Source organism: Dromaius novaehollandiae, chromosome 9, assembly GCF_036370855.1.
Source record: "Dromaius novaehollandiae isolate bDroNov1 chromosome 9, bDroNov1.hap1, whole genome shotgun sequence".
Classification (NCBI taxonomy): domain Eukaryota; kingdom Metazoa; phylum Chordata; class Aves; order Casuariiformes; family Dromaiidae; genus Dromaius; species Dromaius novaehollandiae.
This window is the reverse complement of record NC_088106.1, coordinates 30,356,636-30,493,327: the sequence shown is the minus strand read 5'-3', so window position 1 is coordinate 30,493,327 and position 136,692 is coordinate 30,356,636. Positions and strand designations below refer to the sequence as shown.

General features: G+C 56.3%; 6 protein-coding genes across 7 annotated transcripts; 4 read left to right on the top strand and 2 right to left on the bottom strand.

Moving 5' to 3' along the window:
- The first annotated feature begins 48,156 nt into the window (after positions 1-48,156).
- CFAP410 (cilia and flagella associated protein 410) lies at positions 48,157-54,392 on the top strand. The gene is made up of 7 exons (XM_064517081.1): positions 48,157-48,303; positions 48,960-48,978; positions 49,425-49,471; positions 50,289-50,518; positions 51,212-51,383; positions 52,048-52,141; positions 53,265-54,392. The coding sequence occupies exons 1-7, from the start codon at positions 48,227-48,229 to the stop codon at positions 53,388-53,390; spliced, it is 765 nt and encodes a 254-aa protein (XP_064373151.1). The 5' UTR covers positions 48,157-48,226; the 3' UTR covers positions 53,391-54,392.
- Positions 54,393-58,197: 3,805 nt separating this feature from the next.
- On the bottom strand, positions 58,198-73,664 carry PFKL (phosphofructokinase, liver type). The gene is made up of 22 exons (XM_064517080.1): positions 73,508-73,664; positions 71,485-71,558; positions 70,721-70,798; positions 69,387-69,576; positions 67,952-68,117; positions 67,811-67,855; positions 67,418-67,526; positions 66,668-66,763; positions 66,477-66,569; positions 65,832-65,957; positions 65,435-65,499; positions 64,673-64,736; positions 64,107-64,253; positions 63,739-63,809; positions 63,469-63,556; positions 62,321-62,473; positions 61,491-61,655; positions 61,063-61,124; positions 60,432-60,543; positions 60,132-60,231; positions 59,438-59,543; positions 58,198-59,279 (listed from the first exon to the last, which is right to left on the bottom strand). Exons 1-22 carry the CDS (start codon positions 73,596-73,598, stop codon positions 59,132-59,134), a joined length of 2,349 nt encoding a protein of 782 aa, XP_064373150.1. The 5' UTR covers positions 73,599-73,664; the 3' UTR covers positions 58,198-59,131.
- A 53-nt stretch (positions 73,665-73,717) lies between these two features.
- Positions 73,718-77,620, top strand: PROCR (protein C receptor). The gene is given in 5 exon segments (XM_026100533.2): positions 73,718-74,049; positions 74,052-74,190; positions 74,345-74,581; positions 76,228-76,494; positions 76,646-77,620. Coding segments are annotated over 5 exon segments (810 nt in total). The 5' UTR covers positions 73,718-73,995; the 3' UTR covers positions 76,759-77,620.
- A 9,982-nt stretch (positions 77,621-87,602) lies between these two features.
- On the bottom strand, positions 87,603-99,625 carry DNAJB11 (DnaJ heat shock protein family (Hsp40) member B11). The gene is made up of 10 exons (XM_026100535.2): positions 99,375-99,625; positions 98,982-99,138; positions 97,851-97,948; positions 96,959-97,091; positions 95,822-95,964; positions 95,184-95,266; positions 94,515-94,572; positions 93,981-94,092; positions 93,435-93,594; positions 87,603-88,522 (listed from the first exon to the last, which is right to left on the bottom strand). The coding sequence occupies exons 1-10, from the start codon at positions 99,560-99,562 to the stop codon at positions 88,458-88,460; spliced, it is 1,197 nt and encodes a 398-aa protein (XP_025956320.2). The 5' UTR covers positions 99,563-99,625; the 3' UTR covers positions 87,603-88,457.
- Positions 99,626-99,897: 272 nt separating this feature from the next.
- TBCCD1 (TBCC domain containing 1) lies at positions 99,898-110,017 on the top strand. Its single transcript, XM_026100534.2, has 7 exons — positions 99,898-100,371; positions 100,469-100,618; positions 102,406-102,772; positions 103,742-103,928; positions 104,075-104,572; positions 108,731-108,894; positions 109,484-110,017. Exons 1-6 carry the CDS (start codon positions 100,033-100,035, stop codon positions 108,858-108,860), a joined length of 1,671 nt encoding a protein of 556 aa, XP_025956319.2. The 5' UTR covers positions 99,898-100,032; the 3' UTR covers positions 108,861-108,894; positions 109,484-110,017.
- Positions 110,018-110,142: 125 nt separating this feature from the next.
- Positions 110,143-121,098, top strand: CRYGS (crystallin gamma S). Of its 2 annotated transcripts, XM_026100537.2 has the most exons (3): positions 110,143-112,390; positions 118,150-118,392; positions 120,753-121,098. In XM_026100537.2, the coding sequence occupies exons 1-3, from the start codon at positions 112,370-112,372 to the stop codon at positions 121,023-121,025; spliced, it is 537 nt and encodes a 178-aa protein (XP_025956322.1). In that variant the 5' UTR covers positions 110,143-112,369; the 3' UTR covers positions 121,026-121,098. The 2 variants fall into 2 exon arrangements, with proteins under 2 accessions (XP_025956322.1, XP_025956321.1); XM_026100536.2 differs by having other exon boundaries at positions 110,143-118,392.
- Positions 121,099-136,692: the final 15,594 nt, after the last annotated feature.

The window sequence follows — 136,692 nt, the reverse complement described above, 5'->3', positions numbered from 1 at the left end:
TCAAGGCAGACAACAAGGCCTGGGTTTCCCCCCAAGAACACTTCCCCTTGAGCAGAGACGGTCCCAGGGGAAAGGTGCTCCCCACCCAGTGAGGCCAAGGAAGCCCAGGGCAGAGGGAGCGGGTGGGCTAAGGCGTGCCGAGGAACCAGGCTCTCTGCAGGGACGGCAGCTGAGGCCTGTCCTCTGGTCTGCATGGGGAAAGGGGCCCCCTCGCATCTTCTTCTTCTCCCCCAGCCTCACCCTGAAGCGTTGCATCAAGGCAGACCCAAGCAGTGCCCACTACGGGCACAAGAAAGAGGTGGGGAGCGACCCTTCCCGAGGCTTCGTCCCCAGTGTGCCCTGCAGGGACACGGGAGCTCCTGCCTCAAATGCCCCTGCACCCTTGGGGCAGCGCGGCCGCCTGGGTGGCCCCAGCGAGGGTGCAGAGCCCGCAGAGGGCCGGGGGCTTTCCCCAAACGCTGCCAGTGGCTCTTTGCCCAGGAGAGGCTGTAAGAGGCTTTGTGGAGGAGTCTCCCTCAGCCTCCCCTCCACGCACGCAGCCCCGGGACACACCTGGGGCCAGAGCACGGCCAGCAGTGAGAAGCCATCTCTGCTCACCCTCTGGCCCTTCCCATGCTCTGCCTCGGTGCCCTGCTGCCCTCCGGCTCCCGCCCTGCCCGCGCTCAGCCCCGGCTGGCTGCGGGCAGGCCGAGGGGCTCCAGCCCCCGCAGCCATGCTGGACAACCCAGCTGCCGCACTGCCCCCGGAACAGCTCCAGCCACGGGCCCCACGGCCTCCTCGCCCCACCCCACAGCAGCTCAGCTCCCCATGGTTGTCCCCCCACGCTCTCAGCACCAGGCCCCACTGCCCTCTCCCTGCTCAAGAAACCCCGGGGCCCGGGGTAGGGGGAGGCACCCAGGGCCAGCTTGGGAGGGGGCTGATGTGCTGGAGCCCCCCTGGCAGCACCTGCCCCGACAATACTGGGGAGACCATGACAGGAGTCCTAGGAGCAGTTCTGGGCTCCCAGGACAAGGGGGACATGGTCGAACGGGAGCGAGTCCAGCCAAGGGCCACGCAGCTGATGAAGGGCCTGGAGCCTCGGTTGCCCAAGAAGAGGCTGAGGGAGCTGGGAGAGTCCAGGCTGGAGAAGAGGAGGCTCAGGGGGATCTTCTCCAGGTGCAGAAATCCCTGCTGGGGGCTGGGGAGTTAGGAAGACGGGGCCAGACTCTTCCCAGCGGTGCCCAGGGACAGCACAAGAGGCAAGGGGCGCATGATGGAACACAAGCAATTCCTCTGAAGCTCAAGGAAAACCCTGTTTACTGGTAGGGGCATGAAGGATCCTTTTCTTTCCCAGGGCTCACTGCAGTGCCCTGAAGTGCGCTGGCAAGGGCCAAGCTTTGGGGTTGCTCCTTTTGCACGGTGTGCTACCAGCCCCTGCGCCTGGGCCGGCTGCGGGACCTCTGCCGGGATGAGCGCCTTGCTCCGTGCCTTTCCCTGGAGTAATCCCATCTCTCGTGCACTTGTCCCCGTTGACGGCGCTCGGTGCTCCCCGAGGGGGCCTGCTCATCGCCTCGCCTGGGGGACCTGCTGCGGTGGCTCTCCCGGGCAGGCGAAGGCTCCACGCGTCTTCTGCGCTGCCTTCTGCTGCTGCGGCCCCTTTGCTGCTCCTGCCGTGCTTGGCCCCGCGCCGGGGGCAGGGTGTGCGCTGCGGGGGCAGAGCTGGCTGGCTCCTGGGCAGAGCTCTCGGAGGTTTGCCTGTGAGAAGCTGTTGGCACAGGAGCCTGAGCAGAGCTGGCGTAGGAGGGCCCGGGAGCGTCCTCCTGCCCGGGGACCTGGTGGCCCCACGACGGGGAGGCATGCTGGTGCCAGCCTGCAGCAGCTGCTTCCCATCTCCTGCTGCCACCAGTGCTGCGTGACCTGCGCCGCAATCGGCCCCCGGCTCGGGATCTTTCCCAAGGGCTGGCAGGAGCAGTGGCCTGAGCCCTGCTCCGTCGCCGCCTGCTCCTCCTGGGGAAGTCGTAGCCCCTCGCTACGTGCTGAAGCCAGTTGTGGCCATGGTGATCATGCCTTGGAGACCTGCTTCGGGCCCTCTCGGGGGACCCAGCGTGGCCACCATCGCTGCTGGAGGAGGAGCTGCTGGAGGAGGAGCTGCTGTGCCGGGGCGCTGACGAGCGGTGCCGCCTCCTTGCCGCAGAGCGGGAACCCGATCTCCCTCCTCGCCAGCCATGGGACGAGCTGCTGTCGGAGTGCTGCACGTGGTACTCCTGGAAGTCGTCGTCAGCTCGCACGGTGTGGAGGATGGAGCTGAAGGGCCGCTGGCAGAGCGGGCACTGGGCTCTGGTGGCTGACCACTGCCGGATACAGCCAAAGCAGAACCTGTGCATGCAGAAGGCGACGTAGGCGGCGTTGTCCACTGTGTCCAGGCAGATGGTGCACAGCAGGTCTTCAGAGGCATCCGGTGGTGTTGCCTGAGGCAGCCGGCTGGTGCTGGCACCAGAGGAAGAGCTGGCGCTGCCGCTGCCGCCTGGAAAGTCTTCTTCTGCTGTCATGTTCTACAAAGGAAAGAGACCTGGAGCTCGGGACCTTTCCTGGAGACAAAGGGAGGAGAAAGCAGGAAAGCTGTGGAGGTGGAGAGCCAAAGAGCTGCCCAGGCTTCTTGAAGGCTGCAAGGAAGCAGCAGAAGCCCCATTTGCGAGGCAGTGTAAAGGCCCCCCTAAAAGACTCCCCTCCGGCTCTGGCTTTGCCCAGCAATGCTTCCCCTGGAGCAGGGGAGGTCCTGGGGGAAGGGCGTTGCCAGCCAGCGAGGGCAAGGAAGGCTGGGGAAAAGGCACCGGGTGGGCTACGGGCTACGGGGTGAGGGGGACTTCTTCTCCCCCAGCCTCACCCTGAAGCGCTGCATCAAGGCAGACCCAAGCAGTGCCCACACCCGCCACTGCCGCCCACGCTGCCTGCCTGCCTTGCAGCAGCACAGCTCACCTGCAGACGTCAGTCCGTGCACAACAGGGAACACCCCGTGAGCCTTCAGGGCTCCCCAACGCTCTTGGCACCCTCTGGGCACCCTCGCCTGCGGGTCAGCAGCCGCGCGGGGTCCACAGCCCCCGAGTCAGCCAGGCAGAGCTGCTGCTGGCCGCAGAGCAAAGCCCCAAACGCAAAGCCGTGACCCTGCCGGGCCCTGGACGCCTCGCGTGCCACCCAGCGCGGAGCTTGGGGCTAAGTGCGGGGGTCCCCACTGTGCGGCTGCCTCCAAGCGGTGATGTCACGGGAGTCACATGAACTCTCTGGTGACGTCACAGGGCTCTCGGGGCCACACCCCAAAGACGCCCAGGCTGCAGGAGCAGCCCTGGGCTTGCACAGTCCCTTGGAGAGCAGGCTTCAGCCCTCGGCGTGTGCTTGGGCTCTTTCCGCGTGGGGCTGTTGCTGCTTGGGGCTGTGCCCGGCTTTGCCTTGGCTGCACTGGCAGTCGGAGGCTGGATGTTAGTGCAAAGCTCAGACTTGCCGAGTTATTTCTCCTCTTCTCCTCTTTCAGTGGAGTTCAAGCTGGATGCTGCCAACCGTCAGGGTGACCAAATTCAGCCAGAGTTGTGTTGGTGAACCGCACAATGTTTTCTGCCCAGGAGAACAGGACCACCTTCCCTGCCTTTCCTCCACCCACCCCCACAAAGCCTGGGCCATAAAACGCATGTGCGGCATTGAGGAGTTGGGGCACTATTTTCACAGTCACGGGGTCAGAGAACGGTTGAGGTTGGAAGGCACCTGTGGAGGTCATGGAGTGCCACCCCCGTGCTCAAGCAGGGTCACCTAGAGCACATTGCCCAGGAAGCTGTCGAGGTGGCATTTGAATAGCTCCAAGGCTGGAGACTCCCCAAGCTCTGTGGGCAACCAGAGCTCAGTTGCCCTCACAGTGAGAAAGGCTTTCCTCATGGTCAGACGGAAGTGCCTATGTTTGTGTTGGTGCCTGCTGCCTCTCGTCCTGTGCCTGGGCCACTGCAAAGAGCCTGGCCCCGTCCTCTTTAGCCTCTCCCTCAACAGTGGCAGCTCCCTCAGCCTGTCCTCAGAGGAGAGATGCTCCCGGGGTAAGCTGAACTGGGCTCCGGGGCCCGTGGGCAGGGTGTGGGGGAGGCCCCAGGTGAGGCTGCTGCAGGCCATGGAGGCCTAGGAGTGCAGACAAGGCGCGGGCATGTCCTTGCCTGCACCCTCTTTGTTCCCTTCCTCAAGACAGGGGGCACATTTAACCCAGCAAGTCGGAGGTGTGCACAGACATCAGCCCCCGACTGCCAGTGAAGGCAGCGTGAAGCCTGGCGCAGTCCCAAGCAGCAAGAGCCCCAGGGAGAAAGGGCTGAAGCCAGTGCCGAGGGCTGGAGCCTGCTGTCAGGCTGCTGTGGGGAGGGACCTTCCAGCGGTGGGGCCCGTGGCTGGAGCTGTTCCGGGGGCAGTGTGGCAGCTGGGTTGCCCGGCATGGCTGCGGGGGCTGGAGCCCCTCGGCCTGCCCGCAGCCAGCCGGGGCTGAGCGCGGGCAGGGCGGGAGCTGGAGGGCAGCAGGGCACCGAGGCAGAGCATGGGAAGGGCCAGAGGGTGAGCAGAGATGGCTTCTCACTGCTGGCCGTGCTCTGGCCCCAGGTGTGTCCTGGGGCTGTGTGCGTGGAGGGGAGGCTGAGGGAGACTCCTCCACAAAGCCCTTCCTGGCAGGAGCCGGAGGCTTTGCAGGGCACAGCTGCCCTTGGCGGAATAAAATCTGTATTTCCAGGGAGGAATGGAGATGGTGTGTCCCGACTTCCCCGGTCCCTGGGGCACGTGGCTGTTTTGCACAGAGCCAAATCTGGACCGGCCCCAGTCCATCGGGACAGATGTTAGCTCCTGCCGGAAAGCTGGCTCGTCAGCGCTTGCAGTCCTTGCAGAGTTTGGAGGCCGGTGCGGAGGCCCGGGCAGCTCTCTCTGCCAGCGCCGCCTTGGGGCTTTTTCAAGGCTGGTCGCTCTCGTCTGTGAGCCGAGGGCTGAACAAAGTCAGCACAGAGGCAAGGGTGTTGGTTGCAGGCAGCGGGTGCTGCCTGCCTTTTATTAATTAAGCACCTGGCCCAACACAGCAGCAGGCACAGGAGGCTCACAGGCACCCAGGCTGTCTGCTCGAGTCTGCTGCGTTGTTTCAGCCTGGTGTTTGCCAGCGATGGGCACTGCAGCTCCCGCTGCCCTCGTCCGGATCTGCCCCGAGGCCCCAGGCAGCTGCTGGAAGTGGGGGGTTCTAGAAGAATGTGTGGAAATGGAAAAATAACAGAATGTTGCATGAGAATATAAGAAATAAGGCCACCACTTCCATTTTGACGTTAGGAGCTAGCATGTCACTGTGAGCCATGCTCCTCTGCCTCCCCCAGCAAGCTGGGGTCTCGCGAACCGCCCTGAGCATAAATCCCTCGTGGAGGTCGTTGCCTCTCCTGGGGGACCTGCTGCGGTGGCAGCCTGGAGAAGGTGCTTCCCGTCTGCTGCCGCGGGTGCTGCGGGACCTCTGCCGTAATCGGCCCCTGGCTGGGGGTCTTGCCCAGCGGTCAGCATGAGCGGTTGCCTGAGCCCTGCTCGGCCACCGCCTGCTCCTCGCTGGGGAGTCACAGCCCCTCTGGCGCGGAAGCCTGCTAGGGCCATCGCGGTTGCCCCTGGGGGACCTGCTTCGGGCTGTGCTCGCTGCAGAGCGGGAATGAACTCTCCCTCGTCGCTGGCCAGCCAAGGAGCGCCTGGTGCCATCCGCCTGGGAGCTGTTGTCAGGTGGCCCCGTGTGGACGGAGCGGAAAGGCCGCTGGCAGAGCGGGCACTTGGCTCTGGTGGCTGACCACTGCCGGATGCAGCCGTAGCAGAACCGGTGCGTGTAGACAGTGACGTAGGCGGTGTCGTCAAGTGTGTTGAGGCAGATGGAGCACCGCAGGTCTTTGGAGGCATCTGGCGGCATTTCCTGCTGCAGCCGGCTGGTGCTGGCACCAGGGGAAAAGCTGGTGTCCTCTTCTGAAGACATCATGTGCTAGAAAGGAAAGAGACAGAGAGCTTGTGTGAGCTGTCCTGGCAACGAAGGGTGGAGAAAGCAGAAAAGCTGTGGGAGTCAAGAGCCAAGGAGCTGCCCAGTCTTCTTCAGGGCTGCGAGGAAGCAGCACAAGCACCATTAGCAAGTCATGCGAGAGGCCCCCCGACTCTGACAATCAGAGAGTCCCAGAAGGGCTGAGGTTGTGTTGAAGAGGACCGGGGCCCGTCTTGACCGCTGAGGTACAGCGCAGCCTTCCTGAAGTCAAGGCAGACAACAAGGCCTGGGTTTCCCCCCAAGAACACTTCCCCTTGAGCAGAGACGGTCCCAGGGGAAAGGTGCTCCCCACCCAGTGAGGCCAAGGAAGCCCAGGGCAGAGGGAGCGGGTGGGCTAAGGCGTGCCGAGGAACCAGGCTCTCTGCAGGGACGGCAGCTGAGGCCTGTCCTCTGGTCTGCATGGGGAAAGGGGCCCCCTCGCGTCTTCTTCTTCTCCCCCAGCCTCACCCTGAAGCGTTGCATCAAGGCAGACCCAAGCAGTGCCCACTACGGGCACAAGAAAGAGGTGGGGAGCGACCCTTCCCGAGGCTTCGTCCCCAGTGTGCCCTGCAGGGACACGGGAGCTCCTGCCTCAAATGCCCCTGCACCCTTGGGGCAGCGCGGCCGCCTGGGTGGCCCCAGCGAGGGTGCAGAGCCCGCAGAGGGCCGGGGGCTTTCCCCAAACGCTGCCAGTGGCTCTTTGCCCAGGAGAGGCTGTAAGAGGCTTTGTGGAGGAGTCTCCCTCAGCCTCCCCTCCACGCACGCAGCCCCGGGACACACCTGGGGCCAGAGCACGGCCAGCAGTGAGAAGCCATCTCTGCTCACCCTCTGGCCCTTCCCATGCTCTGCCTCGGTGCCCTGCTGCCCTCCGGCTCCCGCCCTGCCCGCGCTCAGCCCCGGCTGGCTGCGGGCAGGCCGAGGGGCTCCAGCCCCCGCAGCCATGCTGGACAACCCAGCTGCCGCACTGCCCCCGGAACAGCTCCAGCCACGGGCCCCACGGCCTCCTCGCCCCACCCCACAGCAGCTCAGCTCCCCACGGTTGTCCCCCCACGCTCTCAGCACCAGGCCCCACTGCCCTCTCCCTGCTCAAGAAACCCCGGGGCCCGGGGTAGGGGGAGGCACCCAGGGCCAGCTTGGGAGGGGGCTGATGTGCTGGAGCCCCCCTGGCAGCACCTGCCCCGACAATACTGGGGAGACCATGACAGGAGTCCTAGGAGCAGTTCTGGGCTCCCAGGACAAGGGGGACATGGTCGAACGGGAGCGAGTCCAGCCAAGGGCCACGCAGCTGATGAAGGGCCTGGAGCCTCGGTTGCCCGAGAAGAGGCTGAGGGAGCTGGGAGAGTCCAGGCTGGAGAAGAGGAGGCTCCGGGGGATCTTCTCCAGGTGCAGAAATCCCTGCTGGGGGCTGGGGAGTTAGGAAGACGGGGCCAGACTCTTCCCAGCGGTGCCCAGGGACAGCACAAGAGGCAAGGGGCGCATGATGGAACACAAGCAATTCCTCTGAAGCTCAAGGAAAACCCTGTTTACTGGTAGGGGCATGAAGGATCCTTTTCTTTCCCAGGGCTCACTGCAGTGCCCTGAAGTGCGCTGGCAAGGGCCAAGCTTTGGGGTTGCTCCTTTTGCACGGTGTGCTACCAGCCCCTGCGCCTGGGCCGGCTGCGGGACCTCTGCCGGGATGAGCGCCTTGCTCCGTGCCTTTCCCTGGAGTAATCCCATCTCTCGTGCACTTGTCCCCGTTGACGGCGCTCGGTGCTCCCCGAGGGGGCCTGCTCATCGCCTCGCCTGGGGGACCTGCTGCGGTGGCTCTCCCGGGCAGGCGAAGGCTCCACGCGTCTTCTGCGCTGCCTTCTGCTGCTGCGGCCCCTTTGCTGCTCCTGCCGTGCTTGGCCCCACGCCGGGGGCAGGGTGTGCGCTGCGGGGGCAGAGCTGGCTGGCTCCTGGGCAGAGCTCTCGGAGGTTTGCCTGTGAGAAGCTGTTGGCACAGGAGCCTGAGCAGAGCTGGCGTAGGAGGGCCCGGGAGCGTCCTCCTGCCCGGGGACCTGGTGGCCCCACGACGGGGAGGCATGCTGGTGCCAGCCTGCAGCAGCTGCTTCCCATCTCCTGCTGCCACCAGTGCTGCGTGACCTGCGCCGCAATCGGCCCCCGGCTCGGGATCTTTCCCAAGGGCTGGCAGGAGCAGTGGCCTGAGCCTTGCTCCGTCGCTGCCTGCTCCTCCTGGGGAAGTCGTAGCCCCTCGCTACGTGCTGAAGCCAGTTGTGGCCATGGTGATCATGCCTTGGAGACCTGCTTCGGGCCCTCTCGGGGGACCCAGCGTGGCCACCATCGCTGCTGGAGGAGGAGCTGCTGGAGGAGGAGCTGCTGTGCCGGGGCGCTGACGAGCGGTGCCGCCTCCTTGCCGCAGAGCGGGAACCCGATCTCCCTCCTCGCCAGCCATGGGACGAGCTGCTGTCGGAGTGCTGCACGTGGTACTCCTGGAAGTCGTCGTCAGCTCGCACGGTGTGGAGGATGGAGCTGAAGGGCCGCTGGCAGAGCGGGCACTGGGCTCTGGTGGCTGACCACTGCCGGATACAGCCAAAGCAGAACCTGTGCATGCAGAAGGCGACGTAGGCGGCGTTGTCCACTGTGTCCAGGCAGATGGTGCACAGCAGGTCTTCAGAGGCATCCGGTGGTGTTGCCTGAGGCAGCCGGCTGGTGCTGGCACCAGAGGAAGAGCTGGCGCTGCCGCTGCCGCCTGGAAAGTCTTCTTCTGCTGTCATGTTCTACAAAGGAAAGAGACCTGGAGCTCGGGACCTTTCCTGGAGACAAAGGGAGGAGAAAGCAGGAAAGCTGTGGAGGTGGAGAGCCAAAGAGCTGCCCAGGCTTCTTGAAGGCTGCAAGGAAGCAGCAGAAGCCCCATTTGCGAGGCAGTGTAAAGGCCCCCCTAAAAGACTCCCCTCCGGCTCTGGCTTTGCCCAGCAATGCTTCCCCTGGAGCAGGGGAGGTCCTGGGGGAAGGGCGTTGCCAGCCAGCGAGGGCAAGGAAGGCTGGGGAAAAGGCACCGGGTGGGCTACGGGCTACGGGGTGAGGGGGACTTCTTCTCCCCCAGCCTCACCCTGAAGCGCTGCATCAAGGCAGACCCAAGCAGTGCCCACACCCGCCACTGCCGCCCACGCTGCCTGCCTGCCTTGCAGCAGCACAGCTCACCTGCAGACGTCAGTCCGTGCACAACAGGGAACACCCCGTGAGCCTTCAGGGCTCCCCAACACTCTTGGCACCCTCTGGGCACCCTCGCCTGCGGGTCAGCAGCCGCGCGGGGTCCACAGCCCCCGAGTCAGCCAGGCAGAGCTGCTGCTGGCCGCAGAGCAAAGCCCCAAACGCAAAGCCGTGACCCTGCCGGGCCCTGGACGCCTCGCGTGCCACCCAGCGCGGAGCTTGGGGCTAAGTGCGGGGGTCCCCACTGTGCGGCTGCCTCCAAGCGGTGATGTCACGGGAGTCACAGGAACTCTCTGGTGACGTCACAGGGCTCTCGGGGCCACACCCCAAAGACGCCCAGGCTGCAGGAGCAGCCCTGGGCTTGCACAGTCCCTTGGAGAGCAGGCTTCAGCCCTCGGCGTGTGCTTGGGCTCTTTCCGCGTGGGGCTGTTGCTGCTTGGGGCTGTGCCCGGCTTTGCCTTGGCTGCACTGGCAGTCGGAGGCTGGATGTTAGTGCAAAGCTCAGACTTGCCGAGTTATTTCTCCTCTTCTCCTCTTTCAGTGGAGTTCAAGCTGGATGCTGCCAACCGTCAGGGTGACCAAATTCAGCCAGAGTTGTGTTGGTGAACCGCACAATGTTTTCTGCCCAGGAGAACAGGACCGCCTTCCCTGCCTTTCCTCCACCCACCCCCACAAAGCCTGGGCCATAAAACGCATGTGCGGCATTGAGGAGTTGGGGCACTATTTTCACAGTCACGGGGTCAGAGAACGGTTGAGGTTGGAAGGCACCTGTGGAGGTCATGGAGTGCCACCCCCGTGCTCAAGCAGGGTCACCTAGAGCACATTGCCCAGGAAGCTGTCGAGGTGGCATTTGAATAGCTCCAAGGCTGGAGACTCCCCAAGCTCTGTGGGCAACCAGAGCTCAGTTGCCCTCACAGTGAGAAAGGCTTTCCTCATGGTCAGACGGAAGTGCCTATGTTTGTGTTGGTGCCTGCTGCCTCTCGTCCTGTGCCTGGGCCACTGCAAAGAGCCTGGCCCCGTCCTCTTTAGCCTCTCCCTCAACAGTGGCAGCTCCCTCAGCCTGTCCTCAGAGGAGAGATGCTCCCGGGGTAAGCTGAACTGGGCTCCGGGGCCCGTGGGCAGGGTGTGGGGGAGGCCCCAGGTGAGGCTGCTGCAGGCCATGGAGGCCTAGGAGTGCAGACAAGGCGCGGGCATGTCCTTGCCTGCACCCTCTTTGTTCCCTTCCTCAAGACAGGGGGCACATTTAACCCAGCAAGTCGGAGGTGTGCACAGACATCAGCCCCCGACTGCCAGTGAAGGCAGCGTGAAGCCTGGCGCAGTCCCAAGCAGCAAGAGCCCCAGGGAGAAAGGGCTGAAGCCAGTGCCGAGGGCTGGAGCCTGCTGTCAGGCTGCTGTGGGGAGGGACCTTCCAGCGGTGGGGCCCGTGGCTGGAGCTGTTCTGGGGGCAGTGTGGCAGCTGGGTTGCCCGGCATGGCTGCGGGGGCTGGAGCCCCTCGGCCTGCCCGCAGCCAGCCGGGGCTGAGCGCGGGCAGGGCGGGAGCTGGAGGGCAGCAGGGCACCGAGGCAGAGCATGGGAAGGGCCAGAGGGTGAGCAGAGATGGCTTCTCACTGCTGGCCGTGCTCTGGCCCCAGGTGTGTCCTGGGGCTGTGTGCGTGGAGGGGAGGCTGAGGGAGACTCCTCCACAAAGCCCTTCCTGGCAGGAGCCGGAGGCTTTGCAGGGCACAGCTGCCCTTGGCGGAATAAAATCTGTATTTCCAGGGAGGAATGGAGATGGTGTGTCCCGACTTCCCCGGTCCCTGGGACACGTGGCTGTTTTGCACAGAGCCAAATCTGGACCGGCCCCAGTCCATCGGGACAGATGTTAGCTCCTGCCGGAAAGCTGGCTCGTCAGCGCTTGCAGCCCTTGCAGAGTTTGGAGGCCGGTGCGGAGGCCCGGGCAGCTCTCTCTGCCAGCGCCGCCTTGGGGCTTTTTCAAGGCTGGTCGCTCTCGTCTGTGAGCCGAGGGCTGAACAAAGTCAGCACAGAGGCAAGGGTGTTGGTTGCAGGCAGCGGGTGCTGCCTGCCTTTTATTAATTAAGCACCTGGCCCAACACAGCAGGAGGCACAGGAGGCTCACAGGCACCCAGGCTGTCTGCTCGAGTCTGCTGCGTTGTTTCAGCCTGGTGTTTGCCAGCGATGGGCACTGCAGCTCCCGCTGCCCTCGTCCGGATCTGCCCCGAGGCCCCAGGCAGCTGCTGGAAGTGGGGGGTTCTAGAAGAATGTGTGGAAATGGAAAAATAACAGAACGTTGCATGAGAATATAAGAAATAAGGCCACCACTTCCATTTTGACGTTAGGAGCTAGCATGTCACTGTGAGCCATGCTCCTCTGCCTCCCCCAGCAAGCTGGGGTCTCGCGAACCGCCCTGAGCATAAATCCCTCGTGGAGGTCGTTGCCTCTCCTGGGGGACCTGCTGCGGTGGCAGCCTGGAGAAGGTGCTTCCCGTCTGCTGCCGCGGGTGCTGCGGGACCTCTGCCGTAATCGGCCCCTGGCTGGGGGTCTTGCCCAGCGGTCAGCATGAGCGGTTGCCTGAGCCCTGCTCGGCCACCGCCTGCTCCTCGCTGGGGAGTCACAGCCCCTCTGGCGCGGAAGCCTGCTAGGGCCATCGCGGTTGCCCCTGGGGGACCTGCTTCGGGCTGTGCTCGCTGCAGAGCGGGAATGAACTCTCCCTCGTCGCGGGCCGGCCAAGGAGCGCCTGGTGCCATCCGCCTGGGAGCTGTTGTCAGGTGGCCCCGTGTGGACGGAGCGGAAAGGCCGCTGGCAGAGCGGGCACTGGGCTCTGGTGGCTGACCACTGCCGGATGCAGCCGTAGCAGAACCGGTGCGTGTAGACAGTGACGTAGGCGGTGTCGTCAAGTGTGTTGAGGCAGATGGAGCACCGCAGGTCTTTGGAGGCATCTGGCGGCATTTCCTGCTGCAGCCGGCTGGTGCTGGCACCAGGGGAAAAGCTGGTGTCCTCTTCTGAAGACATCATGTGCTAGAAAGGAAAGAGACAGAGAGCTTGTGTGAGCTGTCCTGGCAACGAAGGGTGGAGAAAGCAGAAAAGCTGTGGGAGTCAAGAGCCAAGGAGCTGCCCAGTCTTCTTCAGGGCTGCGAGGAAGCAGCACAAGCACCATTAGCAAGTCATGCGAGAGGCCCCCCGACTCTGACAATCAGAGAGTCCCAGAAGGGCTGAGGTTGTGTTGAAGAGGACTGGGGCCCGTCTTGACCGCTGAGGTACAGCGCAGCCTTCCTGAAGTCAAGGCAGACAACAAGGCCTGGGTTTCCCCCCAAGAACACTTCCCCTTGAGCAGAGACGGTCCCAGGGGAAAGGTGCTCCCCACCCAGTGAGGCCAAGGAAGCCCAGGGCAGAGGGAGCGGGTGGGCTAAGGCGTGCCGAGGAACCAGGCTCTCTGCAGGGACGGCAGCTGAGGCCTGTCCTCTGGTCTGCATGGGGAAAGGGGCCCCCTCGCGTCTTCTTCTTCTCCCCCAGCCTCACCCTGAAGCGTTGCATCAAGGCAGACCCAAGCAGTGCCCACTACGGGCACAAGAAAGAGGTGGGGAGCGACCCTTCCCGAGGCTTCGTCCCCAGTGTGCCCTGCAGGGACACGGGAGCTCCTGCCTCAAATGCCCCTGCACCCTTGGGGCAGCGCGGCCGCCTGGGTGGCCCCAGCGAGGGTGCAGAGCCCGCAGAGGGCCGGGGGCTTTCCCCAAACGCTGCCAGTGGCTCTTTGCCCAGGAGAGGCTGTAAGAGGCTTTGTGGAGGAGTCTCCCTCAGCCTCCCCTCCACGCACGCAGCCCCGGGACACACCTGGGGCCAGAGCACGGCCAGCAGTGAGAAGCCATCTCTGCTCACCCTCTGGCCCTTCCCATGCTCTGCCTCGGTGCCCTGCTGCCCTCCGGCTCCCGCCCTGCCCGCGCTCAGCCCCGGCTGGCTGCGGGCAGGCCGAGGGGCTCCAGCCCCCGCAGCCATGCTGGACAACCCAGCTGCCGCACTGCCCCCGGAACAGCTCCAGCCACGGGCCCCACGGCCTCCCCGCCCCACCCCACAGCAGCTCAGCTCCCCACGGTTGTCCCCCCACGCTCTCAGCACCAGGCCCCACTGCCCTCTCCCTGCTCAAGAAACCCCGGGGCCCGGGGTAGGGGGAGGCACCCAGGGCCAGCTTGGGAGGGGGCTGATGTGCTGGAGCCCCCCTGGCAGCACCTGCCCCGACAGTACTGGGGAGACCATGACAGGAGTCCTGGGAGCAGTTCTGGGCTCCCAGGACAAGGGGGACATGGTCGAACGGGAGCGAGTCCAGCCAAGGGCCACGCAGCTGATGAAGGGCCTGGAGCCTCGGTTGCCCGAGAAGAGGCTGAGGGAGCTGGGAGAGTCCAGGCTGGAGAAGAGGAGGCTCAGGGGGATCTTCTCCAGGTGCAGAAATCCCTGCTGGGGGCTGGGGAGTTAGGAAGACGGGGCCAGACTCTTCCCAGCGGTGCCCAGGGACAGCACAAGAGGCAAGGGGCGCATGATGGAACACAAGCAATCCCTCTGAAGCTCAAGGAAAACCCTGTTTACTGGTAGGGGCATGAAGGATCCTTTTCTTTCCCAGGGCTCACTGCAGTGCCCTGAAGTGCGCTGGCAAGGGGCAAGCTTTGGGGTTGCTCCTTTTGCACGGTGTGCTACCAGCCCCTGCGCCTGGGCCGGCTGCGGGACCTCCGCCGGCATGAGCGCCTTGCTCCGTGCCTTTCCCTGGAGTAATCCCATCTCTCATGCACTTGTCCCCGTTGACGGCGCTCGGTGCTCCCCGAGGGGACCTGCTCATCGCCTCGCCTGGGGGACCTGCTGCGGTGGCTCTCCCGGGCAGGCGAAGGCTCCACGCGTCTTCTGCGCTGCCTTCTGCTGCTGCGGCCCCTTTGCTGCTCCTGCCGTGCTTGGCCCCGCGCCGGGGGCAGGGTGTGCGCTGCGGGGGCAGAGCTGGCTGGCTCCTGGGCAGAGCTCTCGGAGGTTTGCCTGTGAGAAGCTGTTGGCACAGGAGCCTGAGCAGAGCTGGCGTAGGAGGGCCCGGGAGCGTCCTCCTGCCCGGGGACCTGGTGGCCCCACGACGGGGAGGCATGCTGGTGCCAGCCTGCAGCAGCTGCTTCCCATCTCCTGCTGCCACCAGTGCTGCGTGACCTGCGCCGCAATCGGTCCCCGGCTCGGGATCTTTCCCAAGGGCTGGCAGGAGCAGTGGCCTGAGCCCTGCTCCGTCGCCGCCTGCTCCTCCTGGGGAAGTCGTAGCCCCTCGCTACATGCTGAAGCCAGTTGTGGCCATGGTGATCATGCCTTGGAGACCTGCTTCGGGCCCTCTCGGGGGACCCAGCGTGGCCACCATCGCTGCTGGAGGAGGAGCTGCTGGAGGAGGAGCTGCTGTGCCGGGGCGCTGACGAGCGGTGCCGCCTCCTTGCCGCAGAGCGGGAACCCGATCTCCCTCCTCGCCAGCCATGGGACGAGCTGCTGTCGGAGTGCTGCACGCGGTACTCCTGGAAGTCGTCGTCAGCTCGCACGGTGTGGAGGATGGAGCTGAAGGGCCGCTGGCAGAGCGGGCACTGGGCTCTGGTGGCTGACCACTGCCGGATACAGCCAAAGCAGAACCTGTGCATGCAGAAGGCGACGTAGGCGGCGTTGTCCACTGTGTCCAGGCAGATGGTGCACAGCAGGTCTTCAGAGGCATCCGGTGGTGTTGCCTGAGGCAGCCGGCTGGTGCTGGCACCAGAGGAAGAGCTGGCGCTGCCGCTGCCGCCTGGAAAGTCTTCTTCTGCTGTCATGTTCTACAAAGGAAAGAGACCTGGAGCTCGGGACCTTTCCTGGAGACAAAGGGAGGAGAAAGCAGGAAAGCTGTGGAGGTGGAGAGCCAAAGAGCTGCCCAGGCTTCTTGAAGGCTGCAAGGAAGCAGCAGAAGCCCCATTTGCGAGGCAGTGTAAAGGCCCCCCTAAAAGACTCCCCTCCGGCTCTGGCTTTGCCCAGCAATGCTTCCCCTGGAGCAGGGGAGGTCCTGGGGGAAGGGCGTTGCCAGCCAGCGAGGGCAAGGAAGGCTGGGGAAAAGGCACCGGGTGGGCTACGGGCTACGGGGTGAGGGGGACTTCTTCTCCCCCAGCCTCACCCTGAAGCGCTGCATCAAGGCAGACCCAAGCAGTGCCCACACCCGCCACTGCCGCCCACGCTGCCTGCCTGCCTTGCAGCAGCACAGCTCACCTGCAGACGTCAGTCCGTGCACAACAGGGAACACCCCGTGAGCCTTCAGGGCTCCCCAACGCTCTTGGCACCCTCTGGGCACCCTCGCCTGCGGGTCAGCAGCCGCGCGGGGTCCACAGCCCCCGAGTCAGCCAGGCAGAGCTGCTGCTGGCCGCAGAGCAAAGCCCCAAACGCAAAGCCGTGACCCTGCCGGGCCCTGGACGCCTCGCGTGCCACCCAGCGCGGAGCTTGGGGCTAAGTGCGGGGGTCCCCACTGTGCGGCTGCCTCCAAGCGGTGATGTCACGGGAGTCACAGGAACTCTCTGGTGACGTCACAGGGCTCTCGGGGCCACACCCCAAAGACGCCCAGGCTGCAGGAGCAGCCCTGGGCTTGCACAGTCCCTTGGAGAGCAGGCTTCAGCCCTCGGCGTGTGCTTGGGCTCTTTCCGCGTGGGGCTGTTGCTGCTTGGGGCTGTGCCCGGCTTTGCCTTGGCTGCACTGGCAGTCGGAGGCTGGATGTTAGTGCAAAGCTCAGACTTGCCGAGTTATTTCTCCTCTTCTCCTCTTTCAGTGGAGTTCAAGCTGGATGCTGCCAACCGTCAGGGTGACCAAATTCAGCCAGAGTTGTGTTGGTGAACCGCACAATGTTTTCTGCCCAGGAGAACAGGACCGCCTTCCCTGCCTTTCCTCCACCCACCCCCACAAAGCCTGGGCCATAAAACGCATGTGCGGCATTGAGGAGTTGGGGCACTATTTTCACAGTCACGGGGTCAGAGAACGGTTGAGGTTGGAAGGCACCTGTGGAGGTCATGGAGTGCCACCCCCGTGCTCAAGCAGGGTCACCTAGAGCACATTGCCCAGGAAGCTGTCGAGGTGGCATTTGAATAGCTCCAAGGCTGGAGACTCCCCAAGCTCTGTGGGCAACCAGAGCTCAGTTGCCCTCACAGTGAGAAAGGCTTTCCTCATGGTCAGACGGAAGTGCCTATGTTTGTGTTGGTGCCTGCTGCCTCTCGTCCTGTGCCTGGGCCACTGCAAAGAGCCTGGCCCCGTCCTCTTTAGCCTCTCCCTCAACAGTGGCAGCTCCCTCAGCCTGTCCTCAGAGGAGAGATGCTCCCGGGGTAAGCTGAACTGGGCTCCGGGGCCCGTGGGCAGGGTGTGGGGGAGGCCCCAGGTGAGGCTGCTGCAGGCCATGGAGGCCTAGGAGTGCAGACAAGGCGCGGGCATGTCCTTGCCTGCACCCTCTTTGTTCCCTTCCTCAAGACAGGGGGCACATTTAACCCAGCAAGTCGGAGGTGTGCACAGACATCAGCCCCCGACTGCCAGTGAAGGCAGCGTGAAGCCTGGCGCAGTCCCAAGCAGCAAGAGCCCCAGGGAGAAAGGGCTGAAGCCAGTGCCGAGGGCTGGAGCCTGCTGTCAGGCTGCTGTGGGGAGGGACCTTCCAGCGGTGGGGCCCGTGGCTGGAGCTGTTCCGGGGGCAGTGTGGCAGCTGGGTTGCCCAGCATGGCTGCGGGGGCTGGAGCCCCTCGGCCTGCCCGCAGCCAGCCGGGGCTGAGCGCGGGCAGGGCGGGAGCTGGAGGGCAGCAGGGCACCGAGGCAGAGCATGGGAAGGGCCAGAGGGTGAGCAGAGATGGCTTCTCACTGCTGGCCGTGCTCTGGCCCCAGGTGTGTCCTGGGGCTGTGTGCGTGGAGGGGAGGCTGAGGGAGACTCCTCCACAAAGCCCTTCCTGGCAGGAGCCGGAGGCTTTGCAGGGCACAGCTGCCCTTGGCGGAATAAAATCTGTATTTCCAGGGAGGAATGGAGATGGTGTGTCCCGACTTCCCCGGTCCCTGGGACACGTGGCTGTTTTGCACAGAGCCAAATCTGGACCGGCCCCAGTCCATCGGGACAGATGTTAGCTCCTGCCGGAAAGCTGGCTCGTCAGCGCTTGCAGCCCTTGCAGAGTTTGGAGGCCGGTGCGGAGGCCCGGGCAGCTCTCTCTGCCAGCGCCGCCTTGGGGCTTTTTCAAGGCTGATCGCTCTCGTCTGTGAGCCAAGGGCTGAACAAAGTCAGCACAGAGGCAAGGGTGTTGGTTGCAGGCAGCGGGTGCTGCCTGCCTTTTATTAATTAAGCACCTGGCCCAACACAGCAGGAGGCACAGGAGGCTCACAGGCACCCAGGCTGTCTGCTCGAGTCTGCTGCGTTGTTTCAGCCTGGTGTTTGCCAGCGATGGGCACTGCAGCTCCCGCTGCCCTCGTCCGGATCTGCCCCGAGGCCCCAGGCAGCTGCTGGAAGTGGGGGGTTCTAGAAGAATGTGTGGAAATGGAAAAATAACAGAACGTTGCATGAGAATATAAGAAATAAGGCCACCACTTCCATTTTGACGTTAGGAGCTAGCATGTCACTGTGAGCCATGCTCCTCTGCCTCCCCCAGCAAGCTGGGGTCTCGCGAACCGCCCTGAGCATAAATCCCTCGTGGAGGTCGTTGCCTCTCCTGGGGGACCTGCTGCGGTGGCAGCCTGGAGAAGGTGCTTCCCGTCTGCTGCCGCGGGTGCTGCGGGACCTCTGCCGTAATCGGCCCCTGGCTGGGGGTCTTGCCCAGCGGTCAGCATGAGCGGTTGCCTGAGCCCTGCTCGGCCACCGCCTGCTCCTCACTGGGGAGTCACAGCCCCTCTGGCGCGGAAGCCTGCTAGGGCCATCGTGGTTGCCCCTGGGGGACCTGCTTCGGGCTGTGCTCGCTGCAGAGCGGGAATGAACTCTCCCTCGTCGCGGGCCGGCCAAGGAGCGCCTGGTGCCATCCGCCTGGGAGCTGTTGTCAGGTGGCCCCGTGTGGACGGAGCGGAAAGGCCGCTGGCAGAGCGGGCACTGGGCTCTGGTGGCTGACCACTGCCGGATGCAGCCATAGCAGAACCGGTGCGTGTAGACAGTGACGTAGGCGGTGTCGTCAAGTGTGTTGAGGCAGATGGAGCACCGCAGGTCTTTGGAGGCATCTGGCGGCATTTCCTGCTGCAGCCGGCTGGTGCTGGCACCAGGGGAAAAGCTGGTGTCCTCTTCTGAAGACATCATGTGCTAGAAAGGAAAGAGACAGAGAGCTTGTGTGAGCTGTCCTGGCAACGAAGGGTGGAGAAAGCAGAAAAGCTGTGGGAGTCAAGAGCCAAGGAGCTGCCCAGTCTTCTTCAGGGCTGCGAGGAAGCAGCACAAGCACCATTAGCAAGTCATGCGAGAGGCCCCCCGACTCTGACAATCAGAGAGTCCCAGAAGGGCTGAGGTTGTGTTGAAGAGGACTGGGGCCCGTCTTGACCGCTGAGGTACAGCGCAGCCTTCCTGAAGTCAAGGCAGACAACAAGGCCTGGGTTTCCCCCCAAGAACACTTCCCCTTGAGCAGAGACGGTCCCAGGGGAAAGGTGCTCCCCACCCAGTGAGGCCAAGGAAGCCCAGGGCAGAGGGAGCGGGTGGGCTAAGGCGTGCCGAGGAACCAGGCTCTCTGCAGGGACGGCAGCTGAGGCCTGTCCTCTGGTCTGCATGGGGAAAGGGGCCCCCTCGCGTCTTCTTCTTCTCCCCCAGCCTCACCCTGAAGCGTTGCATCAAGGCAGACCCAAGCAGTGCCCACTACGGGCACAAGAAAGAGGTGGGGAGCGACCCTTCCCGAGGCTTCGTCCCCAGTGTGCCCTGCAGGGACACGGGAGCTCCTGCCTCAAATGCCCCTGCACCCTTGGGGCAGCGCGGCCGCCTGGGTGGCCCCAGCGAGGGTGCAGAGCCCGCAGAGGGCCGGGGGCTTTCCCCAAACGCTGCCAGTGGCTCTTTGCCCAGGAGAGGCTGTAAGAGGCTTTGTGGAGGAGTCTCCCTCAGCCTCCCCTCCACGCACGCAGCCCCGGGACACACCTGGGGCCAGAGCACGGCCAGCAGTGAGAAGCCATCTCTGCTCACCCTCTGGCCCTTCCCATGCTCTGCCTCGGTGCCCTGCTGCCCTCCGGCTCCCGCCCTGCCCGCGCTCAGCCCCGGCTGGCTGCGGGCAGGCCGAGGGGCTCCAGCCCCCGCAGCCATGCTGGACAACCCAGCTGCCGCACTGCCCCCGGAACAGCTCCAGCCACGGGCCCCACGGCCTCCCCGCCCCACCCCACAGCAGCTCAGCTCCCCACGGTTGTCCCCCCACGCTCTCAGCACCAGGCCCCACTGCCCTCTCCCTGCTCAAGAAACCCCGGGGCCCGGGGTAGGGGGAGGCACCCAGGGCCAGCTTGGGAGGGGGCTGATGTGCTGGAGCCCCCCTGGCAGCACCTGCCCCGACAGTACTGGGGAGACCATGACAGGAGTCCTGGGAGCAGTTCTGGGCTCCCAGGACAAGGGGGACATGGTCGAACGGGAGCGAGTCCAGCCAAGGGCCACGCAGCTGATGAAGGGCCTGGAGCCTCGGTTGCCCGAGAAGAGGCTGAGGGAGCTGGGAGAGTCCAGGCTGGAGAAGAGGAGGCTCAGGGGGATCTTCTCCAGGTGCAGAAATCCCTGCTGGGGGCTGGGGAGTTAGGAAGACGGGGCCAGACTCTTCCCAGCGGTGCCCAGGGACAGCACAAGAGGCAAGGGGCGCATGATGGAACACAAGCAATCCCTCTGAAGCTCAAGGAAAACCCTGTTTACTGGTAGGGGCATGAAGGATCCTTTTCTTTCCCAGGGCTCACTGCAGTGCCCTGAAGTGCGCTGGCAAGGGGCAAGCTTTGGGGTTGCTCCTTTTGCACGGTGTGCTACCAGCCCCTGCGCCTGGGCCGGCTGCGGGACCTCCGCCGGCATGAGCGCCTTGCTCCGTGCCTTTCCCTGGAGTAATCCCATCTCTCATGCACTTGTCCCCGTTGACGGCGCTCGGTGCTCCCCGAGGGGACCTGCTCATCGCCTCGCCTGGGGGACCTGCTGCGGTGGCTCTCCCGGGCAGGCGAAGGCTCCACGCGTCTTCTGCGCTGCCTTCTGCTGCTGCGGCCCCTTTGCTGCTCCTGCCGTGCTTGGCCCCACGCCGGGGGCAGGGTGTGCGCTGCGGGGGCAGAGCTGGCTGGCTCCTGGGCAGAGCTCTCGGAGGTTTGCCTGTGAGAAGCTGTTGGCACAGGAGCCTGAGCAGAGCTGGCGTAGGAGGGCCCGGGAGCGTCCTCCTGCCCGGGGACCTGGTGGCCCCACGACGGGGAGGCATGCTGGTGCCAGCCTGCAGCAGCTGCTTCCCATCTCCTGCTGCCACCAGTGCTGCGTGACCTGCGCCGCAATCGGTCCCCGGCTCGGGATCTTTCCCAAGGGCTGGCAGGAGCAGTGGCCTGAGCCCTGCTCCGTCGCCGCCTGCTCCTCCTGGGGAAGTCGTAGCCCCTCGCTACATGCTGAAGCCAGTTGTGGCCATGGTGATCATGCCTTGGAGACCTGCTTCGGGCCCTCTCGGGGGACCCAGCGTGGCCACCATCGCTGCTGGAGGAGGAGCTGCTGGAGGAGGAGCTGCTGTGCCGGGGCGCTGACGAGCGGTGCCGCCTCCTTGCCGCAGAGCGGGAACCCGATCTCCCTCCTCGCCAGCCATGGGACGAGCTGCTGTCGGAGTGCTGCACGCGGTACTCCTGGAAGTCGTCGTCAGCTCGCACGGTGTGGAGGATGGAGCTGAAGGGCCGCTGGCAGAGCGGGCACTGGGCTCTGGTGGCTGACCACTGCCGGATACAGCCAAAGCAGAACCTGTGCATGCAGAAGGCGACGTAGGCGGCGTTGTCCACTGTGTCCAGGCAGATGGTGCACAGCAGGTCTTCAGAGGCATCCGGTGGTGTTGCCTGAGGCAGCCGGCTGGTGCTGGCACCAGAGGAAGAGCTGGCGCTGCCGCTGCCGCCTGGAAAGTCTTCTTCTGCTGTCATGTTCTACAAAGGAAAGAGACCTGGAGCTCGGGACCTTTCCTGGAGACAAAGGGAGGAGAAAGCAGGAAAGCTGTGGAGGTGGAGAGCCAAAGAGCTGCCCAGGCTTCTTGAAGGCTGCAAGGAAGCAGCAGAAGCCCCATTTGCGAGGCAGTGTAAAGGCCCCCCTAAAAGACTCCCCTCCGGCTCTGGCTTTGCCCAGCAATGCTTCCCCTGGAGCAGGGGAGGTCCTGGGGGAAGGGCATTGCCAGCCAGCGAGGGCAAGGAAGGCTGGGGAAAAGGCACCGGGTGGGCTACGGGCTACGGGGTGAGGGGGACTTCTTCTCCCCCAGCCTCACCCTGAAGCGCTGCATCAAGGCAGACCCAAGCAGTGCCCACACCCGCCACTGCCGCCCACGCTGCCTGCCTGCCTTGCAGCAGCACAGCTCACCTGCAGACGTCAGTCCGTGCACAACAGGGAACACCCCGTGAGCCTTCAGGGCTCCCCAACGCTCTTGGCACCCTCTGGGCACCCTCGCCTGCGGGTCAGCAGCCGCGCGGGGTCCACAGCCCCCGAGTCAGCCAGGCAGAGCTGCTGCTGGCCGCAGAGCAAAGCCCCAAACGCAAAGCCGTGACCCTGCCGGGCCCTGGACGCCTCGCGTGCCACCCAGCGCGGAGCTTGGGGCTAAGTGCGGGGGTCCCCACTGTGCGGCTGCCTCCAAGCGGTGATGTCACGGGAGTCACAGGAACTCTCTGGTGATGTCACAGGGCTCTCGGGGCCACACCCCAAAGACGCCCAGGCTGCAGGAGCAGCCCTGGGCTTGCACAGTCCCTTGGAGAGCAGGCTTCAGCCCTCGGCGTGTGCTTGGGCTCTTTCCGCGTGGGGCTGTTGCTGCTTGGGGCTGTGCCCGGCTTTGCCTTGGCTGCACTGGCAGTCGGAGGCTGGATGTTAGTGCAAAGCTCAGACTTGCCAAGTTATTTCTCCTCTTCTCCTCTTTCAGTGGAGTTCAAGCTGGATGCTGCCAACCGTCAGGGTGACCAAATTCAGCCAGAGTTGTGTTGGTGAACCGCACAATGTTTTCTGCCCAGGAGAACAGGACCGCCTTCCCTGCCTTTCCTCCACCCACCCCCACAAAGCCTGGGCCATAAAACGCATGTGCGGCATTGAGGAGTTGGGGCACTATTTTCACAGTCACGGGGTCAGAGAACGGTTGAGGTTGGAAGGCACCTGTGGAGGTCATGGAGTGCCACCCCCGTGCTCAAGCAGGGTCACCTAGAGCACATTGCCCAGGAAGCTGTCGAGGTGGCATTTGAATAGCTCCAAGGCTGGAGACTCCCCAAGCTCTGTGGGCAACCAGAGCTCAGTTGCCCTCACAGTGAGAAAGGCTTTCCTCATGGTCAGACGGAAGTGCCTATGTTTGTGTTGGTGCCTGCTGCCTCTCGTCCTGTGCCTGGGCCACTGCAAAGAGCCTGGCCCCGTCCTCTTTAGCCTCTCCCTCAACAGTGGCAGCTCCCTCAGCCTGTCCTCAGAGGAGAGATGCTCCCGGGGTAAGCTGAACTGGGCTCCGGGGCCCGTGGGCAGGGTGTGGGGGAGGCCCCAGGTGAGGCTGCTGCAGGCCATGGAGGCCTAGGAGTGCAGACAAGGCGCGGGCATGTCCTTGCCTGCACCCTCTTTGTTCCCTTCCTCAAGACAGGGGGCACATTTAACCCAGCAAGTCGGAGGTGTGCACAGACATCAGCCCCCGACTGCCAGTGAAGGCAGCGTGAAGCCTGGCGCAGTCCCAAGCAGCAAGAGCCCCAGGGAGAAAGGGCTGAAGCCAGTGCCGAGGGCTGGAGCCTGCTGTCAGGCTGCTGTGGGGAGGGACCTTCCAGCGGTGGGGCCCGTGGCTGGAGCTGTTCCGGGGGCAGTGTGGCAGCTGGGTTGCCCGGCATGGCTGCGGGGGCTGGAGCCCCTCGGCCTGCCCGCAGCCAGCCGGGGCTGAGCGCGGGCAGGGCGGGAGCTGGAGGGCAGCAGGGCACCGAGGCAGAGCATGGGAAGGGCCAGAGGGTGAGCAGAGATGGCTTCTCACTGCTGGCCGTGCTCTGGCCCCAGGTGTGTCCTGGGGCTGTGTGCGTGGAGGGGAGGCTGAGGGAGACTCCTCCACAAAGCCCTTCCTGGCAGGAGCCGGAGGCTTTGCAGGGCACAGCTGCCCTTGGCGGAATAAAATCTGTATTTCCAGGGAGGAATGGAGATGGTGTGTCCCGACTTCCCCGGTCCCTGGGACACGTGGCTGTTTTGCACAGAGCCAAATCTGGACCGGCCCCAGTCCATCGGGACAGATGTTAGCTCCTGCCGGAAAGCTGGCTCGTCAGCGCTTGCAGCCCTTGCAGAGTTTGGAGGCCGGTGCGGAGGCCCGGGCAGCTCTCTCTGCCAGCGCCGCCTTGGGGCTTTTTCAAGGCTGATCGCTCTCGTCTGTGAGCCAAGGGCTGAACAAAGTCAGCACAGAGGCAAGGGTGTTGGTTGCAGGCAGCGGGTGCTGCCTGCCTTTTATTAATTAAGCACCTGGCCCAACACAGCAGGAGGCACAGGAGGCTCACAGGCACCCAGGCTGTCTGCTCGAGTCTGCTGCGTTGTTTCAGCCTGGTGTTTGCCAGCGATGGGCACTGCAGCTCCCGCTGCCCTCGTCCGGATCTGCCCCGAGGCCCCAGGCAGCTGCTGGAAGTGGGGGGTTCTAGAAGAATGTGTGGAAATGGAAAAATAACAGAACGTTGCATGAGAATATAAGAAATAAGGCCACCACTTCCATTTTGACGTTAGGAGCTAGCATGTCACTGTGAGCCATGCTCCTCTGCCTCCCCCAGCAAGCTGGGGTCTCGCGAACCGCCCTGAGCATAAATCCCTCGTGGAGGTCGTTGCCTCTCCTGGGGGACCTGCTGCGGTGGCAGCCTGGAGAAGGTGCTTCCCGTCTGCTGCCGCGGGTGCTGCGGGACCTCTGCCGTAATCGGCCCCTGGCTGGGGGTCTTGCCCAGCGGTCAGCATGAGCGGTTGCCTGAGCCCTGCTCGGCCACCGCCTGCTCCTCACTGGGGAGTCACAGCCCCTCTGGCGCGGAAGCCTGCTAGGGCCATCGCGGTTGCCCCTGGGGGACCTGCTTCGGGCTGTGCTCGCTGCAGAGCGGGAATGAACTCTCCCTCGTCGCTGGCCGGCCAAGGAGCGCCTGGTGCCATCCGCCTGGGAGCTGTTGTCAGGTGGCCCCGTGTGGACGGAGCGGAAAGGCCGCTGGCAGAGCGGGCACTGGGCTCTGGTGGCTGACCACTGCCGGATGCAGCCATAGCAGAACCGGTGCGTGTAGACAGTGACGTAGGCGGTGTCGTCAAGTGTGTTGAGGCAGATGGAGCACCGCAGGTCTTTGGAGGCATCTGGCGGCATTTCCTGCTGCAGCCGGCTGGTGCTGGCACCAGGGGAAAAGCTGGTGTCCTCTTCTGAAGACATCATGTGCTAGAAAGGAAAGAGACAGAGAGCTTGTGTGAGCTGTCCTGGCAACGAAGGGTGGAGAAAGCAGAAAAGCTGTGGGAGTCAAGAGCCAAGGAGCTGCCCAGTCTTCAGGGCTGCGAGGAAGCAGCACAAGCACCATTAGCAAGTCATGCGAGAGGCCCCCCGACTCTGACAATCAGAGAGTCCCAGAAGGGCTGAGGTTGTGTTGAAGAGGACTGGGGCCCGTCTTGACCGCTGAGGTACAGCGCAGCCTTCCTGAAGTCAAGGCAGACAACAAGGCCTGGGTTTCCCCCCAAGAACACTTCCCCTTGAGCAGAGACGGTCCCAGGGGAAAGGTGCTCCCCACCCAGTGAGGCCAAGGAAGCCCAGGGCAGAGGGAGCGGGTGGGCTAAGGCGTGCCGAGGAACCAGGCTCTCTGCAGGGACGGCAGCTGAGGCCTGTCCTCTGGTCTGCATGGGGAAAGGGGCCCCCTCGCGTCTTCTTCTTCTCCCCCATCCTCACCCTGAAGCGTTGCATCAAGGCAGACCCAAGCAGTGCCCACTACGGGCACAAGAAAGAGGTGGGGAGCGACCCTTCCCGAGGCTTCGTCCCCAGTGTGCCCTGCAGGGACACGGGAGCTCCTGCCTCAAATGCCCCTGCACCCTTGGGGCAGCGCGGCCGCCTGGGTGGCCCCAGCGAGGGTGCAGAGCCCGCAGAGGGCCGGGGGCTTTCCCCAAACGCTGCCAGTGGCTCTTTGCCCAGGAGAGGCTGTAAGAGGCTTTGTGGAGGAGTCTCCCTCAGCCTCCCCTCCACGCACGCAGCCCCGGGACACACCTGGGGCCAGAGCACGGCCAGCAGTGAGAAGCCATCTCTGCTCACCCTCTGGCCCTTCCCATGCTCTGCCTCGGTGCCCTGCTGCCCTCCGGCTCCCGCCCTGCCCGCGCTCAGCCCCGGCTGGCTGCGGGCAGGCCGAGGGGCTCCAGCCCCCGCAGCCATGCTGGACAACCCAGCTGCCGCACTGCCCCCGGAACAGCTCCAGCCACGGGCCCCACGGCCTCCCCGCCCCACCCCACAGCAGCTCAGCTCCCCACGGTTGTCCCCCCACGCTCTCAGCACCAGGCCCCACTGCCCTCTCCCTGCTCAAGAAACCCCGGGGCCCGGGGTAGGGGGAGGCACCCAGGGCCAGCTTGGGAGGGGGCTGATGTGCTGGAGCCCCCCTGGCAGCACCTGCCCCGACAGTACTGGGGAGACCATGACAGGAGTCCTAGGAGCAGTTCTGGGCTCCCAGGACAAGGGGGACATGGTCGAACGGGAGCGAGTCCAGCCAAGGGCCACGCAGCTGATGAAGGGCCTGGAGCCTCGGTTGCCCGAGAAGAGGCTGAGGGAGCTGGGAGAGTCCAGGCTGGAGAAGAGGAGGCTCAGGGGGATCTTCTCCAGGTGCAGAAATCCCTGCTGGGGGCTGGGGAGTTAGGAAGACGGGGCCAGACTCTTCCCAGCGGTGCCCAGGGACAGCACAAGAGGCAAGGGGCGCATGATGGAACACAAGCAATTCCTCTGAAGCTCAAGGAAAACCCTGTTTACTGGTAGGGGCATGAAGGATCCTTTTCTTTCCCAGGGCTCACTGCAGTGCCCTGAAGTGCGCTGGCAAGGGACAAGCTTTGGGGTTGCTCCTTTTGCACGGTGTGCTACCAGCCCCTGCGCCTGGGCCGGCTGCGGGACCTCCGCCGGCATGAGCGCCTTGCTCCGTGCCTTTCCCTGGAGTAATCCCATCTCTCGTGCACTTGTCCCCGTTGACGGCGCTCGGTGCTCCCCGAGGGGACCTGCTCATCGCCTCGCCTGGGGGACCTGCTGCGGTGGCTCTCCCGGGCAGGCGAAGGCTCCACGCGTCTTCTGCGCTGCCTTCTGCTGCTGCGGCCCCTTTGCTGCTCCTGCCGTGCTTGGCCCTGCGCCGGGGGCAGGGTGTGCGCTGCGGGGGCAGAGCTGGCTGGCTCCTGGGCAGAGCTCTCGGAGGTTTGCCTGTGAGAAGCTGTTGGCACAGGAGCCTGAGCAGAGCTGGCGTAGGAGGGCCCGGGAGCGTCCTCCTGCCCGGGGACCTGGTGGCCCCACGACGGGGAGGCATGCTGGTGCCAGCCTGCAGCAGCTGCTTCCCATCTCCTGCTGCCACCAGTGCTGCGTGACCTGCGCCGCAATCGGCCCCCGGCTCGGGATCTTTCCCAAGGGCTGGCAGGAGCAGTGGCCTGAGCCCTGCTCCGTCGCCGCCTGCTCCTCCTGGGGAAGTCGTAGCCCCTCGCTACGTGCTGAAGCCAGTTGTGGCCATGGTGATCATGCCTTGGAGACCTGCTTCGGGCCCTCTCGGGGGACCCAGCGTGGCCACCATCGCTGCTGGAGGAGGAGCTGCTGGAGGAGGAGCTGCTGTGCCGGGGCGCTGACGAGCGGTGCCGCCTCCTTGCCGCAGAGCGGGAACCCGATCTCCCTCCTCGCCGGCCATGGGATGAGCTGCTGTCGGAGCGCTGCACGCGGTACTCCTGGAAGTCGTCGTCAGCTCGCACGGTGTGGAGGATGGAGCTGAAGGGCCGCTGGCAGAGCGGGCACTGGGCTCTGGTGGCTGACCACTGCCGGATACAGCCAAAGCAGAACCTGTGCATGCAGAAGGCGACGTAGGCGGCGTTGTCCACTGTGTCCAGGCAGATGGTGCACAGCAGGTCTTCAGAGGCATCCGGTGGTGTTGCCTGAGGCAGCCGGCTGGTGCTGGCACCAGAGGAAGAGCTGGCGCTGCCGCTGCCGCCTGGAAAGTCTTCTTCTGCTGTCATGTTCTACAAAGGAAAGAGACCTGGAGCTCGGGACCTTTCCTGGAGACAAAGGGAGGAGAAAGCAGGAAAGCTGTGGAGGTGGAGAGCCAAAGAGCTGCCCAGGCTTCTTGAAGGCTGCAAGGAAGCAGCAGAAGCCCCATTTGCGAGGCAGTGTAAAGGCCCCCCTAAAAGACTCCCCTCCGGCTCTGGCTTTGCCCAGCAATGCTTCCCCTGGAGCAGGGGAGGTCCTGGGGGAAGGGCGTTGCCAGCCAGCGAGGGCAAGGAAGGCTGGGGAAAAGGCACCGGGTGGGCTACGGGCTACGGGGTGAGGGGGACTTCTTCTCCCCCAGCCTCACCCTGAAGCGCTGCATCAAGGCAGACCCAAGCAGTGCCCACACCCGCCACTGCCGCCCACGCTGCCTGCCTGCCTTGCAGCAGCACCGCTCACCTGCAGACGTCAGTCCGTGCACAACAGGGAACACCCCGTGAGCCTTCAGGGCTCCCCAACGCTCTTGGCACCCTCTGGGCACCCTCGCCTGCGGGTCAGCAGCCGCGCGGGGTCCACAGCCCCCGAGTCAGCCAGGCAGAGCTGCTGCTGGCCACAGAGCAAAGCCCCAAACGCAAAGCCGTGACCCTGCCGGGCCCTGGACGCCTCGCGTGCCACCCAGCGCGGAGCTTGGGGCTAAGTGCGGGGGTCCCCACTGTGCGGCTGCCTCCAAGCAGTGATGTCACGGGAGTCACAGGAACTCTCTGGTGACGTCACAGGGCTCTCGGGGCCACACCCCAAAGACGCCCAGGCTGCAGGAGCAGCCCTGGGCTTGCACAGTCCCTTGGAGAGCAGGCTTCAGCCCTCGGCGTGTGCTTGGGCTCTTTCCGCGTGGGGCTGTTGCTGCTTGGGGCTGTGCCCGGCTTTGCCTTGGCTGCACTGGCAGTCGGAGGCTGGATGTTAGTGCAAAGCTCAGACTTGCCGAGTTATTTCTCCTCTTCTCCTCTTTCAGTGGAGTTCAAGCTGGATGCTGCCAACCGTCAGGGTGACCAAATTCAGCCAGAGTTGTGTTGGTGAACCGCACAATGTTTTCTGCCCAGGAGAACAGGACCGCCTTCCCTGCCTTTCCTCCACCCACCCCCACAAAGCCTGGGCCATAAAACGCATGTGCGGCATTGAGGAGTTGGGGCACTATTTTCACAGTCACGGGGTCAGAGAACGGTTGAGGTTGGAAGGCACCTGTGGAGGTCATGGAGTGCCACCCCTGTGCTCAAGCAGGGTCACCTAGAGCACATTGCCCCGGGAGCTGTCGAGGTGGCATTTGAATAGCTCCAAGGCTGGAGACTCCCCAAGCTCTGTGGGCAACCAGAGCTCAGTTGCCCTCACAGTGAGAAAGGCTTTCCTCATGGTCAGACGGAAGTGCCTATGTTTGTGTTGGTGCCTGCTGCCTCTCGTCCTGTGCCTGGGCCACTGCAAAGAGCCTGGCCCCGTCCTCTTTAGCCTCTCCCTCAACAGTGGCAGCTCCCTCAGCCTGTCCTCAGAGGAGAGATGCTCCCGGGGTAAGCTGAACTGGGCTCCGGGGCCCGTGGGCAGGGTGTGGGGGAGGCCCCAGGTGAGGCTGCTGCAGGCCATGGAGGCCTAGGAGTGCAGACAAGGCGCAGGCATGTCCTTGCCTGCACCCTCTTTGTTCCCTTCCTCAAGACAGGGGGCACATTTAACCCAGCAAGTCGGAGGTGTGCACAGACATCAGCCCCCGACTGCCAGTGAAGGCAGCGTGAAGCCTGGCGCAGTCCCAAGCAGCAAGAGCCCCAGGGAGAAAGGGCTGAAGCCAGTGCCGAGGGCTGGAGCCTGCTGTCAGGCTGCTGTGGGGAGGGACCTTCTAGCGGTGGGGCCCGTGGCTGGAGCTGTTCTGGGGGCAGTGTGGCAGCTGGGTTGCCCGGCATGGCTGCGGGGGCTGGAGCCCCTCGGCCTGCCCGCAGCCAGCCGGGGCTGAGCGCGGGCAGGGCGGGAGCTGGAGGGCAGCAGGGCACCGAGGCAGAGCATGGGAAGGGCCAGAGGGTGAGCAGAGATGGCTTCTCACTGCTGGCCGTGCTCTGGCCCCAGGTGTGTCCTGGGGCTGTGTGCGTGGAGGGGAGGCTGAGGGAGACTCCTCCACAAAGCCCTTCCTGGCAGGAGCCGGAGGCTTTGCAGGGCACAGCTGCCCTTGGCGGAATAAAATCTGTATTTCCAGGGAGGAATGGAGATGGTGTGTCCCGACTTCCCCGGTCCCTGGGGCACGTGGCTGTTTTGCACAGAGCCAAATCTGGACCGGCCCCAGTCCATCGGGACAGATGTTAGCTCCTGCCGGAAAGCTGGCTCGTCAGCGCTTGCAGCCCTTGCAGAGTTTGGAGGCCGGTGCGGAGGCCCGGGCAGCTCTCTCTGCCAGCGCCGCCTTGGGGCTTTTTCAAGGCTGGTCGCTCTCGTCTGTGAGCCAAGGGCTGAACAAAGTCAGCACAGAGGCAAGGGTGTTGGTTGCAGGCAGCGGGTGCTGCCTGCCTTTTATTAATTAAGCACCTGGCCCAACACAGCAGGAGGCACAGGAGGCTCACAGGCACCCAGGCTGTCTGCTCGAGTCTGCTGCGTTGTTTCAGCCTGGTGTTTGCCAGCGATGGGCACTGCAGCTCCCGCTGCCCTCGTCCGGATCTGCCCCGAGGCCCCAGGCAGCTGCTGGAAGTGGGGGGTTCTAGAAGAATGTGTGGAAATGGAAAAATAACAGAACGTTGCATGAGAATATAAGAAATAAGGCCACCACTTCCATTTTGACGTTAGGAGCTAGCATGTCACTGTGAGCCATGCTCCTCTGCCTCCCCCAGCAAGCTGGGGTCTCGCGAACCGCCCTGAGCATAAATCCCTCGTGGAGGTCGTTGCCTCTCCTGGGGGACCTGCTGCGGTGGCAGCCTGGAGAAGGTGCTTCCCGTCTGCTGCCGCGGGTGCTGCGGGACCTCTGCCGTAATCGGCCCCTGGCTGGGGGTCTTGCCCAGCGGTCAGCATGAGCGGTTGCCTGAGCCCTGCTCGGCCACCGCCTGCTCCTCGCTGGGGAGTCACAGCCCCTCTGGTGCGGAAGCCTGCTAGGGCCATCGCGGTTGCCCCTGGGGGACCTGCTTCGGGCTGTGCTCGCTGCAGAGCGGGAATGAACTCTCCCTCGTCGCTGGCCGGCCAAGGAGCGCCTGGTGCCATCCGCCTGGGAGCTGTTGTCAGGTGGCCCCATGTGGACGGAGCGGAAAGGCCGCTGGCAGAGCGGGCACTGGGCTCTGGTGGCTGACCACTGCCGGATGCAGCCGTAGCAGAACCGGTGCGTGTAGACAGTGACGTAGGCGGTGTCGTCAAGTGTGTTGAGGCAGATGGAGCACCGCAGGTCTTTGGAGGCATCTGGCGGCATTTCCTGCTGCAGCCGGCTGGTGCTGGCACCAGGGGAAAAGCTGGTGTCCTCTTCTGAAGACATCATGTGCTAGAAAGGAAAGAGACAGAGAGCTTGTGTGAGCTGTCCTGGCAACGAAGGGTGGAGAAAGCAGAAAAGCTGTGGGAGTCAAGAGCCAAGGAGCTGCCCAGTCTTCAGGGCTGCGAGGAAGCAGCACAAGCACCATTAGCAAGTCATGCGAGAGGCCCCCCGACTCTGACAATCAGAGAGTCCCAGAAGGGCTGAGGTTGTGTTGAAGAGGACTGGGGCCCGTCTTGACCGCTGAGGTACAGCGCAGCCTTCCTGAAGTCAAGGCAGACAACAAGGCCTGGGTTTCCCCCCAAGAACACTTCCCCTTGAGCAGAGACGGTCCCAGGGGAAAGGTGCTCCCCACCCAGTGAGGCCAAGGAAGCCCAGGGCAGAGGGAGCGGGTGGGCTAAGGCGTGCCGAGGAACCAGGCTCTCTGCAGGGACGGCAGCTGAGGCCTGTCCTCTGGTCTGCATGGGGAAAGGGGCCCCCTCGCGTCTTCTTCTTCTCCCCCATCCTCACCCTGAAGCGTTGCATCAAGGCAGACCCAAGCAGTGCCCACTACGGGCACAAGAAAGAGGTGGGGAGCGACCCTTCCCGAGGCTTCGTCCCCAGTGTGCCCTGCAGGGACACGGGAGCTCCTGCCTCAAATGCCCCTGCACCCTTGGGGCAGCGCGGCCGCCTGGGTGGCCCCAGCGAGGGTGCAGAGCCCGCAGAGGGCCGGGGGCTTTCCCCAAACGCTGCCAGTGGCTCTTTGCCCAGGAGAGGCTGTAAGAGGCTTTGTGGAGGAGTCTCCCTCAGCCTCCCCTCCACGCACGCAGCCCCGGGACACACCTGGGGCCAGAGCACGGCCAGCAGTGAGAAGCCATCTCTGCTCACCCTCTGGCCCTTCCCATGCTCTGCCTCGGTGCCCTGCTGCCCTCCGGCTCCCGCCCTGCCCGCGCTCAGCCCCGGCTGGCTGCGGGCAGGCCGAGGGGCTCCAGCCCCCGCAGCCATGCTGGACAACCCAGCTGCCGCACTGCCCCCGGAACAGCTCCAGCCACGGGCCCCACGGCCTCCCCGCCCCACCCCACAGCAGCTCAGCTCCCCACGGTTGTCCCCCCACGCTCTCAGCACCAGGCCCCACTGCCCTCTCCCTGCTCAAGAAACCCCGGGGCCCGGGGTAGGGGGAGGCACCCAGGGCCAGCTTGGGAGGGGGCTGATGTGCTGGAGCCCCCCTGGCAGCACCTGCCCCGACAGTACTGGGGAGACCATGACAGGAGTCCTAGGAGCAGTTCTGGGCTCCCAGGACAAGGGGGACATGGTCGAACGGGAGCGAGTCCAGCCAAGGGCCACGCAGCTGATGAAGGGCCTGGAGCCTCGGTTGCCCGAGAAGAGGCTGAGGGAGCTGGGAGAGTCCAGGCTGGAGAAGAGGAGGCTCAGGGGGATCTTCTCCAGGTGCAGAAATCCCTGCTGGGGGCTGGGGAGTTAGGAAGACGGGGCCAGACTCTTCCCAGCGGTGCCCAGGGACAGCACAAGAGGCAAGGGGCGCATGATGGAACACAAGCAATCCCTCTGAAGCTCAAGGAAAACCCTGTTTACTGGTAGGGGCATGAAGGATCCTTTTCTTTCCCAGGGCTCACTGCAGTGCCCTGAAGTGCGCTGGCAAGGGGCAAGCTTTGGGGTTGCTCCTTTTGCACGGTGTGCTACCAGCCCCTGCGCCTGGGCCGGCTGCGGGACCTCCGCCGGCATGAGCGCCTTGCTCCGTGCCTTTCCCTGGAGTAATCCCATCTCTCGTGCACTTGTCCCCGTTGACGGCGCTCGGTGCTCCCCGAGGGGACCTGCTCATCGCCTCGCCTGGGGGACCTGCTGCGGTGGCTCTCCCGGGCAGGCGAAGGCTCCACGCGTCTTCTGCGCTGCCTTCTGCTGCTGCGGCCCCTTTGCTGCTCCTGCCGTGCTTGGCCTCGCGCCGGGGGCAGGGTGTGCGCTGCGGGGGCAGAGCTGGCTGGCTCCTGGGCAGAGCTCTCGGAGGTTTGCCTGTGAGAAGCTGTTGGCACAGGAGCCTGAGCAGAGCTGGCGTAGGAGGGCCCGGGAGCGTCCTCCTGCCCGGGGACCTGGTGGCCCCACGACGGGGAGGCATGCTGGTGCCAGCCTGCAGCAGCTGCTTCCCATCTCCTGCTGCCACCAGTGCTGCGTGACCTGCGCCGCAATCGGTCCCCGGCTCGGGATCTTTCCCAAGGGCTGGCAGGAGCAGTGGCCTGAGCCCTGCTCCGTCGCCGCCTGCTCCTCCTGGGGAAGTCGTAGCCCCTCGCTACATGCTGAAGCCAGTTGTGGCCATGGTGATCATGCCTTGGAGACCTGCTTCGGGCCCTCTCGGGGGACCCAGCGTGGCCACCATCGCTGCTGGAGGAGGAGCTGCTGGAGGAGGAGCTGCTGTGCCGGGGCGCTGACGAGCGGTGCCGCCTCCTTGCCGCAGAGCGGGAACCCGATCTCCCTCCTCGCCAGCCATGGGACGAGCTGCTGTCGGAGCGCTGCACGTGGTACTCCTGGAAGTCGTCGTCAGCTCGCACGGTGTGGAGGATGGAGCTGAAGGGCCGCTGGCAGAGCGGGCACTGGGCTCTGGTGGCTGACCACTGCCGGATACAGCCAAAGCAGAACCTGTGCATGCAGAAGGCGACGTAGGCGGCGTTGTCCACTGTGTCCAGGCAGATGGTGCACAGCAGGTCTTCAGAGGCATCTCCTGGTGTTGCCTGAGGCAGCCGGCTGGTGCTGGCACCAGAGGAAGAGCTGGCGCTGCCGCTGCCGCCTGGAAAGTCTTCTTCTGCTGTCATGTTCTACAAAGGAAAGAGACCTGGAGCTCGGGACCTTTCCTGGAGACAAAGGGAGGAGAAAGCAGGAAAGCTGTGGAGGTGGAGAGCCAAAGAGCTGCCCAGGCTTCTTGAAGGCTGCAAGGAAGCAGCAGAAGCCCCATTTGGGAGGCAGTGTAAAGGCCCCCCTAAAAGACTCCCCTCCGGCTCTGGCTTTGCCCAGCAATGCTTCCCCTGGAGCAGGGGAGGTCCTGGGGGAAGGGCGTTGCCAGCCAGCGAGGGCAAGGAAGGCTGGGGAAAAGGCACCGGGTGGGCTACGGGCTACGGGGTGAGGGGGACTTCTTCTCCCCCAGCCTCACCCTGAAGCGCTGCATCAAGGCAGACCCAAGCAGTGCCCACACCCGCCACTGCCGCCCACGCTGCCTGCCTGCCTTGCAGCAGCACAGCTCACCTGCAGACGTCAGTCCGTGCACAACAGGGAACACCCCGTGAGCCTTCAGGGCTCCCCAACGCTCTTGGCACCCTCTGGGCACCCTCGCCTGCGGGTCAGCAGCCGCGCGGGGTCCACAGCCCCCGAGTCAGCCAGGCAGAGCTGCTGCTGGCCGCAGAGCAAAGCCCCAAACGCAAAGCCGTGACCCTGCCGGGCCCTGGACGCCTCGCGTGCCACCCAGCGCGGAGCTTGGGGCTAAGTGCGGGGGTCCCCACTGTGCGGCTGCCTCCAAGCGGTGATGTCACGGGAGTCACAGGAACTCTCTGGTGACGTCACAGGGCTCTCGGGGCCACACCCCAAAGACGCCCAGGCTGCAGGAGCAGCCCTGGGCTTGCACAGTCCCTTGGAGAGCAGGCTTCAGCCCTCGGCGTGTGCTTGGGCTCTTTCCGCGTGGGGCTGTTGCTGCTTGGGGCTGTGCCCGGCTTTGCCTTGGCTGCACTGGCAGTCGGAGGCTGGATGTTAGTGCAAAGCTCAGACTTGCCGAGTTATTTCTCCTCTTCTCCTCTTTCAGTGGAGTTCAAGCTGGATGCTGCCAACCGTCAGGGTGACCAAATTCAGCCAGAGTTGTGTTGGTGAACCGCACAATGTTTTCTGCCCAGGAGAACAGGACCGCCTTCCCTGCCTTTCCTCCACCCACCCCCACAAAGCCTGGGCCATAAAACGCATGTGCGGCATTGAGGAGTTGGGGCACTATTTTCACAGTCACGGGGTCAGAGAACGGTTGAGGTTGGAAGGCACCTGTGGAGGTCATGGAGTGCCACCCCCGTGCTCAAGCAGGGTCACCTAGAGCACATTGCCCAGGAAGCTGTCGAGGTGGCATTTGAATAGCTCCAAGGCTGGAGACTCCCCAAGCTCTGTGGGCAACCAGAGCTCAGTTGCCCTCACAGTGAGAAAGGCTTTCCTCATGGTCAGACGGAAGTGCCTATGTTTGTGTTGGTGCCTGCTGCCTCTCGTCCTGTGCCTGGGCCACTGCAAAGAGCCTGGCCCCGTCCTCTTTAGCCTCTCCCTCAACAGTGGCAGCTCCCTCAGCCTGTCCTCAGAGGAGAGATGCTCCCGGGGTAAGCTGAACTGGGCTCCGGGGCCCGTGGGCAGGGTGTGGGGGAGGCCCCAGGTGAGGCTGCTGCAGGCCATGGAGGCCTAGGAGTGCAGACAAGGCGCAGGCATGTCCTTGCCTGCACCCTCTTTGTTCCCTTCCTCAAGACAGGGGGCACATTTAACCCAGCAAGTCGGAGGTGTGCACAGACATCAGCCCCCGACTGCCAGTGAAGGCAGCGTGAAGCCTGGCGCAGTCCCAAGCAGCAAGAGCCCCAGGGAGAAAGGGCTGAAGCCAGTGCCGAGGGCTGGAGCCTGCTGTCAGGCTGCTGTGGGGAGGGACCTTCCAGCGGTGGGGCCCGTGGCTGGAGCTGTTCCGGGGGCAGTGTGGCAGCTGGGTTGCCCGGCATGGCTGCGGGGGCTGGAGCCCCTCGGCCTGCCCGCAGCCAGCCGGGGCTGAGCGCGGGCAGGGCGGGAGCTGGAGGGCAGCAGGGCACCGAGGCAGAGCATGGGAAGGGCCAGAGGGTGAGCAGAGATGGCTTCTCACTGCTGGCCGTGCTCTGGCCCCAGGTGTGTCCTGGGGCTGTGTGCGTGGAGGGGAGGCTGAGGGAGACTCCTCCACAAAGCCCTTCCTGGCAGGAGCCGGAGGCTTTGCAGGGCACAGCTGCCCTTGGCGGAATAAAATCTGTATTTCCAGGGAGGAATGGAGATGGTGTGTCCCGACTTCCCCGGTCCCTGGGGCACGTGGCTGTTTTGCACAGAGCCAAATCTGGACTGGCCCCAGTCCATCGGGACAGATGTTAGCTCCTGCCGGAAAGCTGGCTCGTCAGCGCTTGCAGCCCTTGCAGAGTTTGGAGGCCGGTGCGGAGGCCCGGGCAGCTCTTTCTGCCAGCACCGCCTTGGGGCTTTTTCAAGGCTGATCGCTCTCGTCTGTGAGCCAAGGGCTGAACAAAGTCAGCACAGAGGCAAGGGTGTTGGTTGCAGGCAGCGGGTGCTGCCTGCCTTTTATTAATTAAGCACCTGGCCCAACACAGCAGGAGGCACAGGAGGCTCACAGGCACCCAGGCTGTCTGCTCGAGTCTGCTGCGTTGTTTCAGCCTGGTGTTTGCCAGCGATGGGCACTGCAGCTCCCGCTGCCCTCGTCCGGATCTGCCCCGAGGCCCCAGGCAGCTGCTGGAAGTGGGGGGTTCTAGAAGAATGTGTGGAAATGGAAAAATAACAGAACGTTGCATGAGAATATAAGAAATAAGGCCACCACTTCCATTTTGACGTTAGGAGCTAGCATGTCACTGTGAGCCATGCTCCTCTGCCTCCCCCAGCAAGCTGGGGTCTCGCGAACCGCCCTGAGCATAAATCCCTCGTGGAGGTCGTTGCCTCTCCTGGGGGACCTGCTGCGGTGGCAGCCTGGAGAAGGTGCTTCCCGTCTGCTGCCGCGGGTGCTGCGGGACCTCTGCCGTAATCGGCCCCTGGCTGGGGGTCTTGCCCAGCGGTCAGCATGAGCGGTTGCCTGAGCCCTGCTCGGCCACCGCCTGCTCCTCGCTGGGGAGTCACAGCCCCTCTGGCGCGGAAGCCTGCTAGGGCCATCGCGGTTGCCCCTGGGGGACCTGCTTCGGGCTGTGCTCGCTGCAGAGCGGGAATGAACTCTCCCTCGTCGCTGGCCGGCCAAGGAGCGCCTGGTGCCATCCGCCTGGGAGCTGTTGTCGGGTGGCCCCGTGTGGACGGAGCGGAAAGGCCGCTGGCAGAGCGGGCACTGGGCTCTGGTGGCTGACCACTGCCGGATGCAGCCGTAGCAGAACCGGTGCGTGTAGACAGTGACGTAGGCGGTGTCGTCAAGTGTGTTGAGGCAGATGGAGCACCGCAGGTCTTTGGAGGCATCTGGCGGCATTTCCTGCTGCAGCCGGCTGGTGCTGGCACCAGGGGAAAAGCTGGTGTCCTCTTCTGAAGACATCATGTGCTAGAAAGGAAAGAGACAGAGAGCTTGTGTGAGCTGTCCTGGCAACGAAGGGTGGAGAAAGCAGAAAAGCTGTGGGAGTCAAGAGCCAAGGAGCTGCCCAGTCTTCAGGGCTGCGAGGAAGCAGCACAAGCACCATTAGCAAGTCATGCGAGAGGCCCCCCGACTCTGACAATCAGAGAGTCCCAGAAGGGCTGAGGTTGTGTTGAAGAGGACTGGGGCCCGTCTTGACCGCTGAGGTACAGCGCAGCCTTCCTGAAGTCAAGGCAGACAACAAGGCCTGGGTTTCCCCCCAAGAACACTTCCCCTTGAGCAGAGACGGTCCCAGGGGAAAGGTGCTCCCCACCCAGTGAGGCCAAGGAAGCCCAGGGCAGAGGGAGCGGGTGGGCTAAGGCGTGCCGAGGAACCAGGCTCTCTGCAGGGACGGCAGCTGAGGCCTGTCCTCTGGTCTGCATGGGGAAAGGGGCCCCCTCGCGTCTTCTTCTTCTCCCCCAGCCTCACCCTGAAGCGTTGCATCAAGGCAGACCCAAGCAGTGCCCACTACGGGCACAAGAAAGAGGTGGGGAGCGACCCTTCCCGAGGCTTCGTCCCCAGTGTGCCCTGCAGGGACACGGGAGCTCCTGCCTCAAATGCCCCTGCACCCTTGGGGCAGCGCGGCCGCCTGGGTGGCCCCAGCGAGGGTGCAGAGCCCGCAGAGGGCCGGGGGCTTTCCCCAAACGCTGCCAGTGGCTCTTTGCCCAGGAGAGGCTGTAAGAGGCTTTGTGGAGGAGTCTCCCTCAGCCTCCCCTCCACGCACGCAGCCCCGGGACACACCTGGGGCCAGAGCACGGCCAGCAGTGAGAAGCCATCTCTGCTCACCCTCTGGCCCTTCCCATGCTCTGCCTCGGTGCCCTGCTGCCCTCCGGCTCCCGCCCTGCCCGCGCTCAGCCCCGGCTGGCTGCGGGCAGGCCGAGGGGCTCCAGCCCCCGCAGCCATGCTGGACAACCCAGCTGCCGCACTGCCCCCGGAACAGCTCCAGCCACGGGCCCCACGGCCTCCCCGCCCCACCCCACAGCAGCTCAGCTCCCCACGGTTGTCCCCCCACGCTCTCAGCACCAGGCCCCACTGCCCTCTCCCTGCTCAAGAAACCCCGGGGCCCGGGGTAGGGGGAGGCACCCAGGGCCAGCTTGGGAGGGGGCTGATGTGCTGGAGCCCCCCTGGCAGCACCTGCCCCGACAGTACTGGGGAGACCATGACAGGAGTCCTAGGAGCAGTTCTGGGCTCCCAGGACAAGGGGGACATGGTCGAACGGGAGCGAGTCCAGCCAAGGGCCACGCAGCTGATGAAGGGCCTGGAGCCTCGGTTGCCCGAGAAGAGGCTGAGGGAGCTGGGAGAGTCCAGGCTGGAGAAGAGGAGGCTCAGGGGGATCTTCTCCAGGTGCAGAAATCCCTGCTGGGGGCTGGGGAGTTAGGAAGACGGGGCCAGACTCTTCCCAGCGGTGCCCAGGGACAGCACAAGAGGCAAGGGGCGCATGATGGAACACAAGCAATTCCTCTGAAGCTCAAGGAAAACCCTGTTTACTGGTAGGGGCATGAAGGATCCTTTTCTTTCCCAGGGCTCACTGCAGTGCCCTGAAGTGCGCTGGCAAGGGACAAGCTTTGGGGTTGCTCCTTTTGCACGGTGTGCTACCAGCCCCTGCGCCTGGGCCGGCTGCGGGACCTCCGCCGGCATGAGCGCCTTGCTCCGTGCCTTTCCCTGGAATAATCCCATCTCTCGTGCACTTGTCCCCGTTGACGGCGCTCGGTGCTCCCCGAGGGGACCTGCTCATCGCCTCGCCTGGGGGACCTGCTGCGGTGGCTCTCCCGGGCAGGCGAAGGCTCCACGCGTCTTCTGCGCTGCCTTCTGCTGCTGCGGCCCCTTTGCTGCTCCTGCCGTGCTTGGCCCTGCGCCGGGGGCAGGGTGTGCGCTGCGGGGGCAGAGCTGGCTGGCTCCTGGGCAGAGCTCTCGGAGGTTTGCCTGTGAGAAGCTGTTGGCACAGGAGCCTGAGCAGAGCTGGCGTAGGAGGGCCCGGGAGCGTCCTCCTGCCCGGGGACCTGGTGGCCCCACGACGGGGAGGCATGCTGGTGCCAGCCTGCAGCAGCTGCTTCCCATCTCCTGCTGCCACCAGTGCTGCGTGACCTGCGCCGCAATCGGCCCCCGGCTCGGGATCTTTCCCAAGGGCTGGCAGGAGCAGTGGCCTGAGCCCTGCTCCGTCGCCGCCTGCTCCTCCTGGGGAAGTCGTAGCCCCTCGCTACGTGCTGAAGCCAGTTGTGGCCATGGTGATCATGCCTTGGAGACCTGCTTCGGGCCCTCTCGGGGGACCCAGCGTGGCCACCATCGCTGCTGGAGGAGGAGCTGCTGGAGGAGGAGCTGCTGTGCCGGGGCGCTGACGAGCGGTGCCGCCTCCTTGCCGCAGAGCGGGAACCCGATCTCCCTCCTCGCCAGCCATGGGACGAGCTGCTGTCGGAGCGCTGCACGTGGTACTCCTGGAAGTCGTCGTCAGCTCGCACGGTGTGGAGGATGGAGCTGAAGGGCCGCTGGCAGAGCGGGCACTGGGCTCTGGTGGCTGACCACTGCCGGATACAGCCAAAGCAGAACCTGTGCATGCAGAAGGCGACGTAGGCGGCGTTGTCCACTGTGTCCAGGCAGATGGTGCACAGCAGGTCTTCAGAGGCATCCGGTGGTGTTGCCTGAGGCAGCCGGCTGGTGCTGGCACCAGAGGAAGAGCTGGCGCTGCCGCTGCCGCCTGGAAAGTCTTCTTCTGCTGTCATGTTCTACAAAGGAAAGAGACCTGGAGCTCGGGACCTTTCCTGGAGACAAAGGGAGGAGAAAGCAGGAAAGCTGTGGAGGTGGAGAGCCAAAGAGCTGCCCAGGCTTCTTGAAGGCTGCAAGGAAGCAGCAGAAGCCCCATTTGCGAGGCAGTGTAAAGGCCCCCCTAAAAGACTCCCCTCCGGCTCTGGCTTTGCCCAGCAATGCTTCCCCTGGAGCAGGGGAGGTCCTGGGGGAAGGGCGTTGCCAGCCAGCGAGGGCAAGGAAGGCTGGGGAAAAGGCACCGGGTGGGCTACGGGCTACGGGGTGAGGGGGACTTCTTCTCCCCCAGCCTCACCCTGAAGCGCTGCATCAAGGCAGACCCAAGCAGTGCCCACACCCGCCACTGCCGCCCACGCTGCCTGCCTGCCTTGCAGCAGCACCGCTCACCTGCAGACGTCAGTCCGTGCACAACAGGGAACACCCCGTGAGCCTTCAGGGCTCCCCAACGCTCTTGGCACCCTCTGGGCACCCTCGCCTGCGGGTCAGCAGCCGCGCGGGGTCCACAGCCCCCGAGTCAGCCAGGCAGAGCTGCTGCTGGCCACAGAGCAAAGCCCCAAACGCAAAGCCGTGACCCTGCCGGGCCCTGGACGCCTCGCGTGCCACCCAGCGCGGAGCTTGGGGCTAAGTGCGGGGGTCCCCACTGTGCGGCTGCCTCCAAGCAGTGATGTCACGGGAGTCACAGGAACTCTCTGGTGACGTCACAGGGCTCTCGGGGCCACACCCCAAAGACGCCCAGGCTGCAGGAGCAGCCCTGGGCTTGCACAGTCCCTTGGAGAGCAGGCTTCAGCCCTCGGCGTGTGCTTGGGCTCTTTCCGCGTGGGGCTGTTGCTGCTTGGGGCTGTGCCCGGCTTTGCCTTGGCTGCACTGGCAGTCGGAGGCTGGATGTTAGTGCAAAGCTCAGACTTGCCGAGTTATTTCTCCTCTTCTCCTCTTTCAGTGGAGTTCAAGCTGGATGCTGCCAACCGTCAGGGTGACCAAATTCAGCCAGAGTTGTGTTGGTGAACCGCACAATGTTTTCTGCCCAGGAGAACAGGACCGCCTTCCCTGCCTTTCCTCCACCCACCCCCACAAAGCCTGGGCCATAAAACGCATGTGCGGCATTGAGGAGTTGGGGCACTATTTTCACAGTCACGGGGTCAGAGAACGGTTGAGGTTGGAAGGCACCTGTGGAGGTCATGGAGTGCCACCCCTGTGCTCAAGCAGGGTCACCTAGAGCACATTGCCCCGGGAGCTGTCGAGGTGGCATTTGAATAGCTCCAAGGCTGGAGACTCCCCAAGCTCTGTGGGCAACCAGAGCTCAGTTGCCCTCACAGTGAGAAAGGCTTTCCTCATGGTCAGACGGAAGTGCCTATGTTTGTGTTGGTGCCTGCTGCCTCTCGTCCTGTGCCTGGGCCACTGCAAAGAGCCTGGCCCCGTCCTCTTTAGCCTCTCCCTCAACAGTGGCAGCTCCCTCAGCCTGTCCTCAGAGGAGAGATGCTCCCGGGGTAAGCTGAACTGGGCTCCGGGGCCCGTGGGCAGGGTGTGGGGGAGGCCCCAGGTGAGGCTGCTGCAGGCCATGGAGGCCTAGGAGTGCAGACAAGGCGCAGGCATGTCCTTGCCTGCACCCTCTTTGTTCCCTTCCTCAAGACAGGGGGCACATTTAACCCAGCAAGTCGGAGGTGTGCACAGACATCAGCCCCCGACTGCCAGTGAAGGCAGCGTGAAGCCTGGCGCAGTCCCAAGCAGCAAGAGCCCCAGGGAGAAAGGGCTGAAGCCAGTGCCGAGGGCTGGAGCCTGCTGTCAGGCTGCTGTGGGGAGGGACCTTCTAGCGGTGGGGCCCGTGGCTGGAGCTGTTCTGGGGGCAGTGTGGCAGCTGGGTTGCCCGGCATGGCTGCGGGGGCTGGAGCCCCTCGGCCTGCCCGCAGCCAGCCGGGGCTGAGCGCGGGCAGGGCGGGAGCTGGAGGGCAGCAGGGCACCGAGGCAGAGCATGGGAAGGGCCAGAGGGTGAGCAGAGATGGCTTCTCACTGCTGGCCGTGCTCTGGCCCCAGGTGTGTCCTGGGGCTGTGTGCGTGGAGGGGAGGCTGAGGGAGACTCCTCCACAAAGCCCTTCCTGGCAGGAGCCGGAGGCTTTGCAGGGCACAGCTGCCCTTGGCGGAATAAAATCTGTATTTCCAGGGAGGAATGGAGATGGTGTGTCCCGACTTCCCCGGTCCCTGGGGCACGTGGCTGTTTTGCACAGAGCCAAATCTGGACCGGCCCCAGTCCATCGGGACAGATGTTAGCTCCTGCCGGAAAGCTGGCTCGTCAGCGCTTGCAGCCCTTGCAGAGTTTGGAGGCCGGTGCGGAGGCCCGGGCAGCTCTCTCTGCCAGCGCCGCCTTGGGGCTTTTTCAAGGCTGGTCGCTCTCGTCTGTGAGCCAAGGGCTGAACAAAGTCAGCACAGAGGCAAGGGTGTTGGTTGCAGGCAGCGGGTGCTGCCTGCCTTTTATTAATTAAGCACCTGGCCCAACACAGCAGGAGGCACAGGAGGCTCACAGGCACCCAGGCTGTCTGCTCGAGTCTGCTGCGTTGTTTCAGCCTGGTGTTTGCCAGCGATGGGCACTGCAGCTCCCGCTGCCCTCGTCCGGATCTGCCCCGAGGCCCCAGGCAGCTGCTGGAAGTGGGGGGTTCTAGAAGAATGTGTGGAAATGGAAAAATAACAGAACGTTGCATGAGAATATAAGAAATAAGGCCACCACTTCCATTTTGACGTTAGGAGCTAGCATGTCACTGTGAGCCATGCTCCTCTGCCTCCCCCAGCAAGCTGGGGTCTCGCGAACCGCCCTGAGCATAAATCCCTCGTGGAGGTCGTTGCCTCTCCTGGGGGACCTGCTGCGGTGGCAGCCTGGAGAAGGTGCTTCCCGTCTGCTGCTGCGGGTGCTGCGGGACCTCTGCTGTAATCGGCCCCTGGCTGGGGGTCTTGCCCAGCGGTCAGCATGAGCGGTTGCCTGAGCCCTGCTCGGCCACCGCCTGCTCCTCGCTGGGGAGTCACAGCCCCTCTGGTGCGGAAGCCTGCTAGGGCCATCGCGGTTGCCCCTGGGGGACCTGCTTCGGGCTGTGCTCGCTGCAGAGCGGGAATGAACTCTCCCTCGTCGCTGGCCGGCCAAGGAGCGCCTGGTGCCATCCGCCTGGGAGCTGTTGTCAGGTGGCCCCGTGTGGACGGAGCGGAAAGGCCGCTGGCAGAGCGGGCACTGGGCTCTGGTGGCTGACCACTGCCGGATGCAGCCGTAGCAGAACCGGTGCGTGTAGACAGTGACGTAGGCGGTGTCGTCAAGTGTGTTGAGGCAGATGGAGCACCGCAGGTCTTTGGAGGCATCTGGCGGCATTTCCTGCTGCAGCCGGCTGGTGCTGGCACCAGGGGAAAAGCTGGTGTCCTCTTCTGAAGACATCATGTGCTAGAAAGGAAAGAGACAGAGAGCTTGTGTGAGCTGTCCTGGCAACGAAGGGTGGAGAAAGCAGAAAAGCTGTGGGAGTCAAGAGCCAAGGAGCTGCCCAGTCTTCTTCAGGGCTGCGAGGAAGCAGCACAAGCACCATTAGCAAGTCATGCGAGAGGCCCCCCGACTCTGACAATCAGAGAGTCCCAGAAGGGCTGAGGTTGTGTTGAAGAGGACTGGGGCCCGTCTTGACCGCTGAGGTACAGCGCAGCCTTCCTGAAGTCAAGGCAGACAACAAGGCCTGGGTTTCCCCCCAAGAACACTTCCCCTTGAGCAGAGACGGTCCCAGGGGAAAGGTGCTCCCCACCCAGTGAGGCCAAGGAAGCCCAGGGCAGAGGGAGCGGGTGGGCTAAGGCGTGCCGAGGAACCAGGCTCTCTGCAGGGACGGCAGCTGAGGCCTGTCCTCTGGTCTGCATGGGGAAAGGGGCCCCCTCGCGTCTTCTTCTTCTCCCCCAGCCTCACCCTGAAGCGTTGCATCAAGGCAGACCCAAGCAGTGCCCGCACCCGCCACTGCCGCCCACGCTGCCTGCCTGCCTTGCAGCAGCACAGCTCACCTGCACACGTCAGTCCGTGCACAACAGGGAACACCCCGTGAGCCTTCAGGGCTCCCCAACACTCTTGGCACCCTCTGGGCGCCCCCGGCCGCTGCACAGCAGCCGCGCGGGGTCCACAGCCCCCGAGTCAGCCAGGCAGAGCTGCTGCTGGCCGCAGAGCAAAGCCCCAAACGCAAAGCCGTGACCCTGCCGGGCCCTGGACGCCTCGCGTGCCACCCAGCGTGGAGCTTGGGGCTAAGTGCGGGGGTCCCCACTGTGCGGCTGCCTCCAAGCGGTGATGTCACGGGAGTCACAGGAACTCTCTGCTTTCCGCGTGGGGCTGTTGCTGCTTGGGGCTGTGCCCGGCTTTGCCTTGGCTGCACTGGCAGTCGGAGGCTGGATGTTAGTGCAGGTCTCCGAGTTGTGCAGTTATTTCTCGTCCTCTCCTCTTTCGGCAGAGGTCAAGTCAAACGCTGCCAACTGTCAGGGTGACCAAATCCAGCCAGAGTCGTGGTGGTGAAGTGGACAGCTTTTTCTGCCCAAGAGTCCAGCACAACCTTCCCTCTCTTTCCTCCACCCCCCAGCCCAGCACCATAAAAAAGCCTGTTCTGCATTCAGCAGTTGGGGTGTGTTGCTTGTTGTGCAGAAGCACAACTCGGCAAGTGCCTGCGGGTGTATTGGACACAAGAGGGGAAAAGCCAAAGCCTCCCTAGGGGACGTCAGAAGTGTGCAGATGGGGAGGGCAGGACAGATCTCAAGTGGCCTCCAGCAGCGTTGCCTGGCACAGCCTGCTGATGGAGGTGCCTGGCCCATGTCCTGGGAACGACGGGGCAGGGCACGATGAAACAGGGGCTGCTGGGGGGCTCAGAGCTGCCCGGTGGCACTTGGCCTCATCTCCAGAAGCTCCCGGCTCCCTGGGCTGCTCCAGCGGTGGCTGCGCTACAGAGACCTCCGGCAGCGCCTGTGTGTTTTCCTCCTGGCAGGTCCGACCCATCTGGGGAGCCATGTGCTCCTGTGCCCCTCTGCGGCTGACACCAACCTTGGCCTCCTGGGCGTGGGAAGAGGCCTGGGCAAAAGGCAGAGGACTCGGCAGGTCCTGCCAAGGCTTTCCTGTCCACGCTGCCTTTTCTCCCTCCTTGCAAGCATGCTTGGCCCAAGGCCTTTGTGGTGCCCTGCCCCAAGCGCCCTGGCCCCCTCCCACCTGAGGGCCTTCTGGGGTGAAATGACTGTGCTGGTCGACGAGGCAAGAGCGGTGTCTGTTGCTCCTGACAACTTCCGGAAGGCTTTTGACACTTCTGCTGTACCATGCTCACAGGCAAGACAGTGAGGTGGCTTGAAAACTGGCTGAGTGGCAGAGCTCAGAGGGTTGGGATCCATGGCGCAAAGTCTAGCTGGAGGCCTGTAGCGCACGGTGTACCCCAGGGGTCACTGCTGGGTGCCATGCTGTTCAACTTGTTCATCAGTGCCCTGGACGAAGGGACAGAGTGTACCCTCAGCAAGTTTGCTGGTTGGGCAAAGCTGGGAGGAGTGGCTGATGCAGCAGAGGCCTGTGCTGCCATTGAGAGGGACCTCGCCCGTGTGGAGAAATGGGCAGAGAGGACCCTGCTGAAGTTCACTCAAGGGAAGCGCAGAAGAGTCCTGCTCCTGGGGAGGACTAAGCGCAGGCAGCAGGACATGCTGGGCCCGACCTGCTGGGAAGCAGCTCTGCCGAGCAGGACCTGGGAGTCCTGGGGGGCAACAAGTGGACCATGAGCCAGCAATGGGCCCTTGCGGCAAGGGCAGTCAATGGCATCCTGGGCTGCATTAGGAAGAGCAGAGCCTTGCCAGCAGGTCCAGGCAGGTGATGTGCTCTCCTCAGCCACCCTGCTGAGGCCAGCCCTGGCGTACTGTGTCCAGTTCGGAGCTCCGCAGTACAAGACAGATGTGGAGCTAGTGGAGCAAAGGGCTCCGAAGAGGAGGAAGGGACTGGAGCATCTCTGCTGTGAGGAAAGGCTGGGAGAGCTGGGCCTGTGGAGCCTGGAGGAGCGAAGACTGATGGGGGAACCTTATCGATGCCGATAAATAACTGAGGGGAGGGTGTAAAGAGGATGGTGGCAGGCTCTCTTCAGTGGTGCCCAGGGACAGGACGAGAGGCAGCGGGCACCAAGCGAAACACAGGAAGTTGCGTCTGAACAGAAGGAACAACTTTCCTCGTGTGAGGGTGCCAGAGCACTGCAAGAGGTTGCCCAGAGACGTTGTGGAGGCTCCATCCTTGGAGCTATTGCAAAGGCACCTGGACAGGGTGCTGGCTAAGCTGCTCTAGGGGACCCTGCTTGAGCAGGGAGGCTGGACTAGAGGCTCTCCGGAGGTCCCTTCCAACCCCAACCATTCTTTGGTGATTCGGTGATCCTGTGGTTTGCCAAAGCATTTCCGGGCAGAGGGACAGCAGAGGGGATGTCCCTGAGGCTGGCCCACCCCGGAGCTCAGCTGTAACTGTGCTCCTGCTTCTTTGAGCGCACGGGCCTTTCCTGTGGGTGGAGCATGCGCCAGCTGCTGCCTCTGCAGCGCAGCACCTGCACCCATTGCACAGCCCCAGAAACAGCCCCCCTCCAACCACCTTGGACCTGGGGCTTTGCAGATGCTCCCAGGGCCACCATGCCTCCAGAAGGAGGAAGGCACCGCTGGGGGACCCCCTGCTGCGCACACCGCAGGCACAGCCGAGGCCCTGGGAGCAGGCTGCTCAGGCCCCCCCGTGCCACCTCGGGCTTTAGCTTTGCTCCCTCGCTGCTGGGGGGCACTCACCCGACAGCTCCTCCCGTCGCCTGCATATCTGCCGGATGCAGCCGTAGCAGAACCGGTGCATGCAGACGGTGATGTAGGCGGTGTCGTCAAGTGTGTTGAGGCAGATGGAGCACCGCAGGTCTTTGGAGGCATCTGGCGGCATTTCCTGCTGCAGCCGGCTGGTGCTGATGCCGGAGGAAAAGCTGGCATCCTCTGGAAAGTCCTCTTCTGAAGACATCATGTGCTAGAAAGGAAAGAGACAGAGAGCTTGTGTGAGCTGTCCTGGCAACGAAAGGAGGAGAAAGCAGAAAGAGGGAATGGGTGGGCTAGGGCGTGATGAGGAACCAGGCAGGGACGACAGCTGAGGCCTGGCCTCTGGTCTGCGTGGGGAAAGGGGTCCCCCTCGTGTCTTCTTCTTCTCCCCCATCCTCACTCACCCTGAAGCGTTGCATCGAGGCAGACCCAAGCAGTGCCCACACCCGCCACTGCTGTCCACACTGCCTGCCTGCCTTGCAGCAGCACAGCTCACCTGCACACGTCAGTCCGTGCACAACGGGGAACATCCTGCGCGACAGCTCCTCCCGTCGCCTGCATCCTCCCGTGCTGCCCGCATCGGCGGGCTGGGCTCCTCGCCGGGGGCGCCTCACGCTCCCTCGCAAGCACACAGCGGTGCCTGTGCTGAAGAAGAAGAGCGGTTTGTGGGTGAATGAGAGCAGACCTGGGGCACGACCAAGACGGCTCTCGCCGGCGCCTCAGCTCCCCGGTCAGGCTGCAGCCCTGCCAACTGCCACCTGACAGACGCTGGCGGGGACCTGGCTGTCTGCCGTGGAGGGGCCAAGGATGCCAGCGGCTCCCCAGAACGACCTGCCTGGCAGCACCCAGAAGGCAGCAGCAGGGGACCCAGCTGCATGCTGAGCACCACACCGAGATCGCTAACAAACAGAGCCAGCCTTGTGCAGCAAGCACAGCGGTGCCCCTGAGACCAAGCCCTGGGGAGCCGCGGGTGGTCGGGGAGCCCCAGCGACGGGCACAGCCATCCGCAGGCTCAGACATTTCTGCCCTGACAGACACAAGCGCTGAAAGCTCCTTCCCAGCTGCCCCTGCCATGGGAGCCGAAGGACCCGAGAGCAGTCGGGAACCACCACTTGGCGTAACAGCCGCCAAACGTCTGCCCCCGGCACTGGACTGCGTGGTGCGGTATGGCGCGGCACGGCCTGGCCCCGGTGCAACGTGGGGCCTCCAGCCCTTTGCGGCACAGCCCTCGCTGCTGCCGCGGAGGGGACAGAAAGGCCCCGCGTCCCCCTGCGCCGGCGCAGCGCCGGGGCCGCGGAGGCGCTGAGGCCGGAGAGCGGGACGGGAAAGCCGAGGGAGTCCGGCTCGGCGCCGCTGCAGGCGGCCCGGCCCGGCCCGGCCCGGGGGCGGAGCGCGGCCGCCGCGGCCCTGGCGACGGTGACGGCGGCGGTTCGGCGGCGCCGCCATGAGGCTGACGCGGGCGGCCGTGCTGGGCCGCGCCAAGGCCGCCGCCCTCGATGGCGTCCGCCGCCTCAACTGCTGGTGGGCACCGGGCGGCGCTGCGCCGGGGGCCGGGGGGCAGGACGCGGCGGCCGGGCCGGGCGGGGGGCGAGGAGGCCTTGCGAGGGGCAGCGGGCCTTGGGGGGGCGGCCTGGGCCTGGAGCGGGGCAGGGTGGCCTTGGGGGGGGCGCAGCGCGCCGTGGGGGGGGCCAGCAGGCCGTGAGGGGGTGCACTGGGGCCGTGGGGGGCCTCGGAGGGACAGGCAGGCCTAGGGTTGGTGCCCTGGGCCTCGGGGGGCCGTGGGGGGCCCAGCAGGCCCTCGGGGGGGGAGAGGGCTGTGGGGGGAGGAGCAGGCTGTGGGGGGGCCCCGGGAAGGGGGCAAGGAGGTCTCAGGGGGTGTACGGGGCCATGGGAGGGACAAGCAAACCTTGGGGGGCGTGCTGGTGGCCTTGGGGGGCTATGGGGGGGGGCAAGCTGGCCCTAGGGGGGTGTGCCAGGCCACGGGGGGCTGTGGGGGACAAGCAGGCTGTGGGGGGATCCTGGGGGGGGTAAAGAGGCCTTGGGGGGCGCAACGGGATGACTGGGGGGGCCGTGAGGGGACCAGGCTGTGACGGGAGGGAGAGGCGGTGGTCCCGGGCGCAGGCGGCATGGTGGGGGAAGCTGGGCCCTGCCGCGACCCCCCGGCTTTCGTCCCGCAGGGGCAGCCGCCTCACAGACGTAAGCACCGCTGTGGCCTCGCTGCTCTCCCCCGCGACGGAGGGGCAGCGCTCGGGGGCCCCTGGGCATCTGGAGCGACCGGCAGCGCCGCCCTGCTGCCTCGAGCCCCAGCCCGCACCCCGCGGCCTGTGCTGCTCCTCGGGGAAAGCCTTGTCCTGGCTGGCGGCTGGAGTGGTGATGGGGAGCTGGTGGCAGGGTGCTGGGGAAGGCAGATTTGGGCTGGCCCTCTGGCAATGAGCTCCAGCGCTTTTGGGGACTGGGTGGAAAGGGTGGAGGGGTTAGTGAGTGTGGCAGCAGATGCCTATGGTTGTGTTCAGCTTGGGTGAGACTGAGGTAACCTTAAATTCCTGTTCTTGCTGTTATATTGCTTGTGCATGATTTAAATTGTTTTTAGTTAGTTAGTTATTTTCCTGTTTGTACAGCTGTTTCTGTCTTTTGCTGCCTAGATATCGATATGCCGGGATTTGCCCAACATCGAGGTGATCACATTCAGGTAAATAGCAGACTCCTGGTCATGGAGCGGGCAGGGACAACTGCGTGTCTCATAGGGCTGTGTCCTGGCACTTGGTTCCTTACTGCCTTTCTGTGACTCTGTGCCAGAGCTGCCTGGCTCTTTTGCCTGATTTCGTATGCGCTGAAATGCAGAAATGCTTATTTTTCTGCTAGCTCCTCTGCACCTTTCCTTTTGCTACTCAAGTTGAGGGTGGGAAATTATTACTGTTTGTAGAGGTGGTTGAACCTCTTTGGATTTTTGCTCCCTAAGTTGTATTCCATAGTTTAGATGGGATTTTGTCAGCCTCGGTATGGGGCCAGAGTGGTTGTTGAAACGCTTCTTAGATCTCACAGGGCTTTTAATTTGCATTAGCCTCCCCGCAACACACCTATCTTCCATGTGTTCTGGGGATCACACAGAGCCTCTGCTGTCCTTGAATCTAAGCTTTTTAGCTTGGTAATCTGACATGGGTTCTCCTTCAGTATGTCTGAGGAACTGCTACAGAAAAGGGTATAAGTGTGATGGATGGTTGGGGGAAGCAAAGGCTGTTTCTCATGTTCAGCTGAGAGGTGAGCCTGCTTTTATAATTCTTTTCTCTGCTTAAAAAGATGGAATGTTATCTTTATGTTCTGTGCAATGTCGTAGGCCGCTCAGCACCCTGCCCTGCTGTGCTGTGCCAGCGTGAGGCTCCTAAATTAAGCCGATGTAGGAAAGGGGGCTGAAGAGCTACTGTCATACAGGGGTCCTGCTCCCATCTGGATGATGCAGCGAGGGAGGGATAGGCTCCCTGGTCTCTGATCTCGTGATCTCTGTTCAGTGTGAATGGCATCTCGGACCTCGAGCCATTGAATCAGTGCCAGAATCTGAGCGAACTCTATCTGAGGAAGAACAACATTGCAAGCCTAAATGAGCTCTTCTATCTCAAAAACCTGCCCCGGCTGAGGGTCCTGTGGCTGTCAGAAAATCCCTGTTGTGGGCCAGACCCCCACCGTTACAGAATGACTGTGCTGCGTAACCTACCCCACCTACAGAAGCTTGATAATCAAGGTGGGTGTTTGCAGATAAATGGGGGCCTGAACAGCCCCAAGCCCTGGGCAGGGTCTTGTCTGGGTCAACTGGAAAGCAGCGATCTGTTGGTTCCTTTAACTAGGATTATGTCCTTTGACTCCTCCTTGACATGACAGTAGAGTAGTGATACCTCAGTCGTGCAGGACCCGTTCACGATTGAGTGGCCTCCCTGAGAGATCCATCCTGTCCAAGCTGCTTTCTCCCTTCTGTTCTCTGCGACACCAGAGTTGACACCAGAGGGACTCATTATAGCTGAGACTGTACTGCTGATGAATGTTTTTAGAGCTCTCTGCTTTGGCAAAACAAAGATTCTGTAACTGGATCTGCTGTCATAAAAATAGGGCAGCTTTTCCACCTGGTAGCAGGAATTTGCAGGCTTTTGGAGCCTGCAAAACCTGAGACAAGAAACAGTAGGTTATCTTTACATCTCTCCTTAATATCTTTCTCGGTTTTGCAAGATTGGTGACAGCTGCCAGTGCTTTCCTGTGTGGGTTTTACTGCGGAAGGAGAATGGAAGCAAAAGGCCAGTACAGAGTGCAATTGTTGGGCGAAACTGTTGCAGCATAGCTCTGCAGCAACAGTACATTCCTAGTTGTGGATGGTGTCTTCCTGAGCTGCTGTAGTTCCTGCATTGTGGCAGGTTCCTGTAGGCTTTTCTTTTGACTTTTGCAGCTGTGACAGAGGAAGAACTGTCCCAGGCCCTGGTTGATGGTGAAGAGATAACGACCCCGCCAGCCAGGAAGAACGTGGAGAACGGCTGCCCCGAGTCCAGTGAATCCAGTGCTGCTGAATCCACAACAGAGACTGAGAGTGAGCTGCTGAACTTCAGTCTGGAGGAGACAAAGTGAGGGCTTGCTCGTGAGCTGTTAGGATTTCGGGGCTGAACTCATGTGTAGCATGAAAGGACCCTGCCAGCCAGCCCCAGTATTATGTGAGCCAGACCTGCAACTGGTGCAAATTCCTGTTGTTCCAGTTACCGTGGTGGAGCTGTGCTGGTTTAGTAGCACTTGTGGGTCTGGTTCTGTATCTGCAAAACAGGCTCTTCCATAGGTGGGTACTTGCTCTGAAGTGTGTCAGCTGCATGTGTGGACAGAGAGGGATCTTCACTGAACTGTGAGCTCCAGTCCATTCCTGCTTAGCTCTTCCGCTACACGCTTTGGCACACATTAGTGCTGTGGTACATGTTGTTGCAGTGTAGTGTTATGTGGTCAGTCTGCAGTCCCAGCTAGCACTGGGCATGGGAATCTGTCATTCCTGGTAGGACTGGGGCAGACTCCTTATGGCATTGTGCTCATTTACATTTTATGACTGTGAGGCTTTTACTGCGTAGGGGAGGTTTGCTTGGGATGTTGTGTTCTGTAGGCAGTGGTGTTGTGTGAGGTAGATGCGCTTTGAACCCTTCAGCTAGATACCTCTTGCATGGTTGCCTGTGATTGTAAGGGATTGTCTTGGTGGACACAGGTGCTCACTTCTGGTCATATAACGCTTGCTCTTCCTCCCTTCTTTAGCAAAATTCGAGAGCAGCTCGGTATGAAGCCTGTTCCCAGGGATAAATTTTCCTCCTTTTCACCACGAGAGACGGACTGCAGCAGAAAGAAGAGAGTGAGTGTCTTTAAAGACCAAATTGCTTTTCATCTTTAAGACATCGTGTGATGTTTTTCCTCCGAATGGGGAGAAAGCCTGATGGGGTTTGTACTCTTGATCTGGCTGCACACAAGCATGTGCATGTCCCTTACACTGGGGTTGCGCTAAGGTGGCTGGGCAGTAGCTGAAATACAGTTGGCAAGCTGTTGGCCTAGTGGGCTAGAGGCTGCTGAGTTTAGGTGGCTCCTCTGACACCTCCGTGATGCAGCCTGAGATGAACCTGTCAGCTGTTAAGCTGAGTCCAGCTGGGAGCTGCTGTATGCTGGGCTCAGTGCCATCACTTTGATGGGTTTTGGAAGGCCAGAGTGAGATCTAGACCACGTTCTGCTTCATGCTAGTCACCTGCAATCTCTCATTCATTCATGTTTTAAGCTTACTTGAGTGTATTCCTTTGCAGTATCTTGAGTACTCCTGCAGGCTCTGGCCTTCAGGAAAAGAGAACATACAACAAGGGGAAATGGCCACAGATTGCAGCTTGGGAGGCTCAGGTTGGACATGAGGAAAGAGCTGTTCACTAGGAGTGTAGTTATCTAGAGAGGCTGTGGAATCTCTTTCTCGAGTTTTTCAGGTCTTGGCTTGACAAAGCCATTGGTCTTGTGTTGGCAGTAGTCCTGCTTTGATGGGACGTTGGGCTGGGGACCTCCAGAGATGCCTTCCAACTAGCGCTTTTGCGATTCTACCAGCTTTTCCTCTTCTTCAGATCAGAGGGTCCCTGTCGTTTCCCATGCTACACACGGTCAACAGTGGAGAGAGAGGGTGACTGCTCAGCCAAATATGCTTTTCCTTGCAGAAGTCAGTTCAATGGGTGGCGAGAAGCCAGAGGCCTTTGGGCTGTCCATGCGGGACTGGGCGTACAAGTTTGTCCTGCATTCCAGTTAGACTCGTCAGATGCAGGCTCTGCCCTGTCAGTCCCAAGGGCTTGGTTGGATTTGTCCCTGTAGCTGCAGGTGTCTGTTGCAGACTGCTGCTGAGGTTTTAGGAGTCCCTAGAAGAAGCAGTTCTTTGAAAACCGAGTACCCTGTTCTTCCCAAGGCTGGCACTAACATGCTTGTATAAAGCAATCTCCGTCTCGTTCTGACAGAATAACGTCCTGAATGCCATCCTGCTTCTCATGAAGGAACTGGACTCCGAGGGGCTGGAGATCGTCCAGGAAACAGCGGGGAGGAGGCTCCAGGCCTTTCGGAAGAAGGAGCTGCAGGAGGAGTGATAGTGCTCATTACAAATCTCCCCAGAGCACTTTGCGGGCTGGGGAACCAGCTCCTGACCAGCAGCACCATTCTGCCCACACATTTCAGGCTACAGCCAAAACCTCAGCGTGTCCTGCTGTGCTTTCCCTGCGGGCAGGCTGTGACAGGATGCTGTGAAAGCAGTTGCACCTTTAGCTCCTGCCGTTGCGCTTGGCTGTACATACCATGGTGGGGCTGGCAGCACCTGATCTGACTCATGAGAGCTTTCCTGCATGCACAGCAGGCTCCTTACATTTGTATCTCTCGTGGCTGGGGTCATTTGATCAGAGCTGCAGGGGAATCAGCACGCAAAAACTAGGAGGGGTGCAGTGAGAGGTGCTAGTGCCTGCTGCTGTGCTAGCAAAGGGGGATAGCAAAGCCTGCTGATGGCGAGAAAGGTCACTCACTGCTTGTTCTCTGTTGAACTTAAGCTGGGCCTGACATGGTACCAGCCTCTTTTTGTGAAGACTTTGAAGGCAGCTCCTACCACAAAGACTTGGTTTTATGAAACTTGTCAAAAGGGAGACTGCCTCAAATAATGACTGAGAACTGTCTTTGGGGCAGTTTGTGAAGCTCAGTGTCAAATTCTTAGTTTATCTTAAACTCTTAACTCCTTTTGGTCCTTGTTAGCATATGCAGCATCTGACTTGGTGATGAGATGGCCTAAAGAAAAGCTTGGTGCAACTTAGCTGAAACAGAACTTTCTCTCTCCCATGTGCTGAATGCTCAGGTCTGCTTTATCCCCCACATGCCCTGCAGGGTTTAGAGCAGCTGAAGGAAACTTAAGTTTGGATTAAAAACCACGTGTGCATTTTGCAGTTGAGGAGAAAACAAGACAAGCGTTCCTGGCCAGTTTGCACAGGTATCAAGAGCAGGATTTCTCTTCAGCTGAAGAAGCTGAATTTACTAAAACTGTACAGAGTTGTTAAATACTAAATTAAACATTGTAACATATATGCCAAATAAAAATAATTTTCTCTCTAGCATGTGTACACTGTGGCTGGAGTCAACAAACATGGTGAGAATTGCTGACTGTGGGCATTACTGCATTAAGTGTGGGTCTCAGCTTGCATTGTTAGCTCCTGTAAAGTGGGAGGAGGGTTGTTAGCCTTTGTTCTCTTCTGCTTTACTAGACCCTTTAAATGGCTTCCTCTGCTGTGCTGCTATTTGATAACCAGAATAACTATTGCACCTTTCCAGTGCTGAGCTGCTTTTCAAAGAAAGACACCAACTTTGCTATTTGAGAACCTTCCGCCGATAGAAGTCCATCCAAATACAAGGAGACGAAAGAGATTTTGAGTGGGGCTCAACGTGTTTTCTTTTGCCAAGGTGCAAAGTCTGCCACAGGCTAGTGTGATGGGCTCTGGGACGTATGAGGTGAGACCGTGGGCCCGCGGTGCCACACAGCTGCAGTCCCTAGAGCACAAGCTGTGCAGGGCAGCCTGGCCTTTGTGGCTCCACTCTCCTGTGGTGGTGCAGGCATGCAAACCTCTGCACACTCGCTAGTGCTGATGGGAAAGAGCGCTTAGATTTTGACAGCCCTGTGCATGCAAGCCTGCTTAGCTGGCTTTGTCATGAGAGGGCAGAAGTTGTCCCTTGCTGCTTAGTTCTTGAATTCTGTGTTAAAACCAATTGCACTTAAATAGTCAGTGTGATTTATAATATACTGGACTTCTCTTGACAGCCAAGGCCAGAGAGACTTCCCCATCGCCTTGTTTGCATCTTGCCCTTGTGATGAGGGCATGTCTTCTCCCAGGCCATCCTGAGAGCCTGCCAGGCAGCAGAAGTCATGCCTTTTCACATGGGAGGAATTCAGGAGCTGCAGTTTGTGCACAGTTAGATGCCCCCGTGGCCCAGAGACTCCAGGTTTATTGGGAGGAATGTGAACAAAGTAAGCACAGTCTGGGGCTTTTCTTCATGAAGGGAGCTTGGTGTCTCATTTGGCAGCTGCTGAGGCCTGAGGCTGCTCTGGCACAGTTCCTCTGCGCCCTCAGCTTGAGAAATTGGGCTGTTGCTCCCCTTCAGCCTAGCTGTCCCCAAGCAGAGTTCTTCGCCTACGTGCCGTGCTCGTCATACTTGGCTGATGCTGGTGCTCCTGCTGCCAGGCAATCTGCCCTGGCTGATCTTGACCACTCCTTCCTCCTGCTGCAGGGACGACCCCTGCAGCCTCCCACTTGCTCTCCAAACAGCCCAGGGAGTAGGCTTGACCCTTAGGCTTGTCCCTTTTCACTCTGGAAACCTGGCAGCCTTCCTTTGGCTGTCAGAGGCGCGTGGCTGTGCTCTGACAGCACCGCTAGAACAGGAGCAGGGGAGACTGGTTAACAGGAGGGACTCTCTGCAGGGGACAACTCATCTGCTGCCAGCGGTTGCTTCCTGCTGGAGAGAAGCTCTCCCTGGTTCCCCACCTTGCACAGGCTCCTTTTGGGTGGGGGTGAGGGGGGTGGGTGGGAAGAAGGGTAAAGCTGCCAGATGATGTATTTTGCAGGCCCTGCTGTTTGAGGTACTCTGGCAACCCCAGGGCTCTGTCAGCATGCAGGGGAGGTGGCATCCAGCACATGTGTTTGGCTGGAATGCTCTGGGCTGGCTTTGCTCACCGGCAGGCCCAGCTTTTGCACTAGGTGGTGTCAGGGAGGAGTGAGGGCAGCTGCTCCCTTACAGACAGGGAGCTGGGAGCCAAGCGCGATGATATGCCACAGGCAAGGGCCCACAGTGTATCTCAGGTGGGGACTGAAGGCCCAGGGCCTGTGGGCAGGGTTGTGGGTCCCAGGTGAGCCTGGTCAGGGTCTATTTGTGCCCTCAAGGTCGCAAGGGGCAGGATGTGAAGGCCCAGCTGCTGGTCTGATGTTTTTGTGTTGTAAGTTGGGCTAATGTGAAGCCAGGGCTGTGGTATATGCATGAGGTCCTGGGCACACAGGGCCTCGCTTCATCCTATAGGGACTCGCGGTAGCTGTGTTCACTCTCCATGCACTGCTGGTTTTGAACGGGATGCAGATGCAAGGGACTGCACCTACTGACCTCCCACCAGGAATCTGGCACTCCAGGCTGTTTTGGGGAACTTGGGGTTAGGGCCAAAGTGTCCCTGTCCTCAAGTGCTTCCAGCTGTGCAGTTTGTCAGGGTGCTTGGGGACATCTCCTCCCCTTCACACCATGAATCAGGGATGACATGGCCTCCAGGGAACCTGCATCCATCCCTGCCTGAGCTAAAGCTGGGCACTGGAGTACAGTGACTTGCTGCTGTACTGACCCAGCCCCCTCCAGGGCCCTGCCTGCTGCCAGGGGAGCAAGGCTGCAGAGAACAGGAGTGCTGGAGAGGAGCTGAATATGTGGGGCTCGCTGGCTGCACCTGGGCACTAGGCTCCACCTGGCACTTGGCATGATGATGTAGCTTTGCAGCAGGATTTGCCTGTGCCCTGACCTGCCTCAGCTGGGGTGATTGAGCAGCGAGGACAAACATTTCCCAGTAGTTTCTTGTCAGCAGCTGGCTGCCTGTGGAAGCTGATCCAGCACAACTTGTGTTTAAAGGCTCCTCAGGGACCTTCGGAGGCTTCTGGCCCGGGCGGAAAGCCATCTTTCCAGCGTGGTGAGTCAGAGGTGTGGGACCACCACTGCGCAGCGATCGGAGTGAGGCGGTGCAGGAGCTGACTCTGACCGTGGCCTGTGTTCCGGTGGCTTGACGAAGGCCCTGCTGATGCTGAGGAGCAGGATGGGGTGCAGCAGCTCAGAGGCAGTCTGTCCATAGGGCAGCTCAGCAGGGCCATAAATCAGTGCTCCGGAGGGTGCTTCCTACCTACCACCTTCCCAAGGATATAACCTCTGTCCAAAGCCCAGAACAAGTAACATGGCAGTGCTCTGGGCCACACTGCTGCCCCTGAAATCAAGGGGGACTTGTCACAGGGGGAGACTCCATGTGGAGCAGTGGGGAGAATTACAGCATGTCCAAACCAAAGGACTGTGATATGTCCTCGTGCTGGCGACGTCCCACAGACCAGAGGCTGCAGGCCCCAGGAGGAGAGGCTGGCGCGGAAGCCCTGGGAAATCAGCTACGCTCAGATATCTGGCATTGGCCAAGGCCTCTGAGCTCAGAGCCAGGCCTGAGCACTGCAAGTGGGAGCTTAAGTGCTTGGCAGCCACCCTGAGAAATTCTGTTATAAACAAACATGTCATGTTGATAAATCAGTTTTGAACTTTCTTTGAAGGTGGGAAACAAAACATGGGAGAAACAATTTCTGTCCGGGGTTGCAGTGTCTCCCCACAGAGGGATGCTGACTTTGCACCCACTGGTCGCCAGCCAAGGCACAGTGTGAACTCGTGCCTGGGAGAGGCCCCTGGCGGGCCTGCTCTCCAGACCCGAGCAGAGCAGAGCGGATGAGGGAGATGTGAGCAGCGCCTGGGCTTGGAGACACAGCCATGCTCCTGGGGAAGCTCCTGGCTTTGCATTAATTCAGCTCCAGAGAAAGCCTCATGCTTCAGCAAGCATGTCTTAATGCCTCCTGGATTTGCTCACTGTGGACGGCTCCTGCTTTCCCACAACTGCTCCCCAGAAATCAGCACTCCTGGCGAGGCTGTGCTAACCGTCCCAGCCCAGCACGGGACTGTTCTCTCATCCTAACACTCCTGGCAACGGCACAGCCCTGCACAGCCCTGGGGTTGTGGGATGGGGACTACTCCGGTTCACTTGGCATCAGCAGAGGAGCAGGACCTCGATGTATTCGCACACCCCCAGGAAACACAGGCCCTCTCCTCCCTAGTGGGACTTGGCACGCAATGACCAGTTTCCAGAGACACAGATTTGGCTCCAGCAGGTTTTATCTCTAGAAGACACAAGCAGCGCCATGAACGGTACAAGACATGAGATTCACAGAGCAACGGTGTCATGATGGGCACAGCCCTGCTCATGGCAAGAGTACCTGGCACAAAAGGGCACGCCTCTGGGGCCAGAAAGGCACCAGCACCAAATGCCACGTAGCAGCGGTCAGAGCCAAGCGTCATGCAAGATGGCTGGGGAGCAGGGCTTGCCAGGACCAGTGCTCTGTGCTAGGCTCTCAAGATATCCCACTAGGCAAACACCCGAGGTGGATGGAGCCAGTGGGCAACGCGCAGACGACACACACAGCAAGGCCATGAAAAACTGAAGGAGCTTTAGTGGGGACCCGTGTGGCAGCAGCGAGCCCCCAGGGTTGGCCCCCACCTGCTCTGGAACAGTACAGCGTCTTCCTCAGTTCTCCTCCTCAGCTTTCCTCCCAATTTGGAGGGCAGGGAACTAAAAGCAGCAATTGGCTCATGCGGTCAAGCCGCTAAGTAAGGAATCTGGATCCTTAACCGTTAAATAGTAAGAATAAACTAAAAGGGGAAGGTTAAGGGTCTGGGCTGTGCAGCTGGGCTCTAGGAATACCATTTCTTCCCCCAGCTGCTGAGGGACCAGACCCTGGGCCAGCATTTCCAGGCATGATTGTGTTGTTTTAGGAACCAAGGCCAGGCTCTGCCTGCTTTAAAGGGTCTGGAGCAAAAGTACTGGCTGTTGAAAACATGGGTCCTAGTGCTCCCTGAGCAGCACCTGGGGAAGGGGGTGCACGCTCAGGGATGGCTGAGATATCCCACAGGTCTGCAGCCCACTTACTGCTGTGGTGCTCCGAGTGAGCACGTGGTCCTGGGCCATGTGGCCCTCCGGAGGTGTTAGATGGGAGGGAGAGGGAGCGGGGAGCTACAGCTCAGGCTGGCAGGACTAGAAGCCCTTCTCGATGCTGAGTGTGCGCCGGGTGACATGCTCCATCGTCCCGGAGATGTACTCCGTCAAGCTGATCTGGTAGTTGGCGAGCATCTTCAGCATGAGCCTCAGGTTCAGCCACCACTGCTCCTGGGGCAGCCTGTGTCTGCAAGAGAGGGACAGAGCTCTCAGCCTGCAGGACAGCCAGGAGTGGACAGACCTTTCCAGCAAGAATCACCCTGGTCCAGAAAGGTCCCCCCGGACTCGCCATCCTGGAGACTGGTGAACCACGGGGAGAGAACGGGCGTCAGAACAGAAACTTACTCAAAATCAGTGACTTTCTTGAGCTCCGTCACGGGGCTGAAGGCCACCACCTTCTTCCTGAGCCCAATCACGCAGGCAGAGTCGGCCGAGTTGGCAAACACGCGCCCTGTGGGGACACAGCCAACCGTTACCGCGTGGCAGAGTGGTTAGAAGCCAGCCTGACCAGCACAGAGCACAGCAGCAAGGGCTGCCTGGCTCCACCAGCACGGCCATGAGCCGCTACGGGCAACCACGGGGGAAGCCCACTCTCGCCAGTGGGTGCTGGAGCCTGCTGTCAGTGAGGAAGGGGCAAGACCCCTCTCCTTCATGGCTACCAGGGTGCAGAGGAGCCTTTGGAGCCTGGCAGATGTGTCCTGGGAGGTAAAAACATCACAGGCCAATTCTCCTGCCTGTTTGCTGATCCCAGCGGGCTGTTCTCCCCCTGTCCCAGGGCACAGGGGACGTGGCAGTGGCTGGCAGGCAGGAATGTGCTCGGAGACCCACTGGGCAGACACGCGTAGCAGGGAGACGTGCCCTCTGCTCACTGCTTGCCTGAAGACAGGGCTGGGACAGGCAGCACAAGGCTTCTTGTAGCCTCACAGGCTGGCAAAACACCAGCCCAGCTTGGCACAAACTGCCTGGGAGTTCCTCCTGGCTCTGGCACAGGAACGTCGGCCCAGGCCAGGCGCGTGCCGCAGATCAGGCGTTCGCTCACCCTTGCGGTAGACTTCCTGCAGCTTCTCCGACATCCACAGCACAGCCTTCACTCCCAGCTTAGTACTGTAGTTACGGTCAAAGGGTGTTGGGGCCCCTCCCTGGTTGCAGAGAAACACTGGCATCAAGCCCACGCGCAGAATCGCTCAGTGCCTTTGGCACCAGCCCAGCAGACAGCGGCAGCAGCAAACGCTGCTTGCCCCAGGGCATCTCCTGGGGCAAGGTGCAAACAGCCCCACCACTGGTGCCTCTCTGTGCCTGCCCCCAGTGCGGTCCTGCCCCCCATCAAAGCTGCCTGTACCTGCTGGAGGTGGCCAAGGACGTTAATCCTGCAGTCGAAGATGCCCTTGCCCTCGGAGGAGTAGAGGTTGTAGAGGAACTCGGTGGTGTAGTGTTCGTGGCACTTCTCATTGCTGAGGGAGCAGAGGGAAGGTAGGGGGATGGTTGCTCCTTCATTTGATGTCCTTAGAGATGTCCCTCCATGCGCCCTGCACACACCTCCAACTCCTCACCCAGCTTTCTAACCGGTTTTTGGCAGGGCTGACCTGTTACGTTTTGAGCTCAGGGACTCCTCGGAGGCCCAGATCAGATAGTCTCTAGACCATCTCCTGAGCAGGGTGCCTGGGGCTGGGGTGCAGACAGGAGTTCAGAGCAGAAATCTCCTTTGGTATCAGCGTTGCACATCCAGGGAGGATGCTGTGCATCCAGCGCACCAAACCCTCCCGCATCCAGGGCCCATCTCTGGCTGCATGCAGGCGTTGGGCAGTGGGAGGTGGTCAACCACCCCCCCTCCCGCCTTCCCAAAAGCAGGGAGGCTTGTCCAGCTCAGCTCTGGGCTCACTCTCTGGCACAGGGGCAGTCTGGGCTTGTTCCCAGGCTGGTAAGAGACTGTCCCACAGCCTCTGGCAGTGTGGCAGAGGGGATGGACTCACCGCAGCACCAGGCCCCTCTGGATGTCCGTCTTCATTTTGTCAGTCAAGTGTTCCACGTTGGCCTGCAAGACAAACCCCAGGCTGTGATCCTAACAGCACCTCGTCCCCTCTCTGCAGCCAACCCAGTGAGATGAGATAGCTCTTAAGGGGTGCCTCTGATCCTACTGTTCCCGATACTTCAGACTAGAGAGCCACTAACGTCACCACGCTGTGTCATAGGCATTGCCCTGAGGTGCCTTAAAGATCTCCCTCACACTGACACACACTCCTTGAAATCCCGCTCTGTTCCCAAGCACTTCTTTCCAGCTTCCTTCTTTTTAATGAAACGATGCCACAAATAACTGTGTGCGCTGCAGTCCCAAAACACAGCTCAGCAGCACTGGGGTTGTACAGCTCTGCCGCAGCCCAAGCCGTGTTCCCCTGCTCACCTTCAGGTCATGGATGGTGAAAGGATCTTCGTACACATAGGCAGCGTCTGCACCCACCGCGATGCCGGTCACCGTCGACAGGTACCCGCAATAGCCGCCCATCGTCTCCACGATGAACACACGGCGCTTTGTGCCTGAGGCCGACTGCTTGATACGGTCACAGCTCTGCACCGGGAAAAGAAGGACCGAGGTGCTCGTTAGTGCAGACGCCAGAATGAGAGGGGTCCGGATCACAAGAGCAAAACATGCAGAGTGTGCCCCAATTTTGTTGCTACCTGCACACACTGAAATGGCCACTGGGAGATTCTCCTCTCCAGCTTCCTCCCCAGAGTTGCCTGCATCCCACAGATGAGACAGGTTGTGGGGCAACACCTCCCAGGGCATGGTGTACCCTGCATGCACATTAACTGGGGCAGGGCGGGGATGGGATGTGTGAATAATTTTGCATTTTCACCCACCAATGCTTCTCCCACAGTGGTTTGGCAGTGCCTGGGCTGCAAGGAGGAAGATCCCCCTGACTGTCCAGGATCTCAGGGGTCTCACCACTTCCCGTTCAGTGCTAGCACTGCAACGCAAGGTATCTGTGCCCACCTCTGCCCAGCATGGGCTGAAAGGATGCTTTGGATGCATCCCAGAGCAGCGGATGGCTGATGGCAGTCAGCCAGAGCTGTGTCCGTGGGGCCACGGGTCTGCGGGTTTGCAGACACAGCCCTGCTGGTTCCCCTGCGCGCTCTCGGGAGCCGCTGTGGTGACGGGACTCCGCTTCCCGCAGAGCAGGCTGGCGCCACGGCCTGCCTCCCACGCCAAAGGCTGCTCCCTGCTCGCCTCACCTCCATGGCAGCGTTGACGGCGGTGTCCGAGCCCAGGCTGAAGTCAGTCCCAGGCACGTTGTTGCTGATGGTGGCCGGGATCACGCACATGATGATGCAGAGCTCCTCATACTGCCCACGCGCTTCAACAAGCTGCAGCACGCCCTCGTAGGCCTGCAAGAAGCGGAGGGTTGGAAATTTGCTGGTCCTGGAGCATGAGGGCCTTAGCTTGCCAGGGACCTGCCTCCGGATTTACGTCTCACAGCCTGGTCACGTCTCCCCCTAAAGCAAGGGGGTTGGCAGACCCCCCGGGCAGACCCTGCACTGCACCGAGAGCACCCCCAGCTCAGGAGATACAGCTCCACAGGGGCACAGAGAAGAACCAGCCCAGGAGGACCCAGCAGAGCCGTGTTGCACACCAAGGACCCTGACAGTTTTTAGCAAGCTTGTTTGAGCTGAGAGGAAGCATCTGTGTTTCTACTACTAACAGTTACCAGTGACCATTTAATTAGAGAATGAATGCTGGCCAGGGATAGGATTTTAATTAGGAGGTACTGCAAGCATCAGGCAGGCCATACACTCGTGCACAGGCCTGCAAGCAGCCAGGAAAGTGCTCTGCTGCAAGCAGCTAGGAATGGTCTCGGGCTAGGAGAAGGCGTTTGGCTGCATGGCTGCAACAGCCCAGCGCCAGCTCCTTTGTGCACCCAGCCGTGCTGCTTCCAGCTGGCAGCTCACACGTCCTTTCTCCCACGTTAAAACACAGTCTTTACCAGAGCGGTAGTAACGATAAAGAGATAACAAGTGTTTGCATCGTCTGAGATGCAGACAACCCACTTTGTGCCTCGAGCAGTGGGCACAGGCTCGGAAGACCTGGCCTGCGCCCCCAGCTCGGATCTCAGCTCTGTGCCTTATCTTGCACAAGCCTCTCCCAGGCCTCAGGTCCTAAGCCAGCAAACAAAGAGAGAACAACGCGCTCTTTGTCTCCTCTACTTACACTGCAAGCCACCTGGGGCTGGGACCATCGCTACTTCCCGGCTGGATGGCATGCAAGCACCCCATCTCAGCTGGAACCCCCTCATTTCAATGATACCACAGCCTGATTTTAAACACCCAGCTCCACCCCGACTCACACACACCATCAAAAAAAGGACTGATGATTTTCCCCGCACCTCAAACCCCCCAATGACCAGGAGGGCCTGGATGTTAAATTTCCGCACGTTCTCCACGATCTTTTCCATGCACGTCTTGGGCAGGGTTCTGCAGGGGGAAGAGACAGCGGGATCAGCACAGCCGATCCCTGCAAACAGGCTTGCTCCCCACAGATGACAGCAAGGTCCCCTCCCAGCGCTCGACCAGGGTGCAGTCCCCTCTGCAAACCATGTAGAGCACAGGGCCCACAGATGTGCCCCACTGCCTGCCGAGGCTAACGTGGCACTTACCGCTTGGTGCCCAGCATGGACCCACCGCGTCCCAGCCAGCCTGCCACGTCGTGCCAGCCCACCTCGCGGATCTGCAAGGACCAGTGTTTGGTTTCCAGGTGGGTGACAGCCTGGCCTTCCCCTTCCAGGCCCACCCATGCCACCAGGATACCCAAGACACCCACCCACACGTCCATCCACCAACTCTGAAAAGGTCTGGGTGACCCCAGCTTGCCTGTGTGCAGGCACCCACTGTGCACAGCCCTAGCTCCGACAAAGCCTTCCTAAAGACCTAAGCGGAAAGCCACAGAGATCTGCACCCACATCAGAAGCCAGCACCCGAGCTGGATTCATGAGGTGTTGAACCACCCCCAGCAAAGCACATTTACCTGCCCTTTGGATAAGCCCTCAAAGCCGTCGTTCACCACGTACACGGTGTGCCCCTGGCAGATCCCGATCCGCACGGCGGACCTGACGGCAGCGTTCATGCCCGCGGCAGGGGCACCCACGTTCAGGATGGCCAGGCTGAAGGGGCTCTGTGGGGACAGGATGTAGGAGAAGGGCACGTCAGGACTGAGAGCTCAGACGCTACACGCTGGACACTGAGCCGGGGCTGGCCCCCACTGGACAGAGTTCCCAGGGATAGTGTGCCAGGACCTGTTGTCTCAGTGCTTCTCATATCCAAAGCTGGAAGGGACCAGGACAATCCCAAAGGCCTCTGCAGCATTTTCATCAGCCCCACCACAGTCCTCGTCATGCATCAGGGCTATGTGAGCAAGGCCAGGGCTGCACGCGCGCCCTGCACACGGAGGAGCTTGGGGCTCCACGGAGAGCAGCACACGCACTCGTGCCCTTGACCAGGTCTGCACTGCGTGTGCCCATTTGCTTCCCTGAAGGCAGAAGCCATGAAGCAGTGAGACAGCCCACTGCTCTTGGCACCTCCTTCTTCCCTTACCTTCTCCTGAGCTGGTTTCTGGTGTGCCAACAGCTTGTAGATGTTCCAGTTGTTTTCAAAGCTCCTGCAAAGAAAACGCTTGCTCTCAGCAGGGAGGGAGCTGTGCTGCTTCACAGCCCTACGTGTGCCTCTGAGGCACGTCTGGGCCCAGGCACAGTGGCCACTCTGGGACACGGAAAGCCTGGAGAGCTCCACAGCTGGAGGTGACCTCCAGTCTAGAGGAGCCAGTTACAGCGACGTCTCCCATCTGGGGCTGTCCTGGCCTCTCTGCACTAAGGGCCAGACCCCTGGCTGAGCTCTCCCAAGCCCCAGGTGCAGCTCCATGCTCCCAGTGCCTTCCCCAAGTACCCCAGAGCAGGGGGACAGCTGAGCAATCCACACTAGAGAGGGACTTTAGAAACCTCTTGGTGAGGAAAGGGGACTTGGATCGCTTCACACGTGTGACTGGGCATCAGCAAAGGGCACAGAGCCCAAAGGTGCTCCATCCGGCCAACCCTCTACACCCTCCTCTCCCCGTGACTGTGCCAGCCAGGGTTGGCTGCCCTGAAAACCTTACTGTCCAGTCAGGGTCTGCACGAAGATCCTTGTTTTCTCCCTTTAGAGGCATTTTTTAACCCTACTTTAAAAACTGGGGACATTAGTGCTGGAGCCAAACCTCCCCCAAGAAGTGCCTTCACCCCGGCAGAGGCAGCACGCGGCAGGGCACTCTGACCCAGCCGGGAATTTTAGTGCTCCACAAAGCCTGGCGACCCTTCTCCTCACCTTCCACGGAGCTGGATGGCCTCCTCAAACCTCTTCTCATCCATGGCCTTCTGAACATCCTTTGTCTGTAGAGAGAGACACAGCAACGTAACACACACGCTTACTGTGAGGGGAATGGGACAACCCACTACCACCAACCCAGAGGTGCATGGTGCCACTGCTCTTCCTAAGAAACAACCAGGGCAGGATGGCAAAACCAATGACACTACACAAGTACATGGGCTCGTCAGGCCTGATAACCACAGAGGGATGTACTGGCTCCATGATCTTCCCAGATGCACATGCGAATCTCTCCTCACCTAGCTAATCACTGTCACACACCCAAGTCCCTCGGACACTGGGGAGACCAAGCTGCGCCCCCGGACACCGTGCCCACCACAGCCTCACGTGTACTCACCACCTGGACGCACTCCATGAGGGGCAGCCGCACCGACTGGTTCCCCGACAGGCTCACCACGCAGGCAGGGGTGTCCGGCGTGGCCTCCAGCAGCGCCATCACCGCTTCCATCCCCATCTTGCTGCTCTGCAAAGGGGACACGCAGCCCCGTGATGCCGGTGCCAACCCACCGCCCCTATACTCTCCTGGTGTCCACGCTCGGCAGCAGGAGATGTGCCTGGGGAAAGCTTCTCAGTTGGGCAGTCAGACCTGCTGACGTGAGACCTTCCCTGGGCTCATGTTTGCAAGAGGTAAACACGCGCTTGGAAGTCACGCGGCTGCTTGCACAGCTCCATTAGTCTGATTTATGGCCAGAGAGCTGCTGGGTTATTTAAGAGCAGTGAAGTTAGTGGTGGATTAGAGGAATGGGTGCACCATTCTGCCTGGCACAGCAGAGGCTGCAGGGAGCACATCAGCATTATCTGAGCTGGCATGTTCTTCGCAGCTGGCAGAGGGAAGCCAGGAACAGGGTCTCCAAGGCCCACAGCACTCTCAGCCCGTGCTGCAGGCTGTAAGGCCTGACCCCCTCCTTCCCACAGGCCTGGGACTCCCCCACCATGCTCACACCAAGGAGCACAGTCCCCTTGGTCCCCCTGCAAGACCTACCAGGACACGGTCAAAGGCTGATGGTGTCCCTCCACGCTGCACGTGGCCGAGGACAGTCACCCGTGTGTCGAAGCCCAGGCGCTGGACCACCAGCTGCACAGCAGAGGAAAGAAGCCGTCAGGACAGGGGGACGAGGTGGCCACAGCGGCTGGCCATGGCAAAGGGGAGAGGGCACTCAAGTGGGCGCTTACGTCCTTCACGTAGTTGGAAGAAATGGGCTTGCCATTCCGGTCAATGGCACCCTCTGCAATGATGATGATGTTGAGCCGTGACCCTCTGCTGCGTGTCTAACACAAGGGAAGACAGACAGACAGCCTGGCTTAGCTGAGATCACTCGTGTCTGAGCACATCCGTGCCTCAGGCCGAGCCTCCTTCCCTTGCCAGCACCACAAATCCACCCATGCCTCCAGGAGCTCGGCTGCAGGAAAGCGCCGGCTGCGGCCGCGTGAGAGCTCCCTGAAGCCACCATCTCTGCCCTGCAGACGAGGCCTCGGCTGCGCAGGAATGTCTCTCACCCTGGCCAGCCCACAGCAGGCACCAGTCGAGCACCGGGACACTGGCCCCTGCCTCCGGGCGAGCTCTGGTAAAAGGGGAAAGCTCTGCCTTTGTGAACCGGGCTCCAACGCCAGACTTTTCCAGGCTGCCCACTGGCACGCGACAGCCCAATTTGCATTCGGCTGAGTGCTCCGTTTCACGGAGACAATAGCATGAGCTCCCGAAACTTCACAGCGGACAAGTGCTGGTCTGTTGTGCGCTGGCTCTATCGGAGAGGGGGCTTGTAGACTCCCTGGGGACCAAGCCCTGCAGCAGCCAGGACTTAGTGCAAAACACTGAGCTATTCCAGTCTGGATCTAGTGGGAGCTCTCTGGTCCAAAAGGAGGCACTGAAAGCCTGGGCCGTACAAATGACCCTCTTGGCAGGGAAAGGAGCCCCCATCTCACCTCCCCAAGTCTCTCGCACATGAGGTCCTCCCAGCCGTCCTCTGGGGGCGATTCGGGGATGAAGACCCAGTCAGCCCCTGAGGCCAGGCCAGACACCAGGGCCAGGTACCTGGAGGGGCAGAAGGCGTTAGCATCGTGCCAGCTGGCACCAGGTGACTGACAGCACCTTGGTGGGGAGGGTAACACGGGCAATGCTCAATGTTGTGCCTGGCCCAGGACATGACGCTGGACTGCACAGCAGAGCGGAGACCCTGGGCAGCCTCTCGGCCACTTAATGTGGCTGCGGGCTTCCCCCACAGCACTGCCCTGCGCGCACTGGGCTGCCCTTCCCTCTCTTAGCCCCAGCCCACCCAACGCTCACTGAAGACTTTCCCCATCTCCTGGAGCTCTTACCCGCAGTGCCTGCCCATCACCTCCAGCACGAATGTCCTCTGATGGCTGCAGAGAGACCAAGGGGAGAGAAGGGGCATCAGTGCTCTCTCCATGAGCTCCCAGGGACAGGGCACGCCTGGCTGGCAGTGAGGGCTCGCTCACCTCTGGGCCGTGGTGGTGATTGCATCAATCACCTCCATGATGCGGTGCAGCGCCGAGTCGGTGCCGATGGTCATGTCAGTGCCGCAGAAGTCGTTGTCGATGGAGCCCACCAGGCCGACGATGTTCAGGTGGCAGTACTCCTTCGCCACGTCCTCGCTGATCTGCCCTGGGGGGTGACAGGCAGGCGCTTTCTAGGAGGGGCAAGTCTGCAGCTGTGCCGAACCCTGCGAAAGTCTCTGGCAGAGCAAGGCAGCGCTTGGGCTAGGAAGAACTGGGTGTCTCTCGCTTGAATGACAGGGCTGGGATAGGACAAGTGATGACAGCACACGAGCCAGCACAGCGGATCCATCTCCCACCCTGGCCTGAAGGCTGTACTGGGGCCATGGCATGGACTGGCCACCAAAGGATCTCTAAAAGCAAGTCCACCTTTCTCCCTTTCAACACACATGCAGCAGCCCTCACACTGCATCCAGTCCTTCCTTTGTGTGCTTCAAACTCGCTGCCACGGACTATGCTAGACGCCCCGTGGTTCGTAGATCTTCGCTCCCTGTTCATCAGCACAACATCCCTGATTTCACAGACCTCCGTGCCCTGGTCTCCCCCTCCTTCCTCAAGCTGTTCCAGATCCCTCTCTGCCTTTGCAGCTCTGTCCTAGTGCAGCCCTGGCTCTCCCCTGGCAGCCAGAACTGTGCACAGAACCAGAGAGGAAAGTCTTCTCCGGATTTACAGACCACGAGATGCGTGTCTTTGGCTACGCTCTCTATTCCTTGCCTAACAAGGCCCAGCTTTCCACTTGACTTTCTGACTGCTGCTGAACCATTTTTAATTGCTCTCTTATTTCCTTCGTGAAATTGAACCCTTTGAAGATGTCAACAAGCCAACTGCGCAGCCAAGCCCTGAGAAACAGCTTCCCCCTCGGATCAAGCACGCAGCTGCGCTTCCTGGCTCCCAGTCCCTTTTATTAGATGCAACGGAGACTTTAGCAGTTCAGACCTCAGACTAAAAGATCACCTAAGCACGTGGGATTTCAAGCACACCAAAAAGGCAGAGCAGCAGCCAGCAGCTGGAAACTGGGGCCAGATTAAAAACAAAAGAAATCTATTTTAATTTAATGGGGGGAAGAGGGGGAGGGATGACTACTGAAAGAAACCCCTAAGGGAAGTGGGAATTTGCCATTTTTTGACGTTTCCTGACCCAGACAAGTTACCCTTGGAGGTAAAAAAAACTCCAGCCAAAGCAAAGCTTGGTCTCAGTCAGGGGGGACCTGCCTTGTGCTATCAAACGCTCCCCCTCGGCTTTGTGCCCTCCGAGCACACAGGGAGCCTGTTGATTTCCTAGCCACACCATGCCAAAACACCCGGCTGTGTGGGGGTCCTGCCCTCTCCGGCCGTACCCAGGGGTTATCGGCCCGGCGCCGGCCCCACGCCGCACACACCGTCTTTAACCAGCTCTTCCAGCAGGCCGCCCCACTCCGTCCGGAAGATGTTGGCTCCCGTCAGGCTGCCGTCTCCCCCGATGACGCACAGGTTGGTGATGCCGTGTTGCACGAGGTTGCAGGCGGCCCGGAGGCGGCCCTCGCGCGTGGTGAAAGCCTTGCAGCGGGCGCTGCCGATGATGGTGCCGCCCTGCAGCCCGGGGCAGAGAGGAAACGAGGGTCAGCCCCAGCAGCCCGCGCGGGGCCAGAGGGCTCCGGCGGTGAGCGGGGAGAGAGGAGGAACCTGCCGCTGCCCCATCTGCAGCTGCCCCATCTGCCCTGCACCGTCTGCTCCCCGCAGGCAGCGGCACCCTGCCCCGCTCCCGGCAGGGCGGCTCGGACACGTTTCAGACCGCGGTCACGTCGCTGCGGGAACGCTCTCCCTGCTGGAGCCTGCCCCGCAGCTCCGCTCCCTCCGCAGCTGACGCAACATCCACCCCTGCGGAGAAAGGCTTTCGATCGCTCCAGCAGCCCGGCCCCGCCACGTCCCCGGGGGAACGTTTGTGCTGGCTTTGTTCTGGGTCACATCCCGGCCAGGAAAGCGGCCCCAGGTCCTGTCTTGGCAGGAGACTGCCTGGCTCCGGCTTGCATTGCTCCCGGAGCTCGGCGGGTGGGACGTACCTGCCTCGCCGGCTGCCTTGTAAACGGAGCCCACCCGCTCCCCTTGCAGGCGCCGCGCCACAAAAACGCAGACTGACGAAAAGCAGCACTTCCACCCCAGCCCGGCTCCAAGCTGCCGTGCAGCGAGCTCCTGACTGCGTTTCGAGCACGTACCAGAAGGCCCCTGCGCCCCGAGGCATCCCACGCCGGAGACGCAGTCCTGCTAGCACCGTTAGATGGTGCGAGTGCTGCAGCGAGGACCGCAGCACGGCTGCCCTCTCTGCCGTGGTCCCTGACACGTATCTCTACCCGCGGCTTGCGCGAGACAGCAGCCAACGTCCTCACCCCACGGCCCACCCCAGTCCCCAGGGCCACAAGCGCAGCTTGCCCCAGCGTGGTCCGGCCACGCGGACAAGACCAAAGCCACCGAGGCATCCCAGCTCGCAGAGGCCCGAGGAGGAGCCGACGATGGGCGTGAGAAGGCAGGCGAGGATGTTTGCGCAGGGAGAGCCATTAGGAGGGTCACAGATCAGGCAATGGAGAATGGAAAAAAAGGCTGGAGTTGAAGCAACAGGAGAAGAAAAACGCCATGCAAGCAAAAACAGAGACCTAGGCATGCTGCACAGGCAAAAACGGAGGGACTGAAAAGACTACACATACAGAGAGCATGCAAAGCGACGGCCGCCGAGCCCTACCAGCTGGATGATGTTGGAGACGCTCAGCCAGTTTGCTTGCTTGATATGCTCTCCTCCTTCCACCAGTCCCTCGTAACCCTGCAAAAGAGAGGCAGAGGTAGGAGGTGCTGCCCTGCTGGGGTGCCTCAGGCCTGCCCAGGTTCCCCGGCGCCACGCTTTGCCCTGCGCACAGGGAGATGGGTCCGCGGAGCTGGAGAGGGGCAGCACACACCTGTGCCTCCTCCCAAGCAGCAGCCCCAGCTTTTGGGAGACTCCTTGGAGGTACTTCTAGTCCTGCTTGGCACACCATGGGGCTGCAAGCAGGCCAAAGCTGGCAAGGTCTCCCGGACACAGAAAGCACCGGGGGGAGCTGGCCATGGGGTGACACGTTTGGCGGCTCCGGCAGGGCTCGTGTGGGCAGCTCTGGGGGTCACTCTGGCCCCCCGGCAAAGCGCATCCCTCACGGCTGGGACATTCAGCCTCTCGGGGAGGGCGGCTGTGCCTGCTCCCACCGGGGCTTGGCAGCGGGGAGCTGGGCACGGGGGACACTACCAGACCCCTGTGTCTGCTGCCGCACCCCCCCCCCCCCGAAGCAGGACAAGCCCGTCTGCCCGTGCTGGGGGGCAACATTGTAGAGTGGCTCTTCAGAAACACGCTGTCCAACCCAGCCCCGGTCTGTGTCCCCGTCTGGTGTCACCAGTGGCACTTGTCCACCACAGAGGGGGCAGAACAGGGCTGTTTTCCCCCTTCAGCAACGCCCGGAGAGAGCAACGTGATAATCGAACCTCATAGATCAGGAAAACCTTGGCTCCCACGTATATTCCCATGCGGGTCACGGCACGGACGGCGGCATTCATACCTGGAAAGGCGAGAGGGGATAAAGAGCGGCCCCAAGCAGGCAGCGCCTCGGCACACCCGCAGCAGCACGTACACGGGACCAGGCCTTACGGGCAGCATCTCAGGCAGTCACCAGGCAGATGACTGTTAAGCCAACGCTTCCCCTTGGTGCCCAGAGCATAATTCATTGTAAATAGCCACTCATTCCCTCTCATCGGGGGCTAAGTCAAAGAGGATCACAGCACCCTCATCCTGGATCCCTCCTTCACGGTGAAGACACCCGTTATTTGGCTTTCCTAACATGACGCATTACCACCACTCGGGCCCCGGGACAACCTGCAGAAGCGCCCCAGGACAGTCTGCAGCAGGAGGGCTGCGGGGCCAACACCACCCCTGCGGAGGAAGCGGGCCGGGAGCCCAGGCCCCAGTCGCTCTTTGGAGGAGAAAGGTGGAAATAAACCTTTCTCAGCTGCTGCCACGGGCCTGGGAGCCAGAGGAAACGTCACAACCCAGCTTCATGCCTGGAGGCTCTCCGCTTCTCACCTCCCAGTGCGGGAGGGAGGGAGGGAGGGGAAAGGAAAGGGGCCTGAGTGCAGCAGCCATCAGCACGGAAACCGGCCTCGCACAGCACGAGCAAGAGTCGGGCGGTGACAGCTCTCACGCCTGGCAGCCCCAGGCTGGACTCCAAGGACAGGTTTTTCCCTATTTCCTATTGCAATAAGCAGCTGTGTGCCCGCGATGGTGCGGTGATGGTCGGCATGCAGAGGAAACAGCCGCGCGTGGAGGAGACCACCGGCCTGGCCTGGTGCCGGGAAGCCGGGTGATGCGCTGGCCAGCTCTGATGGGCTACACGGATGCCCCTGGGCAAAGGGCTGTGCAGATATGTCCTGGCCCGAAAAAATTGTGGCTCTGCAGCCCCGGGAGCTCCTGGTGTGCTGCGCCCTCGAGGCGAGACCGTTTGCTGCCCTGACTTCCCCCAGCTGCTGCCCGTCGCTCGGGGGCATCAGGCTGCGGCGGGGTGCCAGCTCGGCGCACCGTGCCGAGCCTCGCGCACGCGGCCCTCCACGTGCTGCTTCGCTCCGCTGCTGCGGGTGCCTCTGCGAGCTGGGACGGGGACGCGCTACGGCTTCCACGCGGTTCATCCCCGGACCGGCAGCCTTGCAAAGGGCCGAGGCCGCAGGGGAGGACGTGCTGCGAGGACCGAGCGTGCCTCGCTCTTAGCCCGGCCCGGCTGCGATCACGGCTCAGCGCCGCTGCCGCCAGCTTGCACCTGGCTCAAGTGGACGAGGAGCACGAGGGCAGGCGGTGCGCCGGGGCCTGCCAGCGGCTTTCTGCAACCCCTGAGCGCCTTGGGCCGCGTCCAGGAGCTAAGCAGCCCGCCGCCGTCCGCAGCAGCACCCGCGCGCCACGCTCGTCCCTCTTCAGGGGTTTCCCTAATGGCTGACGGAGGCTTTGAGCGCACGGCATAAAGCGAGTTTTCGGCTCTATCTTTATCTCGGGCCCTGGAAGCGGCCCAGCTGCAGGCCTTGCGCTCTGCGGCAGGGGCCGTGCCCGGTGCTCCCCCGCGCCCTGCCAGAGAGCATCGGCGGAGCCGGGCAGACGGCGGGCGGCCCCAAAGGGTTATGCAAGCGCAGACCCGCGCCCCGAGGAGCCGCGGGAAGGTCTCCCTGCGGGCACCGGCGCTCCGCGGATTCCGGCTAATCCCGGCAGCGCGGCGCGCACCGAGGCTAATCTGCGGGAGGATAAACGAGCCGCCGACGTGACCGCCGGCCCGCGCAGCGCGGAGCAGCGCTCTGCCTCCCGCGCCCGCTGCCTCCCCGCCGCGCCGGAGCCCCGGGGACGCGCGTGTGACCCCGCCGCGGGCCGCCCCCCCCCCCTTCCCCCCGGGCCCGGCGGCGCTGGGGGGGGGCACCGGCGGGGGGGGGGGGTCGCGGGGGCCGTGCGGCGGCGGGGGAGGGTCGGCGGTCCCACCTTGCGCGTCGCCGCCGCTGGTGAGCACGGCGATGGCCATGCCGGCCCCCGCCATGCGCAGCTTCTCCAGCTCCAGCGCCGCCGCCGCCATCGCTGCGCTTCCCCGGCACCGGCCGCCGCCGCAGGCCCCGCCCCCCCCCCGGCCCCGCCCCCCTCCCCGGCCCCGCCCCCTTGCCCCAAGGCCCCGCCCACCGGCGTCGCCACGCCCCCTCCTGGTCCCGCGCACAGGCCCCGCCCCCCGGTTCCCCGCGGAGCGGTGCCCGGCAGGGGAAACTGAGGCCGGCGCCCGCAGCCGGTCCCTCCGCTGCCGCCAGTCCCTCCCGCCGGCCCGGAGCGCGTTCGGCCTCTCATCCGGCTGCTTCGCCCCGCTCGCGCTGCCGGATGTCCCGGGCAGGCCGTGGCCCCGGCCTCGGGGACAGGGCCGGGCTCTGCCGCCGCCCCCCGGCCCGTCCGGCAGGGAAGGGGTGCGGGTGGCTCCGGCTGAGGAAATGGGAGAGACCTGGCCGGACTCCCACCCTCCGCCTCCCGGGGCCCCACCTCCGGCGCGGCGCGCTTAAGTCCCCGCCAGCCCGCCGGGCTGCCACTGCTGTCCCCGTCCCGTCGCGGGCCAGGCCCCTTGCCACGCGCGATGCTCTGCCTCCTGCTCCTCTGCGGCGCTTTGGCCTGTGGGGCCGACCGGGCGGGTAAGGGGGGCCCTGGCGCCGTGGGGCTGCATGGGGAGCACCGGCCGGGCTGTGGGGCCCTGGCTCCTGGCCTCGGGCCACCCAGCAGGTTTCGGGGCTGGGGCAGGCGACGGGGAGGGGAGCAGCACCGGGTGACAGCTCGTCTCTTGCACAGCCCCGCTGGCCTTCACCATGCTGCAGCTGACCCGCGTCTCCGACGGCCACTCTGACTTCTGGGGCAACGCCACGCTCGACGGCCAGCTGAGCCATCGCCTGGAGGGGCTCAACCTCAGCCAGGTGCTGCCGCTGGAGCCGCCGGCCGCCTGGGCCAGGAGGAAGGAGGACGTGGCCACCTACTTGGACTACTTCGCCAACGTGGTCAAGCTCATCAACATGGAGAGGCCCATCAACTGTGAGTGACGGCCGGGGACGGCGAGGCTTCGCCAGTCCCGCTGGCACGGGGACGCGAGACCCTGGAGGGGCGCAGGGATGGGGATGCTGGGCCCTGCGGGGATGGGGACGCTGGACACCATGGGGATGGGGACGCTGGACCCTGCGGGGATGGAGGCGCTGGACACCATGGGGATGGGGATGCTGGACACCATGGAGATGGGGATGTTGGACCCTGCGGGGATGGGGACGCTGGACACCATGGGGATGGGGACGCTGGACCCTGAGGGGATGGGGACGCTGGACACCATGGGGATGGGGACGCTGGACCCTGTGGGGATGGAGGCGCTGGACACCATGGGGATGGGGACGCTGGACCCTGCGGGGATGGAGGCGCTGGACACCATGGGGATGGGGACGCTGGACCCTGTGGGGATGGAGGCGCTGGACCCTGCGGGGATGGGGATGCTGGACACCATGGGGATGGGGACGCTGGACACCATGGGGATGGGGACGCTGGGGAAGGGGAGCCCTCCCTGCTGGGCAGTGCTGCAGGGGCGCAGGGCCGGCGGTCCAGGGACAGGCGAGTGGCAGGGTGCCCCTTTCCCGAGCAAGGGGAGCGGGTGCGGACACGGGCACCCAGTTCCAGAAAGGAAACACACCCCGTATATAGAGACAAGGATTTCTTAGTGGTATAACTGAAGCCTGAACAGTTTAATCACAGAACCACTGCAATTTCAGCTCTAGTTATTACAGATAAGAAAGAAAGAAAAATGAATACTACTCTATAGAAAAAGCCCCAGGGCCAGTGATGCAGCTGAAACGGCTATGCACACACTTGCTAGTGTCTGCCTCTTTTCCGGGGGTTGTGCTCACCCTCTGCTGTCCCTTGGGGCACTAGGGACCTTGGCTGCAGGCCAGGGGGGTGCACAAGTCGCCTGCATCCTGCATCCTTCCCTGGGAGGAGCGGGATGCTGAAGGCAGCGGTTTCTTGTTCCTGCCTCTCAGCTCTGTTTGGGGTCATTCCTATGCGCTTGCTAACGTATTTTTGCACTTTGCTCTTTCTGCACTGGCTTGCAAGTGTGTGTCACCTGTGCAGTTACTGTGCGTGGGGTGCTTTATGTGGGTCGGATGCTTGTCCTAGCTGCTCTTTGTTACCCCACAGCAGCTCTGCCCCGCTTTTAACTGGCCATTGGGGAGCAGTTTCTAGCCCTGGGGTTGTCCAGTAGCCCCACTTCTGTACCAGCCTGTATTCATCCACACTGTATCCTTGCATGAGGGTGATAAATAGCTCGTTCTGGGTTGAAAAACTGCCTCTGCCTTCTATCTGTATAAAATTAAGGTTGTGCTATGCAAAGATACAGACAACTAAAACAAACTAAGCATCGCCGCCCGGTCATTAAAAAAAGTGCTGCAGCTAACCCAGGTGAAAACAATGCTGCAAGGCAGCTCAAAATGAGTTCAGACAGCGCAAGCCTGACAAGCCTCCGTCTTGAGGCCTTGCAAACTCAGTACGTAGCCTGTGGCCTGATGCTGGCAATGGCAATCTGGGTTTAATGGGCTCCAGGGCTACTGAGGGCAGGCAGCGGAGGGAGGGAGCGCTCTTCTCCAGCCCGGCTGGCGCTTCCCGGCCGTGCCTGACCTGCCTTCTCTCTCCGCCTGCCCCAGACACCCAGAGCCTGTGCTGCCACCTGGGCTGCCGCCTCTTCCCCAACGGCACGGCCCACAGCTTCTACGAGGTGACCCTCAATGGCACGGCCTTCCTCAGCTTCCACGTGCCCACTGCCACCTGGCAGCGGCGCTGGCCCCGGCAGGACATGGTGGCCATCTTCGCCCACAGGGAGCTCATGAAGTACCCCCAGACCACCTATGACCTCCAGCACTTCCTTAACGTCTCCTGTGTGGACGTCCTGAGGGCTCAGACTGCCAGGACAGGTTTGTGCAACACCGGGCATGGGATGGCCGGCACTGCCCCTCCGGCTCCCGGCGCTTGGCCCGTGCACGCTGAGAGCAGGGGGGGCAGGAGGGACATCGGGGCCTTCCCAGCCCCAGGCCTCACCTCCAGCGGGTTTCCTCTCTCTAGCAGGAAAACAGAGCAGCCGGTCGCACACCCCCCTGGTGCTGGGCCTGACCCTGGGGGCCTTCTCCCTGGTGGGCATGGCCGTGGGCATCTTCTTGTGCACCGGCGGGCGCTGCTAGCTGCTGGCGCAGCCGTCCCGCGGTGGCAGGGGACGGATCCAGCGTTGCCCTGGGGCGACAGGGGACAGACCCCACGGCGGCAGGGGACCGGTGCCGCGCTCGGCGGGGGACGCCCTCTCCCTGGCCTTTCCGCCACCACCGTGCCGGCTGCAGCCCTCCCACCACTGCGGACTTTGCTGCTGAACTTGTCCGGCGGGTTCCCCGCGCCGCCCCGGCTCTGACCCACCAGCCCAGGGCTGCTTTGCACTGGGTGCCATCCTGCCCGTCCCCGGGGACCGTCCCCACGCCACATCAGCACCGTGAGGATGCCGGGCAGTTTGCTGCCAACATCTGCGTATGCCGAGACCGGCTGCAAATGCGTCATGCTTGGCATGGATGAAAAATGGAGGGGAAGCAGGGGATGCGAAAGCACCAGAAGAAACAGCTAAAAAAAGGTTAAAAGAGCAGTCTGTGGGCCATTAATCAAGTGGGGGAGTGTGAGTTTTCTTATGCCCAGGAGGCTGCACGGAGTAAGGGAAGACCCAGCACAGTGACCTGGGGAGACTGGCGGTCGGGTGACCGTGCGTCACCTACGCCAGCCCCTCTCCCGTGAGCCCTGCGGCGAGGCAGCAGCGTGACACCGTCACCGAAGATCTGTCAAAAAATCCACTCGCTGTTGCCAATCCAGAGGGTCCCAAGTGACTCAGGGCGGACCTGATGGCCAGCACCCCGTGTCACCCGCGCTGTACATGTGTGGCCCCAGCCAGACCCCCTGGGTGCCCGCGCGCCATGGTGCTGGCAGGTGCCTGGGTGTGAGAGCACGCATACATGGAAAACAACCTCGCCTTGAGATTTGCTGTAATAAAATCCTCCCTTTCCACAAGCTCTTGCAGTGCGTTTTGTTTCGTTATGCTGATTAACCATGTGCCCGAACCATGCTGACAGCAGGCTGGGAGCTGCCAGGCCCCGGGGCGGGGAGGAGGAGGAGGAGGAGCTGCAGCCCTCCCGGAGGAGCCTGGCACGTCTCTGCCGGCACCGGCTCCCCAGCACGGGCTTTGCGCCCACCGTCGGGCCGAGCCGAGCAGCAGCCTTGGCAGGTGGGGAGGGCTTGCGGCGCGCTCGGTGCCTCAGGCCACAAGCTACGTACTGAGTTCGCAAGGCCTCAGGATGGATGCTTGTCAGGCTTGTGCTGTCTGAATTTGTTTTGGCCTGCCTCACGGCTTTGTTTTCGCTTGGCTTAGCTGCAGCGTTTTTTCTAATGACCAGGTGGCAATGCTTAATTTGTTTTACTTTTCCTTATCTTTGCTTGACACAACCAAAGTTGAACAGAGATAGCAGGAACCAGATAGTTTTTCTGCACAGAATGAGCGATTTTCGTCTCTCCTATAAGAGCTGGCCTAGAGCAACACAGGCCTCGAGAAGGGGGGACACCAGACATGGTGCAGAGCAGTGACGGCACGGGGTGACGAGCACCGGGGCACAGGCTGGCACTGGAAATCCCAAGGCTGGAAACTACTTCTTCTGTATAATAGACTTTGTTTCATTTCTCTTTTTTTTCCTTTTCTGTAATACCTAGATCTGAACTAATAGTGAGTCTTTGATTAGACTGTTCGGATTACGCTAATAAGAAACTTTTGGCCATTTTCTCCCTTTTGCCCATTACGAAATTTTGAGCATAACACTGCATCATGCTTTTCTCTGCCAACATGAGGGCTGGAAGCACCAGCACTGCCTGGCTGCAGCTCGCTTTGCGTGCAGAGGACCACGTAGCTCTGGGCACCAAACGCGGGGAGGCCACAGGGCCCACAGCGCAAGTTGCAAGGAGCTCTCCTGCTTTAATTTCCGGCTCCTTTATTTCTAAATACCCTTTCCTCCTGGCCAAAGCAACCAACAAAAAGAAAGGGTGGGCCGGGGAAAGAAACATGACTGAAATGGGATGGGAAGATGACATAGCGGTGCCTGCAACAGGGGAGCTGGGGAGAGATCTCAAAAGACCACATTTCATCTGCTCGAGCTGCCAGGTCACCCTGGCCGGAGTCCATCTCTGGAGCCACCCGGCTCCTCCACTAGAGCAATGCGTTCACTCTCCCCTAGCCAGGTCCATCAGTGATGGAGCCACATTTCTCCCCACCCTTTAGTGGATTCATTTGCAAAACAGAAATGACAGCCAAGATTTAAGAGGAATCAAAACAGTGACAATAAAACATATGAATGTCATTGCTCAGCCTCTCAACAAGCAGCCTTCTCGATAGCTCTGCTATGTGCCAAGCCCTGCGAGGCTGTTGGGTCCCCGCTGCGGACATCGGGAGATGGGGTGCTTGCTCTGAAGGTCAAACTTAGCCTTGCAGTCCCTACATCTCCCCAAAATATTTGTTACCAGCTTGCAGCAGGGAGAGGTTGCTGCATTCACGTCCCTGTAGGCCTCCGCTTTCGTCTTTCCGACGCAGGGCCATTGCTGGCGTGTGCAAACAAAGCTGCGGGGCTGGCAGCCTCGGAGATTTCTCTGGCCCTTGGGCTCCCAAAAGCCCAAAAGATGGGCCAGCCCAGTTCCAGAGCACGTGCTCCCCCTGCGCTCGTGCCAGAAGAGATTTCATGCTGCAGTCCTGAAATTTGCACGTTTTACCAGAGCAATTCTCCTGCAGAGGCCTCCGGGTGCTGCCTCTCCTTGCTCCTGTTTGGGCAGCAGAGCATCGCTCCTGTGGGAGAGCAACAGCAAACAGGGGCAACGCACTGAGGCTTTGCAATGCAATTCCACACCTTGAAGTAAGGACAGAGCCAGGGCAGGATTCCTCCTTGCTGTCGCAGTGCAGACAGGAGCCGGCTCTACCTCTGTAGGAGGTCAGTCCCAGCTGGGATCTGCCAGAGTTGAAGTGGATTCAACCAAACCTCTCAGCAGACCAATAGCTTTGGATTGCAGCTGGGTGACTCACCTGCAGGATCCGAGGGGCTTTGTCACAAGCAGGGCAGAAGACCTGCTCCATACCCTGCCCTGCTTCCCGGTCCCCAAAATCAGCTGACCAGGAGGTGGGACACACACAGTAGGCTCCGGGCAGGAGCACCTGTTTGACATGCACTTTCAGCAGAGCTGCTGTGTGGCATGCTCTCAAGGCAGGAGAAACTGGAGCGTCTGGAACAACAGGGCTTGTTTTGCTTCTTACTTTTGAAATGCGTCATCTTTTGGCCAGATTAGGAAATCTCTACTTTAAACAGCTCTGGGAAAGCCTTTTTCCTGTCTGTCGGGCCCCTGGGCTTGACTGGCCAGAGCAGAGGGAAAGTGCTCCAGAGAAGCGGCTGCACTGCCATACTTTAGAAGATGAGCTGACTTTGCTGCTGCCTTCTTGAGCCTTTGAGAGTGATCGCAATCAACACTGGCTATTCCAGATCTGGTCTCTGCCCAGCACCATTTGCTGGGATCTGTCCCCCACCCCAAACCATCGCCCACCGGCTCCCCACCGCCTGGGCACAGGATTCCACACACCTGCAAAATGCAATCTGCAGCGCTGCTTGATATGCAGCAACATTTGGACCTTAAGAAGACCAAAAGGGTGGGAAAAGGCAGCAAAAGCTGTGACAAACTTTGTCCAAACTTTCTACAACATCCCTGTCCAGAACCATGACCATGGAAAACCCAGCCCTAAACAGCCAGCCCTGCATCCCAGGGTCTCCTCCCTGATGGTGGGTAGCACCTGCACCAGAGAGAGGTACAACAACAGAGAGCAAAAGGAAGGATTATTGCAATAACATGCCCTTCCCTTCAACCCCCTGGCACCTTTCCTCCCCACCATGCTGCAGACTCCCTCTTCGCTGAGCCCCCAACATTTGCTGCAGGGCAGCATGGCAGCGTGCTGTAGCCGCGTGGCACAGCTGCCTGATGCCCAAGGGGGAATCACTGGCTGCAGCTGCGACCTGGATTTCTTCCAAAGCTCTACCTAAATATTTACCATCTCTTTGGCAGCTGGTATCCACATCCATGGCCTGTCCTTTTCCAAATTTGGCCATGCTTCCGCCCTCAATTATGTCTTGGGACAAATGCCAATGCTTGACTGCGTATCCTGTCAAACAGGAGTTGTTTTCAATTTGCTCTTTGGTTTTTCCTTTGTGCAAAAGGGCAAACCAACCACACGCATTCCTTTGGAATGCTTTATCAAGCCCCATGTGCAACATCTCCGTGAAGCAAACAATCTCAATCTTTTATATATCAAATGCCATATGAGGTTTTTCTTCCACATGCCAAATAGTTTCCATCATTCAGCTCTGCTATCTTTATTTTGGATAACTGTTGAGATAAGATGCCCAGCATTGAAGACAGTATGTTGTTCCAGTGAGTAAGATGATGCCAGCATACTATTAACTGAATCTCCTCTTCCCCTCCATACATGTCCCATGGGGAGTTTAACCAAAGCACTCCCACGTGCTGGTGTTTCATAGAGCTTGCCATGGCTGAGGGTTTCCCTCCACGGCTCTGCTTAATTCAGAACCAACGTAACAGGAATGAATAATTCCTTTCAAACTCCTTTCACTGGGTGGCACATGGACAACATGTGTTGTTATTAAGAGCACTTGCTCAGAGATCAAACTCTTTTCCTTAGGCCCTGACGCAGAGATGAAGATAGTATGGCTGAACGCCAGTCTCCTACTGGGGCACACAAAGCTTGAGCTACAGGGAAGGGAGACTGCTAATTTGTGGGTTACATATCCTGGGTGCTTGAAATGCAGTCAGCATGTTCTCGTCTCACCAACGGAGTCTCGCAGGAACACACGGTCCCCCCTTGTTTCCCTCTCCATCTCCCGCTGGGGAAAAGCCTTTTGCGCATCAGCTTCCGCAGCTCAGTGCAAGGTCAGCCTCCTCTGGGCACGTCCTTCACAAGCCTCCGGCCCATCCATCTGCTCACAAAGTGGCCTTGGCTCCAAGCCCCAGCCTTGGCTGGTGGACACCACGCCGTGCCTCTCTCCTTCCCCAGGGCCACGTCTTCAGGAGCTGCTGCAGTCAGTGTGAACTCTAGCTACTACTGGGGCAGGGATGGAGAAGGCAGCAGCTGGGGCCTTCGGAGAATGCCAAGAGCTGAGAGAGCCTGGCTTTAGCCTGGGAGCTAACAGCAAAATGCGAGTTATCATCAGGAAAGAAGCTCTTGGCCACAGACATACTTGGTGCATCAACTAGAGAACACCTGAGAGGTACGCAGCCCAGCTTGCTCGAGCCTAGTGCACACAAGCCTGTAGTCCTGCTCCGGCAGCTGGGCTGATAAGCATGACATGGGACAGGCGATCAGGGGAAAATCAGGCTACGAGCACTTCTTGTGAAAATGGGCATGCTGGGCTGGAACGAAAGCAGTGGACTGCCTTTGGCAGCTCTCCCTGCTGTGGGGCAGGATCACCCCCCACAGCACCACTCACATTCTCCCAGGGGCGAGGACTGTCTCTGGGCAACATCCCTGCATTACCCCCAAAGAGTACCAGTCACACCAGACTTTCTTTCTGTCACCAAGTAGAAGTCTCCTTTACTGAAAATTAAGCTGTTACATCTTTCCTCGTCATTGGGACAGGAAGAGCAGCTTATTTTCATAAACACTCCGCATTTGGTGCCTGGAATGACATCATCTCTTTTCTGGACTAAACAAGCTCTGTTCGTTCAAGCTTTCCTCAAAGGCCACATTTTCGAAGCCTCAGATGTTTTTACTTCTGGAATTTCCAGTTTTAGCCCATCTTTCTTAATACAGCTGTAACCTTCATTGACGCCAGGGTGAGTGGATTTGTTACGTGTGCAATCTCAAGACAATACTAGCTTGTTCTCCTAGAGCAAGAGTTGCCTTTTTTGGCAACATATTTTTGAGCTGCGTTGAATCTGGGATTCTTAGAAGCACAAAGATCTTCTGCCACATTGTCCCTATCCAGTTAGGCCTTTTTTATTTGTGCATTTGCCGCCTGCTTTAGACATGCAATAACTGACTTCACATGAGGCAAATAAGACTGGAGAGAGTGCTGTAAAAACTGAGAAGGGGACAGTTACTTGCACAGCAGATGACCTCAGGCTCCCATCTGGCTTTTACATTCTCCGCCTCAGGTTCAACAGTCCTTCTGCCTGTGGCAGTGTCCTTATCCATCAAATCCTCTTTGTTCCTGCAAGACCATGGGAAGAGTGTTGGTGAGGAGTTATGTGGGAGGGCAGAGGCTGCTGGGGCTGATTCAGTACCTGTTTTTCATCAGCACCCTGCTCCCACACGAGAGCAGGCAGATCCCCTGAAATATTTAACGGCAGAGGAAGGGGCTGTGCTGACTATGTTGAGTCCTTCCCTGTAGGGCGTATGGGTGCCCAGGAACCATCACTGCCCTCTTCCTTTTCCTTTCAACTCCCAGGTCACTGTGCCTGACCCAGCCAGAGGAAACAGGAGGAGAAAGCTGGCTTCTGGCCAGAGTCAATACTGAGCCTGGCTACTTAGCAATCTGTACGAAAGGAGGCTTTTGGGCAACAGGATACCACCATGCAGCTGGAACACGCTGCATCGACTGTCCACTGCAAAAAGCCCTCAGTGCCACCCTTCCTGCCACAGCCAGGCTGTCCCCTCAGTACCTGCATGGCAAGGACAACTTTGGTCTGAGCAAACGGACCCCTTGCGAGACAGTGAGCAAACAGCATTGCTGCTGCTCCTGCAGACTGCGGCACTGCTCAGCCCGACAGCAATGGCATGGGAGCAGAGATGTTGTTCGCTACTTAAAAAGCCACATAAAATACTCCAGAGAGGAATCCTCATTTCAGAGCCATTCATCTTCCCTTCCCAGTTGGGACCATGCCACCAAGGTTTCCAGACATGCATTTAGGCAGCTGCACTCTGGGAACAAGCATTGCAAATTTAAGTGCCTTCAGAAAGAGCAATTTTCTCCTGGCATCAGCCGCTTCTCCCCTCCTATCTCCGCTGTCTGTCTTTTACAAGTAGAAAAGTTTAAATATAGATAAGTGCTTTAAAATAACAAGGTCTTAGGAAAAAACAAACCAGTCTGCACTGTTCTTACAGAAAAGTTTCCATGGAAGAGGAACTGGGCTGTTTGTGAACACTTTCACTCCCTGGGAGAAGGGCAAGAGGAGGGGATGCTCTTTGCGAGCAGTTTAACCTGCTGTGGCGAGAAGCAGGATGGCAGCGGCTCTGCCTGGCTGCGCCCCGGGGGAACAAAGCGCCACGGGGCCAGACGACTCCTCAGGACTCAGGTACCCCACTCTGAAGCTTCTCTGTGCAGCCCCAAAACAGTTTATGACTGTTTGTAGAGTTCAGGGACTGCTCAAACTGTGGGGTCGAGAGCTTTAACATCTAGTCTGGGATGGGCAGCACACCTTCACGTGCAGCAAGCCCAGACCAGGCAATGACAGAACCAGACAAGACTAAGGCAGCTAGCTGCCTTTGCTTCCCTCTCCTGAGAAAAGATTGGTTGCCAAGATGCCCTCTGGAAAAGCAATATTGAATCCTACTTTTAAGCCCAAGGTCTAGCTTTGCAAAGCTGTGCTACTAAGGGAAGCTGCTCAGCAAACCAGTTGAAAAACAGGTGGTCTTTTCCAAATACTTGAAGTGATCAGGGATAGACTTCTCCAAGCAGGAGGCTTTCTCTCTGAACTACTTATTCCCTCCTTACAGGTCACAGGACAAACATTTACAGTGAAATCAGATCCCCAGTATAAGACTCCTCACCTCCTCTGAGCAAATGCTCTGTAAGGGATCTTTCTCCCACCAAAAGAAATGAAGGGAATATTTGCCAATACCCTGAATGAGGAGTGCAAGGTCCCCACTTCAGAAAATGAAAAACTGTGGCTGACAGCTAAGCTCCAGCATTCTCTTGTGCTCCATGTTTTTCCCATAGCAGAAAGGACTCAGTGATAAAGCCAAGCCTTACAGGGTATCCATCACCCAGTACCCTGAGCAAAAAGGCTCCAGGTCAGGCTTTTTCTATTGCTTTTCTCTTTTTACATAAAGATTTTAAAGGATTGAAATCAGAAAGCTGACAGCCTTCCTTTGTCCAAAGTTATTTCATGCAAAATGCTAAGCCGGAGGCACCTGCTCACTTGCCTAGCAGATGCCTGGAAGGGCTGCGAGAGTTACCTGGCCTTGGCCCATCTGCTAGAACATCTGCTCCCGGTGTTGTCCAGGACAGCCGCGTCTTTGCCCCAGTGTGGCTGTGGAGTCCTTATCACATCCGTTCCTTTTGCTTTCCAGGGATGGCAGTGATTCAGCTGAAGGGTGCCAACAAAGAGTTGATGAGGGCAGTATTATCTTGAAGCAGAGCTAAGAGAACCTGTGTTAGGACCTAGAGGAACATACAGAACTTTTGGAAGTGATCAAAAAGGTTCACTTGAGAAAACAAGATCCCATTTTAGCCAAGTAGTGGCCATAGGCTTATTTAAATACCCCCTTCTCAAAATGGCAAGAACTTGTGAGCCACTTCTGAAACATGTTTCTAGGACCTGCAGTTATCCTAGAAGATATAAAGCTTCCATCGGGCAAGTGGCCCAAGACCAAATGAGTGGAAACAGGTAACTGGATCCCAGGAAGCACCAGTGTACGCTACTGCCTGGAGAGGAAGGAAGCACAGGAACACTGGAAGCTGTGTTTGAAGGCAGGAAAAACCAAGAACTCCAGCTGTTGCAGACATGCAATGTAGTAGCGGGGGAACAGCGGGGGGAAAAAAGGAGACAGAAGCAACCAGGATCATTTGGTAGGATTTTGGAGTTTGCAGTTCTCTCCTTCCTGTTTTTCTTCCTGGCTCATGTTTCTCTGAATTACCTGTATCACAAACGAGGGAGCGAGCCTGCTGACTTGCCATTCAGTCTCGCCCTGGCAAAAACCGCTGCTTCGGCAGCTACTATTGTTGCTGTTCAATTTAGCGATGGCTTCCCGAAGCAGTACAAATCCATGGCTTAAGAAAACATTTACAGGAAGAAAAAGAATTATCAGGGAAAGGAAAAGCAGCGGCAGGAACAAGTATGTGCGCTTGAAATGAATACGCTGCCTGCTGCTAGGGGTGGGGGATAGGAAAGGTTGTGCCATAGCCACAAAAAAATCACACAGAAGCCAAGATCTTGGTGTAAGGTCACAGCTTTTTGGTTTTGTCACAACAGGCTGTACGTGTGATGAAGCAGGCAATGTTATTTGGATAAAAGCACCTATTGGGCTGCAAGAAAAGTATGTTGGTTTGGCCAGCGCTGCCTTTAAAAGCACCAAAAGGGAAATGGCCTATTGCTACCTCTTTTCTGCAGACCCCGACTACAGGAATGGCCTCTCAGGTCATGCAGCAGGGTAGTTCAGCCTAGGCTGCCTGCTGCATCAGTTCAAAAGCAACAAGCATGTGCAGCTTAATGGGAAACACAGGTCTCTGGCACCGGTAGTTCTGGTTCCTGCAGTTCCTGTTGTAGCCAACATTGCCACGCTGCCCTTGCGGGCTCAGCTGAGAGGACAATAGCACCCCTGCCCTTACCACGACATGAGCACCCTCAGGAAACCCCAAACCTGCCCCCCTTCCTCCCTGGGGCAGGATGCGCTCAGCTATTACACCTCTGTGTCCCTACCGAACAAAAGCACCTGGTGACCACCAGAGAAAAGGCACAGGCACAAACTGCAGTGTCACTTCGGGCTGCGCTATAAAGCGAAGGGGAGGCACAAGCCCCAGGCAAAACCAGGACAAGAGGAAAACTAGAGTCATAGCTTCAGGCAGACAATTCTTACCAGCTTCTGCTGAATCCGGGCTGCTTCTGAGACAATGTGAGCAGCTTCGAAAGAGCTAACTTTAGCAGTATGGGCTCACACTGGCAGAAGAATAGGAAGACAGGCAAGGCCACTTGGCTGAGAGGAGCCATCAGTAAGTGGACTCTCATGGGGCTGATATAACTGGAACCAGCTGCACGCACAGGGATATGGGAAGGTGTATTCCTTTGAAATCAGACAAAGCTAAGCCAGGGGGAGGCAGCTGGCTATGGGCCTGGAAGAAGCTGGTCATCAAAAGGGCTGACATTCAAGGTAGCAACCTCAGCCAGGAGACGATTTTGAGGAAGACTAGCATTGAAACTAGCTGTCTGGCAGCCAGGCTTCGGCGCACCCATTTTTCTCAGCTATTCCCGAAGCCCCCACCTCGCTCTGCCAAGGCAAACGCGTAAAGGATCCAACAGGAAACCTTCCCTGCACTGTGTTTCCAACATGTCAGCTCCTGCTGCTCTGCGAGAATTCAGGGCTTCGGTAGGACACTGCTAGAACGCTGGCTGGCAGCGGGCGGGGTGGTCCACAGCTCCTCTGAACCACAGTTCAGAGGTATTTTGCGTAAGTTAAAACAAACAAAACAAGACAACCTTGGATCGCCTGCTGCTGCTTCCCAATAAGCATTTTTGTGTGGAAACATGTCCCTAGCATCCATTTCCCAGGTGAGGGAGGCAGGGGATGAGGTATCAAGCAGCTGCTGCAAGGATCCCCCACTTTATAGCCCCTAAAAGCATGGAAGGTGCAAACTGCTGTATCACACAATTTTGCTGCTTACATTCACGTTGCAATGAGCCAGAAGGCTGACTTACATAGGCACCTTTGAAGCCCCTTTTTTAGCTACTGCTCCCAAAGCGCTAGCAAAGAACACGCAGAGATGAATATTTTTGACAGGGATGCCTAAGGGAGCAGGGCCTTCATGACATGTATCACAGCAGCACAGGTATTTCCCAGCTGATGTACCAGGCCCTCAGTCCAAAGAAAGCAGCTACACAGCTTTAGCTGGTACTAGTAGCTACAGTATTTTCACCACTTAAAGCAGCTGAATGCTTATATCACAGTAGGAACCCTTCTACATTAGTCCAGTAACTTGCAGCTATACCAGCATCAGTTCTGCTTAAATACATAACCAGGTAGTTTGCCATTCCAACTCAAATATCTTTATTTCTGTGCTGTTAGCTTCACCTGTCCTCATAGAGGACAGAGTGCAGGAGGTAAGTGAACTTTTCCAGCCAAGCTGTCAGTTACAGTTGGGGGCAAGTAGGAAGAACCAAGACCACAAGGAGTCATTTCCATTATTTTCCAAAATTCCACGGTATGAAGAAGGTCTGAGGTGTCTTTGCTAAGCCAGAAAGAAGTTGTGACTTCAAAAATCAAGACCAAGTGTTAACTTTCAGGACGAGAGGACTTCTTGGCAGTTAAGAGTCCAGAGAAGGCTTGAGAGACTTCTCTTTACCACTTTCTCAACCACATGTGGAGCCCTAACATAGCATATAAAGCCCTTCCTACAGTCCACTCCCAACAGCACCTATACTCTGGCCCCAGAAATGCGCTCTGAAACAATATCACACTCTGGACTTGGAGGGGACAGGAAGAAAGGACTTGGATAAAAAGAGAAACTTAGGGACTGACACAAAGGACAAAAAGCAGGAGAAGCTATGAAAATATGTTGAGATGGTCAAGAAAAGTCACATCAAAATATATTTAAAAACCGGAAATTCCAATCTGCATGGAATTTAAAACTCCTTTCCCCACTTTTTTCTGCTCAAGGAGTCTTTTCATTGTTCCAGGACATTGAACACTATAGGCAGCACCAGTTGTGTCCTGAAAAGGGTAAAATTTTCTAACTCGTCTGAGCACTTTCACCGTTTACAAAAAAAAGTTATATATACCTCAACAATTGCCCCACCCTCCCTCTTTTTCATTCTACAATGGGCAGGAGAATAGACTTCAGACAAATCCGACTTTTCATTTAAGTCCAGTTTTTCCAAACTAATATCCCTGCAATCCATTGTACACCTTCTGCACTGATCCTTGCTTCAATAGCTGTTTGAGACCTGCAAAAGAAGAGAAAAGAAAGAGTTATAGCACAGCACAAACAGGACTCTGAATTCCCTGTTCCTGCTACACCTCCACATTTGACTTGTAGGCACCGTGACACCAGCATTTCAAGGTTCAGCCCAACACAGCTGAACAATGCCACCTAAAGCTCTGAGACACCAAGAGCTTTATAAAAAAGCAGAGGTGCAACATCTTTACTCCTGCTCATTTAACATCCCTAAAAGAACAAATAGGACCAAGGCTAATAACGCTGTAACAATGCATTCATACACACTCAGGACCACAGAGGACCAATGGATCCAGGCAGAAAAATGTTTTGTTACAAATTCAAAACTCTGTGTACCACCTCAAGACCTTTACAGCTGGATAACAGATAGAACTGTCCCCCAGAGCCACTTCACTACTGAAGCTGAGAGCAATTTTGTCACCCTAAGCAAAACTAACAAGAAATAGCTTTTGGTTATTTCCAGAGATTACTTCTAGTCTTGTGAAGCTTGTTTCCCCCATACTACCTCTACAGTTGGGGAGAAATCTGCTAGCACTAAGTTTGGAAGGACTATGTTAGGTTTTTCTAGCATGCGAGTTCAGAAGGCATCCACATGAATGATTACAGAACAGAGGTTTTCACACTGCTGCTGTCTGTTATAAGTAGACCCTGAAGGCAAGTAAGACAAGCAAACTTGTCATCAGCGGACTTCAGTACACTACACAAGGCGACAGTTCTAAAGCCACCGCTTTACAGAGGAGTCTAGGAGATTACATCAGCAGGCTGGATTCAGCCTTTACAAACATCGCCCCCCCACAACAGAAAAAACTTAGTCATAAAACATTTCAAAGAACTGAGCGTGCTGATGTCCTGTCAGCATGGACTTCTTATCAGAGCATGATAACGTAAGAGAACAGAGAAGTGACTCAGCCCCGAAACTGTAACAGCCCACCTACTGGGGTCAGCAGGGAGAGACAGATACACCTTTACTGCTACTTAAGGGTCAAGGCTGCACAAAACTGACCAAGGGAGGAGACCGTCAAGAAAGTATGCATCACTCTGCTTTTCCAGAGATAATTAAAGAGGACTCCCTCTTCAACGTCAGCCTGCAGGCACGCTGCCAGCACTCCCGCAGCCCTGGCCACGGCAGCACACCTCTGCTCTGACCAACACCAGAAATGGAACTGGCAGGCCTTGCCTAGGCATGACCAAGGCTGTGAGACAGCAGAACTCCACACACGGGGAATTTTAAAGTTAAAAATTAAGCCAAGTTGCTATTCCAGTCTGCTACTGGATATGCCCCAGCATCAACCTTGTGATAACTAAGCATACTGGCAGTTGGCTTGCACCTCAGTCTGCCTTGGGGGGAAGAATATGCCTGTCTTCCAGGATGTGATCTCATGACCACCACAGTCCAGACTGTAGCAGTCCTGTACTTGCTCCCACATGCTCCTGTCCTCCTCCCTGTGCAACCATTTTAAGGGCTGTTTGAGGAAGATAGGTACCAAAAAAAAACCAAAAACAAAAACCTTCTGTGCTGGTCATTTCTGGCTGCCTCACTTGTGTGCAGCAGCGAGACAAAGGAAGAGGTGAAACAAGTGACTGAGGACAGATGAACAGAGGGGTTGGAGAGAAGATAGGATCAGCATCCTCTCTCAGATCAACTTATTCTGCTGTGTAACTGAAGCTAGATACATCAGGAAGGAGGGCTGGATGTTGTATGTTTGTAGAGCAGAGCATATGAGGTTGCCAAGAAAATGCAGCAATGGTCACCATCCTTAAGCAAGGTATGTATGCAAGGAGAGGCAGGATCAGTAATTAAAAATCAAATGATTACCCATGAAGAAAACCTAAACTTTCAGGCATACACATCCTTCAGGAGACCCAGCGAAATGATAACATGCCTCCCTCCAAACCTTATCCTGCTTTTCTACTCTCAGACCATTCTGGCTACAAACACTGCTATCCTTTAAGACTGTTGTTTTGATGTGTAAGTTAAGGCCACAGTAACCCTGTTAAAATAGTGGAAAACTGTCCTGGAAGTAAGGACTGGAACTGAGATTGCTCTCTGCCAGAGAAGTAGTGGCTACTGAACTATTCATGTCCCCTCTTGCGTGCTCTTGCCCAGAAAATTTGAATTCTTCCCTGCTTCCTGAAACACCCTCAACAGGAGGGGTAAAGTGCACTCCCCTACAGAAAAGGTGCTAATCTCTAAGGAAAGGTCATTCTCCAGGGGAGTGGAAGGTAAGTTCACTTCCCTTCCACAGCCAGAGGAGACTCAAAGCCACTTCCTGGCTAATGTGTAAGAGGATGTGCCTTCTGGCTGTGAAGTTCTTTGGAAGGAAGGACATAGCTGCAGAAAGGTGTGCTCCAGCAGCCCTGAATAAAATGGGATCAGCAACATTCCCATGCCTCTTGTTTCCCGCTAGCTAGTTCTAGGTAACTGCACACTGGCCTGAAGGATAGCCTCATTAGTGCACAGGATATTTTGACACATTGCTGGTGCCCCAACCCCAAATTTCTGGATTTGGTTCTGACAGCCAGGAAACCTGAGGTTTGGTGTCACCACACCTAACATGCTTACTGGAGCCAAATTTGAGATTTCTTTTTATGCTGCTAACAAATGACAAGTTACAACACAATCTGCACGCTTCAAGGCCTGCTGTTACTCTCTGAACACTCAGAGTTAAAGCACTGGATTCAAAACTCCAAGAAGTACAATAAACATGAATGGAGAAGAACTAGACCCAAGTCAAAGAAAAGAAAGTCACCTATGATCAGCAGGCAACAAGTTCCCTGATGTCACACCAACAGGAAAGAGAACACATTGTTTCTCTGACTCTAGAGCTATGGGCTGACCGGAGCAGTGCTCTCGGAGTCAGTATCTCCTGACTGCCCCAGAAGCCATACATATGGTTATGAGATAAGAAATTGGGACCTGTGCCAACAAAAAGAAAGAAGGATGTTTTGAATTCCAAGGCCTACAGTCTTCTCTTGAATATGCATGCTGAGCTGCTGCCATGCAACATGGCTAGAGCTATTCACTTAAACTCCTTAAATCCCTGGATGTTTGGAAGTAGTCTAGCATACAGAAACATATCTGACTACTTACCAGTCACCCTTCCCCTAAGATGGGTGGAATCACTTCAGGATTCAGATGTTTCATACCCTCTTAAACAGATTCATGCCAATACCATCATCTCCTTATTCATGGGGTATTTGTACAGGCATGCTAGCAGTTTTAACAGGAAGATGCAGGCTTCTGTTGCTGCTTTTTGCCCACAGTCTCTTCACAAACTGCCAAGAGCAACAGATGTATGAATGTCACATGTAATTGAGAGAAGCTGCCTTTTGAAGTTTGGAGAATGGCAGCAGAGCCTGGTAGCAGGAGACCTCGCACCAGTGTGGTCACTGTTCTCAGCAGTTTTCACTGAGCACAATACTTGCTGACTGTGCTAATAGGGTGGACAAATCCCCTCAAGGAGGGACAGGAGGAGTTGTAACTCTTTATAAATTGCTATCTTGCACCACTGAGCCAACTACTAGTCTAATGAGACAGTGCACAGGTTGACTAACAATACCTGAATGCTATGACAGTATATTCCAAACATGCAAAGCAGCACTACTTCCATTTCTGGCACATGTCAGAGAAGCAGAACTGCTTGCCTGTGATGGAGATCTGGGCAAACAGTTACACTTGGCAAGATCTCAATGCAAGCAGGAAAGCACTGGGGCCAAAACACAAAATGGGTTCACTCAAAGATCAGCCCAGAGGCACGGACCTCACAGCCTAAACAGCCACAAAACTAACTGTTGCAGAAAAATACACAGAAGATCAGGCAACTCCGAAGTTGCAGGTAAAGCAGAAGTTCCCCTTACGAACTGGGCTCAAAGTTGTAGTTAGCACAGTGTTGCCAAGGCAGCAGTAGCATGCTGTAGGACTGAGACCCACCCAGGGTTTGGCTTCTCTCTACGAACTTGAGGAGTCCAAGAGAGCTGTGCATTTGCTTCCTTCCACCAAGACAGCTGTCAGAATCCAGCAAATGGCACCTTCAGAACAAGAAAGTATGATGACCTTGGCCAGCAGGAAGTTCTGGAGACAGACTAGGATTCTGCCCAGAAGAGCCGCACTGGTATGTGCCAGGAACTCCCTTGCCCCATAGCGCAGGACGGCTCCCTTGATGCCTACTCTGATGCCTTGAGTACTTCAGCAGAACCTACTGCAAAGGCTACCGAAGTAGAGAGGAATTTACAGCCATGACTCAAAGCTGAGAGTAAAGGATTTACTCTCCTGCCAATTCTAGGATGTTTATGGTGCTCACGTACAAGTTTCCATCCAAGCGCTAGAGACGGACAGCAGATCTCTCCTACCAAACAGGTCTACGCATCTGCATTGTCTCCTTCTTTCTGGTATGCAAACAAAGTGCTACTGGTGAAAGGAGATGTAGGAAAGAACAATCCTTCTTCTAATGCTGCACAGCTCTGTTTACCCATAACAGTAGATGTTTTTTCACAAATCTTGCCTCCAAAGAAGTGGAAAGCTTGGGCTGGAAAACAGCTTAGGATCCCATTCTAGCAAAGACAAAGCAGGTGGGGGCTAACCCCACTAAGTCCTTCAATTCAGACAGATGGCCAACTACAGAGGACCTGTAGGCTTGCCAAATACTACATCCCAGCAGTGACACATCCAACCTAATCTGGTTCCCTACAGCTACAGCAGCCAAGATTGCTTGCTTCAAGAAAAATAACAAGCAAAAGTTACTCACAGGGCATTGGGCCAACTGCGTTATGTTGTACAACGGGTACAGGACAGGAGAGCCCTTCCTGACCACTACTGGCCACTGTTTCAGTTATACCCACTTATCAGCTTTGGTGAGAGATCTGTGCAGCCCGCTGTTATGACAGAGTTTTAGAGCACACACCTTCCCGCTGTTCATTTGTCAGCTGCTCTTTGGGGAACTCCACATCAAATGTTATTATTAGTGAGCCTTTGATATTATTGTTATCAAAATTTGGAAGGCCCTCTCCTTTCTTCCACAGCTTGGCCCCAGGTTTTGTAATTTTATCCCGAGCAACATGAACCTAGAGACAAGAGAAATTTCAAAACATTATTACTATTCTGCGCACATACCCCAGTACCCCAAATGCCCTTTCCAACCCACTGAAAAGCTACAATTGATACTGATTTCTTGCCAAAGTCAGCAATATTCACAGGGGTCCAGGCCCTGTTACTGCTAGGATGTATGACAGTACTCACAATACCTAGACCTGCACTGTGCTCCTCTTCAAAAAGGGCAGATTTTATCTCTGAGAATTGCCCTGGCAGTTAAGAGTCTGTAGCAGAGGGGATACTGATATTCAGTATCAACCAGCAGCTACAAACAGCCCTGAGCAAAGTAGCCCAGGCCACAAGAAACCTGCAGCTAAGGTTTGTTTACACAGAGCAGGAAAGCAAGTTGTTGCCTCACCTTGTGCCCATCCAAGTGGGCAATATCCATTTCAAAGCCTGTGAGTGCCTCGACCAGCGAGATCGTCACATTTGTATACAAGTCATCCCCTCTTCTTTCAAAGACTGGATGCCTGTGAAAGAGAGAAACTGGAACTTCTTTCCCTTAGGAGAAACAGGTCCTCTCGCTTCCCTCCCCCATCCCCCCCACATCATAGAAAGGAAATGAAGAATGAATGAAATTCAGCATCAGTTTCCTGATTAAAATACATACTACTAATAACCTTTCTATTTCTAGTGCAATGGGTGGTAAGGCGTTGTCAAGAAGTTGTGTGACTCACAATTTTCTTAGTAGTACATTTCCTTACAACAGGGAGAGAGATAGTAAGTTTACAGGGGGAAGGGGGATTTCGTGACTCATGCAGGAGCTAAAAAAACTTACTGCAGAATTCAGGCCAAACAAAAACTGAAATAACTTCAAAGAATTTTAACCAGAAAATTGCTTGTAAGCTTTGTTTATAATAACCAAAGTGGTCTAACTAGGCAGGTTACCTACTTAAGAACTTTTATTCGGAAGCGCAAGTCACCTGGCTCTCCATCCACATGGGGTTCACCTGCGAAATAAGAGAAGCTGTGCTAAAAGGAGCTAGATACTAACAGCCAAAGAAACAAATAATCTGTTAAACACCATATGGATCTGCCCTTCACATAAGTTACAAAAAAACCAAAACAAACAAAAAACCAAACAACCAAGTTCATCCTTACATGGCTAAAGCCTTGCTGATATATATCTCCTAATAAAGAACGTAAGATTTTCAGAGTATTGCCTCAATGAATTTGTACCTCTCTGCTCTTCTGAAAGACTTGCTCACATGTTAACAAGGCCTGTCCTTTACAGGTTAAAGGATTTCATCTGCTTGGATAGATGGAATTCCCTCCCCACCACTGAAGCCTAGAGCAGATGATCCTACAAATTCTTTGAAATATCCAGGGGGGCGTGGGGAGGTGCCCACAGTGCCCGCAAAGGGAGTGGATCTTGAAGCACAGCATTACTGAGGCCTAGCAAAGAATATGCTCCTGGACTTCAAGAGCATACACGAGATATGGCACCTATTTCTGATCATTTCTCCAAAGGAGGGCTTGGGCACTGCCATGAAGACCAGCCTTGCATGGCAGAAACAGAGCAAATAAAAGCTGAGCAGTGTGCCAGTGCCCATATACATACCTTCACCAATGAAGGGATACTCCATACCGTCCCTCACACCTGGTTCTATCTCCACTTCCAGTGTTCGCTCTTCGTTCACAAGCCTGTAAAGGGGAAGAGCAGGTAAACATTTGTGCTGTGTTAGCAGCAGCAGGTAGTAGCACCTACTTATTTTACTGGTGAAATGAGAACATCCGCCCATGTTAACACACATACTCTCCTTCCTCACATCAAGACTGGAGGGCAAGCAGTGCTGCCTTTCTTGTATGCTAATACCTAGCACGGAAGGCAAAGTTAATGACCAGCATCTGGACACATGACTACAACACAGTATTCCCTGCCCAGCTGTTCACAATTGGGAACTGTGGGCTTCTCCAACTTTGCTTCTGTTTACGCAGATTTTGTTGTGGAACTCATGCCCAGATGTGATTGTTCAAGGAATAAAGAACTGAAAGAGCAAATTGGGAAGCATTTCACCTATTAGAGCTGACCGCTCCTACTGTAAGAATAAAGATTGGCTCCTTGGAAATAAGAAACTTGGGTAGTTTGGAGAAACTTATCACATGACTTACTGGTAGTGTAGGCACTTCCTGCCATCTAGTGGCAGGTTTTGGTTAAACATTCATACTGCACTAAAGAGCGTAAAACCTCACACTCACTTGACATTGGGACATTCATCACAAACAACTTCTTGAGTCATCTGGAAACGTCCGGGGCCCAACTGAGTGGTCCTCATCTCCTGCCGGCAATTGCATTTCCGTTTGCCGGGTGCCTGTCTTGCCACAGGCTTGTTTCTAACCACCTGCATGAAAGAAAGAGCTTCACACACAAGCACACAGGCCAGTACTCCTGAGTCTTCAAAAAGGGATGGATTTCTCTAATAACAATGATACTATATTTGATACCTGCACATAATTTGACTTTTCTTGCACATTCTCTGCTGCCTCCACAGTAGCTGCACACGATCTTGCCAAAACATCCCTGATAAGAGTTTTCAGCTCACACCCTCTTGCCAATCACACATTAAAACACTACGATACCAGAAAATTGTCTCTGACACTACAGTTGCTTTCTTTTTCTCTTTTTGCCTGCACACTTCTCTAAATAGGAGAGGTAATGCTAGGTTGAAACACCTGACACCTTTGATCACAATAGCTCCCTCATTCCAGTCTGGGAAAGTCATTTTGAGCTGCCCATTTACCCAAACACTCGCACAAACTCAAATCAACAAAAATTCTAACAGGTAGAATGCAGAGACTGCCATCACCACAAATATAGCTTGCAAAAAGAAAGAGCACCATCCATTTGATAAGTACGTAATCCAGAAAGTTGCATTTAAATATTTGGCCATATAAAGAGGACATTAAAACCCACAATATGTTTTTTTTTTCTTTTACAAGAAAGGCTGAAAACACAAGAATTAAACTACATGCTTGCAGCCTATGAATGGGCCTCAAGTATCACCAGATCAAGAGGGAGACCAGTAATGTCTTTTTCAACTGGGCTACCACAAAGAAAGAGTAGCTAAACACTGGCAACTGATAAATAATAACTATCATCACAAGAAGCATCTCTTCATAGAGAAATTTCAGAAATCAAACATATTGTTTCTTCCATTAAGTACTAGCAAATACTGTCACAGTATCTTCCAATCTCATTGCCAGGTTCTCAGAAAACAAGTGTCTATTTTAGTTCCATTTTTTGCAGAACACAGCATTCCAACTGGTGGCCAGGCCAGCATTTCCTCAAACTTAAGAACACACTGGGGAGACTAACAGACAAGCAAGGAAACTTACTTCCACAAAGTTTCCTGAATAAACTTCCTCCAGTGTAACTTCCAGGTCCACGATGATATCACTTCCTCGGGGAATGTTCCTGTCTTGTTGGCGAGGATTCCCTCCAAACATGAATCCAAAGTCCCCAAAAAAGCTACAGAGTAAAATACATGTTAGTTCAGAAAGAAATTCTAATCAGACAAGGCTTTGCTGAAGAGAGCTACCAAAGGCAGCAGCAACAGGCTGCCTGGCAACTGCTTCTAGCCCTCTGTCAAACAGCTCCATAGCAAGCTGGAATGCTGTTCCTCAAAACAGACCAGCAGACAGCAGTGGTTCTCGCCCAGAAGGATTACATGAGAAAAGCAGCTTAATGAATTATTTTAGCAAATTTGTTCCTAGCAGAAACAAATGGACCTTAAACAAACTGAGCAACACACAAGCGCCTTCAGATTCTAATAATACAAACTGTGCAGTTGCTCTGTTGTATAAGTCAGTACAGCGTTACTTTGTAAAAGAAAAAGGAATCCCAAAGTGCGCTCATGACCTGTGACAACAGGTTAAACATCAAGCACATATCAGAGAACATGAGAAAGATCCTACATGTTTAATGCAACACCTTACACATTGCTCAAATTAGCAATTCAGCTTGCCAAGCAAGTAACAGCCACATGTCGGGGAAGAGAATACTGGCTCCTATTCACCACTCTTGGACAAAGGACCAACATGAGATATGCAAATGAAAACAGCATGGGGGATGTCTGTTGTACATGTATTTCTTCAAAAACCCAGCTGTCACATGAGATCAGTGCCTCTTCATCTCCCCCATGAGCAGGTAAAAGGATAAGATCAAAGACCTTAACACACAATTACAGCTCTGACCACAGAAGAGCCTAAAGGGACAAAGCCTCCTTACTGCGAGAAGATGTCTCCATGGGAACTCTGGTGCCCATCCTTCAATCCCTCTTCACCATAGGCATCATACTGCTTCCTCTTCTCCTCATCTGACAGCACCTGAGCAAAGGGAAGGCAAAGGGACAAGACATTCATCTATGGCTGAACCGGGTTATTTAAACAAGCCTTTAAGATGAACCTTGCCAGTACTTTTGACTGAAGGAAAAGCAGCAGAATACTGTACATTACAGAAGTGCTGGCTAGGACTTGCTGAATGGACTGGAAAATTAAATATTCAGTAGCTAGAAGCTGTAATTAGCTTATTAGAACAGCAAAAGCAAAACACACAAAATACAAACAGTGCAGAGTCTACCACAGTGACTTTTTCACTATTATTTTTCCAACCTTAATACACCTAGTAAAAGGTGAGCCAAAAACCTTTCACCTCACGCGAGCCAAAATTAATCACAGCCCATCCATACGTACAGACAGAATGCTCCTGTGCCAATGCTTTTAATTGATGCAGCTCTATTTCTTCCTCAATCTTCAACCCACACTGAACTATATATAAACAACAAATAACTTAACCAGAAGAACATAAAGGCGGAAAGTTCAAGTGAGCTATGGCTCTTGCATACTTTTCTCCAACAAAATGAGTTTTGTAATCTTGCAGGCAGCTTCTCTACCTTTGTTGTTTATGACATGTAGCATCAGGAACTTGAAACAGTTTTGTAATAGGGGGAGGAGGGATTGCACCAGCACCTCATAGAAAGGTACCAGCACTCCTAGGAAGCCCTCCTGGAGGGCATAACACCGGCTCGGTTCCTTCTTGTTCCCGCAAATCCTATGGGTGGAAAGTCACAGGAGGCAGCTTGTTGGCCAAGCCAGGCTTCACAGCTGGAGCTTGCTTTAGCAGAAACCCCACCTGTCCTTCACGCTGTCAGGGAAGGCCCCAGGAGAATGCATTAAGGTTACCTTGAGTCACCCACAGTGCACAGGACTTCACCTCTCCTCTCACTCCTCCTTTCCGCAGCAGCCACACCAGGGCTCGCGACGCCCTGCCCCACGCCGCGCAGGCACCCCGCTCCGCAAGGCAGCGGCGGGGTGGGGAGCACCCACGAAGGGCAGGGGCAGCAGGGCAGCCCGGGCTCACCTCGTAGGCAGCCCCCAGGTCCTGGAACTTCTCCTGCGCCCGGGGGTCGTCGGGGTTCCTGTCGGGATGCAGCTGCAGCGCCAGTTTCCGGTAGGCCTTCTTGATGTCCTTGATGGAGGCGCCGCGGGACACCCCCAGGATCTTGTAGAAGTCCCTCCTGCGGGGGGGGGGGGGGGGGGGGGGAGGAACCCGTCAGCACCGCGGCCGCCCCGGGCCCGGGCGGGCCGGCAGCCTCAGGGGGAGTGGGGGGGGGGCGCATGCGCACGGAGCCGCGCGTGGGGGGGGGGGGGCGCGCAAGCACGGGCCCGCGTGGGGGGGGGGGGGGGCACCGCGTGCCCTGCGCTGAGGGGAGGGGAGGGCCCGGCCCTGTCGGCGCGGCCCCGGCGGACTCACCCGGCGGCGGCCTCGCCGCACACGCAGAGCAGCAGAAGGCAGAGGCGGCCGAGCCAGGCGGGGGACATGGCAGCGCGGCCTGGCTGCGGGCCGGCCCGCCCACGCCGCGCGCAGCCGCTGGGAGCGGGGGGAGGCGGCGCTCTCCGGCCGGGGCCCGCAGCACCGGAGCCGCCCGCTCCGGTCACCATAGATATGAAGCGGAGCCCGGCGACGGCCGCTGGCCAATGGGAGCGCGGCACAGCGCCCCGACCCCGCGCGCTGCCGGCCTATCGGGCGCGCACACTTCACCACCGGCTCGGCGCCGCCGGCCAATCGCCTGCCACGACATCAGCGCCGAGCCGGCCGGGCCAATCGCGGCTCGCTGCGTCACGCCGCTCCTGCCCTATCGCAGCTCGGGAGGGGAGAGCGGCGGCGCAGCGGAAGCCGCCAAGCCCGGGGTGAGGCCGGCAGCGGGCGATAGCCAATCAGAAGTCGTGGCGTTCGTCCCGCCTCCGCGCCCGCTCGGCTCACCAATCGTAACCGGCTCCTCGGGGAAAGGGCGGGGCGGAGGTGGAGCACCGCCCGGAGTCCTCCAGGAGGTGACGGAGGGTACCGTCTCGTTGGTGGGCGCGGCGGCGCTCTGCGCGTCGCCTCGGCTCGCCTCGCCGGGGCGGCCGCCATGGAGGCGGCGGGCGTGGTGTCGCTGTGGGTGAAGACGGAGCCGTTCCTGCTGGGGGCCCTGCGGGCGCCGCCGCCCGCCAAGCTGGGCCGCCACTACCTGCGCAAGATGGCGGCGTACGCGCGGGCGCGGGCCGCCGAGGGCTGCTTCCCGCGCCTGGCCTGGCCGCGCTGGCGCCACATCGCCTGCGGGAAGCTGCAGCTGGGCCGCGGCCTGGCCTGGCTCTACTTCGAGCTCTTCGACAGCCTGGCCCGGCGCGACCCGCCGCGCCGCCTCGAGTGGGCCGAGGCGGAGGCGGCCTGCGCCGGCGCCGAGGAGCTGGAGCGGGAGCGCAGCAAGGCAGGGGCCCCCTCCCCTCCCCGGGCCGGGCCGGGCGGTCGCAGGTGACGGGCAGCGCGTCTTAACGTGTGTTTCTCTCTCTCCCCTCCTTGGCTAGTTGTCAGTAGACACCCTGCAGTTCCTGCTGTTCTTGTACATCCAGCAGCTGAACAAAGTTTCTCTGAGAACGTCCCTGATTGGCGAAGAGTGGCCCAGCCCCAGGACCAAGTCTCCCAACTTGACGGGGAAATCTGCCAGTCAGAATAAGGTATTTGGGGGTGTAGGGGTCTCCTGACGTTGCAGCTCCCTCCCCTGGAGGTGGGCGGGCTGAAGAGGATCTGTTTTGTTACTGGGAGGATGTATTCTGCAAATAGTATTCTTGCAGAGCCTGAGTTGGAATCAAATTGGAACTATTTGACTGGACAGTAAATGAGATGAAAATGATGTGTTCCCTATAGCTTTAACTTATGGGACAGTGCAGCTTGTCCCCAGAAATTTCCTGTGATCTGAGACTAACTGAAAGTTTTCTCTGAATCGTCCTAATTCTCCTTTTAAGTAGCAACAGCTTTTTTTGTTTTTTCTGTTAGAGGGGTGTAGCCCAGCAGGAAGCTTTTCTTATATTGGAGGCTGCTTTCCCATGATCTGTGTTAAAATAGGATTTTAAAGTGGTGCTTAGGAAAATTACATCAAGTTGTATTTCGGAGAGGTGACCTGTCTAGTCAGCTGTAGGTCAGTCATGTGAAGATGACGATGTCCCACATCAAGTACTTCTCAATAAGTCAGCTGGATATATCGGCCACAGGTCACAGTCTGCACTGTATTTGAGAGTTAATTACAAATTGTCAACAACATTATAAAGGCCAGGTGCAAACCTCAGCAGATTTCGGTTCTGACTGTGACATTAGGAGCCATATGACCCAGTGACCTCTAGTTTGGGACAAGCTAAAATGATTAACAGGAGGAACTGGATAACTTAAAGGACTTAACAAATGGAAAAAAAAGAGATGAGAATAACAGATAGAATGCTGTGAGCTGCATGGCTCTGGGATGACATCCAACAACAGCTAAAAGTTGGTGCTTTCTTTTAACTGCTGTTCAAGTTTAACCATTACATGAACAGAAAGTAGATGCGTCTTGTCTGCCATTGTAGCCGTCCCAAATGTTTTGAGCGTGATGGCATGGGGAACTGTCTCCAATGGTGTTACTTTTCCTTGCGAGATAGGAAGAGATGCGTCTAGTTTCAGTGATGCCTGATATGAGCACTGCAAAAAATCACCTTCTTTGAAATGGTCTGGTGAGGCGTATCCAGTGTGAGATCTCTGTCAGCCTGTGGATAAGACAGTGTTCAACACTGCTTGTTGCTGCCTTTTAACTGCAGCCCTTATCTGTGGGTAAGGAGAATGTATGATCGTAGCTGTGTGTTACTTGTTCTGCACTTTGCAGGCCAGCAAAAGTTGCCCGTGTTGATGTCTGCCATAATTCCAGTCTCCCATTCTTTTTTGGTATGAAGCCTTTTAGAATTGGAACTAATGATTCTTTCAGAGGTTATTTAGTTTATTGGTCCACTCACGTGTGAAGAAATGGCCCTCTGTTTTTCGCTGCAGCTCCTCTGAAGAAGGTACTTAATCCTATCCAAAGGTCTGTAACAGATGCAGTGAGCTTCTAAAAGAGCAGTTGCAAGACCTTGACTGTCAGTTATTGATTTGTTTCCTACCTTCACTTGCCAGCACCGTCTGGCTGAAATTGTGTGGGAAGGATTGTAGGGGAATCTGTTTCCTATTTCGGCTCTTTGGAGTGAAATGTTTGGTACCCGGAATTGGAATAAAACAGTTTTCTGGTTTTGGGGGTTGCTTGATGGGTCCATTTTCCTCCTATGTTTTGGAGGAGCAGATCAGCTGAAGCAGTGGGCAGGAGAGAACGCCACGTTTCACTTGCATTCCTTCCTTTAGAACTACTGCGATGTAGTGTAAGCAAGCATGTCTTGTGTAACGTTGATGAAGCTTGTCAGCTTTGTGAGAACTCACCTCGTTCTTGTTTGTTTTTCTGCCTCCTAAGAACTGGAATGATCAGGACCACCAAGCCTTCGTGCAGAGCCACCTCTCGGATATGCTGGAACTGCTGCTGGAGCCAGACCAGCTCGCTGCCTCGTCCCATTCTGCTCACAGTAGTTTGGTCTCCTACGAAGCTGTTTGTGCCCTCAGCTTTCTTATTGAAGGGACTGTGAACAAATCTAGGACTGTCCATCCTCTGCACGAGCTTGCCCTCTGGCAGCCCTTTTACGGGAAAAATGGCTACTCAAAGATCTCCAAAGCCTTCTCTTTCACCAAGCTAGAGAGCTGGATACGGTCTTGCCTGACGACAAACCCCTTTGGAATGACTGCGTGCCTCAAGTCTGGGAAGAAGCTTGCCTGGGCACAGCAAGGTATCTACAAACCTTGTCTTTACTTCCAGAAGTAACTTCTCAGCTTCAGCTCCTTACTCTGAGTAGGGATCTGGCAATGGAGTGCGGATTTACCTCCTTTTCCTCCTGCTGACAGTAGAGGTGGGGAAGGAGACAGCTTAAAGGCGAGTCTGGGAAGGACTGGAAGGTGATGTATGACATCTGTTTATGTCTTTCTGGTTCTTTGATCAGTTTTATGAGTGAAGGTCTGTGACTTTATTTTCAATTGCCCTTCTAAGGGAGGTCAGTATCACTATCCTCATTTTTCAGGTACAACTGGATGCAGAGAATGGAATATGTGATTTGTGTGTGGATGCTTGGTGTTTGTGGCAAAGCTGAGAACTGATCTAGATCTCTTTGAATGGACTCATAGTCCCATATCCGCAAAGATAGTGCAGTGGAGCCAGGCACCTTTCACCTTAGAGGAAAAAATTAAGATTAATGTTTTGTTTACTCTAACTGTACGCTAGTAAGAGTGGCAGTGCATTAGATGGGACAGCTAAGTTGCTCAAGGATTGTACTGTAGAGGGAGCATTTCATCGGTTTAGTATGACTTAAAATGTGTGGTCTGTACTTTCAGTGTAGTGCTAAAAACTTGCCCTAAGTCTTTGTGTGACAGGAAGGTCCTTGTGTTCAGGAACAGACTCTGGAAATTGAGACGCCTAGGTCTGTCCATCTGGTAGTTTCTCAGAGGCTCTGGCCTCCCATGAATAATTTTGAACGATTTTTGATTCTTTGGATGTGCTGTGACTTCTAGAGCTACTGACTGCTGTGTACTGCCTTTCTGCCCAGGAGATGGTGGTGGTGGTATGACTGGTGCATGAAGTGACACAGTCGGACAGTACTGTCCTGGAAGTTTTGGGCTGATTCTTTTCTTGTGTGGTTGCTAAGTGATGTGGATAGTGAACCATCATACTCTTTTTTAAGTGTCTTGATTAACTTATTTTGCAGTTGAAGGAACAACCAGAAGAGCAAAGATTGCCTGCAATACTCGTGTCGTCCCTGAGGTGTTCCCCATGGTGGTAATGAGCCAGGTGTACAAACAGACATTGGCCAAGAGCTCAGACACCTTGGTGGGGGCTCACGTAAGAATTCATCGCTGCAATGAGTCTTTTATTTATCTCCTGTCTCCTCTCCGGTGAGTTTTTGTTCTCCTGAGGCACAGACCAATGTCATTTAGCAGGTCTGTTCAAGTGCTAAGTTGCGGTGAGATGTGCTAACCAGTTAAAAGAGTCCGGGTTTCGGTCTTTCTGGCTCACTGTGTTTTCTTTTGCTCTTTCACAGATCTGTGACCATTGAGAAGTGCCGGAATAGCACGTTTGTCCTCGGCCCTGTGCAGACATCTGTTCATGTCCACAGCTGTGACAATGTCAAGGTCATTACTGTTTGCCATCGTTTGTCTCTCTCTTCCACCACTGGTTGTACTTTTTACATTCTCACACCTACCCAGCCTCTTATCCTCTCGGGTAACCAAGCAGTCAGCTTTGCTCCTTTCCACACCCATTATCCAATGCTCGAAGACCACATGGCTCAGGTGGGCCTGGCCACTCTGCCGAACTACTGGGACAGTCCCATGCTGTTGTGCAGAGAGAGCAGTGACACAAGCGTCTTCCGCCTCCTGCCGCCCTCGGAGTTCTACACCTTTGTAATTCCTTTCGAGATGGAAGGAGACACAACGGAAACGCCGGGGGGACTGCCCCGTGCGTACCAAAAGGCGCTGAGTCAGCGAGAGCAGAAGGTACAGATCTGGCAGAAAACTGTGAAGGAGGCAGGCCTGACCAAGTGAGTGTTGCGTCCTGGCAGGAGTAGAACGTGTGAGTTTTGTTGAAGCTTAGCTCAGCAGTGCAAACAGAAGCTTCATTTCATGTGGTTCTACAAAAATGCTTTAGAAACAGGCTGGTTTGTGTGAGCTGTGTCTTATGTGTCATTTCTAAAATACTGGGAGTTAGTAATCCTGATACCCTGATCTTTGGTATTATAATAGTAAGAGTAATAATGTTCAGAACTGTAACTCCGAAGGAAGGGCTTTGTCATGAATGTATTTTCCCAACTGCAAAACACAGGAAAAAGCAAGTGCATATACTGCTGGGGCCTGAGGTGAGGAGTTCAGTCTGGTAGTAAAAGCTTGCAACTTACCTCATGTTGGGTACTATCTCTTTGCCATCTGTGGTCTGCTTGCAGTGTTGCATGCTGATGTGGATAAGATCTGGGCCTTTACTCTGACCAACAATTCAACAAATTATTGTCCAGCAGCTGACCAGTGATCTTTCTTAGCCCAACCTTTGTGTTCAGATTGAAGCTTTAAATTACTGTTCCATGTGTTGTTCAGGTGAGCTAAGAATGTGCATGTGGACTGTTATAGCAGATCACCTTATGGACTGTAGCCTTTAAACTCCTCTTCATCAGATCACATTGAATCTTCTGTGCAGTTTTCAGTGTACTAACTAGGCCTATCCTGGCTCATCTCATGTCTGATATGCATCTATTTGCTTTCTCAGCGCCTATGCAGAGTTCTGAAGAGGTTCACCTTGCTTTTTTTTTTTTTTTTTGATATTTTCTTCTGAGGCCAGCTAGACTACAAATCTCCAGCTACTGACCACTTTAGATTTAGCTGCTTTTATCTTTTGTGAACCACTTTGATGCAGCATTCTAAAGTACCTGGCCTCCTTTGGAAATACAGAATGCGGATAGAAACCCAAATATTCAATTTTAAAGACCTGAAGAGATGAAAACAGCTCGTGTACCTCAAGCACTAGCTGAGCTGTGCACATGTTTTTCCTGTTGGGTGCTTAGTTGATGACTTGTAATGAGTGTGCAACTGGTGCTGATAAGCAGTGGTCTTAGAGGAGTTTCTCTTGTGGGACATACAGAACATGAGAAACTGCTGTTGGGTCAAATTATCAACACTCCCATCATATCAAGCTGAGGAGTTCTAGTCCATTTAGTCTTTCTTTGTTTTGGCGTAGCTCCCTCAGCTTCCCATATTCCTTTCGGAACTCCAGGTGCCTCTGTGCCAAGAGTGGAGGAGTCTGCTGTTTGAAAAAGCACTCAACCATAAGAAAGAAAGGGTTCTGGGGCAGGATTTTCATATAGATGGAGGATGGCTGAGCAGTAGTGATCCAGTAGTGGTGGTGGTAGAGGTGTAATCACCTTCAAAACTCTCGGTCCTAGAATCCTGAAGGGCAGCAGAGAGGAAAGTTGTAAATTCAGCCCTCCTGCTAGAATCATCTGCTTTGTCCATCAACCTCATTTAAGGTGCTTCTTGCTTCTCCAGCCACTGTCCCCCATCCCAGGACTGCTGCTTCTCACCTCAGAGTTTTGCAAACGTGTTTTCCCTGTCAAAAATTTACTGTTAATGTTTGGTAATAGTGATGTACTTAGATTTAACATCCTCTCCAGCAGTCACAGGAGCCAAGAGCTCGGTGCTGGAGTGATTTATTTCATAAAAGGGGAGAAATTATGTAAAGTGTAGAAGCTTGCTGAAAAGAAACTGGGCAGCTGACAATAAAATAAAAATTTTTTTAGCCTCCCTTGCAGGCTACTAGAGAGATAACTAGGAAGCTTAGAGCAAACATAATACCACCTGTTTGAAGAGCACAAGCACTTTGGGAAGACTCTTAGAAAGAAAAAAACTGCCATGCTTGACCAATGAGGTGAAAGAGACTGTTAGAAATAAGAAGACATCTTTCAAAAAGTAGAAGTTATCTGAATGAGGAAAGCAAGGAAAAAAGAGTGTAAACCTTGCCAGGGTAAATGTAAAAAACATTGTAAGGCAGGACCAGTAAGAGAGCTTGAGGAGCAACTTGCACAAGCATAAAATCCTGTTTATTCTTTTTCCAAACCCATCAGACAAGGTCTTTCAGGGTCAGTATAATATCAAAGTATATAATAAGCACTTGGAGAAGATAAAACTGTTGGAGAGGAAACAAGTGACTCTCTGTGTTCACATTCACTAGGGCAGAATTTAGGGTACTTCCCATCCTAGGACCCTTCTTTCTGGGGATATGTCAGTGAATGTCTCAAATGGAAGTGACAGTACAAAAGAACAAATTGACACAATAAACCAGAGCAAATGTTATTTACCAAAACATTCCAGAAGAACTTGAGTGTAAAATAACCATTTAACTATAGTTTGTAATCTCTTCCTTAGTTTGGTACTTAAGGGCTAGCACTGCGTTTCTTGCTTTCCAGCCTTTACAGAGGAATCTGGGGGTGTCTGGGTGAATACAGGCTTGCAGATCTGATGTCTATACCATGGTAATGGTCAAAGGACAATGGAAAATGTAATTACTGATCATGTGGATGTGTGCTATACCATGGAAAAGTCAACCTACCTTTTGTAAAAGGAAGTCATGCCTCACTGAAATCAGATAAATAAGGAAGGCCAATCCAGTAGTGCATGTAATTGTTTTGGATTTCTAAAAAGGCTTTTGGGAGACCCAAGTCTCTTACAGTTTCTAACATTACCACTGGACGAGGGGATCTGTGCTGACACCTGTATTTGTAAAGGATCTGAAAAGCGGATGAAAAGGAATGACAAAGTTCACTGACACTGCTTTGTTATTTAGGTATTAAAAATGAAAGCTGATTGGGAAGATTTACAGAGGCCTCCTGGTATTGAGATCAGGCAATAAAATGACAGATGAAATTCGAGGTAGATAAATGTAGAGTGATGCATGTAGGGATGGAGGGGAAGAATTTTATTTTCACATGCAGAGTGTGGCCTCTGAACTAGCTGTCACCATGTGGAAAAGAGATCTTACGCTTGTAACAGATAGTTCTATGAACACATCAGCACTTTAGTGGTCATAAAAGCAAACTGGGTTTTAGGGGTGATTAGGAAAAGGAGTAAAAAACAAAATCAAAACCACTATAATGCTGCTGCACAAATTGGTGCACTGTCTTGAGTGTTTTGTGCAGTTCTTCACCTCTCCGCTTCATCACAGAAGGGATATTTTAGAAGCACATTTCAAGAAAGCGGCAAGGATTATCAAAGCATAGAATAGCTCCCATGTAAACTCTGGTTAAGTAGACTTGGAGTCTTTAATGTGAAAAAAGTATGTGGATGTGCTGGGCCCCCCTGAAACTGGGTGGCACAAAAATGAATAGGGATGGTGTGCTGCTTTTTCCAATACAGAATGGGAGCATCAAATCAAATAAGGAATGTATGCAAAGCAAACAGATACTTCAACATATGAACTATCCACAGGTTATTGAAAATTTTATGTTTTACATGAGTTCAGAAAGGAACTGTGTAAACTCGAAGAAAGTTCATCAGGAGCTATTAAGTATTTATGCCACCTTTGTCTTGAGAAACTCTGGAGCTGAACCCAGTGATGGCTGGGATGCTATTCTAGAGAAACACTGCTGTGAGCTTGCTTTGCTCTTATTTGGTCATCTGACCAGTGTCAGAAAGACTCAGATAAATGGTCTAATCTGTTATTGGTAGTCTTACTAAGGAAATATTTTCAATAATGAGAGTTATTTGAGGAGTGTCACTTACATGCACATTCATTTCCCGATCTTCATCCTCTCTTACTGATGCTGCCAGAACAGAATTTTATGTCTTAAGTGCTTGAACACTAGTTACTAGTCATCTTCCCCCCCCCCCCCCCCTTTGGGATAGTTAGTAAATAGTAGATGGTTAGTTTGTAAAGCAAAGGAAGTTCTATGGAGCATGATTCCTGTAGTAGTGGAGTGGGGAATATGCATGACTTTTCTGACTCCAGCAGGCTCTGCCTTTTGGGACAATTATAGTCACATTCACTCAACAAAAACCTTCCCTTCCTGGTAGAGGCAGCTCATGAACAAAGCCCAGCTATTTAGCTGATACATATGCAGGCTTGTTTTGTAGTCAAGGAAAGTGGCTTAGAAGTGTAATACTCTCTTGATAAATGTGACCTTTGCATGCTTCCCTGCTGATACTCTTCTGGGTTTCAGACATCAGAGGAAACAGTTCCAGATGCTGGTGGAAAACAAATTCTACGAATGGCTGGTGCAAACAGGGAATCGTCAGCAGCTGGATAGCCTCGTCCCTCCTGCAGTAGGCTCTAAGCAGGCAGCAGGATAGCATCATGTTGCTGTACTACTAAAGGAAAGGAAGGGTGAGTAGGGGGCCTGTTTCGCTTGTTTCTTCTATATCTAGAATGGTCCCATCTTTGTGTGTCCAGTCTATCCAGAGGAGGAAGTCTGAAGCTGTTCAGTGGTCATCTTCCCAAGAGCCATGCATTTGGTTTTAGTTCCTATTTTGGAGTCAAAACCTTCTCTTGAATTAATCTGTTCTCTGTGTACTCCCACTTCTCTTATTCTCTGCATATGTACTGTTTGATTTGTTGGGGACATCTGTATGTAACTGCAGGCATATTGTATATGATCTGACATCAAATCTTATTTGATTAGCTGTGCTTTTGAAGAAGTTGTGTATTAATGTCCATACTTGTCTCTTTTTGCTTAAGAAGAGAATTAAGTGAGGCTTCACATAATTCTTAATATATAGTCTTTCTCTCTCTTCCTAAGAAGAAATAGTTTAGGAACCAGGGCTAAGCCCTTATCATACTGTTCTGCCATTGCATGTTTCAAGCTATTAGAAAGCTTTTCTTCTGTAGTCTTAGAATTGCAGTCTTTGAATTATAGTCTTAGCTAGTTATTCACCTTGTCGGTGCGAGTAAAACTTGCTTCTCTGCTTTGTTACAGAGTTCTGGGAACAGACAGTGATATCCTGAAAACAGTTCTCATTAACACTTTGCAGCCATCCTAGCTGAATACCCTTGATGTGGATTTGATGCCCAGCCTCAGCATGGATTGGACTTCTGGCTGGTTTAGGATTTTTAATCACTTTTGCTTTCCCAGGAATGTGCTATAACTATTCTATTGATAACTGAGAAAGTGCACGTTACTAGAGGATGATGAACAAGTTTGCCTGCCCTTTGTTGCAGATCCTGTAATTGGGAGGCAATCATGGTCAGTGTCCTTGGTGTGCATGTATCCAGCACAGGAGCTCTGCCTGGTGTAAAGCTGGATGTAGGGTCCTGCTGTCACTTGCAGCTCTATGGTACAAGACAGCTGCACTGTTTTTATAAATGTGAAAAACAATTGTTTGTTTTTTTATGAATGAAATTCAATAGATTTTTTTAAAATATGAAGATGGCACTTAGATTTTGTGGCATTACCTTTCATATAAGTTTGCTTTGTTTTGACAAATGTCAATAAAACAGAGTTCTCAGATAAGTCTGGCACATGTTCTAGGGAAGGGGTTTTACCTTTACTCTGGATGTTAACGGGTCCTGGCATTTTTATTGCTTTAATGAAATGTGAACCTGTCAACTGAGAGAAAAGTGCTAATTCCTTAACAGCAGTGGAGCTGAAGGTTTTGAAAGGTGCCTTAGCACAGTTTTTTGATATAAACAGTGTTTCCTGTCTTTAAATGATTAATATTCCTTGTAAAGAATGTGAATCCCGTTCTCATTTTGTGCTGGTAGTACATGTCTTGGAGAGACATGCTCATTGCAAAGCACCTAAATTAGGAAGGCAAAAAAAACAACGGCATTGCATGGATGACTGAACACAGCAGCTGCATGTGACTTGTGAAGAGCTATCCAAGTCGAGATTCGGAGGAAAACTGGGATTCAGTACTCTGGCATACAAAATTATATAAAATTTTATACTTCATACACACACACAAACATATACACACATATATATATACATATATATATATAAAATTATATACTTCATTCTGCTGTACCGTTCATTCTCTGGGACCAATGTTAGTTGTAGTTCCACCTGGGTTTTTAATACTGTATAAAATTGTATGATTTAATCCTAAGGCATTAGGCAAGACTAGGCGAATTTTATATTTAAGTATTTACATTTTATCCATATGCTGGCATTGGTGTTTGTGTATGGCATGGTACAGTAGTTGCCCAGCTCTAGTTGCAGATGTTGCTTGATAATGTTTGCGTGCTTTCTGTGATAATGGTACTTTTTTTCCATAGATCTGGGCTTTCACTTGTAGCTTGCAGCGCTTTCAAAACAACCAGTTTTCATTAATGAAATGCTTAGCTTTTTGTTTTAGTGCTTTTTAATGAATATAACAATTGTACCAATTTCATCTGATAGTACATTCTTTTGGCTTGGAAAGTGTCTGAAACATTTAGAGGAGATGGCAAATTCTTCCTGAGCTGACCCACTGCCGTAGGCGTAGGTTAGGAATCAAGAGACTGACTTTGATATGTTTAACCACCTTTTAAAGGAGTGACATGCAAAGTGACCACAGTGGAGCTTGGAAATGTCCTACTGAACTTGCAGGGTTGTCTTTCAATAGGAGTTGAGTCCTGGCTAGACTCTGTGATCCTCATAAGTCAGCATGTCGATAAATCTGAGTGGTCTCACAGCCCTCTAGCAGTAAGAGCTTTGAGCAACAGCACTAGGTGTTCAAGACACCTAGAACTGGAAGGAAATGAGATGCTGTTGAGCTGCTTTCTGTCTCTGGTCATATCTAAATGCTGTAGGAAGTTGCAGTCAGTAGAATCGCAGCAGTGTATATAGAGTTGTTGTTGCGAGAATTGCCTGTCCTGAGAGATTTAAAATAAGGCCTGTGTGTTTCAGGCACTGCTGTGCCAGATTCATTTGCCTTTGTTTCTCTAAGCCTTTGGGTTGGTGCAGTGAATAGCTGCAGAGGTGTTTTTTCATGATGCGCTGGCTTCGGGATGTACAAAAGCCAGCATTCCTCCCCCTCCTTGCCTGATGGGCCAGAGTGTGGCTAGGAGAAGGATCTCTCTCTTAAACTGCAGACACCGGTGTAAGAGTTTTGAGTTGAATTTGTGACACTGGCAGATTTTGTCAGAAATTTGGGCACAGTCTTTATTATATCATGTCTGAAATCACTCACCTTGAGAGTGTGTGTGGGGAACACCAGGAATGCTTTTTTCCCTGTATGTCAGCCACCATTAGGAGCAATATAGCTCAGCTGAGGGATGTGCTATGAAAATACACAGCCTCTTTGCTGCACAGATGTTTCTGTTGTGAGCTTTTGAAGTAGAGCCTCTAAGCAGAGGTCGTTCTTTGCAAGCCTTCAGATCTGCTCTAAGCATGTATTCAGTATTTCCTAGCTGCATCCTTCATTGCATGGGAATATTCTCTATTAATACTGAGTCTCTTCCTTACAAACGGGGATGGGCCTTTTTAGAGCTGACTAGGATGCCTTCTTGTTTAATGTGCTTACAAGGAAGGAAGCAGCCAAAATGCCACCCCCCATCCCCCAGGACTTGGCAGGGGGCTGGGTGTTTTGAGTGTGTTTGGCAGAGTTTTGGTGTTCTGACTCAGCAAATGGTAACAAAGAGAGGACGGCGGAGCCTTCCTTTATTCCATGAGCCTTCCTTTATTCCATAATCCTGTTTGCTTTTCTAGAAACCGGCTATAGCCTCAGAATCACTGACTCAATTTTTGGATCCTATTTTCATGACAAAGCGGCTGTCTGGTTTAAAGTGAGCCCATTATAAAAAGGGTGCCTCGAATCCTGGCTGTTTGTAACAGCTTCTGACATTCCTCCAGCACTAGGGAGTTTGGCTTGAACGGAAAATGTCCAAAGCCGGACCCAAGGTAAGTTTATTTGCAGCCTGTACATGATAGCCTTTCAATGAAGGAGCAGAAATACTGTGTTTGCTCCTGTTTATAAATACAGGAGATGTAGGAGGAGTTAGGAATACAGATTTTTTTTTTTTAGGGGAAAGTTGTGGAGGCCTTTGGTTCTGATGAATGCTTCCCCTTTCATCAATCTGTTGGCACTAGGAGGTGTCTGAAATCAATATGAAGCGTTGTTTTGCTGAAGCTGAGCTCTCCCTAATCCTTTCCTAGATCTTGGCTGTTTCCTTTAGGCGTAGTGTTACAAGAGGATAGAGTTGAACCCAATGACAGGTGAGGGGATATTTTAAAATGCTCCAGTAATTGATGCCCTGTAAACTGAAAGCAGAAGCCCCTGTGCCAGCTGCAAACATGACGAGCTGCATTTGCAGGATACAGTCTCGTGAAAGGCTCTCCTGGGAGGAGCTGAGTCCCAACAACAGCAGCTGCCACCACCCTGCTCCGTTATGGAGCGAAGGGTGTGCTGTGGCTTCTGTGACAGGCAGATTCCTGAATTACGACCATAGCACCAAAGGCGACAGCATTCCCGGAGGGATGAGAAATGACCTTGTGATTTGGGGGAACTGTGAGAGATGGTTTAAACTGGAGTAGGAAGCAGATCACAAAGCTGAACTTTAGCTAGAGAGAGGTGCATCAGAGGGGGATCCAGCTCTAGTGCTGTGATCCGGATACCTGCTGGCCCTACGCTTGGAGAGGGTCAGAGCCATCTTGAAGTCACCAGAGCTGAGCTGGTTGCTCACACAGACCTTATTGCAGGGTTGAGCCTGGAGCAGGGGTAAATGGCCAGGAAAGAAGGGGAAGAACTTTTGGGTTTGTGGCCATTCTCTACAGTGAAGTGTTGAACAGCTATTAAGATGTTATGGACAAGTGTACGTTTTTCCATTGCATTAGCTTTTTTCTTGTGTTACATTCCTCTTAACCTGTGGAGAATGTGAGAGCCAAGAGGGCAGAGAGCTCAGAGGTAGAGTGGCTTTGTAGGCACTGGCATGTGTTATGGAAGATCTGGGTTCAGTCTCTGCTTCACTGCATGTTTCCTCTGGGATCTTGGTGACCTGTCTATTTCTGAGCAGTCTTTAGAAACTGAACCTAGCATAGTGCTTCCTTCTAATCCAGTAGCTGTTAGACTGTGGGAGAGCTGTACCACTGCATAAAGAAGGTGCTGGGGAATGTAACTGGTCCATGCTCATTCTCCTGTCTGCTTGAAGATACTTCATATATTGCTTCTCTTTCCTGTAGAAAACTCTCTCTATCCTCTCTCTGAGCAGGCTACATCCTGACTATTGATGCTGAGTTGTAATGCAGCAAAATGTTCAAGATACCTTAGGTCAAGGAGAATGCAAATCTCATCAGTCCCTTATGCCATGCTCTTGCTTGACACATTTTGAGAAGAGAAGAAAAAGACAAAGAGAATTAAACATAGCATTTCTCACAACTTAAGCAAGTGATCTGCCCTAAAAAGGAGTCACTGCCCCCCATGCTGTTTTCTTAAAAAGCAGAGGGCACTACCACGCAGTGCGGTTACCACTTAAAAGTTTCCTTGTAACAGGAGTGATGTTGGGAAGAAAGATGGTGACTGTTATGAGGTGGTCAAGGCAGTGAGAATTCTGCAGTTGTGTAAGAAAGGTCTACTTTGGCAGATCTGCTATCTACTGGGTAAGCCCCAGAGCAGAGTTTGGGCAGTGAGCGGTTAACAGGATAGTGCTGTAAGCAGAGCAGCTTGATGGCTTTGCTGAAGGAAGGCGATTTGTGTCTGAGCAAGATTTGGCTGAAGCAAACTGATGAATCTGGAATTGAAATCTGTAATTCACCTGTCATTATCCTGCAGGTGAAAAACATCAGTCTGCTCTGTTTATGCCTGAATCATTGGAGGAAAGCTGAGAAGCGCTGAGTCTGAACATCTCTTCTACCTGAAATGGATTCAGGGTGTGTGTACGAAGAGCTATAGTGGAGAATGGGTAGGCAGGAGCCATCTCCTTAAGTCTTCCTCTAAATGCTCTAAGAATAAAACAAAGAACCGTGATTTTAGTTGTTCACTGTTCTTTGGCCATACCTTTAATGTGTTCTCGGATTTCTTTGTCTATGTGGCTTTATGGGGAAGGTATCCCCCAAGAAACACCAGATGGCTTTGCCAAACTGAAGTTCAGTTGTGTTAGTCTGGGTGGGAAGGAACATCAAATGAATCTTCCTATTCAGTTACAAAATAAAAGGCCAACTTAACTGATGAAGCATGGTTGCTGTGATAGGGCATTGCAGGAGGAGCTGATTCTGTCAGATACCAGCCACCAAAATCAATGCAACTCATGTGGAGCCAGGACCAGAGGTGGCAGAGAACAGTCCCCTTCCCACTACTGATCATCCTCCTGTGAGACAGAAGGAGGCATCCCTCTGCCTGGGTGATGCACTGTCTGTAGGGAGACCAGACCTGTGGTCTTACAGAAGTTGGGCAGAGTTCATCATCAGCTACTCAGTTGTACCGGACACTCACTATGTGCAGACACAAGTGGGACTGCAGATCGGAAGGGGCTGCAGAGCTCAGGGGATGAGGCTGAGGAGTGCGACAACTCATGAGCTGTCCCAGTGAAGAACAACAACTGAGCCGTGAAGAGGGGCATCCCTGCATGCTGCTCTGCGGAGGGTGTTACTGGGATGCTGTGACTTGCTTGACCATCGGTGTCAAGAAGAGGATTACTGACAGCAAGTAACTGCTGTAGCATACTGAGGAGGGCTCTAAATGTTGCCTCTGGGCTGATGTTGGCAGATTCTTTTAGGCAATAGCACTAGGGAAAAAATCTGTACCAACAGCAGTGTCATGGCTGGCAAAAGCTGACCACCATGGATAACCGTACCGCAATGGGAGGAGGGTGAGGAAACAGGAGCTGGATATTTTAGTGCGCACCTTTTACCACCTTTATTTATTTGCAGGAAAGATGGTAGTGATCTACCAACTCTCCATTGCGCTGAACATGGGAATAGCTGTCTCAGGAGGGAAAGGCATGAGAACAAGCTGCTTTGCATGTGCACGTTCCTTCGTAATGAGAGATCAGTCCCTTGAAAGTAAGGAACACAAAACCAAGCACATAAATCCTCTGGCATGATTAGTCCAACTTCCCAGATATGTGCTCAGGCTGGTGGCGACACACTGCTCAGCTAGCTCTGGGAAAACTCTGTGGATGGAAAAATAGTGAGCAGATTGTCCTAGATTTGAGTCTAGCTACTAGGCTGAGACTGATAAGAGTGTTTTTAACAGCAGCAATGTTAAACCAGTGCAAGAAGTCAGAGCACACAAATGAAGTACAATTAGCTAGAAGCAAAAGGTATTCAAATATCTTAATACTCAAGCTATGAAAAAGCTAAAGAATGAGTTGGTTGTGCTTTTTTAATGGATAGTAAAGCTATGAGCAGGTGATACTGAGAATCCTGGTGTGTCTGCTTTGCCTTAGTTGTTGCTAAGTCGCCTTTGGAGACAGAGGATAAGAAGTCAGACTGCTGTGTGGGAAGAATCGATTACAGAGTCCTGCAGGTTAGATGTTTAAATCACTGGAACCAGAAGGAGTCTCTCCAGAGCAGTTGGGGGAGTTGACTGAGGCAATCCCAGAGATGCTACCAGAAAAAATGGGCAGGTATATGGGGCAGATGCTGTACTAGAAGACTGGAAAAGGTCAAATGCTGTCTGTGCTTCAAATAAAGAGCTTGTCATGTCAATTAAGTCAATGTAAAGCTCTTGAAGATGCTGGAATAAGTAATCAAACAACTTCCTGTTTAACTAAAAGATAGGCTGGTGATTGGTTGCAGCTGAGAGTGATCTGTTGAGACTGCTTCATGTCAACCAATGTAATTTCCTCTAGGAAAGAGTCACAAGAGTTGTGCAGAGGAAAGAAACAGCAAGTGTGACAGAACTTCATGTTAGTAATGCTTTTGCCATTGTCTGACTTTGCAGTGTGACAGACAAGCAAGGGATATAGTCAAATCCTTATTCCAAAGAAGAGCTCTTAATGAATAATTATTGTTTGGAAGGATCTAAAAATGGAGTTGTACAAACAACTGGCCTGGGATGGGACTTGGCAATACTGCTGTGAAGGACTTTCAAGGATGGAATGAAGAACACGCACATCACCTCTCCAAGCCTGGCTGGGTTGGTGATACTTCAGGCAACAGGAATATATTGTTCACCAGCGTTCAAGATCACTTTGAAACAGGCAGGAAAAAAATGGCCTTAAATGAAGCACTTTTTAATCAGATGCCTGGCTGTAAAGCAGCTCTTTAGAAAGAAGCGTGATGATGGATCAGCAATTTGTGTCAGCCATATCACAAACTTGCAACAACAACAAAGCACCGAAACAGAACAAGCCAACTGCAGATGTCATCCTTGGATGTACAAAGAACTGTGCCATCAATAAGATATGTGTAATGCTCCTTTTGCTTTTCTTGGCACTTTAAAAGCTTAGGTGGAGCGTGTTGTTCAGTTTTCGGCATTGCCTTTTGAGGCAGAAAACTAAGGGGGTGACTAGAAAGAGAGTGGTGGACAAGGAGAACAATTGCAGGGCTAGAAAACATGATCCGTGAAAAGAGAGACCTCACCACCCGCTTATCAGTAAAGGTCTAGCTGCAAACACTCGATCAGCCAGTATAAACGAAACAGTTTAATGTAGTCTGTTAACCATTTATGTTAACCATTTATGGCTCCCTTAGCTGTGGTTTAGTAGCTATTGATCTAGACAATGTAGAAAGGAAATAAAATAGACTTTATGTGCTTGCTGCAAAGAAGAAAGGGAATTTACCAAGGGAGTTTTGGGTTGGGACAGCAAAGTGCTGGAAGAGCTGCCTGGGAATGGCAAGGAGTTGGTGGCAGTGCGTAGTGTAGGGGCCAGATTGATGAATCTGCAGCCAGGGTTAGTTTGGATACAGTCGATCCTGCTCCACTGTGAGGCTTCAGGACTTCTTGATGTCTCCTGAGGGCTCTGTTTTCAAATATTTCTAGCCATGATGGGCTAGAATATGGATTCTGAAAAAGACTCTGAAAACAAAGTTTGGAGGACTTCAGGGATAGAAATCTTACCATTAATAAATGAGGCCTTGGACCGGCAAATGTGTACGTTCTTAAATATGGCATGTAAGATGTCCTTTGGACTTTATGTAGCCTTCAAATCCAGCAGATACTATGTGGCCTTGTCTCTGTTACTAGTATTTGAAATTGTTTCTTATCTCTAATTATGATTTGGCTTTTAAACTCTAGTTTACATAGTAGCAGAATAACCTAACTTTTTACCTGTGTAAAACAAGTATAAGCCTGGAGTGTACATCTTGTGTTGGTGACAGTGGGCCCTGTCCTGCGGCACTTATTTGAATCCACTGCAGCTGCTCTCACTGCAAGGACTAGTCTTGTAGTCTCTTCGGAAGGCTGGAATGAACTGAAATATCAGCAAAGCAGCCTGGTGCTTTGGGCAGAACTGTAAATGTCCTTCAAAGTGCTTGGGAAGATTGTCCTATCCCCCGAAAAGCTAAATTTGGAGACTAAATTAACTCAGGCTTTTTTCTATTCCTCTTCACATTTGAGGTAATAGGAGTTACGGAGTGGTTGGGAGCACGTGCTTTGGAGTAACGCTCTTCCAGTAGCAGTGCTGGGGGGGCTCATGGCTGTCTCTGTGGGATGCCTACTCCTTTCTCAGTGCAGTGGGATACGGAACCTCTCTGCTTTCCCTCCTCTGCTTGTGTTGCAGGTCACCTTCTACGAAGACAAGAATTTCCTAGGCCGTTGCTATGAATGTGACAGTGACTGCCCTGATTTTCACACCTACCTGAGCCGCTGCAACTCCATCCGGGTGGAAGGGGGCACCTGGGTAGCTTATGAGAGGCCTAACTTTGCTGGGAACATGTACGTTCTGACTCACGGGGAGTATCCTGACTACCACCACTGGATGGGCCTTAATGACCGTCTTGGCTCATGCAAAACCATCCAGATAGTAAGTGTGGCTAGTTTTCAAGGGGCAGTTTAATTTACATGTCTGTCATTAAGGGGTTCCAGCATGCTTGTGAGCAGCACCCTTCTTCCTGGGGACCTGTGGAAGCTCCCTTGGAGAGGACAGTGATGGGGGTGCACATGAAGCTCTGCTGTGGCAGTACCTCAATAACCCCTACCGATACCTCCTGTGGCTCCCGCTGTCTTCCAGAGAATCTCGCTCTGGGAAGGGCAAGGTGTTTGGTGAATAGGGAAAGCAAATCTCATCCACTCTTGTTTGCAGTGGGAAAGAGCAGCTCCCTTTGTCTGCTTTGTAGGTGAGTTTCCACAGGAAGAGCAGAACAGTTTTACCCACATGTTTCCCCAGGGACTTGACTGTCCAGGCAGGTGGCTCTGAAGTTTGCCTCTCTCCCTCCCCTGGTTTACTGCTCTCTGATCCAGCTCTGACAGTAGATACAGGGCTGGTAACAGTGGGATGTGGATTTCCCAGGAGTAGCTCTGGGAGTCAGCTCTCCTCGGACTTGCTGCCTGTCAAATAGCACACTCCCTGGTAGTGTCCGCGCAAGCCCAATGCACTGTGGTCTGCTGTGGCCCACTTCCCAACTGGACCCCATCTTCCCACCACACAGTTTCAGTGTGGCTCTGGCATTATTGTGGGCACTGGTTGGGTTGTGGTCCCTACTGCTCTTTGGCAGAGAGGGGGTGCAGGTTCCTCCCTCTCTGCAAACATCCCGAAGGAGAAACTATTCCCCCTTTCCCCAGCTCCATCACTGAAGAAGTTTCTGCTACAGATGAGAGCGTTTTGACTGCTTTTCCCACTGACTCAGCTGGAACAGACATCATCCCCCCCAGATCAGACTTCTTCAGGGAGTGGAGCTGCCTTTGGGGATTGGTGTTATTTGGCCTGCCCAAGACCAAGTATTAATCCCAGGAATGAGAGGCACTTTGTTTGCCTGTAGCAAGCCACGACTCTGTTGTGACTGAAGGGACCAATTCTGAGTAGCACCAAGTGCCTCTGGGGCAGCATCAACATGATGAGAACTGCCCCAGAAGCAGGCCTGGAGTGAGCAGGGGTGGGGGGGAGGGCTGAAGCCCTCCTTGGGCATCCTTGGAGCAGACTGGGGCCTCCCACAGTTAGGAGAGCACAGGTTAGTGCCTTCCCACCACAGTGAAGGAACTGTGCTGCTCCCCCTCCCAACCCAAAACGGGGAAGCACTTCTGCAGCCTTTAGTAGGACCTGTTCTTCCACTGGTAGGGGATGGGATCAGTGAGGGGAAGGTTGTGATGCTGAGCATTGATGCTGCTGTGTTTTTTTCTTTATTTTTCTGTGGGATCTTTCTGGTAGAGGTCTGTGTGCTGCTGAGTTGTGTAGCACAGCCACAGCCTGCTATTACAGGTGGTGGATCGGACAGCAGAAACAGCTGGGAAGTGGTTCTGCTGTGATCCTTACCCTGTTTTTACATCTGGGGGTCTAATGCTGCTCTGAGCCTATTCTGGGTCTGAGCTAGGTATAAATCCATTGGCATGGGGCAGGGAGAGTTTGCAGCCAGTTCAGAGCACTAATCTGCCATAAGGGATGCAGTGGGAGCACGTGGGAGATGCAACGGCAGCACAGCTTCCTCCAGCAGCACGAAATGCCGAGACCTTAGGCTGCATGTCCTCTTGGTCCTGGTGCGGGTCAAAGTGCCCTGAGCAGCCGCAGCAGCAGCACGTGGATCTGAAAGACCCCGCGGAGTTTGGCTGGGGCTGGCGACGAGAGCGGGCTCGAGCAGAGGGGGGATGTGGGGGAAGACACTGTCCAGGCAGCTGCAGATTAAAACTGCTGCAGTGCCTTCAGGCAACTCGGTGCTTGAAATCACAGTGGAAAATACCTGTGCTGCGTTCGGCTGTAATACAGCCCAGCTGGGGTCACTAACTCATTAAATTCCTCATTGCCTGGAGGAGGGGGGAGTGGAGGGGGTGCCTCTCCCCTTCTGATGCTCATGCTGAGCAGCTCAAGGGTTAAAGCCAAGAGTGGGATAGGCAGTCTGCCTGGGACGGAGAGTCCAGCATTTGCAGGCTCGGCTGCATAATATGTGTTAGGGATTGTTTTGAGCTGAAAGTGCTGTGTTTGAGCTTGGTGCTTTTATTCCCTCTTTACACATGAAGCACCCTGGCTGCCTCCCCGTTGTGTGACTTGGGGGTTGATGTGAGCCTCTCAGCACTGTCCTGGTGTGCTTTGGGCCAGGGGTTACATCTGATTTAAGACCAACTGTGCCCTGGCTCGGCACCAGTCCGGCCCTTTCGCTGGTGGAGATGGACAGAGCCAGGGACGTGCTGATGCCTCCCCCAAATGCTCTGTGGGTCTCTCTTCCCTGTTTCTAGCCAAGTGGAGGCCGGGGCCACATTCAGGTATTTGAGAAGGGGGATTTCGGCGGGCACATGTTTGAAGCCACTGAAGACTGCCCTTCCGTCATGGACGAGTGGCACATCCGTGAAATCCATGCCTGCCGGGTGCTGGACGGCGTCTGGGTTTTCTACGAGCACCCCAACTACCGGGGCAGGCAGTACCTGCTGCCCAAGGGCGAGTACCGCAAGCCCGTTGAGTGGGGCGCCGTGACTGCTGCCGTCCAGTCTTTCCGCAACATTGCCGAGTGAAGGGGAGAGGAGCGGTGCCAGGAGCGAGCTGGCCCCTGCTCCGCCACCGGAGGCGATGAATAAAGCAATTGAATCACCCAGTTCAGCCTGTCCTCCTTATTCCCGGCTGACTCCTGCACGGCGATCTGAGCGCAGGTCACAGCGGGGCCCTATCCTTCCTCCCCTTGCCCCAGCAGAGCCGGCCCGGAGCAGAGCCACCTCCACGCGTAACACCCTCTGCCAGCCCTGACTGCCTTCATCCTCTCTCCTGCCGTTGTCACCTTTCTGCCAGGCTGGCTCCCGCCCCTCGGCTCCAGCCTGCCGCTGGCCCCTGGGGAAAGGCCGACCCAAAGCCGGAGCACGTGCTCCTGCTGCTAGCGGGACCGCACATCTGCAGGACTCTAGTTTTCAGCACCGGCCATGGGTTGCTGGGGCCGTCGTGACTCTTGGGGGTCCCGAATTGCTGTGTTGCTGATGCAGGCTGATTTGCGTCCGAGCCATGTGCAGTGAGGCCCCCAGAGGACCCCAGTGGGCAGCAGCTGGGGTTTCCTGAAGGAGCGTGTCCCTCTCATGATACACAGGGCAATGGGGACGGCGGCGTGGAGGGACCAGAGGAGAAAGCGAAGGTTAGAGGCAGAGGTCCCAAACAGGCCGAGGGGGAGGTGGCTGCAGCCTCCACGAGGGATGCTGGGGCCCTGGCAAGCCATCACATAAGGGAGGGGGTGCCCCTCATACGCCTGAGACGGAGGAGCCAAGCACTGAAAACAGGGGTAAGCACTGCATCTGTCTGGGTAGCTAAAAGGGAAAAAGAAGATGGACATGGACAGAAGCAGTGGTGGCCTCTAGGAATGTCTTGGGCTGAGGGCTTAGACCAAGTGCTGTTGCAAGGTTTTTTGGATTGCCCTGAGGCAGGAGCTTGCTAGCAAAATACCTCAAAGAGCAGCAGGAGAACGGAAGGAAGAGGTCCCTGGGCTGCTGAGAGTTGCAGGGAAAGAGGGGAAGGGAGGAAAGTGAAAAGAAAGGAATGAAGGCTGAGACATAGGAAGAGCAGGTGAGTGCAACGACTTCTGGGGGGGGCTGCGGAGACCCAGCTGTGGGTGGAGGAGCTGCTGTTGGGCTCGCTGGGGGCTCCCAGTCGGACCAGTCTGCCACCAGCTGGAGTGCCCCATTTTGCCCAGTGCCACTAGATGTCAGACTGGGCCCATGCCTCAGCCGCACGCCTGTGCACAGCCGCCCCGCGCAGCTATAACTAATGTCCGCAGTGCAGGGCACTCTCCTCCGGGCACCCTCGGGACCCGCAGCCTGTTTGCATATCAAGCAAAGGGGCCAGGGGACTCGGGATAATGATATTGGATGTAGAAACAGAGCCCTTCTAGCCATGCTCTGCAGTCTCCTCCCGGTTGATATATGAGGTTATTACGGAGCAGAGAGGCAGGTTAAGTGATGCTTGTCAAACCGCAGCACTACAGCCCCCCCCTGCCCCCGTGAATAGAGCTGCCAGTGAGATGTGGGGCAGGGGCTGGGGAGATGGGCAGCTCCAGCCCCACAGGCTCCCTGGCTGGGCAATGGATGGGCACAGGGATGCTGCAAGAAGCCATGGGTGAGATGGAACCACCTTCATCCACAAAGGTGGTGTTGCAGGGAGCCTTCCTCCTCCTCTTCCCCCTTAAACGCTGCCAGGACCCCATAGTTCAACCCACCACCCCAGCTGCAGCTCCTTGCCCTGCTCCCTGCCCTTTCCACTCCTTCCCCGCAGAGGATGGTGCATCTCCCTGTCCTGCCTGTGACCCCCAGCCTTCCTTTGCCTTCTCCCCGCCTTGGTCCTTTCCTCTGTGGTTAAATTCAGCCTCCTTTCTCAGCATTGCTAGGAAATCAGATTGGCCAAGGGCACTTCTCTTCATGGCCCTGTCCTAAGGGATGCAGGCTGAGGATGATTTTGCATTACCGTCAGCTCTGAGGGATGGGGGGCTTAGTGCAGTTGGGCAGACTGGATTAAGAAGGGCAAAGAAAGTTCCCAGACAGCGGGAATGTGGGGGCATTTTCGCACGCCTCTTCCTGTTTCCCCACCACCATCTCCAGCCAGTCAGAGCAAAACCAGAGCAAAAGCCTGCAGGCAGGAAAAGGCCAGTCATAATGACCTGGCCCCACTGGCTGTATTCCTTGCAGGGACCAAAGTGCAGAGAAGTTCAGGAAAGCGCTGAGATATGAAGGTCTCAAAGAGGCAATGCCAGTTCCAAAAGCACCAGGTCTAGGAGTATTTGTACATGACCAATATGCCACGCTGACACCACTCTCCAGCTCATCTCTCCTGCCTGGTGCCTCTCAAAGCTCTCCAAGAGCCTCCAAGGGCTGCCTGCTACTTTTTTGGGCAAAGCGCTGACTCGAGCACAGCCTGGCCACTGTTTTTTGCAGTGAGCTCATTGCCAGCCCCCTTTTTGAAGGAATGACTTTTTCAGGTAGGGGTGGCACAGCAGCTGCTGTCCTGCCAGGCCCAGGTGCCTGCGCCCACCCTGTGTCCCTGTTGAGGCCGAGCATGTCCACGAAAGATGGGGGAAAGTCAGAGGCTCGTTCTAGGTAGGAAGTGCCCACTGGCCTGTTTGATTTGCCCTTACAGTGACGTTTCCTCTGCGTGTCCTTCCATTACATCGCTTGATCTACCCACCACTAAAATGCAATTATCACAACTCTGTTTTTTTTTTTTTTCCCCCTTCTCCGAATGGCTCTTGCCCTCTGGTGAATTTTGCATTGTGCCCCAAATGTTGGCAACCAATGCGAATAACAATAAAATATGCTATTTTTTTATTATTATTCTAGATTACTTTTTCCATCGGGGGCTCCCTTGCCGCGGCTGCATGCAGAACAGAGTGCATATGTATATGAGCCACAGAGTGAGCGAGCGAGAGCAGGCAATCCAACCCAGACTGCTGATGCCGGTGCTTGACAGCTAATTTCCATTTTTCAGTATCAGGGGGTCTGCTCCAGTAATTGGCATGCAGATTGTGTCTGATGGGCCTGTTATACACAAGAAAAGAATCTGCTAGTTAGAATAAGCCAACCCGAGGCTGATGGATGGGGCAGAAGGAGGTCATTGCAAAAGAGAATATACGGACACCCGTGCGTGTGCACTCGCACATATGGAATTTCACAATTCTCCCCCTCCTCCTCCACCCCTACTTTCTTTATCTGCAAACTCTAATCTATCTTATTTCATTGAGACAAATCCTGCTCTGTTTCTCTCTTTCCTTTTTCCCTTTAAGGGAAAATGTGATGGAACCCACTCCCAGATTTAATAATAAGATGGCGGGGCATTGCAGGAATTAAAGCGGTGCCATGCTTCATTAGCAGCTGGGGATCCTACAGAGCTGGCCCAGATGTTAATTACACTTTGGGAATTAATTGGTATAAGGCATCCCTCTCCTCCATCATCTGTAATCTGTCGGGTGGGCGAGGAGGTCTCGAAGCAGAAATCGTGACGTTGGCGTCCATCTCCCCTCCTTGGTCCATCGGCCAGCCCCAGCCACGGGTGAGGGGGAAAGGCAGAGAAGTGGAGTTTCCCCTCCACAGTGATTATGCCTCCAGGGTTGGGTGAAGTCTTCCTGTCCCTGCCATCTCCTTGCAAGTGGGGCGAAATGGTTTCTGGAAAAGCCAGGATGTGCTGGCTGTCATCTGGGCCAGCTGACCAGCACCAACAGCTTTTTTGGAGTGTGCATCACTGCCTGGGCCTAACCACCCTCTGAGGGCTGAAATCTTAGAGCCAGACTCATTTCCATCCCCTCAGCCAATTTAACCCTCCCTAAAGACCAGCTGCTATTTGTTCCCCCCTTGCTTTCTATGTGCTTTTTCTCCAAACTTTTTCTCCCACTGCTTGGCAGAAGCGGTTCCAGATGGGAAGAAACGGCAGGCTGCTGTCATGCAGGAGGTCACACTGCTCAGAAGGAGGTAGGACTGTCCCCAGACTGTTCCCAGCACTGGGCCCCTGGGATGCCCCGCATGTGGGCTGGAGGGTGATGATGCAGGACGTGATGCTGGTGGCTTCCCTTTCTCCTCTCTCTGACCACCCCTTGAGCTTGGTGAGGTCCTGTCCCCAGGTCTCCTTCTCCGATTGAACCGGAGAGGCACTTCTTTGGCTGGGATGACTGCAGAGGGGCCGGGGCTGCCACCTCCCCAGAGCTGGACCCATAGCCACCAAGATCCCTGTCCCTTCCCAGCTGAGGGCAGCCCCCAGCTCAGAGTGCAGACCTGCACTGGAGCAAGAGCCTATTTCTGACCCTGCAGTGCATCTCTGCCACTGAACTTCCCCCATTCGCAAGGGAAACTGGTCTCCAGTCGCTTTCCTTCCCTCCTCCCTCCCCCTTTTTGCTGAAAAAATGTAAAAGCTGTTAACAAGATGGCAGGGGTGCTTTATGCCAGAGGACAGAAATGATATGTTTGGAAATGAAGACTGTTCCTCTGAATGCTGTCAATTTGTTCCTTTTCTGAGATGGCTGGTGGCAGCCCAGCGTGGGGCATGGTTATCTCTGCGACGGAGCATCACACCTTAGGGTTTCTGCCTGGGCTCAGTGTGGTTGCTGCGCTCACACTTTGCATTTGCCCTAAAGGTCTCAAATTGCTCGCAGGCCCTAATGAAGCGAGCATGCCAGCATGGCAGCCACAGCAGGGGTTTTAGCCTGTGATCGGCTGAGGGTGGCCGGGGGTCCTTGCAGGACACCCTCACCCGGCCTTGTGGGGGGAGGGTCCGCTGGCCCCAGCAGACAGGGGGTCCTGAGAGCCCACGTCCCTACTGAGCCCCAAGCACATGAGGCTGGGGCACGTGCCATCCCCCCATCCCATCACTGGCATGCTGGGGTGTCTTCTCCTGTGCCCTACCCAGACCAAGGTGCTCTCACGTGGGCGCAGGACTGCATTCATTGGAGGAAACATCAGTATAACTGAGCTGCTGTCAGACACAGACCAGCTGCCAGCTGAAAAACGGGTGCTCACCTGCGTGGCTCCAGCTCACTAGCTCACACAGCAATGAAGTATCTTGGAACCAGTTTGAATCTCCTTCCTTTCATGATCCCTTAATGAAGGTTGTCCCCTCTGGCTTTGGCATTTGCCTCCTCAGTGTGCTCACATGCAGCTCTTGTGTCCTATCATTTTGCCAGGTGGCCAGACCCTGCTTCCTTCAGTCTCCACTCTCCAACAGTGCCCCTGTGTTTTTGCTGTCCCTCTCTGAACTGGCTCTTGTTTCTGTTCATCCTCCTCAGGCAAAAGCTGTTTAGAGAGCTCTGCTGGAGTCCCACCTCAGCCTAGCACACAGCTGATTTTCCTCTATAGATTGAAAATATTGGAAATAAAAATCGGCTTTGATGCAGCCAAGGGTTGTATTTGTATTTTTTCAGGGTGACGCAGCTCTGGTGACTCGCAGTCATGGCAAGGTCAGTCCATGCTCCCATGTTTCTCCTCCTCTTTTGAGATTTCAAGCAGCAATACTCCTAGGTTGCAGCAGAAATCCTCCCTGTTGCTTGCTGCATGCATGGCCCAAGCTTTCTGATTAGAAGCCTCATCCTTTCCCTGGGACACCCGTCCTCAGGGTTATGTGGCTCTTCTCTTCGTGTTGCTGATGCTCTTCAGCTTTGAGTCAAGAGAAAATTTAATGCACCCGCTCTTCCTTCACTGGTGAAGGTCATTAACGAATGGGGTCACTAATGACCCAAGTAACCTCCCTTTTGTGAAACACTTCTTTACCATCTCCTCCTTAACTCCATGCTTACTGTACCGGTCTTGTGCCAGTCATTCTCTTCCCCACTTGCACTAATAATTTCCTTCTTGCCTCAGCATCAAATGCTGCACCTAAGGCTGCACAGGCCAGGTCTCCTGCACTCAGTTGTTTGGAAAAATCAATGATCTTGTCAAACAAATCTATCAGTGTAGCATGCTCTGCTTTGGGTGCACCAAGGGTGCTATGTCTGGTGGCAGCAGACAGCATCGGACTGTAGAGTCTCTGGACTTCAGAGATCTGCCACCTGAGAAATCACAGCTTCCATTTCCACCCCGCTGGATCCAGGGAGCACTGCCACCTCAGCTCCTACATTTCCACCTCCTCCTTGCTGAAATCCAGCCCTGTAGATTCACCCAGTTCCTTGGATTGTATCTTGGCAGCCTTTGAAAGTCCTCACAAGTGATTATGGAGTGTGCACTGATTTTGCCAGTGCAGCCTTTCCAGACATTGTCTCTTCCCCTCTCATGTGCATACCACCCTACCCATCTCCCTTCCGCAATAGCTGAATTTCAGAAGTTGCACAGAGCAAAATCTTTCAGGAAGAAATGATAGACTGGCTCTGTCTGTCCTGGTTTGAGCTTGTGGGTCAAGTATGTCCCTGCTCTGGGAGCACACAGCTTTCAAGCTGTGTGTAATCATTCATGTAGAATAACAACAGAGCCGAGCTGCCTCATGTCTCACATGTGTCCATGTACTCACGTGTATGTCCTGGATGCCCACTCTGATATCTGCTTACCATTGTTAATAGATGTGGCTCTCCCTCTCCCCACCAAATGTGCTGGCCATATTCTGGGTTGGAGATCTCCGTGTGTGTGCGTGGTGCCATGGGTGCAAGGCTGCCTCACTGGGACCTGTGGAGGTGGCTGGGCAGACCCAGCCTGGAAATGGCAAAGGGAGATGGAGAGGGAAAAGCACTGGCCAGGGGATCAGACTTCCCTTTAAAAGTCCCCAGCAGAGGGCAATAGAAGCAAATGGAAGAGACAAGACTTTGCAAGTGATGTGCAAGAGGAGCAATTTTCAAGCAGGAGTGATGTATGAGAAGGGCAATGTGCAGGAGGAGCGATATGCAAGTGAAGTGATGTGCGAGTGAAGCCATATGCAAGCAGGGAGATGTGAAAGTGGAGCAATGTGGAAGAGGAGGAATATGCAGAAGCAAAGTGATGTACAAATGGAGTGATATGCGAGTGGAGCAATGTGCAAGCAAAGCAACATGCAAGCAGAGTGATGTGCAAGTGGAGCAACAAGCAAGTGGAGCGATGTGAAAGCAAACGGCTGTGTAAGTGGAGTGATGTGTAAGAGGAGCAATGTGCAAGCAGAGCAATGTGCCAGCAGGAGGGAAGGGCAAAACAGAGTAATTTGAGGATATTTTGGGAGGACTTAAACCAGAACGACTGTTTCATTGGTCCAAAACTAATTGCTTTGGGTCTGGAGGGAGGAGAAGGAAGTGGAGTTATTTAACCCCTATGTTTAAATTTTCTGCTTTGAATTTAGGTCAATTTTTAGGTGAAAAGTGCTGTCACGACAGGCATAGCTGAAGACCTCCATTGAATGGTTCTAGAAAGAAACACTCCGATAGTTTCCAGCACTGATGAGATTGTGGCCAGCCAATTCACTGTAGTTGACCTGAGCTCACTTCCTGGGTCTCCTTAGCCTCTGGTTTCTTGGAGAACAAATTCTTCCATTGCCACATGGTGCCTAGAGACCTTCGGCTGTGGCCTCTGTGCTGCCCCAAGGGGTATGCTGGGCTGTGGTGATGCCAGTGAACAGGCAGAGCCTGGCCTGGGCAAAGGGAAAGCCACAGCAGATAGCGCTTGCTTTTTGGGAAAGGAAAAATGGCCTGGGAGTGGTGCTGTGGGGCTCCTTCTTCGGCTCTGCAAAGCACTGGGAGCCTCTGGCCTGTTGTGTTACTGCTCCCCACGTGCTCCTGCCTGGTTTGGTGAGTACTTTCATCCCACGTGACCCCTTTGCAGATTTCCTACGTATGGTTTTCATTGCCTTTTTGTCCCAACCACAGGAATGTTTTAGCAAGGAAAAATTCCCATTCCAGGAGCCATGATCCCACAGATCCCCTCCTGGCCACAGCAGAGACATCTGCATAGACAGCGGTGGGGAGCCTTATGCTGACAGTATTCCCACCTGGGTGTAGAGCTGAGACATGCTCTTTTTTTGGGGAAAAAAAATGCAACTAGTGCAAAAGGAAGGGCAAAACCAGTGTGACAGGGAGTCGTGAGCACTGGAGTGAAGACACGCATCACCCTGCTGCAGTGCAGGGTGTCTAGGGGGGCTGGACACCCAGGCCTTGGAGATGAGGAAGTCATTTGGCAGAGGCCCACAACACGGTGCTGCTGTGGCTGCACACACTCTGCTGCTCCCACCCATGTCCTGAGTGAAAGCTTTGGGGGGCAGGAGGGCTTTTGGAGGGGCTGGGATGGGCCTTTTCCTGGAGATGGTGCTGGCTGGAGAGGGTGCATCTGCGTGCCCAGCCCCAAGGGCACGTAATGAGGGGAGAGCTGCTTGAAGGGGGCAGCAGAGATATAGAGCTGGGTGCAGGAGGTCTCCCTCGGACCGTGGGCAAGATGTCGGGAACGGCCCACCTCCAGCCCCCACGCTGCCGGCAGCAGTCTTGCACACTGCCTTTGCTCCAGCTGCAGCCCGAAGCTCTGCAGAGCCCCCCGACTGGTGCCGTTTCCTCATTAAAACCCTCTCTGCTGACACAAGCAATGCACAATCTCCACCATCTCAGCGTTATCTCCCCATCTGCCTTCTCTCCTGCCAACATTTCCAGATGCTTCTTATCTCCTCTCACCTTCCCCATAAACCAGGTGCGTTCCTCCCGCTTTCTCTCTCGGAAGCAGCAATGACTGCCCGCTTCTGCCTCGAGCCGCTACCTGTGATCTCTCCAGCTCTTATCTGCCAACAGGGGGTTTCGAATCAGCGTGTCTCAAAGTCAAATGGATTTCTGCGCCAGGTGAGAGCGGCAGTCAGAGCTAAGGTCGGCAGCGGGGCTGTGGGCAAGAAGGGCATGTGGGGCACAGGGAGGCAGCTGGCGAGGCGCTCGCTCCCTCTCGGGCCTTCTCCTGCACATTCTCCGGGTAGAACACGTTTCCCATTTATTCGCTAACATTATCAATTACATTTGGATTATTATTAGTCATTCAAGCCAAAGTGAGTCGCAGACAGCTCTTTCCTAATGGGGAAATGTTGCAGGCGACTTATTAACGAACAATGCGTCATTAAGGGGGTAGAGCTTCAAAGGCTCGTGAACGCATTTCAAAGGACACAATGCGAGTGGCGCCCGCAACCACATATCTGGGGGACATGGGCAAAATTTCTAACAAGGAATATCCTGGGCCCAACGTAATTAACTAATTCTTGATCAAAGGGGTTTTAGAGCTGAATGGTCAGGGAATTCAATTATGGGTTTCCTAATGAACCACTGTGTGCCAAGGCAGTGGGCTATTTTCTCATGGAAAAGCAGAACCGAGGATCAGGGCTGTGATTTCCAGGGACGTTTGGAGAGGAAGCCCCCAAAGACTCATCCTGGACAGCTTTGGGTGCAGAGGGACTGTGGAGGGCAACTCTTGAGGTTATGCAGCATGTTCCATGTCCCCAGGACAATTTTTGTTTCAGGAGCTGTGGGACCTTCTCCCTGATCTGCCACCTGGCCACAGCCGTGCTGTGAGGTGCTGGCACAAAGGCTTCCCGGGTGTCCCAAAGGTGGGGGAAGGAGCTGGGGAAAGCAATTCCTGGGCATGTGGGAGGACAGGAGCACTGTGAGGAGACCCCACGTAGGGACCTGGGCGAGGGAGACTTTCTCCTCTGCCACCAGAATCCGGTCTCCAGTTAAAAATAACGTTGTTCTTGCTTTATGAAAAGAGCATCTTCTAGTCCTCCAGTAGTTTCTCTTATTATAGAAAGTTGGTTTGCTCACTTTACAAAGGGAAATGTATTATGAATTTTCCCTTCATTCCCCTCCTTTTTTTCCACGTTTAACAACCGATTTGTGTGTTGCATGAAAGTTACATAGTTCTTTAGATGCATTTGCTATTTTATTTTCTTTCATTCAAAAATATGTCAGTAATCTTTTTGTTAACATGAAAGATAAAGGATTAGTAATGCAAGATGCAGTTTTCTTGTAACCTTCTTGAAAGCAGACTATAGTTTCTTATCTGGCTCTAACATTCATTTTCCTGAAATGAAAAAAAAAAGACTTCTTAAAATGAAATAAACTATATTCGATTCAGACGAGCAGTGCTAGCAAAGAAATTTATTGCAGCTGGCAGAATGGAGCAGCTGCACAGAAGTCCTTCTATCGTAGCAGTGAGTGCCTTTCAACCAAAACAGCATACACACACATATATGCACACACACACAAACACACACACACATACACATGCATAATATACATAAAAAATGTGGTTGCAAAGAGAAAGCACCATGACCAAATCTTGCATTGATCATTATCCAAATACTACAAGAGGTAACTGTCCAGTTAATTCCAGCAGCTTTGCGAGGCCAGGGGCTCCTGTGGTGAAATGCAGCCCGAGTGCGACTGCCAGGCTTCAGGGCCAGCAGTGATGCTTGGCACTGGGACATCCAGGAGCAGGACCCCACTTGTGCATCTCAGACTGGGCTGAAAATCTGCAGGACCTGGCGGGACTGAGGTTCCTCCATGCCAGCACTGCCCCTTCCAGATGTGCGGGGGTAGCAGTGGGCTGCCTGTGTGGACCACTGCATCCCTTTGGAATTGGCCTGGTAGTGCTTGTGAACTGGAGTGTCTTCTGGGGCTTTAGCAGTGCTGGGGGCCCTGCAGCCCTGGAGACTGCAGTTGCCTGCAAGGAAAAGGTCAGTGGATTTTTATGCTGAGGAGCCTTTGAGAAATGTTCTTACTGGAGTGGTATGTTTGAAGAGAGATTTTCCATGCTAGTAGTTCATGAGTTCAGCAGGTTGTTGTGACAGTCATGACCACAGCCCTGAAGGATATGCAGCACTTTGGGGCATCCCTGAGCCCACTGCATGCAGGTGGTGCCCATGGCTGACCCTCAGGCCGAAACTCCATGGCAGGATGATCCCTCTGCAGAGAGTTTCCAAACCAAGCTATGATAATGAAGTAGCACCTAAAAATGGTTGACTCAAAACTTCTGGGACCTGAATGGACTTTCTTTCTAAAACAAAGATCTAGGGAGGAAAACCTGAGCAGCAATGAAGGTGTAGAACTAGAGGGGCTGGCAGCAGGAGTTAAAGCATGGGCCATGGACCAGCGGTGCTTGGAGGAAGCCTGCACAGTATGAGCAGGGGGAGGAACCAGGATGGGGCCAGCAGCACGAGGGACCTTTGCTCCAGCTGCCTCTGCTGAGCCATCTCTGCCATCCTTATTGGACTCCAGCAGTTTCCATCTCAGCATCTTCTGCTTGCGGCTCGCAAGCAAGAGAGGTTTTGCAGCATGCGTCAGCTCCCGATTACTTACTTGGGCAACTCTGTCCAGCTGGCAATACTTCCCTCTCCGGCCTGGCTCTCCAGAACATCCCATCTTGCAATACCTTGCTCCAGTGTCACTGCACGCTTCCTCTCCTCCCTGACCCAGCCCTGGTGGGGACAGGTGCCATTTCGGACTGTGCCAGCTGGTGACAGTGGGCAGGAGCCATGCACGTGAGCACCCGTGCTGGCAGGAGGAGGAGAGGAGCCAGGAGAGGGTGGTGTTGTGGTGTGGCTGTGAGGTCCAGGGTGGGATGGCAATGGAAACGCTGCCCGTCAGGAGCAAGGCAAGGAATGGAGCGAGGATGTAGGAAAATGCTGAGGAGGGAAGAGGAGAGAGGGGAATGGGAGGAGGAGGTGTGGAAGCAGCAGGGGACAGTGCGAGGGGGCTACCAGGGACTGGCAGGTCTTCAAGCATCACCCGTTGAAGTCAACAACATAAATTTCCTGATGGGGTTGATTTCTTTGCAGCTGCAGAGAATAAGAACAAACACAGGGTGAGCGGGGGCCTATTTTCATGGCACCGAACTGCTCCAGGCAAAAAATAAGTGCTGGAAAAAGCAGCCAGGGGATTTGCGAATGCCCACAAGGACAGGCTGGCCTTGGCAGAGTGGGCCGAGATGCCCTCCTGTCTCTGCCCCTGCAAACACCACGGCCCCGATGGCGGCTCTTCTGCCCCAGGGGACTTCTTCCAAAAGCCTGATGGCTTCACAAGGGTTAAATAATTATATAAAATGCTGGATTTCTATGGCAATTAGCTAATGGGCCTTCAGCATGTAAAACAAGGTACTTTTCCCCCATCAGGTGGATTTGGTTAATATTGAGTTAGCATAATAAGGAGCTAGCATTTTCAACTTTGTTTATAACCTCGTTTGCTGGGAATATGTTGTTTTGCTCTGGAGAAACTTGATATTTTCTGTTACCTACAGAAATAATGATTCATGCACAACACAGATTGCATTCTGCTCCATTTGTAGCACTTGACAATTAAAAAAAAAGACTGTCATTTTTTGGGCTGAAATTTTTGCCTTTGGAGTTTAAAGGGTGTCTTGTCCTGTGCTAACAGATCTGTGATTTCATTTAAAGAAAAGTATGTTTTCATATCAAAGGAGCCCCCCGCCTTCACTGACCCTGGGCTCCCTTCCCCCACTCTCTACCCCAACACACCCACTATTTTAATATTTCATATATTTCATAAGCTTTTATGCCTCTAAAAGAGAAGTGAATTTGTAGAGAGTTGAGCTCTCCAGAGCTGTACTCCAGAGCTGGGAAGTAATTCAGGGTGAAGCCTGTATTAATCTCAGGTGAGCGAGATATTTAAATTCAGGCTACCAGTGTGAATATAAAATAGGGATCTCTTTACAAAAATTTCAAATTGTAATATGCAAAGCTTAAAGAAAAGAAACCCCAAGGGAAGAGCTTTCTTCTGGAACATTTTGTTCCAACCATCATCTCTTTACCTTTATTTTTTTATTTAAAAAGCCCTCCCTTTGCCATTTTATATTTTTAAATTAAATCTTTTCGTTTTTAAAATGAAATTCTTCATTGCTGTGAGATGGTGGCAGCAAGGGGGAACTTAAGTGCCCCATTCTGGAAAAATGGTGCATGGGCCCAAATTTTAGCCAGAGCAGAAGGAATAGTGACCACTGGGGAAATAAAGCCCTGCGCGGTCAGCCTCTTGCCCCGCATGCATTTTGGTAGCAGGGGAAATCAGATGTCTGTGCCTGGCGTACTGAGCAGAATAACCCAAACCCCGTAGCACCGCTCCTGGGAGAGCCCCGTATTTGCATCTGTGGCAAAATCCTCGGGCTGCAACCAGCTCCCAGGTCAGTAGAAATGGTGACAGATGACATGCTATTATCAGCTCTGTCAATTAATTAAATTATACATTATGCTTATGAGGGTGATATACTGAGCCACTCTAGATTAAGTGTCTCAATTAAGTCTTTAATTTAGATTTAATAAGTAAGTTATTATATGTTAATAAAAGATCAATTAGCTGTTAAAAGAGCATTGATCCAGGTACAATAAGTGTGTCAGGGAGACATCAAGCTGACATTGAAGAGACTGGGAGATTGCATGAACAACACGTGTACAATTAGATTTTTAATACAGTCAAACTCTAATGGACACGGATGTATCTGGCTGGCGCTCAACCACGGGTTTAGGAGCACGGGGCCTTCTTGCACGATGCCACAAAACCCTTTTTGCAGGCCTTGGCTCTCCCTGGGCAGCAAGGGAGCCGGGACAGTCAGGCTGGACCCACCACCAGCAAGGCTGGCCCTTTGGTCCTGGTGAGTGCAGACATTTCTCTTGTTTGGGATTATCCCAGGGAAGGACTGGCGCTTTCTTTCAAAATTGGAATAAGAGGCGTCTCCAAAACGGCCGGTTTCACTGCTCCTTCCTGCATATACTGTGCATTGTGGTGCCTTTCCATCCCGCTGGCGCACGTGCCCGATGCACCTCCTGCCGGGACCCCCTCCTCGTGTCCCTCAGCTGCTCGAAGGGAGCCTGCTCTTTCCCACAGGGAAATTTTAGGGGAAAATGGGTGAGCACAGATCACTTGGGAGCCTGTGGCTGGGTTTCCAGGGGGAGGGGAGGGAAGCGCTCAGCTCCAGCAGCGCTGAGATTTCAGCTGAATATGGATGACATCATTATACGGGTGATCCTTTCAGCAACAGCGAGCTGGGTTTTAAAGTAGCGACCTACAGCATACAAATGATGGGTTTAAAGGAAATAAAAAAAGAGATGATTTGAATAGCATACATTTATAGAAGAAAAGATCCCCCCCCTTCATTTCTAATATCTTTCTACGGGGCAGGCGCTGTGCATTGGAAAAGAAATTAAAACACTCCTCCTAAATACACTCCAGGCAGTAACAATGGCAAAGTTAAGAAGGTTACGAGACTTAGTTGTCCCAGCAACATGTCATCAAGTTGAAATGAGCAGGAAACACAGATAACGTAAGAAAGAGGAGGGGGGAGGAGAAGAATAAAACCACAGGAGGAAAAATGCCAAGAGATTGAAAAAGAAAAGGGAAAACCCTTTTTATTTGCTGTTTCATTAGGATGAATCTGATTTTATAGTCTCTAAAAGAGGCTAAAATATAATCTCCTTTTGTGTAATGCGCGTTAGGAAAATGTGTCATCAGCAATTCTTCTGTACACTACAGCAATATTCAAAAAAATTAGCAGGGATATTCAAGTGCAGCTACAAAGAAAGACAAACAGAAGACTCACATTTCAAGCCTGAGCCATCATTTAAGAATGTTTTCAACTTTTTCTTCACCTTTTTGATTGTCCCTTATGGTTTCTCTCCACCACAGTGGAAGAGCTCTGAAATTCAAAGGGAAGACAAAGCACTCAAGGAAAAGAGGTTTGAAATGCAGCTCTGCCTGCCTGACAAGCCCAGGGCTGTCTCCACGCTTCTAGGACTGCAGTCTTTTTTGTGCTTGGTGCTGCACCCGTGCGCGGGGAGGGAGCACACTTGCCTCACGTGGCAAGTTGCCTGGCAAGGACAGAGAAGCGGCGAATGAAAAGGAACGAGAGCCTCATGTAAGTGATAAACCCTAATCTGCAAAGAACTGACCTGATCAAACATGGGATCTTTATCCTTATTGAAGGCACCAACCTCGCGCCCAGCAAGGCTAAAGCATGTGAACTGCGGTTTGCTTCCATCTGAGCGAGGCAAACGTGAGTATCATGTGGAGCTACAGCTTTCGGTGGGCACATGTCCAGCAAAGAGGAGGACGCAGGGGTCTGTATGGGCTCATCAGTGCCTACCACCTCCGTGTCCACCTCATGCATGTTGGTGGCAGGGTGCCACACAAGGACATGTATCCTGTCATTGACCTCATGCTGGCATTTGCCCGATCCATGGGAGCTCCTGCTGTCACACCCTCCCCTGCAGCCCTGGGAAGAGGCTCCCCTCGATGCTGGGGCCTCGAGGCCGAACCAGTGTTGAAATCGCTGGCCCTTTCTGGGCTGATCCTGGCTGAATGGGAGGTGCTGGCAACCTGCACTTCATGTAGCGGCTTTCATACTTGCATTTATTCAGATGCACACAGACTTTCCTCTTCTGCCTTTCCTCTGCCAGGCTGGCGAGTACTGACTTGCTGTGAGCAGTACTTAAAAGATGCGCCAGGTCTAGGAAGGAAGCATGGTCACTCTCTTTTGTTGGCTTTCTCATGCGAAAAGGGGGTTTTACTGCTTCAGGGCTGGCTGGGGAAAGGAAGAGGGCTTGTGCTAGGGGTTGCTGCCGGTGGGCCCTGCCCAGAGCAAGGCAGGAGGTGCTGCTGCCTGAGGAGCGCTAGGGCCGGCAGGCAGGAGAAGGCACCCTGGCAATGGGATTGCCTGCTTTGGGAAGGCCAGTTGGGATCAGGCACCAGAGCCTTGAGGCCTGAGGACAACAGGATCCAGCCAAGTAATTAGACATTGGTCCAAATCAGCTGCC

Coding starts and splice junctions, on each gene's coding strand:
- CFAP410 (XM_064517081.1), top strand. CDS start 48,227: ATGAGGCTGACGCGGGCGGCCGTGCTGGGCCGCGCCAAGGCCGCCGCC. Junction 50,519..51,211: donor ACAGAAGCTTGATAATCAAG/GTGGGTGTTTGC, acceptor TGACTTTTGCAG/CTGTGACAGAGGAAGAACTG. Junction 51,384..52,047: donor TTCAGTCTGGAGGAGACAAA/GTGAGGGCTTGC, acceptor TCCCTTCTTTAG/CAAAATTCGAGAGCAGCTCG.
- PFKL (XM_064517080.1), bottom strand. CDS start 73,598: ATGGCGGCGGCGGCGCTGGAGCTGGAGAAGCTGCGCATGGCGGGGGCC. Junction 63,810..64,106: donor AGGGCTTATCCAAAGGGCAG/GTAAATGTGCTT, acceptor TGGTCCTTGCAG/ATCCGCGAGGTGGGCTGGCA. Junction 61,125..61,490: donor TCACCATCCATGACCTGAAG/GTGAGCAGGGGA, acceptor TTTGTCTTGCAG/GCCAACGTGGAACACTTGAC.
- DNAJB11 (XM_026100535.2), bottom strand. CDS start 99,562: ATGGTGACCGGAGCGGGCGGCTCCGGTGCTGCGGGCCCCGGCCGGAGA. Junction 95,965..96,958: donor ATTCAGGAAACTTTGTGGAA/GTAAGTTTCCTT, acceptor TCTTTCATGCAG/GTGGTTAGAAACAAGCCTGT. Junction 93,595..93,980: donor CCCACTTGGATGGGCACAAG/GTGAGGCAACAA, acceptor TCTTGTCTCTAG/GTTCATGTTGCTCGGGATAA.
- TBCCD1 (XM_026100534.2), top strand. CDS start 100,033: ATGGAGGCGGCGGGCGTGGTGTCGCTGTGGGTGAAGACGGAGCCGTTC. Junction 102,773..103,741: donor GCTTGCCTGGGCACAGCAAG/GTATCTACAAAC, acceptor CTTATTTTGCAG/TTGAAGGAACAACCAGAAGA. Junction 104,573..108,730: donor AAGGAGGCAGGCCTGACCAA/GTGAGTGTTGCG, acceptor TCTGGGTTTCAG/ACATCAGAGGAAACAGTTCC.
- CRYGS (XM_026100536.2), top strand. CDS start 118,063: ATGGCTGTCTCTGTGGGATGCCTACTCCTTTCTCAGTGCAGTGGGATA. Junction 118,393..120,752: donor CATGCAAAACCATCCAGATA/GTAAGTGTGGCT, acceptor CCCTGTTTCTAG/CCAAGTGGAGGCCGGGGCCA.